This window comes from Aythya marila (assembly GCF_965140915.1).
Source record: "Aythya marila genome assembly, chromosome: 2".
Lineage (NCBI taxonomy): Eukaryota > Metazoa > Chordata > Aves > Anseriformes > Anatidae > Aythya > Aythya marila.
The window spans coordinates 129,670,039-129,780,600 of record NC_139043.1 but is presented as its reverse complement, the minus strand read 5'-3'; the positions used below and the strand labels follow the sequence as shown (position 1 = coordinate 129,780,600).

Below are 110,562 nucleotides of genomic sequence, written 5' to 3'. Positions count from 1 at the left end.
GGCTGGACATAAACACAACATGCCCCAGACTCAGACAACAAGAGGAATGCATCTTCCCAATACAGAAGGGCTGGGAACTATAGTTTTGAAGACCATTAAGTTGCGCCAGGGGAGTTTTAGGTTAGATGTTAGGAAGAACTTCTTTACTGAAAGGGTTGTTAGGCATTGGAACAGGCTGCCCAGGGAAGTGGTGGAGTCACCATCCCTGGAAGTCTTCAAAAGACGTTTAGATGTAGAGCTTAGGGATATGGTTTAGTGGGGACTGTTAGTGTTAGGTCAGAGGTTGGACTCGATGATCTTGAGGTCTCTTCCAACCTAGAAATTCTGTGATTCTGTGTAATTCTGTGTAAGGAGTTGTTTATTTGTAGAGAGAAAGATAAACTTCTTGTTCATGCTATAATTTTAGCGTGAACTTTATCCAGAAGAAGAAATTAACCTAGGATCATAGGTTAGGACCATATAAATGAAAAAACACACAACTCAATAGTGCAGGATATTGCCTGTGGAAAGTCTAACAATCTAGAACAAATTAACTATAAATACCTAGTGTTTTAATAAGAAAAGGATCTATAGGAGGAACATGAAGGGCATAAATTGCTTCAACTAACAAGCCAAGCTAATGACTCTCTTAGTTATGGCTTTTTATAACTGACTAATTTAATATTCTAATTCTAGTTTCAGGGGATGAAACTACTTAGAGGATGATTTTCTCCACTATAGAAAAATAATTCCTACTTTTCTATTAGAGCATCAACATGAAGTAACTGGTATTTCAACTGGTATTTCAAAATCTGGGGATGGATGATGCACAGTGCTTTAGAGAGATTCTTGGACACTGAAATCATTTGCATACCTAAAGCCTTTGCTGCTTGCCCGCTCTTCAGCCATCCCTTTATCCCTGCCCTAAGCACAGCTAACTACAGGCAACACAGATGGGAAAGAAGTAGCAATGCAGTATTACTAGAACACTCAGCTCTGGATATCCAAGTTAATTGCATACACATGCATGAGTACATAGATTGTTCTTCATGTTCTTTTGCCTCTTGAACCATGTTTGTAGTGAGTCTTTGAACCAAACTAGTAGATCATGTAGAGAAGGACACAGGGTTTTATTTTTTCCTTGCTCACTGTTACCCACAGGAAAAATTTACAGTCACGAGACAGCTGAAGTTACCAAAACAATAAAGCAACTACATTCTTGTGATGTGCTGTCTTTTTTATTATTATTATTTGCTTACTCACAGATTCACAAAGTTCAGCAGTTGGTAGTGGGTTACCAAGTCATTCATTAGTGCAAATTCATAAAGTTCAACTGTACGACATTTAGCCCTCTTAACTGTCTTTTAGGCGAGCCACACTGTTCTGTTGCCCTGCCTTTGACTTTTTTTTTTTAAAGCTTCCTCCATTCTAACCAGCATAAACCATAATTTAGGTGGATTTACACTTGAAATTAATGATATATTTATGAAAATGGCTTTGCAGAAGATATTTGGTGTAGTATGAAAAACTTTCACATGGCAGTTATCGAACCTCTTATGGGAAGTTAACGCAAGCTAGCAGTCTGTTGGGCCACTTGCAGTACCGCTGCTATCAAGGTTCCGTACAGGTAACAGCTACACAGCAAACTGTGCATTTGGATACAAAGCCTCAGGAGAATCTGATATGTAGAAAAATAAAATTTTGGCAGAATTTAGTTGCTGTATTGGAAAGATATAAGAACAGATAAACAGATACAGCTTTTTTTTTTTTCCTGCATGTACACTTTTAACAGTGCAATATGATATGTTACAGAAATGTTTTTAATCATAGTCTAAGAAATCATTTTCATGTGTGTACAAAATTCTGTATAAGTTAAATGTAATGGAATTTACAGTTAATATTAAAGCATAATACAAATGGTAATTTTAAACATTTTTACTCTATAGTAAGGAAGCACAGTTTGCTAAAAAGTAGCATTTAATATCATTCACATGAATAAAGTGTGGTAACTTTTTTTTAAGTATCTTTGCAGTTCAGCAAATGCCCTCAACACCAAAAAAAATCAGTTTTTATTACTATGTACTTAGGAGAAACTTGGTCTACATAAGAGAATGACAGGTTTTAGACATACGTAATTCAGGTACATCTGAATTTCTACAGGAACTTAAGAGGAATAAGACTATTTAATACTTTCAAATACTTTTATCTGTGCAAAGCTTATATAACTTTATTTTATTTGGGTTTACTAGATCCAATAACTGAAACTGAACATGAGCATAGAAAGCAGCAAAGTTCACATTACCTTTCATAGACCCTTACATCTCAGTTTACATTAATATACTCTGAAGTTGTGAACAGGATACAGATTGAAAAGTAAAAACAAAAAAAAAAACAAAAAAAAAACACACACCTGTAAGACACCAGACCAAGGAGAGAATGTGTAATAGTTTCTCTTTTATTATTAACTTTTTCTTTGAAGATTACCTAACATCCTCGTGGTAATAACCCAAGGTAATATGTAAACAAACTTCAATGCTGCTCAAATGAATTAAAATATTCTGTTCAGCTCCTACAATAAGTCAGAACAGTGGCACCAATTAATTTCAACATTAAATCACATTCAACTTATTGTACATGACTCTTGTGCAAGTAATAAAGGCTTTATTCATGACCTTGGCTACATCAGTGTAGTAGAGAGGGATATATCAGCTATTTACTTATTTAAAAAAATTAAACTGACAGAACATTGTATTCTGTCATCTCAAATACCAGCAGCATCTTTCTACATATTTAGGATACGTTTGGCCTAAGCCTTTAACACCTTTTAGAACAGCCATGCAATAAAACAAACTTGGAGATGTTTCTTAAGAGAGAACACAGAGCAGTTTAAACATTTTTTCTAAATAATAAAGCCAAGATAAAGCAAATCCAGGCCCTTTTAAATGGCTGCAACTTTTCATACACTTAAAGCTCTATAAAACTAGAGCTTATTAGTATATATATTTATATTTTTAATATATATTTTAAATAAGTCTCTTGTCTGCTTTCAAAATTTATGAGGGATTTTTCTGGTCTTTTGGAAGGGCAATAAATAAAAGTAGAAAAGGCTGAACTGTTTTGCATATCTTTGTGGAAGAACGGAGAACAATTATACTTTTAGAGTTCCAGAAAGATCACTGTACAGAACAAAAAGCTTATATACAATTAAGTGTGCAATTTTAGTTGGCTGGGCCTTTTAATATGTAAGATCTCCTTTTAGACTAGAAGCCACTTCTACTCTTGACCAAATCCCTCTGTTTCTTCAATGGCGAAGAGCAGCTTCTCTTTCAGTTGTTCATAGCTTTTATAGGGTGGCAAATCCAAACGATTAAAACTGAGAAGGAGAAAAAAAAAAGAACTGTGTTAAGTTTATCTAAATCCCACATAGAACACTACAGCAATTGACTGCTACAGTAAAAGCTAAAATGTTCTGATCTAACAATTAGAAATTAAGAAGTGTCAATCAGTGCAATTTCAGTACCATGACATTTCTGTGAACAGTAATAACAAAGTTTTAGAGCAGTACTCCAAGAAACAAAAGGCTGATATCACATCAGTTTAAAAAAAAAAAAAAAAACACACTTTGAAGACTAAAAGTTCAAGATACAGAGAACTATAATACTCAGGTATTTCATGTTCACCATGAAATTTAACATCATCCTAATTTGCTACATTTCCAAATTCCAGCAGAAGCCTGAAAAATGACAAAGTCTTTTCCTTCCTGCACCTGCCTAGAAATAGGTTTTATTTCTTCCTTAAGCTTTGCTCCAAAAGGCTTCTGCCACAATTCTGTTCAATTCTGTTTCATTCTGTGTCTTATCCAAAGTTATCTTGGACAAAGAGGAATGCTTAACTTCCACATACACCACTTTAAAAAAAAAAAAAAAAATGGAGAAAATGATATAAGAGGATTCCATGCAGCACTTTAAAAGTATGGGGAATACTCACCACCATACTTTAGGTAGTGATGGTATATCACTGTCACCTAGGTTGGATATTAGGATAAATTTCTTTACTGAAAGAATTGCACAGCATTGGAATAAGAGTCACCATCCCTGGAGGTCTTCAAGAAACATGTAGATGTAGAACTTAGTAGCATGTCTTAGTGGTGGACTTGTCAGTACTAAGTTAAAGGTTGGACAAGGTCATCTTAGAGGTCTTTTCCAACCTGAATGATTCTGTGATTCTACTATCACAGGGTTGCCAAAAAAAGGTCTGTTTCATTTGCACACAGTATATATGGGAAAGCAATCACTGTACCAGTTTGGAGTAATAGTCAAGATAATAGTCTGAAGCCTAGCAGGAAAAGGGAGTGAGATTTGTAACGAGCAACTCAGCAAGGTAACTCATTCTTGGTTTGCATCACAGCCTTGAACATTCGCTGTGATTTCTTTCACACTACTTTCTCCCATGACCATATGTTGACCTTTTATAATGTTAAAAAGCATCTCTGATAACTGCATATACCTGATAACCACATGACTTTTTTTTTTTTGATTATTTAATATTATTTAAAATGAAGAAACACCTCACAGTTCTATACAAGAAGGACATTCGACTTCTGATAGATCTGAGAGTGACAAACAGCGTACAATGCAGTAGCAAAATGTAAGAGTAAGGGAACCAGGAGAGTTTGCAATGCTGGCATGTCAGAGCAATCAAAGAAGCTGAAGCTGGAGATAAATAACAGATTCAAATTAGATTTCATTTGATTTGGTAAATGCAAGACCAGCATAGAGAATCACTAAAGGGTACAAAAAGTTTACGTGTAAGAACTTACCAAGTGTGACTTCTTGGTAACCAGGTTTCCTTACCAACTTTTTCAATGCAGAATTTCTGAGGACCATTACTTCCTAAAAAAGAGGATTAAAAGAACAAGCTGTTCCTTTAAAATAGTACACCTGATATATATATGATATATATGATCATATGATATATGATACATAAGACAATTCAGATAGAGCAGACAGAGCTTATTGTCACATGAATGTGAATGCTCAGCTAACAGAAATAAGCTAGTTTCCCTAATCATTTATAAGTTATTAAACGGGATTTCTGATATAAAAAGCCCTTCTAGAATCAAGCTAATGTACATGAAGTTCTTGGCATCTGTACACTTAGAGCATGATTCATTTGCAAATGAAACAATAACGGTATAAAATTTTGGTCTTCTTTCACTTACCCATAAGTTCAGCAAATCCACCCAGAGGTAATCGACAAGTGCCAGTGACAAACTGCAGAAGTCGCATGCGAACCTCGTTGTCTGTCTCTTTTACAAACTAGGCATAGAGATTCAAATTACTTAATAAAAATCTTGGACATAGCTGGAGAAAAAAAAATCTACAAGATCATAGAAAATGTGTAATTCCATTTTAAAAGACACCTTGAGAACAGTTCAGCTTTCTTGATTTCAACAAACTGAAGGTGGGGAAGAAGACAGATTTCAGATTATATGCACTACTGACTGTTACAACATGAATGCTGGCACCAACTATCAGCAAATAAGAATCTATTTTATTCTACACTAAAATATAAAACATGCTAATACTTTATATGAGGATTACTGCCATTTTGATTAAACATGGCAATAGCCTAGTCATGGACTCTGGGTAGTTCAAGACTTTTAAGTATTCCCTGCATGTGACAGTCTCAATGAGAAAGAACACCATCCTTAACAACTATAACACTTTGTACAGAAATTTATTGGGAAGCTGAAGAGGAAGGAAAGAGGGGAAACTATCTCGATATGAGAGGGGGGATCAATACAGCTAGGATTTTTACTCAAAAACACGGATAAGAAAATGAGTATTTGTGCTGTGTCAACGCTGAAACCATATTCAAGTTGCTTGAACTTCTGATTAAGAAGCTTATTACTGAAAGAATCTTAATTATTTTTTTCTGAGAAATCCTTAGATCTTATGTTTCTGATCATGCAGATAAGATAGGAAGTAATTGATTTGCATCATTTTTTACAGTAACTTTGTCAAAAGCATCTCTAAAATCATGATTTATCATGAGATGGGAAATGCCCCCTTGTGACTTCTCTTAAGGGAAATTCATAACAACTGGGAGGGAGCCTGTTGTTTTTTTTTTATTTGTTTCTTTTTTCTGGAACTAATTCTTGGCCAACTCCATTAAGATGTGAGTTATACTCAGTCAGTACTAGACTGGCACAATATGACAATAATCATAAATAATATGTGGCATTTCAGATGTACAGATGTAATACAGAGAAGGACATTAGAAGGTACGTATCACTGCTAACAATGCAAAAAAGCTCAATTGTAATATAGCAGTAAGAAGGACAAGATAGATAAAAAAAAAAAAAAAAAAAAAAAGTATTTGATTCAGCTATCCACATATGATGAAGGTATCTCTCTGCCATTTCCCACCCTACAGTATGCTCCCCAAGAATTCCTCCTTTCCTTCTCAAGAAAAGGAAAAAAGAAGTAAGAGCGAGACTTCAGAGAGATGTCATCCTTCCGCTCCGTGTGTCATTTGTGTAAGAAAATAGAACAAAACCCCAAAGAAATTTTACTGATCAATATACCTGCCAGAACCATATGATCTGCTTGCTGTTCCTTGTATAATGACGATAAACAGTGTTCCTTTGCCAGTCTGCTAAATCAACCTCTTGCATACCACAGAGCATAACCTAGAAAACAGAATTAGTATACCTATCTATACACATAAATTACAATTTTATTTTGTATATTGTATGAGAAATGCTAACAAAAATGGAGGTTCTTGTTCCAAACAAAGGACTGGGGGCTTATAAAAAAGATGGAGAGCAATTTTTTACTCAGGCAGATAATGATAGGACAAGGGGGAACAATTTTAAACTAAAGGAGGAGAGAGTTAGCTTTAACGTTAGGAGGAAATTCTTCACTCAGAGGGTGGTGAGGCTCTGGAACAGGTTGCCCACAGTAGCTGTGGATGCCCCATCCCTGGAAGCCTTTAAGGCCAGGTTGGATGGGGCTGTGAGCAACCTGGTCTGGTGGTTGGTGTCCTGGCAAGGGATTGCAACAGAATGATCTTTAAAGTCCCTTCTAATGCAAGCAAGCCAGTCTATCATTGTATGTCTGGCTTTTTTTTTTTTTTTTTTTTTTCTTTTTCCATTTTATGCTACAATCAGATTATCTTAAGTTTACAGAACTCCAAAATAGTTTATGTTCTTCAGTGGCCTAAAAGCCTGCATAGTTTCATCTGACTAATAATTCGGTAATAGAAGATACAACCTTTTCCATGAAAGGAAGTTTTATATTAAGAAAGATATTATCTTTTCCATTAAAACCTTGCCTCATATTCCAAGATGATGATGATGATAACATTGCTGCTACTGCTAGTAAAGATAAAATACACTGTGAAGGCCAAGTTTGCAAAATATTCAGCAATAGAGGCAATAAAAGCTGAACATGCTAACGACAAAGCCTCCTAAAAACTGAACAGTAAGATAACTAATATAAGATAGATCTAAGCCCTTTTTTAGGGAATACTCGCATTTAACTTAAACTTGCAGAACACTGCTTATTACATACAGGCAACTTTGGCTGATCTCTCAGAAATAAATAAGCCTATCACTCCAAAACCTTTTGTCCTTGCTCCAAACCACAACCCCAACAGTGAGAGCAAAGGTCAGGCAGAGGTTAATTAAACATGGTGCATGCAACTTATACTTGTTATTAGGCCTTAGGTTATATACTGAAGATCTAGAAAATTTAATATTGAACCTTGTTTGTTGCTACAGCTTTCAGTCCTGAGTGTCCTGATTATGTACATGATTATGTGTGTGAAACTGAGCAACCAACATACACCAGAATCAATTCCTGTACCAACTGTTAAAAGGCAATTCTACTCATTTACTAAAGAGAAATTTACTAAAGAGAAATTTTCTGAAACTAACTGATCAGTCTGTGATCTCATATTGTGTTCCTTCCACAGAATTTTGCAAAACACAATTCAAAACTGAAGATGTAATCTAAAATTCACATCTATAGGACGACACAAAACACAGATGCAATAGAGATACTTACTGGCTTGCCATTGTGATTTACCCCCACACCTCTCCCATTAAATTCTCCGTGTTCCACAAGCTCTCAAATGTAGGATGACACAGATGAGAGATTCAAGTTGGCCTATCCACGTAGTCATTACATATGTATTACCTTTGCAAAATGTAAAAATGTTGAACAGAAAGCCTCACCTCCAGCTCCTTTTCATCAAAGTAATGGAGCCACTGTAGAGGAACAACTTCATTAAAACCATCAAGAAAAGCTTTGGTTTGTTCTCTAACTCCCCGAGAAAACCGCCACTCAGCCATTAGCCTGGGATGGAAGAAAACAAATATAAATTAAACATCAGTTAGCACTCAATACAAAGGAGTTCAAACATGCATGATTATGTATGTGGTCCAGTGAGGTAAAATTCCCTCAAATTTTACTTTCTTACACTGCATGATTCCATAGACTATAAAGGACTTGGCATAATCATACTATTAAAATCTTCAAACACAAATGACGGTAACAATAGCAGGAGGTATTTAAGTTACTATTCCAGTTTAAAAAAATGAAATTATTATAAACCTTTTATTCATCTAAATTGAGCAGTCTTTTCATGACAAAGATGGTACTAGGGCATTATGATTTGTTATTGGAAAAAATTGCTTTAGCTTAAAAAGCTCATAGTCCTAGAGTTTCAAAAGAAGAAAAGAACAATTTCCACCAATTTAAAATATTTGTGTAGTCAGAACAGTAAGAAATACTGCTGCTTACAATACTTCTAGCTACAGTTGTCCAGTACTTCCAGCGTAAGATTATTTCAGGCTTCAACAAGAAACAGTCTTTTTCTACTCTGAACATCTGATTCATGCTAAGACTCAGAGGAAGGAAGAGGTAACGGATTTTTTTTAAGTTCCTACTACAATGGTCAAGCCATTTCTGAATATTGAAAAAAAAAAAAAGTGGCAGTAAATATAGTAAATATGCATACTACAGAAACTATTTCACTGCAAAGCTAAAGACTGCTAATTTAAAGTGGGAACTGTATGTGCAGCATGGAACATATGCTGTATCACAGAAGAGGATACACGTGCTTTTGAGATCACTCTGAATAGCTGGATCAGAAATACAGGTTCACAAAAAGGGCAATCATAAGGATTAGGAGGGAAGCAGGAAAGAGCAGTACAATAAAACAAAGAAAAAATAGTTTAAGTCTCACCACATTATTCATGATTCTGAATTTCAATTATCACAGTGACAGCCAAGTACTAAACAATTTTGAAATCATCTGTCTAATACATCTTCCCTTTATCTGGATTTGTTACCTAGTTACTTAAAATAGGTTTGCTCATTTTCGGTTCCAGCTGTTTTCTCATTGTAGATGTAATAACACAGGTCCTCATCTCTCTAACAGGTCTTTCCTTTATTTTATCCCCCCCCCCCCCCCCCCCCCCCCCCCCACCGGCAGGAGGTATGGTAGTATGTGAACAGGGGAAGGGAGAGAAAAAAGAAAGAGCCAAATCTACCAAGATACCACAATGTACCAAGTTACCATTTCAATAATAGTTCCAAGAATTATATAGTAATTGAAAAAGAAATATATCTATATATTCACACAGTAAAAAAAGACTAGAGCAACAGAAGTAACATGAAATACTTCTCAACATCTATGCCTTCCTACCCAATATATTCTTCTTTGTTCTCTTCAGTTACCAGTATATTTGAACCTCCTGATTTCAGCTCATGTGAGGTTACTTTTCCTAAGAGCTCCATATCCACACAGAAATACATTTCCAAGTTACACTCTTCAATGTTATTATCTCTGAGGGAATGAAAAGAAAGAAAAAAAAAAGACAAAAAATCACAATGGAGGCTAAACCAGAAAAATCCATAAAACTTCAGGAAAAAGAAAACTACAAACCTTATCCAAATCAGGGAGTTGTAGAATTCAGTATCAATAGATTCTAGATCCTTAATAGTAAGTTTCTTGCTCAGCATTCGTTTGTAGAAAGGCAGAGAAAAACCAGTGTCAATAAATTTCCCATGAAACAATGCCTGTTGAACAGAAAAAAAAAGTCTGTTTGATTTTTATTGAATTGCTAAATTTACTTTTCCTTTCTCCTTCAAATAATAAAAAATAGCAGTAGCAGCTTGGTACTTATAAAGAACAAACCACTACATTTAGTGAGAAGACACTAATATGATTATGATTATAATATGAGAACATATATGAAATATATAAAATTTCATATGATTATATATATGGCAAAGTTTATCCAAACATATGTTGTCATTATGATTTAGATTTCCTTTGATAAAAAAAAAAAAAACCCTTCTCATAAAGAATACAGTCTATGAAAAGAGGAAATTACAAAGTTTCCTCTTTATTATGTGGGTTGGTATGTATGCCAAGTGTTATTTGATCTTACTTGAGCATATTATTTGAGCTTATATGAGTACTACTGAACTTTTTCACTACATGCATAAATCCTGCAAAATCATCCTTTATGCAATGCTACTGCAGGTTGTAAAACAATTTAAAGAACAAACACAGAAAGTTTCTGAAAGAGCTTTCAGAATCACATTCTTTATAGGTAACAGCACTAGAAAAGATATCCTCTTCTATACCAAAAATCAAACTGGAAAAAAAAGTCACACTTCTCTCACCCCTCATACGCAAAGGGTGTGATCTAGTTTGCAGTTCTGAAGCATAATACTATGCGTGCATGCACACACACACAGAGGATTAGCCTTTATACAGACTCAGTGCTTCTGAAAGCTAACAGAGTACAGGTACTACTGTGCAAACATTAGTTTTTCTCATCCTTATCCAGTTTAACTTCTTCACTAAAATAGCTCTTAAAAATCATTTGAAACATAAGCCACAGTATTGAATTTGCTGCTTGTCTCTCCCTGCACCTAAATTCCATCACCGGAAAAGCCAGTGTAACAGTCCATTTTCTCCAGAAAAAGGAAATGTTCCTCTTTTTCCCCCCACCACACATTCCAATTTGCCCTCTCCAGATTACGCTAGCAAGCATTTTCTTCTGCTTTAGGAGAGATTAAAAAGCTTCCCCTGGAGGCCTTTATTTGTTTACTTATTTTTAAACCAGTCTAGAATTCTCACAGGAGAGTGAGCTGATAGAAAGAGACACATTAAATGTTGAGTGTGACATCCAGCCATATGACTTCCTGTTTTTTTTTTGTTTTGTTTTGTTTTTCAGAAGTAGGCTCTTAATTCATCTCATTTAATAGCTATAGTAATCTTAGAGCAAACCATTTAAGTTTTATCAGTTAATCGCATTTAACAGCTTTTTGTTATAGAGTAACACAATTAATAGAGTACACAAAGTAATATACGATATGCATTCTTCCATTTAACCCAGTTTCAGATGAAAATGTCTGTGGTTATTTCAATACCTCTGCAGCGTTATTAAATGGGGAAACTGGCCATAAGATCTTCGAAATTGAAGGTGTTACCATCAAAACAGAACAAACTTATGTGTCAAGAAGAAACTACAACAAAAGCAAAAGAAACAGCCCCAGCCTAACTTATCTTAACTCTAAAAGTATTTTTCCAATTACACTTCACTCGCACTTGTTCTGATTTCATGCAAAAAGCCCGAGCAACAGGAGAAGACAACAGTATCTTCAATATGCCTACGGCAGGGAGGTTGGAACAAGATGATCTTTGAGGTTCCTTCCAACCCAAGCCACTCTATGAAATCTGAAAAAAAAACAACCAAACCAAACCAAAACAAAAAACCTCATCTACTCTTTTTGGTGTCACTGTTCACCATTTCTAGGAAGGTACTGGGGACTACCTGTAGACATCATGATCACATAGCAAGAAGATCGTATCACTAGATGGAGGGAAAGAAATGTGCCGTGGTATAGCAAGACACACAGACACTTGGCTCAGTGATACCAGAAGGAATGAAGATACGCCTCTTCAGTTTTCAGTTCAAGAGAAACGTGATGGCAGTGCATCAGGATGCTATCAGCTCCCTGCAAGCTTCTGCCCTCCCCGGTATGAGACCTTTGTATCCAAATAAGCATGTTTAATTTAAGGCTCACTGTACTGCAAAACATTTCTAACTGAAGAGCCTTTTTAATGAAAATACTAGTCACATTTTTCAGAGCATCAGTATTCATACAATCAAACAACAGTCTGCATGAAGTACACACATCTAATTGACAAGAATAAAATGTTATATTGAATGTCATATTCTCTTTTATCACCATCCCAGGAAAATTCAGTGGTTAAGAGACTTAACTCTCAGGAAATGTTTTGGGTCAATAACCTTACATGCCTTAATCTTCCATTTCCTGGGATTAATATAACCTTTAAAAAACAGAAAAACAAATACTATTCAGGAATAAATGTACAGCTACAGCAAAAAATAACCTTAAAAATCTAACCTACCATGGCAATAAAGCGCCCAATGAAACAGAAATATGAAAGATGGTCAGGATTGATTGTTGATGCTGGATTTATCTGCAGGCAATAGTTGCTCTTGCCAGCATATTCAAATAGGCAGTACATAGGGTTCAGTACTTCATGGGAAAGCAAGAAAAACCATTCTCTAAGGAAAGAAAAACATTTATACACATAAAAACCATCAGATACAAATGTTTATCACCATTCCCCTTTGGTAAACTAGCAAAATGGTCAAAACATATGCAAATTTAGAAAAATTACATGAACAGAATTACAATCACAGAAGAAATAAGGCATTATACACTTCTTAAATATAAAAGAAATCCATAATTAAAATCTATAATGTTACAAAATCATGGTTTCCAAAGTTTATAAACGATTGTTGTCACCTAGAACACACTGTCATAGATAGGTTTTAGCTGCACACTAGTAACTTTTTTGCTTACAGAATCCTTGCCTCAGCCAGTACACACCGTTTATCCTCATTATGCCTGCATTTACTGCATACAACTCAAATTTCTATTAAAAAATATAAGCAACTTAGGTAAAATAAAACAGAACCCCTTATTTCCTTTCCCAATCTGACAGCAGAACATACACCAAGTTACAGCAATTTAACAAATTACCATGCATCAGCTAAGCCAATAGGACACAACAATGTGAAAATACGTTTTTGTTGAGGTTTAACTAATACGTTTTATTCACCGGTTTCGTATCTTTCAACTCAACTGACCTGAAATTATAATAGAATCTGGTATTTCCATGTCAGGATAGCTGATTTTTACAATACTTGTCACTTTATAGTATCTTTAATATAACCAAAGACTTTTAGGAACTTTAGTATCAGACCCTAAATACTTGAAACTGAATAACCAGACCTAGGGGAAAGCTGCAAAAAAACAAAAGTCTGTTCTGTAACAGTGGCAGGAACAGAATTCTCTTTGAATGCCCTTCAGCTGTCACATTTAATAGATACCTTTTCTATCCCTGTATTTACCTGAAATCAGGGAATAAAAATTAGAAGCTTGCAGGGTTATTTCTCCTAACAGTTCTGTGAAACTCAAGTCATGGATCGTGACTTGCTACTGTATGACTGTATGCTTCCAACCCAAAGGACAAAGAAAAAAAAGGATACCAGAATACCATAACCCTATTGTTTTTTTTGCATCTTTTAATAAGCACAAGAATGTTGCACACCATTCTATGCAAGTTTTGTACTGAGGCAGTTATATTAACTCTGTGTAGCAATATCAAATTTAATAAGCATTTAAATTAGATCAAAGCCAGATAGCAAGGGAGGATTCAAAGAAATTAGTCATCAGAAAGAAGTTAATAAAAGCAATATATTTTTCATGTTAACAGCCAGAACTAGCCACAGGATAAAGTATCAGGTTAGTCCTGCTAAAGAGAAGGTAAACATCTGGAGGGAACACACAGAGTTTAGCCTGCTAAGAGACAGGACAATAAATCATGTGCATCAGCTTTCTGTATTTATATTAATGCAGTATTACATTAGCAAGCCAGTACACATACTCAGTATCACTTAAGAATTCTCAGCTAAATTACAATGAGATCCTTGATGTTTCTCAGTTTCACATTCAAAATCTTGGGTAAAACTTATTACTTAAACTATGAAACTATACTACTTACTTTTTTTAAAAAAAAAAATTATTCTGCTACCTGTTGTGACTAATACTCTTCAGTTAAGTTAATCTAACATTACTTCTCTGGAAAACACCATTTCTCTGGAACAGATTACTTGAACTCTCCTGGTTACCATCTTACACTTAAAGTCAGTATGATAGGAACACCAAACAAAACAAAACAAAAGCATGCAAAGCAAAAAGTGTAGCCTATCCAAAAAGCCTATGTGCTATTGTAATTCAGAAGCATAAGCACCCACTAATCCAAAGCTCAAACGTCTGAAGCATATTTCCTTACTTGAAAATGCTATTCATTTTAACTGAACTTCATTATAACACAGTTAGCTGCATAGATAGAGAACAAAATCAAAACAGAATACATTTACATTAAAAAAAAAAAAAAAAAAAGGAAATTTCACCTATGGCTATGTCTAGTTCCATGGGTGTGCAGTAGTAATGAATTTTCATCCTAAAGGTAACATTTCAGTCAAATAATTCACAGCAGTAATGAGTGGTTGGTTATCCTCTATATGGGCAACAGAACACACTTTGTGTATGATTTTCCAACTTGTGCTCTAGTTGTTGCACATTCCTGTACAGCCTACACAGTCCTCTGCTGTTACCTTATGCCTGCACGACTCTCTTCTTGTTTACATCCTGTCTGCATGTATCAGCCCCAATCTGGTATTTGCTTGTTTGACTTTCTCTAAGTAAGCAAAAGAATTTATTTTTCCACTATCTTAATTTTCAGGAAAGATGAACTGTCTGGTAGAAACTTCCTGAAATAATTTAGTCAAAAGCAATTAATTGGCATTAAAAAAAAAAAAAAAAAAAAAGCCAATTTAAGCATCAGTCTTTGTCAAAGAACTTAATAACTGAGATCACAGTTTTTCTAACACAAGGTCATAACCCGTAACAATTGCCAGTTTGCCAGTTCTGCCAGTTCTACCTTCTTAATATATTATCAGGAGCTAAAGAAGTAACCAGGGTGACACAGCAAAAGCAAGCTAACAGAATAACATTACAAATCAAGGTTAAAGTGCTAATAAAAACCGAACACCTATGTTAAACAAATTTTCTTTTACCTTGCCAAGCCACCATAATCCAGTCCTTCTTCTCCTCTGAATATAACATATAATCTTCTCCTCAAATCATAGGGTTTTAATGCCATAATCTATTAAAAGAATCAAAATTTGTAATAAACTATAGATGATGCACTTTCAATGCAATTGCTCCTTCAAATTCAGATTTTATTTAATTGGTACAGATATCCCACATATGCCAAATGTTTACACAGATGTGAAAAGCAATTAGTCCAACTCATGAAACATTGAGTCAATGAACTGAATACAAAAATATCAAACTCTGACTCAAAATCCCTTAGCAGCACACTGATAGCAAGTAGGGGAAATTATCACTAAATGGTTGTTACACTGTTCTTACACTCTTCCAAAGGTATACATTACCAGCCACTCCTAAAGGAAAATAGGCTAAAAGGCTTTTCATCTGACATATTACATATTTTTGCTTTTAGACAAATAACATGATTTCCTCTAATCCAAAATAAGTGTACTGCTCCCATTAATGACATACTGCTTGGTTACAAAAAATCCTTCTCAAGATGTTTCAATGGAACAAATACAACAAGCATTTTGATTGTTACAAAGAAAAAGGAGGGAACATACACTTGCTACTGATTGAAGTTCAATATAAGCATTAATTACACAGATTTAACCTTTGAAGGGTAAAGCAGAGCACCAGTTTTAATCGGAAAAGATAAACATTTTGTTTTGTATATATATACACATTAAAAAAAAAAAAAAAGAAAGAAAACCAAATATGGTGTGCTTAGGTTAATATGGTATGCAATATGGTTCAGTTTTGGAAATCTTTATTTCCAAATAAAGTGGTATATGTAAAAAAAATTAACAAGAAAAGCACAGACAAGGTCACAAAATAGAAATCCACTGATGATTAATAAATAACCAGAAACCACACACCCAATTCAAAAACATTTCAATTATAAACAGTTGGGAGCTAAAAAATATTTTTTAAAGTTAACATATACATTACTTCTTTTCTTACAGTCCTCCCTAACCTCCCTGCCCCTCTTTGGCTAATACCAGAGGAAGATTACTGTGCTTGAAGGACTGTTAGACTGAACTAGGTATGGCTATTTTTGTTCTTAAGTTTTTTTCTGAATAAACATAAAGACAACAAATTTTGCAGGCTTACTTGCTGGAAGGAATCCTCAAACAAAGTCTGTCTGGATACATTGATTTTCACATGGCTTGGCAGTGCATTGGACTGTAACCATAAGGTAATCGTGTTAAAAGGCAGAAACTATAACTGTAAATTCAAATAGTTTCAAAAAGTAAACAATTACTTAATCAGTACCTGACACAAGTAACGGAAATGAGCAAGTTTCCACCTAAAGCTACGCTCGTAAGCAATCTGTGGCCCTTTATTTCTGTAAGGGAATATATTTGAGATGCATTAAATACACAGATGTCAAACAACACATTCAACACTAAACAACAGCTTGCAGATTTCAATAATACATTAAAAACTGTGATCATAAGACACAATCAACAAATGAAAATCCTTAATATATGCCCTGACTTCTTTTTTATATAGCTTCCCAAGGAAACAAAAAGCAGCTGATGATTGACCAGTCTTCCATTCGTTGGCTGTGCAACACACACCTATTTTGTTGTTGTTTTTGTTATTAAAGACAATAGCAAATTTACCAAATTTGGAAGAAAGGTAGAGATTTTGAGTATTTCAAATTCCTATCAATTTTGTAAAAATTAGAATACAGCTTAAGGAAAGACACCTAAAAGGAAAGACAGCTGAAGTGAAAGACTGCAGTATGATCTCAGTCACATTATAGTCACCCAACGATCAACAAAAAATCAAGGATCAACAATGAAGGCTTCAGGTGTTTGTGAACTATGAAGAAATTTATGGAACGCTAATCTATAGGCTCTTTGAAAAGGAGGCCACCAACACATCAAAGGTAAATCCAGTAAGCTCTACACAAAACATTAAGACAGGTACACATCAGTTGGGTCAATCCTTCTGACTAACCAATTAAAAAAAAAAAAAAAGAATAAAAAAAGATTTTAATATAAAAATGTAGAGAAGTATTCCGAATTTGCTTGCTGAGGCATTAATATTGCTACAGAATATGTAACTATAAGCAATACTCCTCACAATCACTTCCTGCTTCCTTGAAAAATTTGTCTATTAGTTATATTAGTTGAATTTACAAGTTTACCTTATTTCCCCTCTCAATTTATAGTGCCAATACAATCTTGTTATTTGAACAGTGTATAAAAACTATTTAACATTAAAGCAGTACGGTGAAACGTGGCATAGAAAAAAAAAGACAATTAAAGGCTAAAAGTTGATTTACAGGACAATGATTTGCTCTTGATTTATTGTTCAATTCTAGCTAAACATAGATTGTTTTCCAATATGAGAAGAACTTTATCATTAAACTGTAACAAATTAAAACATTTGAGACTACACTTAATTTCTCACTTACACAGAAGATTTCCCAGTACGAGGATCATTGAAGGTGGTGGTTCTAGTATTGTGATCAACAAAGTATCGCACACCTTCTCTAGTATATCTGATTTCCCAGCCCTCTGGAAGTGGGTCCTCATTTTGTAAACTGCAGAAAAAAATTGCAGAGAGTACTTTTTCCCCCCACGTCATGACGTTTAAAATAACAGTTAAGCAAGATCTTTTTCTGTGCAGTCAATTTACACACCTACCCTTGAGTTCGAGGGTCTTCCCATTGTGTTGTCTTTGTGTTATGATTTACAAAATACACCCTATCATTTGAATCCACTCTCCTTTCTATGGGAAAAAAGAAAAAAAAGGCAAACAAAACCAAAAATAAACTATACAACAATTGCATTCCAAATTTCTTTAACTGTCCTTTCCTGAAATCAACAGCTAATTAACTTACCCCAGCCTGGTGGCAAAGGCCCAAGTGGATCATTTTCTGCTGATAACATTGAAGCCTATTTATAAACAAAAGGACATTCAGTTAGGCAAGTATTATTCACCTTTCTTTTTCCCATAATGTGTTTCAAGATTACCATGAGTTCTGAAGACTGTGCATTCTGAACACCATGCCATTTTTAGTCTGTTTTTACGGAAAAGCATAATTATGTGATAATATATCACTTGTGCTCTTGCCTCCACTACTTCCAACCCCGCATACCATCCCTTCCCTTCCTAGAGCAAACCTGAGAGAGCCAGTGATCTTGAAGATGTACAGTTCACAACAGTTTTATGAAAACACATATAAGCAGTGCTTCTTGTTTAAGAATATGCTTTACTTTTAATTAACATTTGAAATTAAGTGTGAAAGCACAATGACTACTGCCAATATAGGTTTTTTTTTTTGGTTCCTCAATAGCAGATCTCTTTTCTGAGTGTTTAGCTGTTTTCAAACTTTGTTGTTCTTTGGAAAAACAGTCGCATGCCATTAAAATGTTCAGATGTTTAAAATTATACTAACACACAATAAGGTTAAAAGGGGAAAAATCCCCCAGACTGCAGGATCCATGCTCTAATTTATAATCAAAAGCATCACCCCCTATAACTTTTTGGATGGAAAATTCACCTATCTAGTTACGTGTTACTGTTCTTTTGTGCACAATTAAATTTTGATAAGTGGAAACCAATCTACGTTTTCCAAAGGGTATCTAAAAGGATCACCTTACTGCTAATACTGCTTTGGTTTTCAATAGCATTAGCAATACAAAAATCTCAAATCCATCTAAGAGTTTACAAACACCAAATTCAGGCAAGAAAAGCTACAGTATTTTTCATGTTTTCCTGTGAAATACAAACAGAGCAAGGATTAGAAGAAAATGCAATGGACACTCAAGATCAGGCTATTAGATGTGAAGAGAGAATTACCACCATCTCATCAACAAATGCACTTAGCCTTTTCTGCTTTTGGAATCTATACAGTCGCAATGACCCTGTAACCAAAGACTTCTCTGTGGTGAGTATAGGAAGAATAGCACAGAACAAAAAATGCTATCTGCCAAAGATGTGAATGGTGGTATGATTCAGAGTTTTCTGATCTTCTTAATGGGCCCAAAGGTTTATATGTGGCTGCTGGCTAATGCACATTTACAGAACAAACTGTAACGCTAGGCAGTGGCCCCATTTCAATGAGCCAGATTCAATAACAAAAGCAGCACAGTATATTAACCCAAGTAAAGCATTCATTAATATGTCACATTATTTCTAGTATCTAGTCTCTCTCTGAGCTAATTCATATTTCTACATGGTACTGCACTGTATGCTGCATATTAAAACTAAGATGTTAAAATAGTAAACAAGCAGTGTCTTGTATTCTGCTTTAATAATGAAGGTCCATCCTTAGAAAACAGTCTATGACATTCAAAAATAATTTTACACATCAGCATGCTTTGAGCTTTTGAATTGATATGAGGTAACCATCTAAAGGATGAAGAAGGCTGTTCTATCTAGCCAATACTATGATTGTAAGTAAACACACAATAACATTTGAATGTTTCTAACAGCTATCATTTAGTAGTAAGCAGCGTTTTTTAAATAAAGTTATATTAATTTTTCCAAGCTTTTTTTTTTTTTTTTTTTTTTAAAAAAAAGAAAGAAACAACTCTTACTTTGGATAAGTATTCATTTCATGGAAGTTTTTTTCCACTTATAGATATTACTTTTTTAATTATTTTTTTTTTAGTTCATTTGACTGCATATAGTTGCAGGATGTTAAATGTATTAAAAACCAGTAACTTCAGCAAGTTACACTGCAACTAGTTATGTGCCTATTAAGAGATTTAAAAAAAAAATTGAAGCAAGAAGTCTGAAGCAACTTCTCTCATATTAAATATTTTGAAATATCTAAGTAGTCTTTCCAGGTAGAACTACTCCACAACTGGGTGCAAGTAACAACGGATTTGGCTGAGGATAAACTAATACTAAGTCTGTACGTAGTAATACAATCGCTGCTACATTCCATAAAATAGATTATAAGAAAAAAAAGGACTACCTACTGTTATGACAACACAACAAAAGAGAATGAAACTAGAAAGAAATGCATATAAATCAAAAGCAAGATAATTCCAGTCCCCAGTTTGAAAGAAGTACCACTGAGAAGAAAACAATAGAAAAAGTAAAAGTAATTAAAATAACTATACTCTATCCACTTTAATTTCTTCATATGGTTTAGCTTTGACTATTCAAGGTAGCTGAAATATTCCATCATTTATTAAGAGGATTAATTCACTTTTTTCCCCCCAAAAAATAATTTATAATCTCACTTATAAACTGCTATATAAGCAGAGCTCTGATGTGTCACCAGAGGAAGTTACCTGTGGTTTGACCACAACATTTCTAAAAGAAATGTATACAGCACCACTTAAATTAAAACAGTAACAACAAAAAACCTGCATTCACATTCTCTTCAATATCATTTCAATTTTTTCTTCCCCCCAAAAATTTGAGTTTTAGGTATGCAACTGATGCACTACTTAAAAAATAGAACTGTAAAGAGATGCAAAATAGCATGCAAGCAGTCCAATTATTTTTATTTTCCTTCAAGCATATTCTGTCTGACAAATTCTAATTTGATGATTCTAAGGTCAGAAAGGACATGTATATTCTGTACTCTGAGAGAGAATAAATCTAGCTCAAAACCAAATAAATCTCAGGGTCAGGAAAAGTGAGAGTTTTCTGAGATATCTGAGGTCTATCAAATTCAAAGGAAAGTTAAGTATCCAGATGTATAGAGTCCTAGTCCAGAAGTCAAAATGATGCTGATTCAGACTTATACTGCAACAGTTTCTTCTCAAAGCACTCCAGCTTCAAGTTGAATTTGTTCAACTCAATTAAATTATCATTAATTAAATTTATCAATTTTATTAATTTATTAATTTTATTAATTAAAATAATTTATCATTAATTAAATTGATTAAAGCATCATTTATCATTAATTAAATTAAGATCCTATCCTAGAGACTTAAGAGAATGAACAGTTACAATAAAGTGTTTAGGATAACAGTGACATGCAGGCATCATCTTTAACTGCAGAAAAAACAACTATCCCATTTATCTCATTAGAAATGAAAAAAATCTGTCTCAAGAAATATCTTCTTTGAAGCTACTCATGATACTTTCTTCCAACAGTTAAGTGAGCAACTATCTGAGAGAAATGGAAAGCTGTATTAGAAATTCCAGAGATGAACCAGGTGACTTAGCTTCAAAATGAGCTCAAAGTAAAAGAATTACCACACCTGTACTGATGAGAGACTCCTAATCACTAGGAAAGTTCTGAATGCCATTTAATATTCAAAATGCCCAAATCCCATCTTTTACACTCCTTTTCAGTTAAGGGAGTGCTCTACTTTTACCTGTTACTACAGTCATTGAAAGTCTTAAGTATCATACTGTCCACAAAGCTCAAGTTAGGAAGGAGATTCAGAAGGGAGTACTTTTTTCTTGAATGATGATTCTTATAAACTTTGTGAACAGAATCAGTTGAATTATTGATGAGAAATATAACACATATGGTTGAATGGTTATTAAAGCATTTTAGAAAAATCAAACAGGAAGTATACCTATATCTCTATTCATGTCTAAATTTTATGCAAAAATTACCGAATAGAGGTATCGTTGGTTAAATTGTTGCATAGCTCCCTGCAGTTGATTACGCTGAGATTGCCATTGCTCAAAGTTCCTGACTGATTCCATTGTTGGTCGTTGCCATGTTGTTGTTCTGGTGTTATGGTCCACATAGTAAACTCTTCCGCGATCGTCAACTCTTCTTTCCCAGCTACCAAGAAACACAAATGTTAACAGTTACGTTTTTCAGTACCATCACATAACTGATTTTCTCTTTATGCTAAGTTCCTAGATAGTATTTGAATGAAGTAATGAGAGTGACAGTCATGTTTTTAATTTCTAAGGCATGCAAAAGTACTCCCCAGCTTCACTGGTAGAAGAACAAATACACTGAGCAAACAAGACTGCAGGAAATAGCATCCTCAGCTCTTTCTGTCACCTCAGTTTTAACTTTGCAATTTCCTGTGACCATGAACAAGTTGGCAGGTTTCACACACACAAAATAAACAACCATATTTTCTGAGAATCAGAAGTCAGGAACAAGAGCACTGCAGCGAGTTGTGCCATCTAAATAAGGGTGGTAAAGCGTTCATTTTTTAATGTTTACGTTTTAAAGGAAGAAAAACAGAATTTAGCAGCTACATTTGAACAAGTCATCAGAATGAGACATATATATACACCAATATACTTATGCAAATTAACACAATTCTAAGCTAACTGAAAGTTAAGGTTTCTTAATATATACGAGCTGCTCATATTTTCTATTTCTTAGTAAGCAGCTCATATTTTCAATGAGCTGCTTACTAAAAACATGACTGTAGTTCTTCTTGCACCCACCAAACAACAACATAAAAATAGTACTATTACCGGATTTAAATTAAAAAAAAAGTCTACATTACCCAGGAGGTAAGGGCTGTGGTCTTTCCCATGTTGTAGTTCGCGTGTTGTGATCAACATAATAGGTTCTACCATGAGGATCCTTTCTTTGCTCCCATCTTCAAGACAAAAAAAGACTTCCATATAAGTCAAGGTGAAAGCATTTCTTTAGGAATTATTTCTCACTAAGCAAAAAAAAGCACTTTGCTATTGAATGAACACACAATGATCCAAAACTCATTCTGAAACACCAAAGACAACTCACACTAGAATAAAAATCATTTACTTCCTGCTTCCTGCTGGAACTGGTATCACCATGAAAATTTCTTTAAGGAACTTGGTACGTAAAATGAGCGTACATCAATATTCACAAACATTTCCAAATTCTATTTAAGGTATCTGAAAACAAGCCAAGTAATTAACTACACACAGTCTGTATGCTAAAATAACTAAATTCAGAAAGTTTAGAGACATTCTTTGCATTTTCAAGTACTTGCCTCTCACAAAAAAAAAAAAAAAAAAAGGTAATCTACATTTTGAAGCACTGTTCCTTATACCCAACAAACAACAGGATCTTTCAGAGTGTCAGAGTGAACCTGAAATGCGGGCTAGATAATTTCCTATCCTGGTAAATTCTGTATCTGATATCCCTGGGGATTACTTCTTCACTTTTAGTTGCAAAGCCCTTACAATGAAGATGGACAGAGGACCAAACATTACAAGCAATTCAAGTTTCATGCTCTTGAGAACTGCTGTAATACAATACATGCCATTTCTAAATGGGAGAGGAAAACTGGATTAGACAATGAACCGAAGCCCTTGTTTGTGTTAGATGTATGCTTTTCTTATAAATGTAATTAATTAGCTCCTTAAAGTATAGGCAGAACATCTTGCTTGCTACTCACAGAATTTGATGTGCATTTCCTCACTATTACAAAGTATCCTATAAAACTCCTGGAAATGCTTTCTGCAGTTCAAGAGGTTAAATGGCAAGACTATGATGTGATAAAAGAGAAGCAAATAATATTTTAATAATAATTGTAGTATTTCCCTACACAGTACATACCATACATCTGTCTTTCTAGATACCTGTTTTCATGTTTATCCAAATGCAGAAGCTCAAGTGAACTGTCCCTAAGTACTTACTGAACCTGTTTCAGAGGGAGCAGATACAAGGCAGGCTCTCAGAAAGATCAGCTGCAATGGCATAAATTATATACGCTTTGGGAATAAACTGTCTGTGTTCAAAAAATGCTAAAATCGTTAGTATTTCAAATATCACAGAAATTTCAGCATCCTCAGTTAGTTACCGAAAACACCTTCTCACCCAAACATGAAAGCATTCATTTTTTTGTTTGTTTTGTTTAAGATTGATATATGTATTGGAACATGTATCATATTTTTATTAAATGTTTAAGCATATCTTTAATTGTGTACTTAAGGTTTAGGACTACAGCAGTAGTCTCAGACAATTTCATAGAAATAACAGTTTCTAGTTATTCTGAGCATATACAGAAACTTCAAATCTTCGTTTTTAACATTATTGGTTATATTCCTATGCTGCAAGTACCTACAAGTATTTGTAGACTATTTTACTCATTTTCACTTCTCTGTATCTTAGTTCCTACTACATTCTTATAGTTTAAGAACTGAAGGAGCAATGAATTATAACCCAAATAAGTTTGAATAGATCAAATGAAAAGCTTTCACATCCATAATGCCCAAGAGTTCCTCTATTTAGATCATATTACTGTCTCAGCAAATCAGTGATCAGTTGCTAGTTTCTGGGGCATGAGCTACTAGCCAATTATAGCAGCACAGTACAAACCCCATTTTAGATCAAATAACCCCTTCTCAGCCAACTGATCTGCATTTGGCAATCTCCATACGGAATTAAATTGCTGTTTCTTTATATACACATTCAGACCAAACACAATTACAGTATTAAAATCAAGCCCACATACCCTGGTGGCAAAGGTTCTGTACTGGCATTACCAGGCTGCTGTCTTACAGGCTCTCCGGATGCACTTGAGGTTGAGGAGGATTCCCTAGGTTTTGCTGCATCTGCTGCTGTACTGCTTCTGGCATTAGGTTGCACACAGTCCGTTGTAGCTGTATCTTCTAGTCCAGCAGACACAACAGGTAATGTAGAAGCGTGGCTTTCGGAACAACTAGCTGCTTCTGCTGTTGACTGAGGTTCTACTGTAGTGTTAGTGCAATCTGTAGACATGGGAGCTTCTGCTGAACCTACCACCGCCTCGGAGACAGAAGAATTACCAGCTTCTGGTGCAGAGGCAGACGACTCACCATTAACTAAGAAATGGGAAATAAGAACATTTTCATATCAGATTCTGATGAGTTTTACTTTTTTAACGATCTACTTGTAAAGCAATCTACATTGAAACAAAGAAAGGAACATGTTTAATTCACACCTACGTGCCATAAGCAGCATTTTTGCCTAAGATGACAAAAAAGTCACAGTGCACCTGCCTCAGCTAAAGCTGTAATTAAAACGTACAATCTGCAAGCTATTCTTTATACATCCAGCAAAGGTAACACCTTAGTTTCCGCATATCTTGTTCAATTCAACTTTACACTCTATTCTTTAGATTAGCAAAAGGTAGACATCTGCTTCACCTTATTTGCTTTGAAACTTTGAACTTGTACAAACTTCAAAAAAGAATTTTTATTAGCATGAGATGAAAGAAAAATATTAGGAGCTAAATAACTATATGAAATACATTAAACTAAGAGGTAGTTCTTACACTTTTTTCCATTTTTTAGAGTTGAGATATAGAATTGTACAATTAAGCAAAAAAAACACCTGTGTATGGCTTAGAAAAAACTCCTCCTCACACCCCAAACAAGGTCAGTAAGTCCTAAAAATCTGTATTTTGCTAACTGTTGTGGGCTAACCATACTTAAGTAATTAGCTAAGTACCACAGAGTCATTCACTCACACTTCTCACCCACCCACAGTGTGATGGGACAAGAGGAAAGGAGGAGTAAAAGCAAGAAAACTTGATGGTCAAAGCAAAAAATAGTTAATAAGAAGCAGAAGAGAGAAAGACGACAAAACAAAACAAGTGATGTAAGGGCAATCATTCACCACCTTCAGTGGGTAGACTGATACCCAGTCAGTTACCAGCAAAAACATGGCTAACCTCCCTAAACTTCCTCATGTCCTTTTTTAATTGCTCGGCATAACGCTACAGGCATGGAATATCTCTGTGGTTGGTTCAGGTCATCTGCCTGGTTGTCTCCCAACCTCATGCATACTCCCAATCTATTTACTGACCTGGGGGAGGCAGAGTAAGAAATAGATAATGCCTTAACTCTGTGCAAATACTGTTCAGCCACAGCTAAAACATAACTGTGTAATCAACATTATTTTGGTCACAAATCTAAAATACAGCAGCATACAAACTCCATCACAGTCCGATCCATGACACTTGTAATTTATATAGGTCAAAGACTTGAGAAAATTATTTTAGAATCAAACTAAATTGATTTCTGTCTTTTTAAGAACAACACAAATGTCATCCAACTCAAGCAAGCATAATCTCATAACAGGTTTAAAGCAGACATGGATTTGGCAGGAAAAAGGGGCTAAGAAGGCATAAGCACTCCCAAGCCCAATTGGCTAGTAATACATCAATACCGATCATCTGCAGAGCTTAACAGAACAGTATCTCAGCACATGACCTTGCCTCAGACAGGACAAATCAGGTACAGTAGTCAGAGGACCCCCATTAAAAGTCAAGGCCCTTATTTAAAGCAATGCAATATCAGTCACAACTAGGGGTGCAGAAAAAGCAGGCTAACATCAGTGACAATTCTATTTAAGCTTCTCAGTTCGTACCTTTTTTAGAGTTGGAAGTATTTTCCCTCAAGACCAAATATAATATGCAACGCAGACTTCAAGTGATTTTCTAGCTGATAGCATACTATCAGCTTACAATTCTGAGGCCAAAATACTACAATTGCTCTCTATATTCATAACCTTATTGATAGAAATGTGCAAAAATTAGCCATAGATTAGTACCTATAAAATGATGGAACACCATTTTAAAGAGTTTACTTATTTATGTATAGCATCCTCACAAATAAATAAATAGCTAGACTCTACATACTACTTGCAATAGCTCTGTAATGTCAGCAATTTCTTGCTTTCCCAGATATTGGCAAACTGTAAATCTCATTTTCCTCTAAAGCACTTGCACATGCACACACACACACACACACACAAGCAGATCAAAGAATTACAAGCAATAAAATAGAAATCAGTAACATATTCCAGTTAGCAAGCCAATCTCTTTAAGGAATTATCACTGGGCCACATATGTTTCTTCACATGCATAATGATGAGCAAGGTTTTACAGGTAGCAGCCGATTTGTAAGATCTGTAAAGGCATTGCTTTATTAACAGAACTATTCCAGGGCAATATATCCCTACTTCCATCTCAAACAGAACTGGTTAAACAACACCAAGCCACATCAAGACTTCATATTAGTTCAAGCAACTATAAAGCATGAGATTAAAAAAATACATATATAACTATAGACAACCTGATCAGTTTTCTTCAAATGTCTCTTTTCTCTACCAACAGCTTTGTTTAAATAAGAAAAAATGCCAGCTGAAGTTTCAGCTTTCATTAAAAAAGTAATTTCAATTCATCTACGTGAAAGGATCTATGAGATTCCAAAATGAAGTCAGAGATCAAAGTAACTGACAAATTGTTGTATCTCTTAGTAAGGTGATCTCCAAAACAGATCTATAAAACATTTTATCAGCTGATTACCTCATCATTCAGATCTGAAAAAGCAATTCTGGCAACATCACATAAAATGACAATCCTGCTAAGCACAACAGTGAGAAGAACAAAACAAAAAAACTGTCATCAACAAATCATGAAGACTCATTCTACACCTTGTCTCAAAGAAGTCTCCACCAACAGGTACAGTAGTTGAAAACTGTTATAACAGTGACTTAGTGCAAGCTCAGTAGTATGGTTTCATCAATATTACTATTTGAACAAATCAATTACTTCTGCAATTACACTATCTGAATACCAATTTAAAACGGATCTCTCGGCTATTGGATCTCTCTCCCTAAAAAGGGAACAACACTTAAATAATACATACGCTCTTTGGCCTTCAACTGAAAAGAGAAGGGAATTGAGTTCAAGTTCTCTAAATAGAGATTCACTTCACAGAAGACCTGATTTAATTACTACCTTTTAAAGTTTATAATTATTTCCATCATCTTCCTACCATCCCACATTTCCCACTCTATTACAGGAAGCTTGACAGTCTCCATTCTCCTGTTTATTAACAGCTTGCCTCTTCCTATTTAAGAGTACCTTTTTGCTCTGCTATCACTCTAATCTCAGTCAATCAGCTGAGGAAAGACGGAAAGCACTTAGAAAGCATAGTCATGATTAGATGCAAAGCTTTCTCTGAAGAACAAAAATAATGAAAAATATTTGCTTTTCACTTCTTTTACTTTACTGAATGTTTGTCTTTTTTTTAAAATGGAAGGCAAAAAGAATCTACAACACATTTCAACTAAGAGCACAATATTTCCCGATGACAGGACGAGGGGGAATGGGCTAAAGTTGCACCAGCAGAGGTTTGGTTGGATATTAGGTAAAGCTTCTTCACCAAAAGGGTTGTTAGGCATTGGAATGTGCTGCCCAGGGAACTGGTTGAGTCACCACCCCTGGAGGTCTTTAAAAGACGTTTAGATATAGAGCTTAGTGATATGGTTTAGTGGAGGACTTGTTACTGTTAGGTCAGAGGTTGGACTAGGTGATCTTGGAGGTCTCTTCCAACCTAGATGATTCTGTGATTCCCTGACAGCAATAAACAGCAGATTTATCCAATAGCAAAAGAAACCTAACTAAAGTTATTCAAATTAATTCTGTGAAAGAAACCTAAGTTTTCCTCCTGACAACTCATAATATGGTTTAGTCATCTGGGATAGGGAAGGAAGATTTGGATGCTTTACATCTTTATTCATCCAAGATGAGAATTCACAGGGAAGTGTGAAAGTTGGTAGACTGAAGAATGGACCTACTCCAGAAAAATTCATGGAAGTGAAAACACAAGATTATAAATTCAAGCCCAGAAACATTCTTTCAGAATTTTTTAAATCTAACAAAAAAACGTGCAGGAAAAGTGATTCAACTTCAGATTCATTTCAACTAGACAAAAAAGCCTTACGGTACATGGTCTCGTAACCCTCCCATTCTTACCAGTGCTGTTGACAGGCTGAGCTGTAAGTGGTTTTGGTACTGGTGTATTTTTGGGTCTCGCTGCAACGTGAGTAGGAGATGGTGAGCTGTCTCCATTAATAGTTTCTGTGCAGAATGCATTCTGTACTACAGAGTTTGAAGGTACTTGATTGTCTATCCCATTAGAAATATCACAAGCAGATCTTGGTAAAAATAAAGAAAAAAAAATATATAGGTTTACATTAGTACAAACACGTCGAACAGTTAGGCAAAGTAAAACAAATCCTACACTATTACATGGTAAAGAAACACAAAGAAACCGTGGTAAATTCACAACAGTTTATAATACCATGTATGCAGCCTAGGTAACAGTCAAGTGCAAGATGAAAACAATTAAGGAACAACATACAAATGTTGTTTTGAAGAATTTTAGATACTTAAAACAGATAAGATTTTTCATTTCCTCTTCATCTTTTACTTTGTAATGGCATATTAGAATTGAGTTGGGCAGACCAATGTGCCTGCCACATCTTCCAAAAATGCCTTAGGAACCATTCCAAAGCAGCAGCTATGAGCAGGATAACTTTTTCTCTCATTAAGCAACTGGAACAATAATTTTGTCATATCTCTATTTTTTTTCCAGTAATAACATAAGTAAGAAAACTCCTTCAGTAAAAGAAGTTTCTCTATGTATAGGCAGGATGGGAGAGTATGTGGACAGATATACACAAGAAGCTCTGTGTTTGAATGGCTGCAATGAAATACATGTACTGTAAGGGCCTATGAATGCAAAGTGCTGTTCAACTGCACTACTTTTACTTAAATCTATCCCAGAATGCATAAAGCCACCCACCAGAATCACATATTATGAAAATTACATTCAGTGCCAACTCCCCATCTTTGCAAGGAGTAGTGGCTAAAAATTCAAGTTAAATATATAACAAAAAAAACATGAGAATTGTTACGAGTCCCACTTTGCAGAATATGAAAGGAAGAAATAGAATTTCCATGCTATCTTACCCGACAAGATGAGTAGTATTAACAGATAATTAAAATACAATCTCTTGTCAATTCTAGACTAGAAACCTTTTTGTTTTAAAACTGTAAATCAAAACTGCTGGAAATTTATATGGAAAACTGTTGTAATCAGAATACAAACATCAAGTAAACGTGACAGTAAAAACTACACTGGGAGCAGTAACAGTTGAATGAAAACAAATAATTGCTACTCATGTTTCAAAGTGTTATGCATATGCATTTCAATTCACTTTGCATAGTCCCAAACCTTTCTAAAGCAAACTAGGGTAAGTAACTTTTTATCCTCACTCCCTCTTATCGGGCACCTATGGGAGAACTTATTTTCAAAAGAAGAATCAAGTCAAGCATACAACTACAAATGTGTACTGTCGTTCAAATGCATAGCAACTGTATGCTTTTTCACTGCATCCTGTGTTAAAAACTAAAAAGTAATGTTAATTTGATGTGAATATTGACCTACTTGACTCACTGACAGTGAGAGGTCAAACAGGCTACACCTACTTCTCTGCAGGCAGTCCATCAGCTGGCATAAAAATGGAGGCACCAAGAACAAAGTTCTAAATTGATCCCAAAGTCGTCTTCTTGCCACTTCAGGTTGAAGCAGGCAAAGTCTTTGCCTTAGTGTTCTGAATACTGCTTCCTAAATGCAATACAAGTCTGTTCAACAACTTCCTGATAACAACCTTAAAAAAGGAACTGGGCAAAGGGGAAGTCATTTATGCTTTTTTTTCTTCTTCCTTCCGTTCAAATGGTACATTGCAACAAGTTGGTACACGTGAACAGAAATATCTCTTAAACAGCAAGAAAAAAAAAAAAAAAAAGAATGTAGTAAGTACTCAAAATCACAGTGAGCCACTGCTCCCAGAATTTCATAAAATTTCAGCCAACAAGAAATCTGTTTTCAGAGGGCTACACTTCCAAGAGGCAATCATAAACTACTGGAGAGCAGGCTCTAACAGGAGAGGAAGGACAGTTGCAAATTTAATTTCTGTCAAACTACATTATGTAATTATTATACAAACTGTATTTCTAAAGCCTGTGGTAAAATAATTAAGGGCTTGACAGTGAAAATCACTCCCATTCACACACAAAAAAATGCTAACAGATAAATTTGCTGATATATGTCACATAGAGTTTAAAATACAAAAATAAATTCCAACCTTATTGTACTTCTTGCTGAAGCATCACTGTTTTCATGCACAGCTTCGCCATTTTGCTGAACTTCTACTGAACAGTAAACAAACAAAAATCAACAGAAATATTCCACCACATCTGTTTGAAATATTAATCAAAATATTACAATCCAGTTGAATTGTTTTAACTTACTGGTTGCTGGTGAACTGATATTTGTAAGAGATTCTTGTTCAACCACCAAACCATCTAGCACAACTGTCAGTTCACCTGTTTGCACCATGCCACTCTTGTTTTCCAAAGATAGCTTCAACTGTTCTTTCACCTTCTCCACTAGAAACGGAGTTGGGGTGGGTAGGAGAAGAGAAGAGAAGGGATAAAGGAAAAATTAAATTCTAAGCAATGTTAAAAAAAAGACTGTCAACAAAAAATATATTTAGTTGCACAAAATGAAACGTGAGATGTTCAGATGATTTGAATCACCACAGTTCACTATGAAACTGTGTAAATTTACACCAGCTGTGGGTAAAACCACAGTATATTACAGAAATAAACTGTCCATTTACGTAACATATTCTAGGTATACTATAGAATTCATGTATTTTCAGCACTTTATTGTAAATGATTTCCCAGGTTTTCTTTTTCCACTAAGCCCTTCTGAAACCATGCACTACTTACATAACACAGGAAGGCTTAAAGTCAAAAAACTTCTGAACTACACATCCAAATACTACATGTTACAAGTCACAGGGAACTTTATCCTACAACCAGAGCTTATGTTCATTTCTTCTATCACCTTCCAAAAGTAGTTCTAAGAGACAACTAAAAAGAACATCACTTCGAGGAAAAAATAAATACAAAGACTCCACACAGTCTTTTCTATTTAAATATATATATACACATATATATTTTAGTAAGTTCTTAGGAGCATTTTCACAGACTCCAACTCCAAGGATTAAACAGTATGAGAGGATACCTGAAGCAATCAAAAATTAAATGAGGAACTGACAAACTTTTTGTTTCGAGATATACAAGAAAACAAAACACAAAACACATGTACATGGTGCAGTAAAAAAAATTCAATATAACTGGTAAGCAATGCATACACACGTAGACAGACATACATAACCAGAGGTAAAACATGCTGTGGATGTTGCATAATTCTCCCTAAATCAACTGTTACTGGTACAGAATTTAAAACTACACGTCAGAAATGCAAACACAGTAAGCTATGAGTTCACATTAATCAGTTTAAAACGGTTACGGCCTTTTAATATTTGTGGTCTCAGATTAAAGGATTATTTTTTTCAAGATGTATCAGCATATTTCCCTCAATATGACAGTGTTCCAGGCTAAAGTCAAAGCTCCCTATGCAACTTGCACTTCTATGCATTAAGCTAGCCAGCATTTCCTTATTTTTTTAATTTTTTAATAAACATCATAAATGAACAATAAACATGAAAACAGGGAATGCTACCATCAGCTGTTACAAGATGTCCCCAAGACTTTGCTACGGTCAATACTGACATCTGTTATTTCAAAAAACAGATTCAACTATATGTAGTGGGGCAACTCTTACTAGCAGACACCCACTGCTATGTTACAAATGGATTTCACTGGAGCAAGCACAAAGCTGCCAAATTACTACAGAATTATTGGGTTTGAGATCCGCATTTTAGAAAATGGTAGCAAAAGAAAAGGGAGAAGAAACTAGCCCACCACAGAGCTGTTAGGATATATATTCCTAATTGTCATCTTTGCAAAGGATGATTGGTTTACTTTGTATTGTTTTAAAAGGTAAACTTCCAAAACCAGACCAACTGTTCACTGTACTCCAACTGAGTTTGCAAGAAAGTTGGGAGGGGTGTGGGTAGCAATTCACTACTAACAGTGCTTAGCAGGAGGAAGTAATAGCACTAATTCTAAAATTTCTTCATTTAGAAGACATCCTCTTTACATTTTCTTCAGTAAAGCACCTTTCAAGTACTGCATTTTACGTTAGGTACAAATAACTGAAACACTGAAGGATACTGATCAGATTATTCTGTCACTGAATTACTTGATAATCCAGCATGTGTCAAACTGTCGACACATCAAAATCAGAAGTGCTGCACATAAATTACCTTTAGTGCAATGTACAGCTAACTCAGTCAACCATTTCCTGAAAGAATTTGCCAGGTTATTGGATCCTACAATCCCTGTATCTACAGCAACAAAATATTAACTATTTTGTTTGCTGTTACTATTACAATCCAGTTTCTTCTGACACAGTTAAAGCATAAAATATCATGCATTAGATGTACGGAAGGTACAATTCTTTTTGCAATCACTTTTTAATTCTGTTAGAAAGTATTTAAAAATATGGTCATGTAATGTCAGAATGAATATTTAAATAGTATTTTATTTCACTAAAATGTCTTTTTAGAAATCACTTTAAAAAAAAAAAAAAATTAAAAAATATGCAACTTTTCTGCTTAACTATAAAATCCTGGTCAGGAATCTTTTTTGTACTGCTGAAGAAACTCCACTTGATTTTGCATTCTGTTTCGATTTTCTGTAAGAATCAGAAAAATGAAGCAGGGTGAGGGGGCTGGGTGGGATCTCCTTTCCTCCACCTCCCTAAACATAGCTCTCAGATTTGTGTATCTAGCTTGTGAGAAAGGTTAGAAATTGGTTTAGCTGGAATTCTACTGCCACTCTGGAGCGGAATTTAAAGTGTGGATTCACCATCTTCTTGCATTCATGAAAAAAAATTTAAAAGTGAATTAGATAAAGAAGACCTGTTTTAATTCTATTAAAGACAACAAAAGTTAAAAGTTACGTAGAACACAACAATCACTGATATGCTAAAAATAAGTTTCTCAATTTTTTTTTTTTTAATCAATGGTTTCTACTGCTCTCTGGGCAGCTAAATTATGAGAGAAAAATATACAGCTCTTCTATTAACAATTCCAAAGAAGGAAAACAGGAACAATGATGGCTTTTCAAAAACTTTAGATTTATTTGTTTGTTTTAAAAACAAGTCTAAAACAGATCTTCTAGCAAATTAGATATTAGTTTGCCACAAAACATTTCAATTAATCACTACTGTGGTTACTTAGTTTGTAGTAACTTGTACTCTGGTGTATGTTTCAAAATTATTATATCCCATTGTTACATTCAAATTTCTCTCTATAGCACAGTTAGACATGTCCAGAAGAGACAAGGAAAGACATCAACTGAAAATCAGTTGTAATTACATGTATTAGTAGTCTGATTGCCAGTTTTGATATATAGATTAGTAATAATAATTCTACTTAAAATATCCTTCAGGATAACTTACATTTTCTATTGTGTATTTCCAAAGCTTGTCTCAAGTCTACAGTGGCTCTTCCTAATAAAGCATCTGCTTTTAAAGTGTGATGGCTCCACACTCTAAATTCCAGCGTAGTCTGTGGAGTCACATTCCTGCATATAAAATACATTTTTTAAAAAATATATACAAATTTTAAAGTATTCATTCGTGTTATTAGGAGTATTTGATCTTAATTCACTTTCTCATATTTATTGTTATTTCTTGATAATAATTGACTGAAAGTGGTTTTTGTACCGTTAGGGGAAATTTTTAATTAACTAAGCACTGAAAACACTATAATATTTATCCTTAAGATCAATTAAAGAGCATTACTATAATAGCATAAGGAATTTGGGGAGTATCACAAAAACCTACCCTAAGCTCAAAGCTCAGTTATATAACAACATATCTTACTTGGTTTATGAAAGACATATTTTCCTTATTCCTCACTATTCCAGAATTCTAACTAAAAACTCACATTATTTAATGTGAATAAAAAGGTAGTAAGCATATTTGTCTGTGAAAAATACCAATTACTAAAAATGAAAAGAAAATACAACCAATCAACTACTTGCAAGCAGGAGGAATACATTCCATAGCTGTCAACTTGCCATGAAAATGTTGATAAAACATTGCTTATGAATCACAAATATATATATAAAATCACAATGCATGCTCACAAAAATCAGAGGGGAAAAAACTCAAATGATAAAGCTAAAGTAAAAACTAGAGGAAAGCAGAAAGATAAAGGTCCCAATTACAGTAATGCTACAATAAGCCTTGGCAGTATCTCCCCCCTGCTCAGGAAGGAAAACAATGCTAGGTCCTGGAGTGTAAGTTTTTGCAAGATAGGGTCTATTACAGCAAGAGTGCTGTGAAAAATGGAGCAGAAACGTTGTACTGCAAGTCCAAGGTCACATATCCGTCAGAACTAGAAACATGAAGTTATATCAGTATTGCTAAAAATAATGCTAAAAACAATCCCCAGGCCGCATCAACAGAGCTAACTTTAGTCACTTGAATATGTTGGACAACATGGATCATTTTTGCAGAAATCTATGAGGAAGTGTGCTTTTATAATTTGAATAGTCCACCTTCTAATGGAAGACTTACTAAAAGACCAGCTTAAAAAAAAGAAATGGGGAGTGGGGAGGAAAAGTACACACAGAATACACTGCTGGTGCTCATGCATACCCCCATACATGTCATGGGAACTTATTAAGTTGGAGAGTTCACTTATTCCTAAATAGATTGGACAACTGAAACAGTGATACCTTTCTGACAGACAGAAAAGGGGAACAGAATACCTGACATATAAGAATCAATTCCTAAATAATACTGATGATGGAATGAGTTTGTTTGGCTCTACTGTATACATCAAATTACTTCATTTCTATCAGCTCACCAAATCTTGTCAAATGAAACCTGCCTCCTGAACAGCAACTCTGGTCTCTGTGAATATCGACAGCTCTGTACTTGTGCTAGTAATAACTCCTCGAAATCAATGTTTTCTATTCAGTTTTGCTGTACTACAAAGGGCTAATAAACTACTAAACCTGAAACATCAAGAAATGTGACAGAGGAATACCCACCTGGTTCAGCCCAGGTCTGCAGTTATTAGGAACACTAGTTCCTAAGTAAACAGTTCCCCCAAAGTTAGTTATATTGTGCCTCTCCCCATTCTCCAGAACCAAACCAGGTTCCCCTAACTAACAAACTGGCTATTATTGTACAAAGGCAGGTCAGATGCTGTAAGGCATACTAGCCCATGTTCAACACCTCTTGAAAGTAGCTGTGTTGTTTCCACACCCAAATCTGTAGTAGTACAATCTTGGTTGCATAATAATGCATTCTAGCCAACTACATTGTGCAAGATTTGCCAGTTCTTCATAGGGTCATAGTCAGGTATATCTGCACCTGTTGCACAGTAAGCAAATTAAACCATAACCAAATTAAACTGCTCAAACGTAAGGATAAGTTACATGGCCATTTTGCAGTAAACTGTTTTTGTGTGTGTATCCGTTGCATTAGGAAATTTAAAACAAAAAGTGACTTTCCTTATAACTACTATTTATCCAGCTGAGAAATTTTGCATTTTAACATTGAGAATGACAGTCAGATCTTCTAGAGATAAATCTTAAACTTGAAAGGTCCACAGTACAAACAAATATTAAGGGTATACTGTGGACAGTAGCTGTATACAAGAACACTCTCCTCAAAACAAAACAAAATAAAAATGTTCTTGGAACATCATAAGCACTGAGTAAGACTTTTCATTTAAGATAAACAGCATCTTACATCTGCATGTGGTTATCAACAGCCAAAAAAAATTATGTAGGCAGCCAAGCCTAGTAAATATTTGCCTGCAGGGTCTGGCTAATAAATAGTATTAAATAATCAAAAAAAAAACTACTTACACTGTCAGCTGTTCATCCCACTTTGGATTTGAAGAACTACTTGATTTTGCTGTTTTCTTGATTTCTCCATCTGCAGTTAATTCCGTGTAGAAAGTTGTTCCAAACCAATTCTTTTTCCGTTTCAGTTTGGCACTAGAAACTAATAAAATGTATTGCTTTATCTAAAACAGCATACTTGCTGAAAACTAGAAAAAGTACCACCTACACAATGCATAGAACATGGCAGAGCAATGTTACTCCTCACCTTTTCTACTGCTGCTGAACATAAAGAGGTCAATGCTAAAATGGTAGCATTTAATTTCAAAAACTACTTTGTCAGGTAGTTGACACCAAGCTTGACATGTTCCTTTACCCATGTACTGATAACATAGTTAAGAGCACAACAATTATTTTACAGAAAACTGAAAATCATGTGGTTTCTTTTGTTTATCTTCTCACAGTTCTTCCTCTTCCATCTCCTCTATTTTCTAACTGAAAAATAGCTAAGTATGATACATCTGAAAGATTATCAATTTTTTTTTGTTTTGTTGCTGCTGTTTTTCAATAGAATCTTTAGTACTTTAAATTTTATGTACTTATGAAGGTATAAGCAATTTAAACCTATTACAAAATTTCACTGTTATAAATTTTTCACTGCTATATATGTTTCCCTGCAAAGCCAGTATGCAGCACTTCATCTATTCGCCTATTCCACCTGTCCAGTTAACCTCTGTTTTAACACATCAGTTTGCTAAAATTAAGAAAATAACTCTCAAATTTCCCCCTAGTTTGCTCTGCAGATAAACTTAAGGCTTCAGCTAAATCTTCAACAATTAGAAAGAGCAAATGACCAAAGAAACTATTTTTTATCTCCAAATGACTAGTGAGGTCCTCAGTGCTCCTGAATATAAATCTGTTCTCTCACTTCTTCACCCAGCTGATAATGTTACTATAAAAACCAACAGCAGCCAAGCTGCCAATATTTTAAATTCTACTTCAGGCACATTCTTCAGAACACATCAGTAGGCTCACAGCTGTACATACCTGCTGGCTATGCTTTTTCTTATTCCTCCTATACTTCAATGCAATCCTCCTTCCCTTCACTTTGAACCTAAAGCAAAGCTGAATACTTTCAGCCACTTGGAACTAATCCTTCCCTGTTACTTTTCTGCCTGGTACTTGTTATTCCAGAAATAAGTGGGAGTTAACTAAACTGTCTGAAAGGAAGACAAAAAAGTTTTGTAATATATTTCTGGATTACAGTATTCTGGAAAGTATTAATTAGTTATTTAAAAAGTCAGTGGGATGCAACTGTCCAAGACCCTAAAGACATTGACCACAAAATTTTACCTAATTTCAATTAAAAGGTGTACACTTAACTCCTTTACATTTGAAAATTCATGTTTAATTCATGTGTCACGTGTCATAAAAGGGAGCTGCAGCATTGATACTGATGAAAGATTAAATGTAAAAGATTAGAAACATGATTCCACACACGGGCCATATTTTTTCATCTGAAATTGATACCTTTTTCAGCTTCAAAAACCCCTACTTATTCCACATTTGTTTTTTCCTCCATATTTTGCTTTTTAAAAGCAACTGCAACAGTTCTTAAAATAAAGCTATTCTGTCAGAATATACAAGCTTCCTTTTAGTTTTCCCCCTTTTCTTTGATTATGCTTTAAGTCATTAAGTTTTCAGTCCCCTGACAAGCACAGAGAATAGTACCATTTTTTGGTAAGGACTTCTTAAAAAAATAGGAATAAACACAAAATATTAGCAAAAAGACTTCAAAAAGAACTGACTAAACAAGATAACTCACTAAGACTGTTTGAAAAAATAATGATGGTATAATTTGTTGGCAACAAGCTTGTAACTATCTAAACCAAAACCACTCTGTATGAATTTCCCTGCCTACAAAATGAGCATAAGCTGCTTGCTTCCTTTATGTAAGTGCTTTTCAACTACAGGTCTTGAAATATAAATCTAGATCCTGCAACAGCAAAAAAATCTGAACAAAAACCACAGTTGACACTCCTCTGCCTCCCACCTCTTTTTCTGTACTGCCACTGGCATTCCTCTGATCTTGCAATAAAGGCTGGTTAGAGAACCAAACTTTCAGAAAACTAATCTTAAAAATTGTACGAATTTCTGTCCACTTCAATCTTTGAACCAGATCTCGAAGTCAGAGAAGCTCCAGTGCCAGGAAAATACAGAACTACTTATATAATTAGCAGTGCAGTACAGTACAGGGTATCAGAATGATCATTTCTGCATACCCAGTTCTGAAGTTACAGGTCATTTATGTAACTCAGTTTGTTACGGTTATTTATACACTTGATCCAGGTGGCCCCATCTATGCTATTACTTATACTTGATTATGACAATTTGTCATGTTATCAAGTTACCTGATCCTTACGCAAGGTTAATCAATTTTCGCACAGAAGGTTCCTCTCATTTCATTAATGAAAATATCCATTCTGGGGACAACAATGTTTGTTTGTTTTTTTTCTCAGATAACCTGGTCCTCTTTCTACCACCCAGCGCGCTGCATCTTTCTTCAGATATGGTATTTTTTAAGACATGGTATCCTCCTGATGCTTTTCAAGTTTTAGTCAAGATAGACTCAATATATTCTTAGTCATGCATTCTTTCTTACTTCAGGGTTCCCAGATTTCTCAGGAACCCTTTAAAAGTTCAGGTTATGTATCAATGATAAAATAACACATATACATATGCATACATATATATATACACACACACACACATATAAATGTGTATATATATATATATTTATGCATAATATCTAACTACTTGCTGATAACATTTTTTACATTTGGGTAATTAAGACAGCGATACAGCAATTGTCAAGCTTGTTAGCCTAGATTCATCCTGCTTATCTTTGGACTACAACGGGTATTTCTTCTGCTTTCCCATGCCATAAAAAGAACAGCTAAGATTGATGCCGATTATCACATTCCTGACCAGTTCTTATCCACGAATAGCAAAATACATTCACCTATGTGGCCTGTCCAGCATTAATTAGGAAAAAAAAAGCATCCCCAACGCAGTCAGAAATTTTCAGAGTTGTTTGTAGACCACTGTCTCCCTTCCAGTAGATACTGGAATGACTAAAATCTATCTCAAACTATGAGAACAAACACATTAGGAGGAAAAAAGTAAACAGTCACAATATGCAACATTGCACTCATTTTCACTGCAGTTCATTCAAACTGCCGATCTTTTCTTGTAAGACTAGAGTAACATATGTTCCGCTCTACAGATTTTGTGCCATTAGCTACTTGCTCCCAAGCACAATTCCTTACATTTTTCCCTACTGTTGCATTGCAACTTATTTTTTTCTCATTTGAAAAGCTCATATAATTCTGTCACCTAACTCCTTCCACCATTTCTACCTAGCTGCAATTCATCTACGCATGTTATAGTCATACTCATATTCATAACCTTCCAGTTAATTAAGATATTGACTACACTGATCTATTTTTCACACTGGTTTCAAATTTATTTATTTTTTTATAATATGTATATTTCACAGTAAAAATCACCATGACAAAAATCACTACTTGCCTGTTACTTGCATCTGTAACCTGCCATTATGGTTGTTACTTGTATCAGATCTTGGTGAGGCTGTGGCCATGTCAGAGGCTTAGGCTTTAGCCTAAAAGAAAAAGCACACAGATGCTTATTAAAAAGTACTTGTCTCTGCGTGTTAGTTGCAACTATAAAATAAAGTATTCAACTAATCACCAAATTACCAAATGTTACTCCTGTATGACAATTCAGTAGTATCTCATAACACCAGTCAAAAAAATTTACTTTGCAAATTTGTCACACCTTACATCTTTGAGCATGCCAAGGCACTTCAGTAATGCGTATGTTTAGAATACATTTTATGAATACATGCACACTTACAGTTACTTGCTTAAAAAAAAATAAAAAAAAATCAGCTGTGACATCAATGTTCCTATCTATCTCTAGAAACTATGCCCATGGTCTGATTTCAGATGAGCTAAGCACCCACAACTTCAAGTGAATGTGTCCAAAATGCTTATATGTTTGAAAATCAAGATGCCACAGCTGCACCACAGGTGATTTAGACAAAGAACATTTGAATTCTGTTCTAGGACTTGCAACCAGCTTTCTGCTGGTCCACGTACCAATCGCCTTCCTCCTCCATCGAGGCAGCAAGTACTTTGCGGGGACCACCCCATCTTACCCTTCAGCAACTAACATACTGGGGCTCTGATCTTAGCTGGGGCATCCCACCACTTGAAGCACATGCACACCGCATCAATCCCTTCCCTTCAAATTACTACACCTGAAACAAAGCTAGAAATAAAGTAGACTATACATTCGGTTTATTTCAATACTTGATTTTAATATCCGTCATAGCTGGAAAACGTAATTCACAAAGATACACAGATCCAAATAGAAGTACGTTATTGGCTGCACTTACTAAATCATAAGTCATTTTTGACTCCCACCAATTATGCATATATTTTTTGTCAGATGTGGCTAGTACATTTCCACCTTCACCGATGACAATCAGTTGTTTTTGCAAATCAGTGAAAGGTGTTGCACTTTTGTATTTTTAACAAATAGGTTCATAGCCTACTGAACAAGGTTAAGTTCATCAGGTTAGGAAAAACTCATCAGGTTAGGAAATTGTTTCCTAGTTTAAAAGTACACATATGAGAGGTGATGCAGATGTGATACAGGTGGCACATTTACATCCTTTCTGGCAACAAAAGCACATAAGCATGGAAACATTTCCAAACATTCACTTTCAAAATGCTCCACGGCACAGATTTCTTTCAAAAAGCAGTTACTTTCTCAACATCAAAGCATCTCTTTTAATGGGCAGAAGGGACACATTGTCTTTTTGTTGGTGTTGCTGTTTGTAAAATATCTGCTGGGTAGTATACTACTGACAGCCACTTGTCGTAACAGAAGGTCAGCAAATACATAACATTTGTTGCTTTGTGAAAGAAAAATACATAATTCATCGTTGTTTGACAGCACGTTGCCATGAGATAATCAGCAAAGTATTGTAAAGATACTGCTACTTAAAGGTCTTGCTTCCATATCATTAACCACATCAATAACATCCTGCAGCACTTTGTGCACTTCTGGCTCCAACTTCCTTTCTGTAATAGCCTGTAATGATGCAGTGAGTCAATTTCACATCTGGTGCTATCTCTAACCTTACCTGGTAATTCCTCAACCCCATTTTTTTATTATTTTTTTTTTAAACATCAGTCAAACCAGGCACTCCATCTGTGGTTACAGTTTTCCATAAAAAATGTTTTTATAAGTCATTTACTGGTACAAATATCTCTTCTCTGGTACATCTTTCCTTTAGTGGCTTAGTTCATTGTGTATTTCCTTATGAAAACAGAATCTAGCAAATACCATAAACTGAGGGATGTTAGAAACATCTATATTTACATCCAAGCAAACCTCATACAGTGCAATTTGTTCTAGTACTTCTTTCTTCAGATCTTCAGTACTACTTTCTGTGTGTTTTCTAACAGTAATTGCTAACAAAGAAATGTATTTTAGTTGCCATATTCTTTTCCATGTATTATGTCAGACATTTTTACCACACCAGGAAGAACAAGTGTTTCCCCAGTATATGTGTTTTTTTTTTTTCCTTTTGTTATTATGTAAGGAATCTCAGGAGGGGTTTCTCTGAAGATTTATCACTATCACATAGTGAAATCTTGTAGAGTACTGGATTGCAAACCACATGACTTTAAACAATGCAGAAAAGAATTGAGAGGTTAGACTTTGTGTTTTAGATGCTTAGTTTACAAATGCCTTGGTAGTCATGATGGTGCTTCACATTATCATTAGCTAATATCTCAAGATATAATAGAGATGAGGTTAATCATTAAAGATGGTGATCTGTATTTGAAATAGTCTTCTTGATATTTTTGATTTTTCTTTTGGTCCACTTCTTGTCAGATTTGATTAAATTGTCACTGTTTTTACCTCGCAATATGACTGACAAAGAGTTCATACCTGAGGTAGGAGAAGCATCAGCTCTGCCATGCTCTTGTTCACTCATGCTTGCATTATTAGTATTACCTTCAATATATGAAAGGTGCCACTATGGAACACCCACCCCCACACACACCCCATGCTGCACAATACCCCCTTGTCCCCTCTTGAAACCGTATGAGGTGCAAGACCATGTTAAGTATTACTAAAGTTTAATTCCACCTCCCCTCAGAATCACAGAATGTGTGAGGTGGGAAGGGACCTCTGGAGGGCATCTGGTCCAACTCCTGCTCAAGCAGGGACAATGACAGCCAGTTGCCCAGGACCATGTTGACCTTCATCCTCTTCATGGTCTTTCACTGGACTCCTCTGAGTGCATGTATGTCCATGTCTCTTGCGCACTGGGGCCCAGAACTGGACCCAGTACTCCAAATGCAGCCTCACCAACACTGAGTAGAAGAGAAGGATCACTTCTCCTGACCTGCTGGCAACACTTAGCCTGATGCAGCCCATAACAGCATTAGCTTTCTTAGCAGGAAGTGCACATTGCTGCCTCACGTTCAACTTGGTGTCCACCAGGACCCCCAGGTCCTTTTCTGTCAAGCTGCTTTCCAGCTGGGTGGCCCCCAGCATGTACTGGTGCCTGCGGTTACTCCTCCCCAGGTGCAGGACTTTTCCTTGTTGAACTGTATGAGGTTTCCATCAGCCCATTTCTCTAGCCTGTTGATGTCCCCCTCTAGATAGCAATATGACTATTGTGTGTCTGTCATCCATGGATTTATTGAGTATGCACTCTTCACCATCAGACCATTAACGATGACATGAAACAGGACTAGACCTGGTAGACCTCACTGTCTGCTCATTCAGCCCATACTTCAGCAGCTTCCCTCTGAGAATCTTACGGGGGACAGTGTCAAAGGCCTTGTCAGAGTCCGGAAAGATATTATCCACTGCTCTCCCCTGACCTGTACCAGGCCAGCTGTTTCATCACAGGAAGTTATCAGACTGGTCAAATATGACTAGCCTGTGGTGAATCCATGCTGACAACTCCTGATGATTTTCTTCTTCCTGTGCCTGGAAATAGTTTCCAGCATTAGCTGTTCCACCACCTTCCCAGGGATCAAGGTGAGGCTGACTGGCCTGTACTTCCCTGTATCCTCCTTGTCCCTCCTGAATGTAGGAGCGACATTTGCTTTCCAACAGTCTTTGGGCATTATCCCAGTTGCCACAACTCAGCAAAGATTATACAGAATGGCCTCACAATCACATCTGATTGCTCCCTCAGCACTTGTGGGTGGATCCCATCAAGGCCCATGGATTTATCAATGTCCAGCTTACTTAAGTATTCTCCGACCTGATCCTCTTCTACCAAAGGCACATCTTCTGTGTTCCAGCCTTTCACCCTAGCAGGAATCACAGGTCCCATTGGCTATCTCCCTGGCACTGTATTCCTATTATTTCAGATAAAACACAAGTCCTAGGATTTTCTTCCCACACCTAAATGGATCATCTTGGGAGCCTCCCTTTAAAGACCACTGATATGGAAGGCATTAAGCAAGCAACACACGCAATCAGTTCTGCAGCAACTAAAGTAAACTCTTCATAAGAAACTACAATCTGCACTCTAGTTCTGATCATACATGAAAAAATTAGTTTAGGCATATTTCTGTAACTGACAAATCACAATCACTTTTATATATATTTTTTTTTTCCTCCCCCTATTGTCCTCCTGCCCCATTCCTGGAGGTGTTCAAGGCCAGATTGGATGGGGATTTGAGCAATCTGGTCTGGTGGGAAGCGTCCCTGCCCATAGCAGGGGGTTGGAACTGGACAATCTTGAAGGTCCCTTCCAACCCAAACCATTCTGTGGTTCTATGACTCGACTTACATAGGTCTAAAATGCTTGGGGTATTGCTTTGAGTTGTTTTATTTTGGTTTTGTTTCCTTTTAACTGTATTCTTAGTGTGCACAAATCAAGATAAATAAATAAAAACAAAAACTGTGTCAAAGTCCCCAGGAAGACAGGGCAGACAGCTCATTGCCTAACCTACTTAGGCTTCAGGTTTCAGGTGCTGATTTATCTGCAAGACATAGACCCAGCCCTAACCTGAATTTCTGGCCCTGCCTGCTCCTAAGCTATGAACTGAGTTTGGTGTACACATTTGCCAATGGCCTGATAACACTGAAGTGAAAACTGACTACACTTAGCTTTGTATCTTTCCCCATCAGGGGAAAAAAAAATGATGACAATGGCCAGGAAAAAAGACATTACAATGCCAGGAAGCTACCAACGTATCAAGGACATGAAACGGAGTTAGGCTTGGCTTTGGCTGCAGGACTCCATGTTTCTGCGACAAGTACACAACTACGTCCCTACCATCAGTGCCCCAATGTTCTGCTTCTGCTGCCCCTGTAAAAATCAACATCCTTTTATAATAAAGGCCTGTATTAAATTCTTGACAATATGGTACACCTAGGTACATGTACACAGCAATGATTACAGTTCTAAATTTTTTAGAATGCTGTAAATAAAATACTGCATTAACACGCAAGTCAAATACTATTTAGAAAAATAAAATATATGCAGCTGCAAAAAAAAAAAAAAAGCATTTTCTTTTAAATAGACATCACTTTTAGTAACAACAATACATGAAGGAGATCTTTCATCATATTTTGTACTCAAAATGGCTTTTGATCAAACTAGTTGAATTAAGTACTTCTGGTCACTTCATGGTTTAAAGATTCCAAAGCTGCAGACCTCCCCATCCTTGCTTAAGTAGGAATTAAGAGCTGATACAGAATTAATAGGGGGAAAAATCATTCCATTTTCTAAGTCAAATTAGGAAAATTTATCAATTGTTTTTCTAGTAACTTATTTTTTAGGAATACATCAAAAAAAAAAAAAGACAATGCGTCAGACAGTTATCAGTTACTTCAATCAGTAACCATTCAAATCAGCTACTACATTTTTGAACAGGGCTAAAAGGTTATTGTCAAATCAGGCTTGATCTGGGTTGGTTCTCCTGGAAGAAGAGACAGCTTGCTCACATCATGTTTGTGATTTTCATTCAAGGTCCAAAACAACAAAGAAAAAAAGAAACTTAATTGCCTGATGCACATTGAGTAACACTCACAGTTGGACAGGTCTTTCTTCCAGGTAAACAAAGCCTTCAGGAAGAAAAGCCAGCCAAGTTATGTTGTACAAGATGAAGGATCTTATCGAGAGAGTTGAAATAGAAACACCTATTACCCTCTGAAGGCTGTTCTGGACAGAGGACAAATGCTGCTGCACAGTCAAAGACGAGAAGTACAAACCAAAGCTTATCCCCTCAGGAAATTTCCTCTAACAGGCAAACTACTACTATGATGCAGCCACAGAAATAAAAATAATAAATAGATAAAAAGCAATTTATCATCTAAGTGTTTCCAGTAGTGACAAAAATAGCATTAGTGACATTGCGTAAGGTGCTGGTGGTAGATTGCCGTATACTAGAAAAGGACAGAACACAAAGAGCATTACTGGGAGCATAAAGACAAAGAAAGAGTAGTCTAACAAGAATTAAGGCTAATGTAAATTTGATAATAATCTAGAAATACATGGGAACACATAGGAAACAAATGTAACGGCTACTGAAATAAAATACTGCTTGTAAAAAACCTCAGGCTTCTGAGAGCGCAGGCAATGCTGCACCAGACAGAGAGAGAGCATAAACACAGGCTGTGTGAAACTAAGCAGGGACAGTAAAGAAGTCACATAGCAGAGGGCCTGACAGATTTGCTGTAGGATGGGATTACACCAACACTGTTTTACCTCATTAGAATAAAAAAAAAAAACCATAAGCTGATTAAAAAAAAAAAAAAGGTCATGCAACTAGAAATTATTCAAAGAAATACTGAAAAAAAAAATCCAAGTTTCAAGGAATGGGAGACTCCCATCTTTGTAAGCCAGAAAACCCTACATCTGCATGGCAGAGAATAACCAAAACTTAAACTAAACAAGTTGTCCGATCTTGATTAAGGAGGGGAGGGGACGGCAGTTACAGCAAGTCATTAAAGTGATGATACTCATCTGGAGGACCGAGTTTTCATAACCAGAGATGTCAAAAGCAAAACACCAGTACTTTCTTGATCTTATTTGCAAGAAAGTCTACATGAGAAAGAAAAACAGCTGCTGAGGAAGCATAGAAACATGCTATAATAAAATAATATATAAATATATATATTTCCAGTAGCTCAAACCCTAGCTATTAGTGCACAAGGAACTGTATGTCCTATAGGCACCATTTACCACCACGTGGTATGCAGCCCCCAATTCCCCCCTCCTCCCCCGTTTTTATTTTATTTTTTGCTACTCAAAATAAATGTCCAGTTTAGCTACTAAACATATTGATTAAGGCTTAAAATGTTTGATGTTATCTCTGTATAATCTTAAAAAGAGGATTAAATACCGCAATGTAAAGGGTCACTATCCATGCACTTATAATCCTGCTGAACATCACTGGATTAATTCTAACAAGGGCTACAGCCATAACACATCCCTGACTATAAGCTTGCTACATCTCTTTATTCAAGTGCCTGGGCTAAGTTTCATTGCTGTAAGAGATATGAAGCTTTACTTTCTGAGCTGCTTCACTGACACACACAGAACCCCCCTGGGCCCGATAAATGAATTCCTGGGCCCTAAAAATGAATTAACAGAGTCTTGAGAGCCACATAAAGTTCACAGTTGTCACAAACTTCTTTCTGAACTATCCTCAACATACATAACCACTACATTAGCTCAAAGAATACAACCTCTCTATAAACCCCTGTAGCAGATACATTAAAATTAGTGTTAATTTAGTTTTGTATACAAATTTGTGTAATTACAGATCAACTAAGACAAAGTAAGACTCTACCTAAACCATGATATATCCTTTATTTTTTTTTAATTGAAGGCTCGCTTCCTGTTTCATGTGAATCAACAGTTTCATGGAAGACAGTCTAATTAATAACAGTATTTTAGATTTGCAATTCTGGGAAACACTTTATCTGAATCCCAAAATGCTATTAAAGCATCACAAAAAAAAAAAAAAAAAAAAAGACAATTACTTCAGTGGATATTGCATTACTCTATTTTTAGTCTTTAGTAGATAATGGACTCATGGAACTTTAGTAGTTATCTTTTTATGACACTGCCCATTTGGTAATGGTTGCACCTGGCTGGTACTTTCTATTGTGCTATACTAAAACAAACAATAGCATTTCTTCTAAAACTGAAAGATAAAAAGTATCATTGGAACAACAAATACATATTTATAAATTAACAAATCAGGGAAATACCCAGGAAATACTTATCGAAGAAGCTCTGAGTGAGGAAGATGACGTTACAATTTTTTGCAATTGTTCTAATATACGTTCTGATGTCCAATTAATGAAAACTTCAAGGATGTTGGAGTGTTTCTCTGAAACACCCCCTACCCTAGCATAAGCTGTCTGAACATACTGACAAAAATGTAATAAAGTGGGTCACGAAGCCAGTCACATGAGCAGATGCACACACACACATTCTTATGACGTTAGTCCACTTAAAAATAAAAAAACACACATGCTGACATAGCCAGGAACTCAGAAACCATCCATAAAGCTGAAGTTTTACTTCATATGCCAATTTGGACTACAGCAACTTTTCCAGTTTTAGTTTCAGACATTTAGATCAGATATTTATACAAAACTGTGGCAGAGAACTTAAGAAGTCATTCAGCTGACTGCAGTTTCAGCCAGTACAAGAGAGAAGATTGAATAGAAAATAAATGTAATTGCCATTTAAAACAACTTATATGCAATCACAATGTATTTTGCTTAGTGATCATGCTTTAATAAACGCTGATTTATGCTCTTGCTAATCTGATGCTTCTGTTCCAGAAACAATACAGAACTGGATGGATAAGGGAATGAAAAATAAGCACGAATACAGACTACACCAGGAATAAGTACCGTCAAATCAAAAGCCTTCCTGAATCCCCCCAAATCGAAATAAGAAAACTTGAAATCTAGCTGTATAAATGCACTAGGCAAGGACAAAGGAAGTAGATATGCAAAAAGCCTAAATGTTACTAGCACCTTTCATTCAATTTACTTTAAGTATAACTAAGAATACAGATGGGTAAAATCCCCACAGTGTCATAAGTATTATTTTTCTTGTATGAGAGCATATCCTCCAAATTCAAATGGAAATACAGACCAAAAAAGTCTTTTTTCAAATTATTTTTTTTTTTTAAAACAAGGAAGCACAGCTATTTAAGTTTTTTCCCCTGTAAGCAAAAAAGGTATGGTGAGTCAACCACTTCCCTGGACAGCCTGTTCCAATGCCTCACAACCCTTTCAGTGAAGTGTTTTTTCCTACATCCAACATCCAACCTAAACCTCTTATGGCACAACTTAATGCCACTTCCTCATCTTATTATTTGGTGCTTGGGAAAAGAGACCAATCCCCACCTTGCTATAGCTTCCTTTAAGGTAATTGTAGAACGCAAAATGTCTCTACCAAAAGCACAGTATTTTTCTAATTCTGTTAAAGCTAATTGAAAGTTTTTCTAATTAACTGATTATAAAAAAAAAAAAAAACTGCTAGTGTAGCTGTGTTCTTTTCAGAGAAGCAGTAATTCTTTATAATTAATAATAATAATAATAAAAAAAAGGATATCTCCTTTTGACATTGGAAAAAATCCATCTCAGAACTGATTATACACAAAGAGACCAAAGCAGGACTTTATCCTTAAAACATTAAGAGAGATCCAACCTTGAAACTAGTATTCCCAGACGCCCTCCCCTCTTAACAATTCCCATGGTTCTCCCGGTACTCAACATATCAAGTGCATCCCTGAGCAATAAACGTAGAAATGTTCAAGTGTATCTACAAATACAGCAAATATCTTAAAAGAACGGTCATTCACTGGATCCTAAACATAGCACTCTAATGCCTTACCCAGCACACTGAATTCTTGCACTTTGGCCAACTAATCAATGATTGCACAGTAGAATATCTTGCAGACTAATCATTACCTCTGGTCTCCCAGTCCTCATGCCCAAGGCAGCCCACAAGACACTTTCTGAAACAACCTCATGACAAAGTTCTGCCCACATGGGGCCTGCTCCTCTGGATATCTGGAATCACACATTTGACAGTTAGTTTTATGGCACATTATAGATTCTCCTTCTCCTTAATAGCCTCTTCATGTTTCACAACCTGAAGAACACCTGTCATTTTTCCCCCACCATATACACCACTTTTCCCCATAAACACCGTAACTTCTACTCCAGGGATGCCATTTTCCCTCTCAGATATCTCTACAGTGCATACCTAACTAAATTTGGAACTATTGCTCTTTAACATCCAACCTGAAAGTTTGACATGTTTGTTTCAGATCTGGAGAAGAATCTGTGTACCCAAAAATGCATTGACCTTTATTAAACTGAGCCGGACAGCCAGCAAATGAGTATTTGTACAACTCTCATCTTGCCTACAGCCAACACTAACAAAGGAGTTCTAAGAACTGACACTCCCTAAATAGATAGCTTTGGTAATCAACAACTAAAATTACAACAATACTTGCACCTAGGCAAATACAAAACTTTAAAGTCAAAGCTTTATTTCCCTGAGCTCCACAAGCACGTCTGCGACTGTAAGAAGCAATGGAAAGCCTACACTTATCATCAAGGGATATCTCCTATAAACAGTAATAGGGCCATCTGAGAACCATTAAAGTTTCTGCTTGATATTTGTAACAAAATTCATTTATTGTTCTTTACTTCCTAAAAATCTGATCTGTCCTCTTCCATATAAGATGTTCTCCACCGTGTTAACATCTCCTATGACAGGCTAATTAAAAGGTTAGCAATTCCATCCTCCTTTCTAACCAAATATGAAGTAACTAAGAATGTACTGTGAAGCCAAGAAGGTACTTTATTTTAGGTGTGATGGTCTAGGGGCATGGACAAGAAACAGTATGTAAGCCAGTATTACCTTTTATTAACAAATAATTTATCTGTATATGTGAGGGGTGAACAATCTTCTCCTATGAACAGAAGCTTAAAGTAAGAAGCTATATCCATGAATATCTTCTATATTTAGTCAAAATACTTGATGGTTAGTTTTGATTCATTTCAATTGGATGCCTGAATTTAATATAAGCATACACTGGTTTATAATTCTCCTTTTTGGGTATAACTAATTAACTTTATTAACTTTAATTAACTCCTACTAAGCATACAGAAGGAAAGCAAGGTCCAAATTACACAAACAGCTCTAACCTTTGTTTTCTAACCTGTGTGCTTTACTTTGAAGAGCTTACATTCTGTCAATTTAACTCAATAGATCTGTTTATATGACACTGAAATGTTGCATTTTTTCACAGAATATGCCAAGTTCCTTGTCTTTTGGTATTCTCCTTTTGCCCTAACACAAACTGTCAATTCCCAATCAAATTTCTTTTTTTTTTTTTTTACCTGCCTAAATTCAATCACTTACTATTTTTAAGACCATTATTTTTTGTTGTTTTCACCTTCAACTTTCAGTCCTATGGCTATTTTTGTCTTTGAATAATCTAAATCATAGGACTGGCTTGTAATATGGTGACCATCACTTGCTGAGCAACAAATTATTTTCTGTGGCACCTACTACTGGTTCTGAACTTCAGTCAACCAAGTAGCAGTACTCCATCAGACTTGTAAATATTAACTACAAAAACAAATGGATCTGGACGACAGGAAGGAAAAATTGCAAGTATTTTTCATTGTTTCGAAACCTTTGTAATTGTAGGATATATTCCATGTTAATTCTGAACACTGAAAACTTCAGGAGACTGAAGTTTTCCTGATACTTAACATTCAGCATATAAACTGCACATTCACTATATATAATCCTGAATGTTTCATTTACATCAAGCCCATGGAGTGTCCTGATGGGCAGGCATATACTGTTGGCTTCCTTAGAACCTGCTTTGTCAGTAGTACAATTTCGGCTTCAGCAGTCTCCTCCTCAGAGTCTGTAAGGCCCTGTCAGCAAGACAAGGCTGTAGTTTTTGGCAACTAACAGCTTCTCCTGAGATGCTCCAACATTCACAATAAACTGCAAATATTTTGTTAGTAAGTTCCAAGTTACCAGCGTTATAGCAGACCTAGACAGATCTGAACTGGCAAGCAAACTGCTACTCTTCTTCAGACACTGGGTTTGATGCAAGCTTTTCTGTACATTAATTTATCCTTCTCAGGCCAACCTACACTCAGTTCTTCCCCACCCCCTGCTTCGAGCAAACAAACCTTTGTCCGTTCAGAGTGGCAACAGGCATGGAGAGCAAGCTACATATAAAAATATTTCATTTTCTGTCATTTCTCAAGCACATCGACTGACCGTTGTTTCAGACGTGGGAATACCAAACCATGCATTAACTGTAACATATTGCCAGCCGCATAGTACGGGCTAAGAAAAAATACAGTACAATTACAGAGGTTTACAAAACCTATTTTTGAGAGGGTTATGCAAGAGGTCTAAACAAATCACAGGCTATGAATCCACGGCACAAGTCTGCCTGCTCTGTTTTGTCTTATACTTAGACTAGCAGCTCCCTGGCAAAGACCTTTTTTAGCCTGGTTTCCCAAGCAAACATCGCATGTATGATTCATATTGTCCAACCGCCTCTTCCCACTCTTCCTTTCATCTCTATCCCTCTAAATGAATCTGTTCACCACCAGATTCAGTTTAACTTAACTGAAAAGTAACATCCTCTGATACACTTGGATCCCAGAAGCTTCATGAAAATCAACAGCTAGGTAGAGGAAAAAGACAATTTCCTGCACTTGCTGAGCAAAGGACTACAGCATGAACTCAAGTTATCCATGCTGCCTGGCCCAAAGACAGACACAGCTATAAATCAGTCTAGGTTGCTGCTGTGTACAGTGGATTTTTATTTATTTATTTTTTTTTAACTGTAAGAAAGGTCCAGAAGAAGAGGAGAGAATTGTGATGATGTTAAAAAAAAAAAAAAAAAACATGAGGCAAATTTCCCCGATCACAGAACAACTTATGTGACAAAATATTTAGGGCACACCTTGCTTATGAATCATAATCATGATGATGTTTCTTGATCCTACCAGAAAAATCACACAACAAAAAATACTAAAATGCCTCCTCTGTGTATTAGATAGGCCCCCCTCCCACAAAGTAATAACCCGAATAAACAACTTCCAGCTATCTTGAATAGAACAATGGTCACAATCCATATATCAAGAAATCTGGGATGAGTATTTCCCCCCTCATTTTAATATTCAACTGAACAGCTTCCACATCTATCAAAATAACACATACATCATATACTGGTTATATTTAGTCTTCAGTCTCTCTGGGTTACCTTCTGCTATGGGAAACCCTAATAGTACTTATAAATTATTGTGTATCAGACCTGCATTGAGAGCCATGAAAGTAATGTAGTAAAACATATCCCTAAAATATCAGCATTTGTAGTCTATCTGCATGGTGAACAGAAAACCTGACTGCAGTCACGTGGAGGCACATTGATATTAAATTTAATACTGTATGTAACGTGTTACAGCAATACAGGAAATGGAGAAGTATTTGGGCTGCAGAGCAGGCAGGCAGCCTGAGCACATACCACGAGTGCCCAGATAGCTTATAAAATCCACTCGCATCACCACAGCCTTATTAGTCACAAGAACCATTACTAGTGTAAGCATGTCCCTACTGCAGGCACAGCAGAACTAACCAAAAAATTCCAAAGGAACACTGAAGACAATGACAAAGAGCTTTGTTGTTTCTGCTGTGCCCTCATCATCCCTCCCCCTTGGTTCTGGGGGGTTTTGAAGAACCCATGATAAAGCAATACCAATTACAAGAAATGCATTAATACTGTCTCACAAAATAGGTCTTTCCCAGTCTCTGTTGTTTTGGTAAGTCAGTAAAAGGCAATAAGTCAATACCCAAAGAAAAACCTGCTTAGTGTTAAGGGCTGAAACAGCAGAAATGGTCTTTGCACAATTTTTGGCAGTAAGAGGTTTGATGTGATCCACCTCTCAACAGCTACCTCAAAAAACAGCTCAGTGAAGGAGAATTCACTGAATGTTCCCACTCTTTCCTCCCTGTGTTTGCTTTTTATAATGTGCTATGCAAGCCTCCTTCCAGCTGTCAATCTCAACAGTGTTAAACATTAAAACATGCCTGTCCTAATTCCCAGCACAGAGCCTGCCAGTCTTACCTATTAGTGAGATCACTCACCCAAGTATTGTCCCTGTTTTTCAGAAGGGCCCTCCAGTCTGTAGAATCCTCTAGCAATAAACCTGGTCCTTAATAAGGTGCACAGGTGATAAACCCTCCTTAAAACAAAGAGCAGCCTATTTCTGCTACTTATTTTCCAGTATGATTCTGAGATAACCCAATAACAAAATGTAACTGCTTTATGAATGCTTGTCCCATACAAATATTGCAAGCTGAGAAGATAAAAATTAGTAATATATAAGCCCTACCAGAAGCACCTTGTATTCCCAAGTGTCAGTACTGAACCACATCAATATATCTGAAATCAAGTTTAGTTCAAAGCTACAAAGGAATCAATGAACTATAAGAAAACAACTTAAATTTTGTAGTAAAACAGTGTTGGAAATATAGATTACATTTCTCCATTTAACAGATGACAATCATGAGGAATGCAGAAATACGCTCACGAGGGTCTGTATCCTTTCTGATACAAAGCAAAAGGCTATTTTATAAACCTGAAAGCATTACCAGCTAATTCTGGAGAACACTGCCCTGAAAACTTCAAAACCAAGTGACAACAAACACTGCACAGCAAAGGCCACCCAACTTCCCACTGCAGGAAGTCAATCATTCCCCCATTCTTGTTCATTTTAGAGCAACTTTTTCGGACAGATATTAGAGGCAGGGAGTGACAAGGAAGAGAAAAGCATCACCAGCACCCCCTAATGTAATCATGGCCAACAGAATTTTTTTGCTGCAAATCCTTTCAGTCCATAAATGCAATAAGAAGTGAATTTTTGAGGAGTTGAGGGGCTATATGTAATGGAATTTGCACATTAACTATTCCCACTTTCCATAAACCCACATTTCTTTGGTTTATCTGGCAATTTTCCCGAAAAACATGAACTTTGAGATGTTACCTCCAAAGAACAGCCCTGATTCCAGAGTCAACCTCCCAGAAAGGTCCCTCACAACAGCCATTGAGCCTAACAAACCAGTCAAAAAACTACACAGGCATAAAATTCTCATCGTAAATAGATGGTGTTTGGATTCAAAGACTGCAATATATTGCCTTGAACTGCCACACAACAGACTAAAATGTGCTTGACGTATTCCATAATACCACATGAGTTTCACATCTATGTTACTCTGCAGTAAAAAGTTCCACACCTAAGCTACAAGCTTTGTGAAGAACCACTTCCTTTTCTCTGTTTTTGAAAATAATGCTTACTAGTTTCATATGATATGGCCTTGCTTCTGTTGCCTTTGGTAAAATTTATCAGAAAATACACTAATAAATCTCTCTATTGTTCATGCCAGTCTTGGTTATTATATCCTTCCTTCTTCCAGTCTGAAGAGTATTAAGAATCCTTAGTCATTCCGTAAGTCTTCATCCACAGAAGTCAGTCATCCTTGTCTCAATGACACACTATTTAAGACAGGACAAAGAGAGGAAAAGATCAAAAAATGCACAAAACGTTCATTTGAGACTGGATTGTACCATGGGTATAAAAGGTGGCATGATGATGTTGTTAGAATAGAACAGAGAATAAAATAAACATCTTCTCCATCAACCTTTGAGACATCAACTATTTAAGCTGGGGGCGAGAGGTAGTATCAATCAACATCTAGAAATGTGTTCTTACTTCAGCCCTCAGGGTGGGAGAATAGGACACTTGAAACAAAATTTTCTAGGATGTAGGAAAACAAGCCCAAACAGCATCTCTTTGCAAATTAAGGTCTACTTCCTCTGATTTTGCTTTCGTATGGCCTTTCAAACTTTGAAACTGAAGCAAGCAATGTAATAGAATTACCAAACATAAAGAAGTACATCAACCTACCCTGAAAGCTGGCTGTTCCAAGTACTTGAGAAAACAAAACATAAACCAACCAACCAAGAAATAAACAAACAAAAACCTGTAGTGGTCAGTCTAGAATAATACATTCATAGGACATACTTAGAAACATGATTAGTCCACATCCTAAACTGTAAAGTCTGTAATCTTTCTTATTAAAGCACCTACTATTTATCAACACATCTTTTCCTTGTCCATATCTGTTCCTTAGTTTGAGTCGTACATCAGCCAATCCCAACTGAACCTTGTAAACAATTACTTCCTGACAGACTACCCTACTCAGGTTTTCGAAGTATGCTCCAGTATCTCCTTGTTTAGTTACATGGCAGAAGGTTAAAAGCGCAAGCTGGAATTTACTCAGACTCAACCTCATTCAAAGGTCTGCTGGCCTCTGCTGAAGGTGCCCTCTTCCTCCAGTTCTTTTAAGCTGAAAAATAAGATCTACTTTCCAGTTTGTTTGCACAGACGCAGTACTATGTTAATAGTTTTCTACTTGAATTGGTTATTTTCCCTATCAAAAAATGGAATACAAACAATCAAGAAACAACAGTCTGTTTGCAAAAGAACTAAAGATAGGAGGTCCCCATATAATACAGGGACCACCTGCCATACAATAGTAACATTTAGCTGTTTCTGAAACAGCATATAAAATAAATATAAGAACTAGTATACAAGCTAATCTATATTATTTTCCTAATACATTCCAACATTTACGTTTTAGTTCATTCCCAATCAGATGTTTTCATAGAGTAATCTGTAATTATGTCAAGCTTTTATTACTAAATACTCAATTTACACCCCATTTTGATGAATAGTTCTAGCTACTTCTTCCAGTGTGCATTAAGCCTCGTATGTTAGCAAAAAAAAGTACCCATCATGATGTATTAAGCTAGCCTGTTTTGTCTCTCTGAAGTTCCCACTTCTACTACTCAGAAAATAATTTCACAACCTACAGATTGACAGATTTTTTTAATTTAAATCGCTTTTGAGAAAAAGGACAAATAACCACTTGTACATCCATTAGTAGCAGTCTTTTTGCCATATAACAAGCTAAGATTCCCACTAGTTTTCTACCTCAAAACCATTCCCTTAACAAAGCAGTTTTATTCACCATTCCATGACAAGACAGCCTTGTCATAAACTTCTCACAAGACAGGCAGGTAGGGATTTTTTTATTATTATTTTTATTTGTAAATGGCACACAGATTACATCAGTCTTCCATCAGATTTTCAATTCTAATTGAATTTTTTCCCATTCTTGTAACTAGCATCCAAAAGTCAAAACACACTTAAAAAAAAAAGTCTTTCCAGATACTAAAGTAGGACAGCACTCATTTTTTAAAAAGATAACAGTGTAAGAAGGTAGCTGGAATTGGGGAAGAGGGAGGAAAAAAAAAAAAAAAGTGGCAAGAAAGAAGGCATAAAAGGAACTGAAATTCAAGAAAAAAAAGTGCTTCCACACTTCTATCCTGAGGGGAAAAGAAAAGGGAAGTGTGGCAACCCCACTGCTCTTCATCTTCATTTCAGCTTTCCTCTTATGTTTAATTTTGTTTTTTGACTGTTATGCACAGATTCTCTAGTGTCAGCATGCATACTAGAAAATGCAAGAGTTAATTCAATTTACCAGCTAGTAAAAACAAGGTCAGATTTTAAAATATATGTATCCTGATCTGTTTGGCAGTTTTAGTTTACGCATACAAAAACTACATTACATCTTACTGAATTTCTCAAGAATGAGCAGAGCACTGTGTTTCAAAACTGTACGTGTGTTCTTTTTCTAGTTCTAATGCCTGAACATATTGTGCAATTTCACAGATTAGGAACATAATCTTTCCTGTTTACTTTTCCCTATTCTAAAACCATAGCTCCTTTGATTTGACTTATACTGAAATATCACTGGCTACATTTAAATGTATATACAGTCCAAAATTCTCTCAATATCCAACAACATGAGAAACAGAGGAAAAGTTTCATTTGTGGTGGTGTTTTTTGATTTGTTTTTGAAAGGATTCTTCTGCTAATCTGCTGCTCCATTCAAATATTGATAGTAAAAATCTCATTTAGAAACCCCAGTAACTAGAAACGTGTGCAGAATATACTTTACGCACTTTCCTCTGTGCATTCACAGAAGCACAGACAAGAGCTCTCTCCTGCCCACTTCAGGTTACAATGTGAAGATCCCAGAATGTCTAAAACAACAACAACAAAATTACTTTCCTCTGTTTATTTATTTATTGTTCTCTTCTACCACCACAATCAGCAACCTAACTCTGAAGTTCTATTAAAAAAAAAAAATCGGACGGAATGATTCTGTGCTTCAGAACCACTTGAGAAGGTCAGTTACAAACACTTGTACTCTGTGCCATTTATATCCAAGATAAATGGAGAGAAAGTGCTACTGTGTTTTCAAGAACAGATCTTTATATTTGGAGGAATTATTCCAAAGTGGTTTCAGTCAGCGAAAAAATCCTTGCTTCAGACATCAGAGGTTGAATTTTACTACAGAAGTAATTAAATAACTCCCAGTTAACATCTCATGTGATGGATGTTAAGAGGTCTTCAGGTTTTGAACTGGTTACAATCAAGTACCCTCAGACCCTCGTGACTTGAAGTAGAACATTAACATTTCTCACATATTCCAGCAATAAGAAAAATGATGATAAATACAAAAAAAAAAAATCAAAAGCTCAAGCAGATAATCTGCTTTGTTAAACACATGCTTCATTCCAATTTTTATTAAAGGCTTCTTTTAGTCAAAAGGCCTCATAAAGTAACACTACCCTCCAAGCAAAATTCAGTTAATTCTTCAAAGTCAAGAAACTTGTAAATTAAATCTGAATTCATATTCTCGTTAAATACAACTTTGAAAGTGCTTTCATGAAAATATTGAATTACCAAACCTTATGTTACATGACAAATCCTCGAAATTGACTGAGAGGTGAGGGATTGAAAAAATAACTTGTTTGCCCTGTATCTAGAGAACCACCGCAGTATACAGTCATGCAAACCTGCAGTCATTAGTTACTCCATACCACATTCCACGTGTCTAGTAGCTACCAAGAACTACATGTAATACAAGGATAAAGGTTTCCCTGAAATGTTAAGTAGGAAAAACCATAGCACACTCCCAGGTAAACAATTCTGACATACTATAACTATTCTGACAGCTCATAGCTCCTCTGAGTCCCTCGTGTTCTTCTGTAAAGCAGCATTAGGTTAAGCAATACAAAGCTAAACTCAAGCATGCTTCTGGTTAAACTATTAGGTCCTGAAACACAGTAAAAACATACCCCAAAAGGCAGTAATTATGAATTCCCAGTTAGAGAAAATAATTAAAAATAAAAAACTCTCCCTTAAAAAGGTACTATTGGAAATGTTAAGCAATAATAAACATGTCATGCCACTGCTCTGCAGGAAAAAAGAGGGTGCACCACTCATACAATCTGTTCTTTACTACAAGCCCTCAGATTAACTCTTCTAGACCACACCTACTCCTGCTGCCAATGGGGAAAATGAATTTCTCCCCTCAACTAAACCATTTTCCTTCGAGAAAGTAAAGGCGAGATCCCTGAAACATGTACTGGTCCCTGCCTGTGACTAGTTTAGGTCGCTATAGGAGAACATCCTAGCTCTGACCTAGGACCTACAGGGAAAACAAGTGGCCTACTGATGCAAAGAAAACAAAATGTTAAAGAAAGGCCTGGCTGTAAGCAAATCCTGCTCTCTGCACTTGCATGTAGGCTGAAGGAACAAAGAACATGTCCCTCGCCATGGCTTAACTCGAAATCCAAAGAAAGCTCCACAGCTCTAAGCTTACATAATTTCATAAGGACGGCAAAAAATGACAGGATCTGGTTCGACACTGGTTCACAAAGTAGAGAGCACCACCACCACCCCTGCCCCCAGTTTACACATTTTTATTCTGGAAGGCATACTGAAGCAGCTTATCTACTGACTTAGAGTCTTACGCAATTGATTAAGAGCTCAAAAGCCACTTTTTAATTGAGGTGAATGCTACACTGCGCGGAAGCAGGTAACATAGCTTAAAATATATGACATACTTTGAGTAGCTTTACTCTTTCTCTTCAGTCAAGACAAAAGAGAAAATCTTAAATTAAAAGTAGCTTCCAACAATCACTGAAGCACAGCTTGGAGGAAGCCATCCCAGCACAAATGTCTGCACTTGTCTGTCCCTCCATCCACTCCCCCTCCAAACCACATCATTTTCGCCAATTAAATTCTAGGATGGACTTGTTTTTTTGTTGTTGTTGCTTAGTTTTAAGCTAACGGTGTTTGGCCTAAGTGCACAAATAGTAAGCCGTATTTATTAATTGGAAATGGCTAGGCCATGAATTTTTTATTATGGTGCCTTGGATTTCAAATCTACTATTTTAATGGCATAGGGCAAAACTGAAGGCAAAACACACTTCCTGTGACAGATGCTGGTTTTGGACACGAAAAAGAGTTGGAGGGAAACAGAAGAACCTCCACACATATTCTTCTCAGAGAGAAACCAGGAAAGCGGGTGGAATTTCCAACTTATCAAAGTTCCCAACTTGATATGGAAACAACAAGCAACAGAACTAGCAGATATTCCTCTTCCTTCTACGGAGCCAGGAAAACAGACTGATCAGCTCAGAACCCTGCAAGTATTCCCCTGATTTAAGAAGCACTTGTAGACAGGTGATTATTTTAACTTTATTGTCAACCCTTAAACAAGAATGCATGCAAACTCACAATGTTTTGTTCATTGATGTTTAGCAACAAACATATGTTATTTTTCCAAAAAAAAAAAAAATAATAATAATAATTTATACCCCTTTTGGTAATAAGCTGTTCCATACTGACAGATTAAATCTGTCTTGGTACATAACATTGCTTTCATGTTTTCAGGTATAATTATGCATTTAAGAGAATTATCTTACAGTATCATTGGAAAAAGACTACTAGTTACTCAAACTAGAAGCATTTACAGAATCACATCTTCACTTTAACGATGAAAATACACACCAAGGAAGCGATAAAAGGATTCTAAACCCACAGCTTCACAAGCACCATCAGCTAAAACTATTTCTGGTTGTCCCAGTTGAAAGCACCTTTATCAAGTTTCCAGACAAACTGTGCTTTTACAACTGTACAATGTTTCTCAAAAGGAGGAAAAATACACAGATATTTTCTATTTTTTTTAATCTTCACTAGTATTAATATTCATGAGAAATAATAGTTCAGTTTAAATCCACCAGCTTACTCAAATAAGGAAACACACACACAGAAAAAAGCCCAGGTTAATGAAGAATTATTACAGCCAATCATTAATCATTTCATTCCTCTGACAAGAAAGGGATTAAAGCAGAGTATGAGTTTTAAAGGGAGACACTTATTACTATGAAGGCAATATTGTCTTTCATGCGTATGTTTATAAATAACTCTGCCACCTCCATCAAGTGACAGTTTTATTACTGTCACTTGCTAGATGGTAAACTCACACAACCTGGGCTTTTTATGCAAAGTTTTCTATATGACGCAGGTTCTGTGTGAAAATATGGTTGAAATATGAAAATCTCCTTTTGTTTCATCCAAATACTGAAATTCCACACAAACACTGAAGAGCTCCCATTAAAACTAGGCAGCATGCAGTCCTTGTCCCTCCGATGCACAGTTTAAACATTTATAGACCTGGAAGCAGAGCTAGATCATCCTACTGCAACTTGGAGGAGAACCGACGTTCCCAGCATTAGGCTTTACAGAAAAAAAATCCAAGTAAATAAACACTGACACCAAGTTGTAACATTTTGCCACCACATAAACAGGGACGGGCGACACAAACAGACTCTTCGAGGTGCTGCACCCAGACGGTGTGCTCGGTAAAACAGGCATGAGGAGGACCCCGACAGCCCTGCGGACACCTCAAACAGTGGCAGCGAGGTCCCCCCTCCCTGCTGTACCCCCCCTTTTGGGGAGCACAGCGACGAGGGTGACAGCAGCCCGTGGTGCACGACAAACCTCTCCTCACCCCTGTCCCTCCCCGGCCGCCCCCCAGGCCGGCGGAGCCGCACGCACCCCCTGCCCCTCGGCCCCCAGCCCGCAGATAAGCCGCCGGGCGGCTCCCCACAGGTCGGGTCCCAGCCCTGGGCCGCGATAAGCCGGGTTCCTCCCCGTTCCCTTCCCAGCCAGGTGGGGGCCGAGGGACCCTCGGAGCCCCCTCCGGAGCGGCCTGCGGAGGGCGAGGGGCCGGGGCGCGGAGGCCGAGGCGGCGGCGACCTGGCCCCGGCTCCCTTCGCCATTTTAGCCCCCACGCCCATCGCGCGGTGACAGGGGCGGCCCGCAGCCGCCCGGCTCCCCCCTCCCCCGCGGATGGGAAGAGGGGGTGTGTGTGTGTGTGTGTGTGTGTGTGTGAGGGGGAGAAATAAAATAAATAAAATAAAAATAAAACAACCCAAACCGCGGCCGTTTCGCTCGGCAGGCCGCCGGGCCAGCCCGCAAAGCGGCGCAGCCTGTTTTGTTTCCTTACCGTGGCTCGCAGCCTCGCAGCTGCCGCCTCCTTCTCCTCCCCCCACCTCCTCCTCCTCCTCCTCCTGCTTCGCCTTCCTCCTCCTCCTCCTCCTCCTCCTCCTCCTCCTCCTCCTCCTCCTCCTCACCCCTCGGCCGCCGCGCAGGATGATGCCATCTCACCGCGGCAGCGGCGGCTCGCCCACAGCAACCCCCCTCCCGCCGCCGCGGCGCGCCCCCAACGGCCGAGCCAGCCTCGTGTGCGCGCCCCCGGCACGGGCTGCGGGAACCGTGGCGGAGCCGCCGCCGCCGCCGCCCGGGCGTCAGGGCCCGCTCGGAGCCCGGCAGTGCGCAGCGGCGCTGGGAGGGACGCAGGGAGGGAGGGAGGGAAGGGGAAAGGAGGGTCCGGGCCGAGGCTCTTCGCAGGGGGACAGGGCTTCTGCCGAGCGCCTGCCCCGGGCTGAACCAAGTCGGGCGGCGCGGCGGGGAGACGAGCGGAGCGGAGCCGAGCCGGGCGGGGAGGAGGAGCCGCGGGTTGGGGCGGGCGGTGCTGCCCTCTGAGGGGGAGCGCCCTGGGAAGGGGCTCCCCCGCGGCCGGGGGGGTGCCGGCTGGTGGAGGTCGGATCCTGCTCCCTGAGGGGGATTTGGGGCTCCCCCCGCAGCTGCACCTGGAGCACGGGGCCCCGGCATGGCTGAGGGAGGCACAGGCTGTCCCGGCGGGGCACCGCGAGAGGCTTCTGCCTCACGCCGAGGGGTAAACGGTGAGCTGCGAGGAGCAACAGCTCGCAGCGTGGAAGCCTGAAGGGACTGCCTGAAGGGACACGAGTCCTGTGAGGAGCGGCTGAGGGAGCTGGGGGTGTTTGGTCTGGGGAAGAGGAGGCTCAGGGGAGACCTCATTGCTCTCTGCAACTACCTGAGACGAAGGCGCGGGGAGCTGGGGTCGGCCTCTTCTCTCAGATGACTAGTGATAGGACTAGAGGGAATGGCCTCAAGTTGCACCAGAGGAGGTTTAGGTTGGAAATGAGGAGACATTTCTTCTCAGAAAGAGTAGTCAGATATTGTAACGGGTTGTGCAGGGACGTGGTGAAGTCACTGTCCCTAGGGTTGTTCAAGGAAAGGTGGGACGTGGCACTTAGGGACATGGTTTAGTGGGTGACGTTGGTGGTAGGGGGATGGTCGGAACAGATGACCTTGAAGGTATTTTCCAACCTAAATGATTCTATGATTCCAGCCAAGTCTGGCATTTTGTTGGATTTAAAAAAAAAAAAAAAAAAAAATCTAGCAGCCTGATGAGCACACAAAGTCCTTCAGGATGCTCACAGAAGTACTGCTTTCCAACCTGTTTGTTCTTTATACAAGATCTATAGGAGTGCCACAATGTTTGGAGAAGAAAAAATAAACATGTAAAATTCAACTTTAAGAATTATCTTTGACTGGCCTTCTCTAGAAGATAATACTAGGTCTTCTCTTCACTGGTAACACTGGTACAAGTGCCTGAAAACTGTGGTAGTTGGAGTGTTTGCACACTACAGCTGTGACAGATGTGAGCTTCAGGCTTGCAAAATCCATCGTGGGCCGTAAGGCTCCCTGTTTTTAGTTAGTAACCTAATTAAGCCATCTGATTTGCAGAATTCAATAAATAATGTTTTCTGTGCATCAGCTATCATATTTAAAGAATGCAATCGTGCTTTTGTTATGAGATTGCCCCAAATGAACTACTGTCTTACTCCAAGGAACTACTCTTACTGTCCTTCAGAGTCTGCCAGTAAGGTCCATCTCTCTTTCCTGCTAATTTATTTTTGTTTTACCTGAGGTAAAGCAATTTAATTGAAATCTAGAGTAAAAATGCCAGTACGTTTAGGTGGGGACATTCTTACAGGGGAAAAAATTATGTTGAGGAACTTTCCATTGGATTCACCTTTGCATTCTCATAAGTAAAGGACCAGTGAAGGTGTAAATAACAACATTTCTATATCTGCTCTGTATGTAAGCTTTTAATTCTCCCATTTCTGAGGTTCTCCTCTTCCAAGGCTTTGCTCATTACTAATGTCAGTAATCCGATACTTGTATTTCGTGAAAAATATGAGCATTATTTCTTCAGAATAGTCTGTAAGTGTAAAATTATTAAAATTACCTTTGCCTTATGAAGTATGAAAGTGTGTAGCGATTTGAGACAATACTCTGTATACAAGTTTTGGGCTTCTCTGGCTTGCCTCCTCTGTTTCAAAATAAGCTTTGTCGTACATTTGTCTCACCCTGGGGAACAGTGACATTCCAAGTATTATTCCCTCTTAAAAAGACATTTGATACATTTCTGAAAGCAAAATGTCACAAGTTGATTAATTGCACAATTTGGGTTTTAAATGTCTTATAAAACCTCAGGATTCTTCCATTTTTACAACCAGTTTTAGGGCAATAGGTAATAAATAAAAGTATATGCATAGTGTTTAGAAGCTATGCATGGAAAACTAGCTGAAAACATGTTATACTTAAGGTATACTTGTTAAGAGTCAGAAAAAATATGGTTTACTTCATTTTGCAGGTATCCACCTTATTTTTTTTCTATTGTGCTATGGCCAGTAAAGATTACACTTTCTGTCATTCAGAGCTGAAGACTGGGAGGAATGAATGCAGGTTCAGTTGCCTCAGTGCTTCAAACCTTTGTTCTTTAGGGGGTTGAAATACATTGTTAACCTCAAGTAAGGTCTCAGAAACCTTATCAAAACATAAAGTACCCAAAGTTTGAACTTGACAAAACAGCCTGCATGAAGATTTATTTGAAATTCAATCAGCACGGCTTTTGCAAAATCTGGGTTAGAGAAGACTAGAGTGTCCGCTGGTCAGAGTTGTATCTTTCCTCTTCAGCGAACATTACTGCTCACAGAGGACTGGCAGTGAGCACAGCTAACCTTTAATTGGAAAGTCTGTGTGAATGGCAGTGGTTTTGCTCAAACAACGCTTCTGGAGAACTCCTCTGGAACTCAATAGGAAATGAACCGTTAAAAGATATAAATGTGTCTCCAGCAGCATATAAAATTAGTACAGAGTACCATCTATTTTAATTTCTGTTCTTTTTGAATTTCTCAGACATCTTATAAAAGCCCCATTAAACTATAATGCCCTCGTGCTACAGAACAGTTTAGAAAATTTTATTAAAAAAAAAGTAAAAATGAAGTGTAATAATTCAACTTCCATAACAGTAACACAGTAGTAGAAGATGATGCTGAAACCAAATCTTTCTTTAAGAGACTCAAATACAAACTGGTTTCACTTGAGAAAAGGCATGCAGAACTATTCTGCATGTATGTGTGGTTTCTGTTGTTTGAAATGAGCAAAGAGTTATAATACGTTTTAAATGCAAGTGGTTAGGTTGGTTGCTTATGCAGCGCTAATCTTCCAACTGTGAAAAATCCGAGAAGCAATATCTAATGAGAGTAGAGGGAAGATTTGACTGTCAACAGTAACACAGTTTGAATGAAGATTTATTATACAAAACTCATGCAGAGTAAGAAGACTTATGTATAAGTTTCTTTGGACCATGTGTAAAAATGCATCTGGGCACGTGAGGTATGGCTTGGGTAGAAATTAAGTTCTCGCTTCAAGAGCACAAGCTGCAGAGCACCATGGATGTAGTCACTTGGGTCTTTCAGTGCGCGTATTTGGTGACTCTAGGCATGGGCAGTGGGCACCTGATGTCTTCACTGCAACAAAAAATTGCTGATTGACTTCTGCCTGTTTTGTTTGCAGTCCAAACAGTAGGTAGTATATCATCTGAAATCCATGGTGGGCCGAATCAGAGAGGCATGGTTAGGGAATACCAAGTACACAAAAGATGTGAAACCCGCACAAAGTACAGAAGTTGCTGTAAGGATAAAAGCAAATGGAAATGTGGTAGCAGTGATCAGCGGGCTTACAGTATTATCATGCGTAGGTAAGATGGGACCTAGAGAACTTGCATTCTCTGCCCTCCTCAGCTTCAAAAAGCTCAGGCCAACCTCTTCTGACAAGGCTGACTGACCAGTGAGGGTTGTCTGATTTGGGTCAGGATTATCCATCCTGAGCAGTCTCTGTGCAGCTTCACAAAAGCACACTGAAGTAGTGCAAGAGTATTGCCGGATGGCCCAGCAATTAGGGAACTTAGCTGGAACAGCTGGAAAGTTTTAGTTTCTGGTACTTCTTCCCAACAGCATTCAGACATAACCAATGGCTTTTCAATGCACAATATTGGCTCCTGTTCCAGGACAATAAACACTCCCTATAACAACTGAATGTCTGCATTGTTGGCATCCTGTCAGAGTCTCCTCATATTTCTCTCTCTGGTTCCATGATTATTATGATCTGAAAGTGGATTGAGTATAGTTATATATACATTTTATTTATATACATATGTATGTTTGTAAAACTACACCTCAAACATATGAGAATATCTTATTTATATGGCAAGTAAGGGGCAGGGTTTTATGCTAATGGCGGTATATGTTTTTTAACATTATACTCGAAGTAGAATCCTACCTTAGGCATTTTTTCCAGCATATTTTAAAGTCTCTAGCTTTCCAATGGTTAGGGAAATTGGGTACTATACCTTCCAGTTATTTACTATTTCATATCTCCTCCCATCTCTCTGAGGTATGCGTATGTTGCTTCTTACATAAGGTATGAAATACGGATTCTACTGTTATGTACACAGTATCTGGCACAATAAAGCTCTAGTCTGTGATACAAGTTTTTTTTTGCATGTGTAGCAGTGTAAATAATACCTAGTAATTACTTTGGCCACACCTGATTTAACTTGATGCCTAGCAAGAATTTTCTGGCTGATTACATTAAAATATTTTTTGTTTTGTTTTGTTTTTAAGCAGCATTATGGAGAAATTAAAAACGGATAAATTGCAAAGACTTGACTTCCAGTTAGCAGAAATCAATAAAATTGCTTGGTGCTCTGGTCTTACACAATATCAGTTTCTTTACCTAGAAGTTTGGAAATAAAAGGAGAATCTTTTTCCTGTGCCTGGACCAACAACAACAACAACAACAAAAAAGTGTTAATCCAAAACAAAATGTTACAATCCAAAAGTTGTACCTGTAAAGGACAAGTGAATGGCTGAGAGGGGTAAAAACCATTTATTTTTATCTACAGTCCAATAAAGTATAGGTTCCCTGTATACAAGCATCTTCCAAAATGGCTTCGTGTTTTGGGAGTACAATTATTTCAGTACCTTAACATTTTCATCTTTTCAGGTCTGTTACTCATCCCTGAGGCACTGGTGAACCAGCAATGAATTTATTATTTTTTCATGTAAGCATGCAGGTTTGTGTGCCAAATCCTAAAAGTCAACGAAAACAACTTTTGAAAGCGTTGTTATTTCTGGTGGGCTGTCTCACAAGATGTAAGACTTACTTTGTGAAAATAAATCATGTACAAACCAGTATGTCTCATCTCCTGTTGTAGGAAACATACCCGTTTTGCTTTGGTTTAAGTCTGATACTGCAAGGTCTTCTCCAAACTCAGAAAAACAAATTTCACAAGAAAGTGTTTGAAATGTAGACAAAGCGTACAGTACCTTTTTATCAAGTGCTGTTTCCACACTGCAATAGTGTGTAATTTACTAACGTGAATTCACATTTATTGAAATTGTAGCAGAAAAAAGCTTGAGCCTCTGTCTGAAGTCCTTGCCTCATACAGGGTCACTGTTTTGAAGCATGGCTGCACTTCTGGGTTGGAAGCAGGTCTCAAGTAGGGTGAGGTTGGGAGCAGATAATTAGTAAGCTGGGTGTTGCTTAGATGTCTGAGGAGATAAAAGTCAGGTAATGGAGAATGAAGGACTCTAGTCCTACTTTATGAAAGTAAGTGGTATGCACCAGAAGAGTGTGGGAGCATAGCAAGTCAGTGTGGAGCCAGGGGAAGGAAGAGAAAGGCATGATGTGTGAGAGGGTCATTGCAATAAGGTGACAGGAATAGGTTGCTTTGTTCCATTCATATTTCAGTAGCTTTATTATTTTTTTTCTCTGCAATAAATAGACAATGAGTTTTGGAAAAGCAAAACAGAGTATGGAAAATGATTTTAGTGTCACTTCCTGTAGAAGTAGGATCTATGTTGAGTGAATTGGTCTATGCTGACTGAATTGGTCAGTTCACTGATCAATTACCCCTACACCTCCACAACAACTTTTGAATTTGGTGGCCGACTTCAAATGTGTCTTAAACAGGCAGGCAAATTCCTACAAACTTTAAAAAAATAGATAGCAGGGTACAGTAGAAACCTTCTGCAAATGCCCCCTGGAAGGTCTACAGGTAAAGGAAAAGCTATATCATTAAACAGTGTGCTATTAACCACCAAAGAATGGGGAGATAAATAGTAAGCAAAAAGCCAGCCAGCCCTTATGGATGCTTGCTGTAAAAGAAGGCTTCAGTTGGAATTGCATTCTTAGGCCCCAGACTCAATCAACCATGAGAAAAAAATCTTTAGGAGACCAAGCTTCATTAGCTCCCGTACCACTGAGTGATGTGATTTAACTGCAGCATCACCTAAAGCAAGGCTATGAAGCCAATAGTCTGATAGTTATTGATGGTCAAAAACATATAAAAAGGGAACTCAGAAAGAAAATCAAAGCCAGAAATTTGTGCACACACGTGGTCTCATGCAGGCCATACAAGCCAAATGGAAGAGGAAAATAAATTTAGGATAATTTCTATATCTTTGTATTTGCCTGTAAGAGAAAGCAATTGCGACTACTTTGTAACAGTAAGTGCAAGATGGTCTTTGAAATGTGAGATTGGTTCTATTTATTTATTTATTTACTTACTTACTTATTTCTACAGGTTAAGTGCTTCTTCAGTTAAAAGATTGAGAAATGTAGTGCTCTGGGGACCACAGTAAAAGGGAATCAAGGTTTTGTTTACTATATGTCCTTTTTCTTTTATCTAGCTATTTAGGTAGCAGAACTGAAAATTCACAAGTGTGTGTAAATTGTGTTCACCTATTATGAGTACATGGCCTAAGTGAACCAGTCAGACATTGGTTTTATCTGCAAGTTACTTGTCTTTTCACAATCCTTTTCTGAGCATTATCTGGAAAAAATAAGAAATCCAAATCTTCAATTGTGGTATTTTCTGAGACTTAACCATCTATTTTTTCCTCTTAACACTATATGGGTTATTATAACATTCATGGTTATTTAAGAACTGCGAACTCTATTTAAGAACTTTTCCTTTTATAGAGAACACGTCCATATTGCATTTCTGTGCAAAACTCATGACTTTCATGAAAACACGATTTTCTTTTCTTCTAAAGAAAAACAAAGATCGTGAACCTGAGCTTTTTCCTGACTTGCCTCTCTGACCTTTCTTATATTCTTAACTGCAAACCTTTTTTCTCAAGCCCTAGTACTCCTTTTATCTCTGAAAACCATCACTTCATTTCCTGAACTGGAGATAAGACTTAGGCCAAGATAGTACAGTAAATAAAATAGACTTATAGTTCCATGCATGTGTTCTAAAAATATGATTTATTTTTTTTTCCCCCAGGTATTTGCAGTATCGTACTGTTATGTTTCTGTATGTATAACTCCAATGTTTCAAGTAATTTACGTTCACTTCATTATTAAGGCAATACACATCCATAGTAGAACAGTAATCTTGGCGAACAGTTTCTTCCATGACTAAACTGTAACTGGGGATAGACTAGAAAATGTTTACCTTAGAAATTTCTATACTGCTTTAGGCTTTCTTATTCTCAGCTATAAGACATTGTCCCCAGAATGTAATTAAAGTTTCACTAGCAATTTGTGCATGTTGAAATGAGATACAAAATTCATACTCATGTATACTTTATTTGATATTTAAAGTGTTTTAGACACAAAGGGGAATAAGAATATTTATAAATTGTTATTTTTAAAATTTCTCTCATGACTTATACAGGAGTGTTTTAACCAATTAAATATTAATATGGAACAACACATGCATGCTTACTGTAAAAATCAGAGTATGTTGCTCTTTAAAAGCATTTAAAATGAATTGTAGTGTTACTTTCACATTCTGCACATTCAGTTTACAATACAGAAGTTTTAGCACAAATCTGACACGTGGACAAGAGATGAGTTTGAAATAGAGCAATTCTTCCACTTTTTTTGTCTTCTGCATTCACCTAGATGACATCAGTTGATTTGGAAAACTAGTTTGTTATACATATATGATCGCTAAAATATTGGCAGTGTCACAAGTAATTCAATGAGTGTTAAGTAGTATTTCCTGCTGTAGTCTCAAGTATTTGCCATATAGTGGACGGAAGTAAGCTCCAAGTGAAAACACATTCATGTAGAAAATCCATGTTTACCCACAGCAATTTCTCTGTCATGTGTAAGGCTTTGAAGAAACGGCTTTCTTGAGAGTTTTCAAGAGCATAGATTCCTATATGCAAAGGTATTTGTAAGATATATATGGGAGATAAATACATTTGTTTTGTTGTGTGTTTCAAGGGTGAGTCCTATCTTGCACATCTCTGTGTGTGAACTGTAGGTATCTCCTTTGGCTCTCTACCAAGCACTGAGTGAATTACAGAACTGACGTGAGATACTGTACCAAAAGATTGTTTTATGAACACAGCCTCAGGGATGGTTCTTATTTTCAGAAAGTAGAACTACCCACCATCTGTCTTACGTTCATTGGGTGATAGGTAGCAGAAAAATGAATGCAAGGTTGAACTGAGAAAGTCGAGGGAAGAAGGATCACATGTAATAACAGAAATCTACAAGGTTGCTGGTTGTATATGTTATTATTAATAATAATTAATTTATTTTTTATTCCTATTTTTTTTGCTAAAAATTCTGTCCAGCATTTCCTAAGGGAGAAACAACAGCTAGTTTTGGCAATGAAAGATATAACATGGCTGGTGCATTGTTCTTTTAAAGGTGTTTTTTTTCCTCTCTAGAACTAAACAAAAGCTATTTCGGTATTTATGGAGTACTGATTAACTAGAAAGTGTACTGTTTACATGTAATTTGTGTTATATGCCAAAAATCATTTTGGAACCCTGAAAACATGACTTATTTTCAGCCTCCTTCCAAAAATTTACTAAGGAAAAAGCCATATTGACTAATGTAACTCGTTAAGATGTTTGATTATTGTACTTTTTCTGCACAACGTTCAAAAATGCTTTTCCAGCAATAACAGGTTTCCAGTAATGTTTCTTGATACTTACTGCCAGTAAAGCAATGGTTTATTTGAAAATGCCACAATGTTCTAACGTGTTGTTTACCTATAATAATAATAAAAAAGTCAATTAGCAAGACCAGTGTCCCCAGTGATACAGATCTTATTATGAATAAAATTAAAAACTTCTTTCGGGGGGAGAGGGTTAACTTGTTTTTCTCAACTGTAAAAGCCTTGTATTCTCCCCTCTTTCCCAAGAAATATCACATTAACTTTTATAATGAACATGCGAGTCCAGCAGTATTCAGGGAAGTCAGACCAATTTTGCTGATTTGTCTTGGGATACAAGATTAATTTCACATTTATTTTATGAAAGTTAACAAAACTGTAACTCAATGAACCAGAAAAGGTAAAATATTCATCCAGCAACAAAGTGAGAACTCTCATAATATAGGATGATACATTTTTTTTTAGTAGTAACTCACCTTGAACTTGACGGATTTTAAATTTTTGGGTAGGTTCAAGGCCAGAAACAGTTTGAAAAGGAAATAAATAAATAAATAAAGCAGAAATAAGTGGAGATATTACTGCATGAGTATTCTCCCTTCTAAGACATAGATGTTCCAGACTTACTCTGAAATAGTTTGCTCATAGCAGACTATTGCTTTGGCTTTCTGCAAAGCTGTGGCAATCTGGTCATGTTCAATTACATTAGCCTCTTGGTGTTATTGAATCAGATTTCTTTCATAAAATGCTATGCACAATAGTGGTCTGCATGCTAGGATTTGCTGTCTCCAAGGTATTAGTTTTTTTTTGTTTGTTTGTTTTGTTTTTTTCATCAGCTGTGCTAGCTGCACTACCAGTGGCCAAATAGCAAGCAGAAGGCTTGGACAAGAGCTAAAATGTGGTAATTGCATCCTTACTCGATTTGGATTACTTTGTAATGGAGAAGAGAGGGTGTTATATTTAAAAAAAAAAAAAAAAAAAAAAAGGGCAAAAAAGGGCATGGAAATACAGATTAAGTGTAAAAGTTAAAAACTGTGCATATTTAAAAGGATTCACTGTAATTTGAATATACTGAAATACCTGCAAATAAATAATTGATAACAAGACTGAGCTGTAACCAACTGTTTTTTTTTGTTTGTTTGTTTGTTTGTTTGTTTGTTTTTTGTTAGTCAACATAACTAGGAATGCTAGATAGGCTCCAGACAGAAGAATTAAGTAAAGTGATCTTTATGAAGGAATTTAATTAATTTTTTAATCATTAGTTAGAGTAGCTGACTCTTTGCCCCAAGATTGTCAGTCATCAAAATCCCTTCTATTCTTTAGCATCGCCAGTATTTCAGCTATTTATTTCAGTTCAATTTTCTATTTTCTTGCACTGCTGGCCTGAAAGGTCTATGCAAACTGAACATATTTTTCTACATGGTTTAGTGCAAAAACTGCTATTTAAAATTCCAAATCTTTTAAAAAATGTTTTCTCTTATATTTAAAAAACTTCTGAAAATCACTGTTAATAGATTGTTGAGCAAATGTGAAATGGATCAGAGAAAGTTACTGTAATGGAAGCATTTCCATTGACTTCAGTCATTAGACATGACCCGTAAACTGGCTGGTTTTAACTTCTGTGATGTACATAATCCATAGTGTCATGAAATGTTGACCATTTTATGAAGACTTCTATAAGGAGTGCAGGGATAGTGTTTTTATTTTTCTTTTAATACTGAATTAGCTTATTCTGTGGTGGTTTTGTTGTTGTTTTCATTCTGTGTTTTTGCCTGAAGACTTTTTCTAACGAATGTAGTTCTGTCTGTCAAGGCAGTATAATTCCTAAGCATCTAACTTTCAAAACCCAGATGAGAGGTTAGGCTGGTTTAAATTCATCATCTTCACTATTCACATATACATCAAAGTTTGCTTTTACCCAATACTCTCTTTGAGAGAGTAAGGGGATTAAATATGATAAATTTAATTTTTCATTGCTTTTGAATGGGAGTAAGACACATCCTGGAAGCAGCTTATTAATTAATTTCGTGTAGCTTGGAGCCTGGAAGAAAGCAGGAACAAGATATTGTATTAATTTGGCAAAAAGCAACCCTAATTGTGTTTTTTTCTTAGTAATGATAACTCTTATTTCTATATAGGCCACTATGAATACCTGAATATAGGTAGGAGGTGAAAATCCTTTGCCATTGTTTTAAGAAGACAAAAAGTATTACATTTTTTGTTTCACAGCCTAAATTTCATCTTTACAGGAGTTTTTTTGTTTGTTTGTTTGTTTGTTTCTTTTCCCACAGAACAAATTTCTTCTTTCTGCTGAGTAACAGTCTCGCTGTTATTCAGTCTTCTTTCTGGGACAGGCTCCTTCACTGTTGAGCATTTTCTTATATTGAGACTATAAGAGCCTGCCTGACTGTGGAGGGTAGCTCTGTCATGCACCATGAAGGTATAAAAAGATACGTGACCATTTAGAATTGCTGTAACTTCCATTAAGTTGATGGATTCCATTTGTAACAGGGGAACGATAGATTATTTTCTGAAAATTTGGCATTAGTTATGCTGAGATTCTGTGTTACGGATAGAGAAGCCATTGAGCTGTGTGTGAGCATCACTTTTCTTAGCCAAGGGGAAACTGCACCCAAACATATCTGTTTGTATGTTAACATACACTAATGCTAATCTTTTAAAACTCATCCTATTGCAGCTAGTATTAACTTTGTATATGTTAGCAGATAAGATGAAAAACTGCCTTCCCTCCCTCCCTCCCCCCCTTGGTTGGGTTCAGACACTTTGCTTGAAATACATCAATACATTTTGTTTGTCGTCAAACAAAATTTCTGTGAAGCTGGACAGTTCTGAGCTGGTATCAAAATACCATCAGATTATGTCATTATACTTTTTCAGGCTTATGGCAGCTTTTGATATTAATCTGTATAGTTCTGAATTCTGATTTCATATAGACCGTCTAACTGTTTTTCTTTCAGTGGAATTAGATCATTGTCGCCATTCTGGATGCAGTCTGACTTAGCCAGAATATGTCAGCTATTTGCTCTTTCTGTGACTTCAGATACTGTCTGAATAATAATCAGACTTTGTTTTCCATCATCCTTGAGTAGGTGATAGAACTCTTTTGGGAGGCTTAAATTTCCAAAAGGCTTTATTTATTTTTCTTTCCACTTATATTGTGCCCTCTATAAGTGCGCAAACAGAAATGTTTTGAGAGAGTTTTCAATAATCATCATTGTCACTAATGTGCCTGGTGCTGTGCCCAAAACTAATCTGAATTGGTGCACTTCAGAAGATGTGGACTAATTGGAAAGAGTCCAGAGCAAACCAACAGAATTTAACAGGCATCTATAAAATGTGATCTACAAGGAAAGACTGATTTTTTTTTCAGTTGCTTAGCACAACAGCAGAGCAAACAGAGTCTTTTCAGGGTAGTTATTCTTTGATGATAATTTGATCAACTCCTCGGGGGGCGGGGGGAACGGGACGGGTAAGAGAGCTGTGTGTTATTGGTAAGATTATCTGGGGAAATAAATCTTTTAAAAAGAATCTTCTGATGGAAATGCCAGGCTGTGGCATGAGAAATGTGTGTTCAGTATTTGTCTCTTTTGCCAAAGTGGCCTTGGGAAATCACTCCGTTCTTTGATCCACTAGCATGAACGTGTTAATATTTTTCCACTTTGTTTTGTTTATATGACTTAAACCAATTAGGACTTTGGCATTGAAAACAGAACTCTGGCATGCTTGAAGCTTTTGATTCTAAAATTGCTCCAAGCAAATTTTGTTCAGCTCTTCGAAATGTCTGAATTCACCTGTTATTTGATTCCAGAGTTTTCCAGTTGTTTGCTGGTTTTACTGGCTGCTCAGAATTGTCTCAGTCTGAACAAGTTAGTGACTAGGTCTTGCTTAAACTCGCTTAGGAGAAGGAACTGGTGCAACTCCAAGTCATTTCCTGTCATGCAGAGTCACTCTGTACATATGCAAGACATCCAGAGACCAGAGATCTGTTGGTTGCAGGGCCCATTTTCATCTGGTTTCCAATGTCTTAGTTGTGCAAGTTCATGCCTTAAAATTATGCTGGTTAGAATGCTTCGTTGAGCCTGGGTTGTTCAAGAGCCAGTCAAAAAAACTGTTTCAGCTCTTTTTCTGTTGAATATAGATAAAGAATTGGTTCTTGCAGCAGGGACCAAGCCCAAGATCTTCTCCCTGCAGAGGGCTTTAATTGATAAGTTAATGCAGCTGTTGGCATCCATATGTAGGAGCAGCCTCTAGATGCTGATTAGATACAGGTACTTTTTCCAGCACTGGATTGCTCACTTATGCTTCTGTGAAGTATAGATATGCCCTATGCTTAGCATTTGCTGTTAATCAGCAATATGTCTCTTTGCTCAGTGTGCAGGATCCATTTTGAGTTGCTTAAGCAGTCCAGACAGTGCATGGGAAGAAATAAATCTTAATGTTAGGACACCCTGTGAGGTAGCCATGTACCTGGCAGACTTTCAGTATTTAGTCCTTTAATTGTGTACTCTGCTAATAGGTGAGGGGCCTCATTATCTTGATTAAGAGCTATAGATATCGTATTTCAAATTAAAACATACCTACATATCTTACCTATTTTGTAAGTAAAATCAGGGAGTAGGACATGTGAGAGCTCCCACATTTTAATTGCTATCGCTTCATTAGAATACAAGTGAATATTGTTTTGTAAACGTGTTTTGTCTGTAGCATTTCAGAGACTTATTACTGATATGGAACTATGCAGTTGCTTTTATTCCCAAAAGGGGAATATGATACATGCTTTTATGCCCAAAAGGGAGAAGCCTAAGAAGAAAAAATAATTTAAATCTATTAGAAGGCAGAGAGCTAGGTCAACTTTGTCTTCTGTCAGCATCTCAGATAGTACATTTCCTATATTGTCCAGCTTAACATTTAAACAAAAGCAGCAGCTGGCTAAAACTGAACCTAAGCATGTCTGAGGTAATGCTGGTTATGGGTGTGCGTGCATGGCTTTGGGCAACCTGGTCTAGGGGAAGGTGTCCCTGCCTGTGGCGGGGGGTTGGAACTGGATGATCTTCAACATTCCTTGCAACCCAAACCATTCTATGGCTCCTGTATCTCCTTGGTGGTTGTCTCTACTTCAGAATCCTCCTCCCACTTTCCCAGTGTGCATAGCCATAGTTGCAAATAACCTTTTCAGCATTAGAGGTCTTGTTTAAAACTGTTGTGAGATACTAAACCATATCTGCTTATTTCACACCCAGAAATGAGACTCTCCCTATTGTTCTGAACTGCCATTTACAAAATTTATTTGTCTGTTATTTCTCACAAAATGGGTATTCACTGACTGTCCTGCTGCCAAGAAACCATAGAAACATCAGAAGAGCTTAGTTTACTTAGTGAGCTGTACTGTTTCAGTCTACTGTAGGGGCAAGTCATCTCTGAAGCCGTTCATTGGGTGATATTTAAGAACAGTATGGACCTTCCCATAGCAGTGATTTTCCTTTGGAGCCGGAAGTCCCAGATATCTATAAAGAAGCTTCTGAGATTAATCAATCCTCTATACAGTTACTAAAGTATGATAGCAGGCATTTTTTCTGTTTGTTTCTTGAGATCATCAAAGCAGTATATGGACTACTCAGTTTAATTCCAGTCAATAATGCCCATTAGTAAACCACTCTTCCCACCTGCAGTTGGCTTTGGGTTTGATTCCTATTCATAATACTCACAGGAAAGAACTTTCTAGTTACTTCATTACCTGTTTATTATCCTGCTAGGTCTCAAATCCAGTTTCAGGTTGCAGAGTTCACAGTACTCTGAGTTCTTGAGCGAGTAGCTGTAATCTGTTTCAGTGACTTAACATTTTTCTTCAGTTAGTTCCAAGGCACCTGAAGGTTCCACATCAAGGACAAGACTGGACAGCTATACGGAATGTTTGTTCAAGGTCTGGCCCACACCTCTTGAAGACTTTTGCAATTAAATATTTGACTTGCTGAGAGACACTTAGGTAAAATAGCATTTAATGCACATGTGGTTAGAATGAGTAGGCCTGACTAGAAAGGCAGGCATTTTGATCAATGAGTTAACACTTTTGGCAAGAGTTTGTTTAAATACAAAACTTGACTTAAGCTTTGGTAAGGATAAGGTCCTGAGAGATTAAGATAAACTAGAAACTGCTACTTGTGATTCAGTAGCAAGGACTGATCTGAAAACCATGGGAGCAAAAAGCTGTGCTGATAGGATTACTTACAGATTGATAGCCACGGTTTCATGGTGGAAGCTGTAAAGTGTTACAGCTCTTTTTAAGAAAAAAAAAAAAAAAAAAAAAAAAAAAAAAGTTAAAGCCCACACCTTTAAATGAATTAGAATGATAGAAATAGAGCTTTGATACATAAGTGATGGCGTGATTCTATGCAGTCACATTTACTAGCATACTTTACTAGCAGTGGCTTTCACTGTTTGTTTTCCACATGCTTGTATTGATCAAAATGAGGAGGATTCATGTGGTTGGCTCCCAATATACTAAATTGAATAGATTTGTTTAATTAGTCAGACATTGAAACCTCTGAACCTCAGAAGTCCTCTAACGATAGATCATGGAGACCAGAGAGGGGAGTTAATGATAACAATGTCAGCAGAACTTCTATGTCATTGCCTCCTGCCAACCAGGAGTGCTAGAGAAATGTGCTCAAAGAAATAGATATCACTGGCCATCAACACTAATACACGTAAGGTTTCTAAGAAAAATGTTATCTGCTGCTCAGTACTTTGTGACCTGTGCTGGGCACAGTGACCATGCTGGTTAACCACCTAGCACAACAGTTCTCAGCATCCTGGCTGCTGCAGCCTGCTGGACAGCAGTCTAACATACTGGGAAGCTCTAAGAACAGCTTCAGGCTTTTCATATATATATATATATATTTATACAACTCACAGGCCCACAGCAAATGGGGCTATAAATACATATGTGATATATATATATATAAAAGAAAAAAAATAAATATATAAGAAAATATAGAACCCCAGAGGTTCTAACCCTGCTCTCACTGACTCCAAAAGGAATATTGCTCTTTTTTGTTTGTTTTTCCTTAAGAGCAGACTAGTGGACTATGACCTATGGTAGCTTTTATTGTACTTTTATATATTTTGTTAAATCGTTTGTTAATTTTTTGAGCAAGATGATTTTATAACATGCTGAGTAATTTGGAGTTTGTGGTTTTCATACATTTACAAAAGTCATAATATTTGCTATAAATAAACTTCTGTTTTATTTTGTCTCTATTGGTTTCTACACATTTGTAACAGTGTCAGTACTCCCTCTTTGTGTGGCAGATGATAGATAAAAACACTTCAGTTTTGTAACAGTTATGATGGCTCAGTCTTATCTTTTGCTACAAGATATATATATTAAATTAGCTATTTCTGTCAAAACTCCTTTGTAATCTACGGGGGGGGGGGGGGGGAGGGGAGGGGGAGGAGGGAGGAAGAGAAGCTTATTTAAAGATTAATTTCTGCTTTTGAGTTTTTAAATTTTTTTTTACCAAGGACAGAGATTATGTGCCCTCCTCATCTTTGCTTCTTTGTTTGTCCAGAGAAGAAGCAGCACTGGTCCCCAAGCCGTGCATACTCAATCTTATTGTTTTGTGGTTTGTTTTTTTGTTTGTTTGTTTGTTTGTCTGTCTTGTTTTTTTGCTTTTTTTTTTTTTTTTTTTTTTGTGGTTGGATTTTGGTAACTACAGTCAGAGGTTGTAAACAACACTCATGTAGGGCTCAGCCAAACTTCACTAAAGTGTTGCTGTAGTTATAAACAATTCTGATGAGTTTAGGTCTGGCCTGTAATTATTTGAGTGCTGTCACTTGCCTTTTGTGCTGAACAATATAAAGAGAATGCAGTACTTGTCCCAAATCCCCTCCTCCACACTGATTTAAATCAGTGTAGCTGAAAATGCAAATACTTTGCTTTATTTGACTTTAATGGATTTTACTAAAAATCTTTTAAACATTCTAATTCTCAAATGTTTCTCTCACTGTGTGTCATTAATATGAAATCCTTATGTGGGTTCTTTGTGAGGTTTGTCTTGCTATTTCTTGAATTCCATGACTTGCTTTTCTCATTTGTCATTCAGGAGATATCCCAATATATTGAATAATTTATTTTGTGTTTGAGAACAGTTCCTGTATCTTATACACTATTTTGACTGTCTTATAGACATCATTGTCATTTATTTTTGTGATTTATATTACACCATTTTCCCACTCTCTTTAATAAAGTACTCCACTTGTCCAGCATATCATGGGACTTTGTCTCATCTCTTTTTTAAACCATTAATCTTTATGCTAACAACTTCATAATTCTGATGCAAATAGAATGATGGCCAACCATCCCTCCATCCACATACTTTGGATCTGCTGTTTTGATCTTAAGTAGAATTGTTGAAAAGTTAAATATACTGTGTTACTTAGGCATAATTATTAAAAACAGGAAGCATCATATTGTCATATATGAAAGAAAATGAAGTTGCACAATATTAGCTTTAATAAATATTCATAATAGGCCAAGTATGGTACTGGATTCTTTTTATTTTTACCTTAAAGTTATGTTGGAACTGATAGAATCAGAATAAGAGTCTCTATGACTGTCGACTGATTGTAGGTTCAGATTTAGTCTTAAGATCATGTTCTGCTCTTGTTCATTCTATAAGTGAACAATATTCTTTTTCTAGCATGGATGCAAATTATCATTTGTTCTGGAAGGAGGGATTGTTCGTGGGCAGTGCTTGAAACACTGCAGCCCTGTCCATCCACAGTTCAGTGATGCTGAGCTGTTTGTGGGCAATTCAAGCCTGGGCTACAGCAAATGAAGAGAATGAAAGATTCACAGTTATCAGAGCTCAGAAGTTCGAGCCTGGTCCTGTTCTTCATCTCACATTGAAGACATAGGCAAAGGGGCATAGTCATGATAATCATACTGAACAAACTTGCCTATGTAAGTTTAGTCATTTAAGCATGGGAACACAAGTTCCTGTTGAGAAATGCAAAGAAGAACAAGAAAAGTAGCTCATTGTCTCATACTCCCCTATTCCACAAAGTGACAGATCATTACTAAGTTAATTATGCTTGTAGTAGTGATTTTGTGATCAGGACTTCTGCTATAGATATTGTTAGAGATTACATATTATAATATTTTTCTTTGTGCATAGATGTATATAGACTAGCGTGGAGGCTAATTTGTTAACAAGAAAGTAATTTAAATTATACTATTTGTTAAAAAAGCTAGGTGTTTGAGGAATTGTAGCTCTGAAGTCCCAATTTCCTTCTTAGTCTGTCCACTCTGTTGCTTATTCTTAAACGAAATACAGACGATGCCTGTTACTTCCTGTGCTTACTTAGCAAATATCTAGAAAGTTGGTTTTAAAAAATAAAAATAAAAAATCAACACTCATGCTGTTTTTTCCATAGTTTAAAGACCAGTTCTGCTGACAACATAATTGTGTAAGCTGCAACTCCTACTCATTTCTCTCTGAGCTAACAGTGTCCACGGACTGTAGCAACAGCAGCTGCATATCTTCCCTGGCACAGAATGATTTAGGGTGGAGAGCAGATTCTTTCCCCTTCAAATCACTTCAGAAAATTCTTGGCAGAAAGCCAGCTGATTTGTTTTGTTCAAGTAGGGAGGTTTGATCTATCAGTACAGAAAAAGTATTCTTATAAATACTGCACTGAAAGGCAAGAATTCAGTTTCTGCATCCTAGATCAGTTGATTTTGTTCTTCTGCTCATAACATTTTATTTTTTTTTCTTATGCAATTACTAAACTATGTGGAAAATGCAAATTTGAGACAATGCAGCCCTCTTGCTTTTTTTTTGCTTTTTTTTTTTCCTGCAGTTTATGATATAGTTTGCAATATAGGTGTGAACTGGAAAATGTTGGTCAAAGATTAGCATGGGAAATACAAATTAAGAAATACACATTCCAGATGAACATTCCAAAATGAAATTGCAGTTGCAATGCAGACATCTTACAGGTCAGGGTGTTTTGTTTTGTTTTGTTTTGCTTCTGGATTACTAGGTTTAAAGAATAAATAAGCCTAAACATAGAAATAAGATTTTATTATTTTCTTTTACAATTATTCCGTTTTAGGCAATCCTCCTACATGCCTACTAAATTATTTCTAAATGAAAGTATTTTTAAAGTAATTATTTAAAGTTCTCAGTGATTCATGATAAAGCAAAATATTGAAAATCTTCCAAATTCTTTATTAAATCTATATGGGATGTCCTGGGATATAACCCATTGGTTACATTTACAGTTTAAGCAGTGCGGTTTTAGCTATAAAAAAGGTGACGTTTTCTGTTTTTTATATATGTATATATGTCTGCATGTATGTGTTACGAGGAGAGATATATCTCAGTTCTTAAAAACATGATGCCTGAATGTCTTCCATAACTCTAAGGTGTTGACATCATATATATATATATATATATATAACATATATATATATATATTCTGTTTACTCAGCAGGAAATGGATTTTATTACATACTCAGCTGAAGGTGGAGATTTTCTGTGGTCCAGCCTGAAGCTAAGAAATCATGCAGAAAATCAAGGTATAGCCTGTGTGAAATACAAGAGGGCAAATTTCTTGAATGGATTCTGAAGGCAGAATGTTGATGAGGTTTTCAAAATCCTTTCTTTTTCCTCAGCAGAATTAATCTTGTCCTACTACAATCTGGCTTCAACTGTCTGCTCTATTTTTAGTTACTGATCTTAGCCAGGTCCTAAATAGCTCAGAGCTGGTGTTGTTTGTGCCTGATGTAAAACTGATACAGACTTGGCTGGTATTTTCATTCATGTTTCATAATCTTTCCTAGTGCATACATGAAGACGGTATCTTTGGTGCGGCTGGAGGAGATAATTATATTGCTGTGAAGTGGATCAGACACCTGCTGGACACTTACGGTGCACCTCAAGTGACCGTAAAGAAGTAAGTGAAGACATGTTCATGACATCCCACTTACTTATTTACACTTAACTCCAGAGACATCTCACAGTTACGAAGGTTCAGGAAGCTCCCTCTTGAAATTCCTTGAGGGGACTCTCAGAGTAACCCTAAAGTTTATCCCTCTTTGTGTTGTAAGTCCTTCATAGAATCTTGTATGCCATGAAGAAGACTATAAGTGTAAGACAGAAGTAGTGGTTTTGAAAAAAATGTTAATTCAAAGTTAAGCATTAAAGAGCTTTACAAACTTCTTTGGTATAAAACTTACTTCCACAACGAAGAATGAATATGCATATAAGGCCTTTCCAGAGACTTTTTATTGATCTTTTAAATTAAAATGGGCACAAAAGCTGTGAATGAGTCCATTGCTATTTCCTGATACATATATCTATATTACTTTTTTGTCGCACTGCACTATAGAAGGAGAATCAGTAATACAACTCAAAACATAAGAGTTAACTTTTAAAATAACATTTTTCTTCTATTATATGAAATATTACTTCTTTTCAAGCACAGTAGGGTTATAAATTCTCAGATTTAGAAAATTGGAATATAGTTGTTAATTTTAGTTCTGTGTCTCTGAGAAATACATTCAGCAATCCATACGATATTTCTGCATTCTTGTTCCTTTAATTTCACATAGGCATAAAATACTCCAAAATGAAACTGGTTATTGAATGCAAGCACATTCAGCTTTACCTGTGGAAAAGATTAAACAAGTATTATGGTAATATATTAAAGAAAGCAAGCGGGATTTTTAAACGGGAGCTTTCATCATGAAGATTTCTACGTAATTTTGCAATCATGACTGATTAGGAGACTCAAGTAATCAAGTAATCAAGAAATATCATTGAAATGTCATCTCTGGTTATCTGTTTTGGTAACAGACTACAGCAGCATTACAGGCAAATAAAAAGTAAAGGGCAGCAGTGAAATACCTTCTTCAGTAGACTATTCAAAGGAAATTTCACTAAGCATTTTACATGGTATGGGGTTCAGGCAGGCTATCAGGGTTGACAGTTCTATAGCTATTCTTCAAAAAAAAAATGCCCTGGGATTTATTTTATTTAAAAAAGATTAATCCTATTTCATTTCATTGAAAAGTTGGCAGTCATAGCAATTCTGTGTTTTTGAATATAAAACTGAATGATGCAATATAGTAGAAGCAAAAGCATAGTATCTCATTGTTTTAAATGTTATTTGGGGGGGGGTGTTAACTTTCATTTTTATATTTTATGGTTAGAACCTCTTACCTCATGTTCAAAAAATGCATCTTCCAGTGTCTTTTCTCCAGCGTCACTCCCTACACCCTCAAACACAGCCTTGTATTCCTGAAAGCATAGACAATCACACAACAGAAGTAAGGAACTTTTGCATTTTGTGCATCACAACTACCTTGCTTTATTAATTAATCTACATTAAGTAATCTTTCTGTGTGGAACTCATGTATAGATTACAATTTTCTATAAATCAAAAGTTGAAAGCATATAGTCACCAAAAATAAATAGAAGGAAAAAAAAAAGGTGTTTGTTCTTGTGGTTTTTATTGTCATTTCTTACAGCTTAAAGTAATTTTCTGAAGGCACTGAAAGAGACTGACTGCAGAATGACACATGACCTTTCACTCCTTTGGATATAGAGTATTGAACTTCTTGTACAAATAGTATCCATCAGAGCCAGAGTTGTAAATGGAGCCAAAACCCTGAACTCTGATCCTCACGAGTGATCATTTTATTCCAGTAGTCAGCTAGATTTGCTTTATCTGCATTAATATTGTAATCCATCAGTCTGATATGTAACTGGAATATTCTGGAGTATGCACAGACATATTTGACTTTCTTTCTTGTGTTACCTTTCTGTGTGTTTTGCTTCTCCGTGTGTTGGTTATGATTTTCCTATAAAGTAGCAGTGCAATATAGGTCTAGTACAATGGTTCCCAAATTCATCTAAATGTCCCACCATCACATGAATATACTCGCTCTGTCCCACATTTGATATGGTAACGTACTTCTACCATTCTGCTTGTGCACAGGAACAGGTATGAAGAAATCAGTAGACTGGACATAATTTTTTTGGTGTACCTACTTTGAGGTAGGTTAAATATTAAAAGTAATCACAGTACCATAGCTAATTCACAGAGCAAATGTTCTATATTGGTTCATCTTTAATAGCAGTGCTAGCTGCATCAGTATTAATAATGTCATCTACTTCTTGGATTCAATCTGTGATTTAGGGAAAAATTTTAAGAACATTTTATTTTTACAGTACCCTAGCAATGAATGAGGTTTGCAGTCATGTGTGGCATGAATTATTTGATCCTCTTGTTTTAAAATGACATGTTTTTGTGCCAAAATCAGGCAGCAGCTGTGAACTTCAATTTGGGGAGGGTTAATGAAGTAAGAACAGTTTTGTTTATTATGATGTGATTTAGTGGTATTTAAACACTGCTGTAAGAAGAACTTTGTATTGCACTAGGATAATAAGTTACTCTGTCTTTATATCAAAGGCCTTTGATTCAATATATTTCTCTGCAGGATCTTTTGTATTTGTATCTTTGATGAATCCTTTATTCTTTCAAAAATGCTTTCAACTTATGTGAATTTTTGTTACAATTTTGTTGACATCAAGAGATGTTAAGTATTTTTATTTTCTTTTTTTTGTTTGTTTTAAGAAATTAGATTACACACCGCATAGTAATCTGCAACACACTTCACTTGCTCGTAGTCATCTGCATTGGCCAACAGGTGCAAGCCTTCTGGATACAGTTTTCCGCAGGTTGGATATAGCTTCTCTCTGTCATCTTTACTCAGCTCAGTGCCAAATGAATTAATGGTGATGATAAAAGCACGTCTGTCTGCCTCAAACTTAATGCATAAAATAAGGAATAAGCAGGCATTATTACAGATCTCAGTACAAAATAACAGTTGTTTATTTGTTTGCTTGTTTGTTTTGTTTTTGTTTCATTTTCAGTAAGCTAAGCTATGGAGGCTTAAAAAATAAAACTGTGCATTAGAAACATCTTATTTTACAAATTGGAAATTCTAGTTTGCAAATACTTGTTAAATTTTAACTAGAAGGTCAAACAGTGTTTTGCAAGCACAGCTTTTATTCTGTGAATTTTGTACTGAAAATATCAACACTGCTACTTCCTCATTTCCCTGCTCAGCTGACAAGTTGTTGACAAAACATCTCCTCACACACCCTTTTGAAGTTATGAAATAATAGTCTTAGAAATAATAATATTAATATATTGAAAGGATCAGGAATCAATAGCACTGTTCTGAGATACCTCAAAGTGCTGCTGAGAGTAAAAGTTGAATGAAAAAAATTGAAAAATATAGTTTCTGAATGCACATATTTAAAACAATGATTTAATTCTGTGGAGGAGGTTGTTTACCTGCCAAGTTAAAGTTTTCAAATGTTTCAAATAACAGTTATTTTTTAATACATAGAATCAAGGGCTATATTTCTTCTCCCAGTTTTAAAAGGCTATAGCATCTACATTTTCCCTGCAAAATTAATTAAAAACATGGCAAATAAAAATAATCTTACCCAATTCTGTCTGATTTAAATCTGTTCTTTTTTCTTGAGATCTAAACTGACTATGACTTTCTTTCTTCCCTTTATTATTATTTACCTTCATTTTTTAAGAACACGGAAGTGTCCACTCAGAAGTGTCTAAAAATTTCTGAGTGAAAATATAGCATGTGCAGATTTTAGGCAGTTTGCAACTTTTCCTGTGCTGCGAACTTTTGAACTGTTTTGAGCACAAAGGTACCCTTTTCTGTTGAAAAAGACTGACAAATGCCATTGCGACACTGTTCTACAAATTTAGCAGTGAAGCACATAAGTCCTACTCCTAGGTACTGGAACACTTTGTAACAGGTACCCAGCTGCCCTTTGGCACTGACTTCAGAGTAAGGAAAATGAATAAACAATACAGAAATAATGAGAAGAAAATAAGTGTGCTTGAAAAGATTTCTAGCTAATGAGTAACAGGGCCAAATTTCACTTGCCTTATTAATACGAACAGGCGTATCAGCCCTAGTGAAACTGTTTTGGAAGGATGAATGCTTTGCTTTTTTAACCTATTAAAGCCATGTAGAATTTAGCTGGTAGTTTTGTAATATTTTGTTGGAAAAACATGCTCAGAGGCAATTGCAACTAATGCTACCAGGTATGGGGCCTAATCCTGGGGTGGTTCCCAGCTTGAGAAAGATTGCAGAATCGGTCCTATCCAGCCAGACCTCTCAACTCATCAAATTATTGGCACACAAGATTCTCCACTGAGGGTAATGTCAGGAGGCAGTTAGTTATTCAGTGACTTGGGCCACTTCATTGCTGCAGGTGAGGGTGGAGTCACAGGATGACCATTTGCTAATTGTTTTGGTTTCCTTAGGGAAAACTGAAGCTCTGTGTCTGCTACCTGAATATTAGCAAGGCAATAACATGCCCAGCACTAGCTGCTGTGCAATTTCTTGTCAGATTCAGGGTTAAACATGCAACATTTGTTGTCCAAAGAGAGATCACCAGTACTTTTAATGTGGTAGGTTGGCAATGTGATGGTCAAGGATTTGGGGATTTTAAAATAGAAAACTCATTTTGGCAGAATAAATAAAAGGTATTCTTTTGAATAACTAATTTTTGGCTTTTTTGTAAACTCAACAATCTACCTTCACATTATTAAAGTAGAAAAGGAAATTTAGAGAAAAGTTTGCTGACATTAGACAGGGATTTTAAAAGAACTTATAATGGACCAAACTGTTAGCACTAGTATAAACAGAGTTTTACAATATGCTTAACCCAATGCTAGTTAGTAATCTCTCAGCATGAATGTCAAACTAAAAATGAACTTTCTGCAAAATCTGAATCACTGAGAAATGTCTTTACCTCTGCCAACCAATCTCTTGATTTTTGTTTTTCAGAAAGGAATAAACAAAATATTTAATTTCTGGACAATTCAACTTGATTAAGGATATTTTCTTTAGAAAGTAACCATAACATTATGAACTGGTAAAATAAAACATTAAATAGCATTGTCCTATTAGTATGTTATTTCATAAAATATAATTTAGGCTCATTCGTATCTCTCTCCTATAATGTAGACTTTTAGCATGAGTTCATAAAAGCTCAGTGAATTTTGTTCAGTCAGTTTGCAGAGTACAAGTTTTGCTTACCCAGAAAAAAAAAAAAAAGAAAGAAAAAAAAAAAAAGAAAGAAAGAAAAAAAAAAAGGATCATTAGGATCATTTCCTCCCGGAATGAAATGATCTAGGAAAAAAAAAAAAAGAGCTGAATACTGAGAACTCAATTTTATGAGTGTGGTAGGAATGTTGTATACCATGGAAAAAATAAGTTCTTAACTTTTCTGAGTTGAGACAAAAATCCTGAAAAGTTGGACTTTTCTGAATGCCACTCAATTATAACTTCAACCATTAATTTTAATAGAAGAGTAAATAAACATGATGGTGCCATGAAGTTTAAAAAATAATGATTCATTCATATACAGTAATGCCAGAATGTAGCTATACCAAATTTAATTTTGCTCTAGGAGATGTAAGAGCTCCCTTTATTCTCTCTATATAATACAGAAATATGTTAAGGGGCAACAGTGTAAGATCAGTGAACCTTTTTTTTTTTTTTTTTGTTCTGTTATAGAAAAATATTAACTGAGGCTAACTCCTCCCTGGACTACCTGTTTCTCAAGTCAGGAGGTAAAACTCATTCTAGAATACAGAATTCAGTACCTCTCAGCAAAATTATTCAAACATCTGACAAATAACTGCAAGCGGAGAGAGAAGAAACAGGAAAAGCAAAGTCACTTAATTATAAAAGCATTTTGGAGTACTTTCATGTACAATGAGTGAATTTTTTCTTACCTCAAGAATGGGTCTCATTATTTCTGCTGTAGTACCTCCTTGTTTTTCACAAAACTTATAGAACGCCTCAAGATAAGACTACAAAAGAGAAGAAGAGAAATATTTTAAATGCTACTTAAAAAGTTGACCACATAGTCGTGAATCTCGTTTTTAAATACTTCCATTAACTTTGATAATTCTACCTACGAATTTAAATTCATTTATGTGCTTAATTACTTTGCTGGATTGAATAGTAAAATGCAAATACCATGTTCTTACAATATATATTTAAATGTTTTTAAAAGATGTTACAGAACAAATATTATGCTTTCTTTGCTCTCTTTTGCATTCATAAAGAATGAACTTCTTTAGCTCCATTGAGCTTCCACTGCATAATAAGCAGATGGCTGAAGGCAACTCTGCGTGTGGAGTTGGAGTGTGGAAGAGGGGATTTGGGTATATGCCACGGCTGTTTGGCCAGCACTATGAGGATACACAAACTAATCCCTACTGCTCTACCCTTCAAAACCCTGGATTAGGACAGAACAGTGGACTAAGTTTCTCTAATAATGGTCTGCAGAACCCTTTGGTCTATTGAAGACTCCCTCCTTTGCACCCATTTCAATACACCTGAGCAGGAAGGACCCCACGTATCTCAGAAATGTTGTTCCCCCTGCCTCCCCCTCCTTCAAAATACTGTCTTAAGGAACATTTATGTTATCTGAATGCATTTGCCACAACTCCACCAATCTTGTTGAAGGAAGATGTCAGTAGCTATGCAATTAAGTGAATTTTAAGTAGAGATGTCTCGAGGGGGATTTGCTGCATGGGATTTTTAGTTAGATTCTGTATAGTTCTGATAATAGAGCTGAAACATAATTGATCACATTGACAGCTGAAGCAGAGGAGAAAGGATATGTTAATAATTTAGAAGTGTTTGCAGAATGATCCTCCTGACACTTAGCAGTGTGAGAAGAAAAAATATAAATATTAGTTTTAATAATTGTAAGTTTGTTGTAATACAAATTTACAAATACAAATACAGGACATAAGAATCAAATCTGTATGTTATCAAATAGAAAGTGTCTAGTTTATTAGTAACTGATATTGTTAAGAATAATAAGAATTAGCAGAGTATTTAAGAATTAAATATCATATTGGGAATTAAAAAATATCATTTCTAATGGAAGATTTTTTTTTCTTTTCCCTTAATGCAATCGGATCACTTTAAGAATACTTCCTGCAGTCTGGGGCATCCACTGTGAAAGATGCCGAAGAATCTGCAGAGAATATGCTGGGAGAAACCATTAACAGGATGAAATATCTATAGCCTTTAAAGACACCACCATAAAAGTATTGACCTGTGTGCTAATATTTGTAAAGTATATTGAAAACACAAGGCACATATTAGATGAATATCCTTACATTAGTGTATCATAGCAATGCAAAATATAATTAAAAAAAAAAAAAAAAGAATGAAAATTAAGCAAAAACATTAATTTAAAAAATGCCATCTAGACTCAAAGAAATTAGACCTTTTTCAAATTACATTTACCTTTTATGAATAAAAATAAATGTTAGCCAAAAGCCTGCCTAGGATTATTTAGGAGATAACAGTTCTGTGGCACTTGGTGGATAAAAGAGTTATTCACAAACAAATGGATCTGGATATTAGCCTGACACCTAAAGCTTTTTTATTAATGAGATATTAAATTAGATTTTGGATGCAGACCTAAAATTTGAAATCTCTTCAGACACTGGAGTAGAAATCAGAGGAGCTGGATTTGATTCCTGGACTTATCATCCAGGTGACCTTAGACAGCTTGCTTTGTCTCTCCATGCTTCTGTTTCCCTATCCATAAAAAAGGGTTAATGATGCTGACCTCCTTTTCTAAAATGCTTTTAAAACCCCAAGTATTATTGTTATGTTGCAAGAACTTGCCTTGTACAGTTTGTTGCGCATTATTTCAATGTTCATTTCATCCAGGTCATTTTCAGACAAGCAGTCTTGAAAGAAAGCAGCTGAAAGAAGAATTTATTATATTGCAGTATGAATGTACTTGTTGGTAATATGCATCTCTTGTCTATTGCCATTCATACCAGTGCATGAGCAAGAATATGATGTTTCTGTTGTACGAGACGCAGTGATACACAGAGAAGAAGAGAAATCCTCTTGATTTTCTGCTTATCCTTGTACTCCCTCCTTTTTAATAAGAATCTGTTGTGAAGAGAATCAATCAGTGCAGCAGAGTCCACATCTCCAAAGACCATCAAATGGGAAATGCTAATGAAAGCCCTAATCTTCTCTGAAGTAGATGGTTTGGTCATTAGGCAGATTTCCCAGTGAGGAACATTAAATATAATTTTTGTCCTAAATCACACAGGTGTTCTTCCATTGTTAAGGAGAATCCTCTTTCCTAGTTTACCTCTTCCTTTTTGGTTATGTTTGTCAGTGGGAGAAAGGTAACAGGATGCAACTAGAAAGGGGCACAAGCTTTGATCCTGACCATCTGTACTTCCAGGTCCTCTGCAGAACTGGCTAAAAAGCAAACTTTTGAAAAGGCAGGTGGGGGATGAAGTTCATTTATGTGGCTGGGCCACTTTAAAATAATATATAAAATAATTTGCAAAAGTATGCCAATCCGTCACTGTTAATGAACTTTGTCAGTGGGGCAGGCCAGTGCTGCATTAGAGAGAATATTGTCTGAGACAGTGGCAACATGAGATAGTATTTCGGGAGAGTGTGCAGGCCTGGCTTACTCTCCCAGCATCCAGTTGGGAGATGAAAGACACAAAGGGGCATAGCCCTGATAGTTTCCTTGAGTATCTGATTGCCTGTGAATTTTTGTTGTTTTCTTAAAAATCTGGTAATACTTAGTATTAAACATAATAAATAACTATAATAACAATCTTTGATAATAATAATAATTGATAATGTTCAGTAATTAAACATATATATATGTATTAATTGGCAATAAATTAATTTTCAACAAGTTGAGTCTGTTTTATCTGCAACACCAACTGGTAAGTGATCTCTGTCTCTATTTCAGCCCACAAGTTCCCTTTTTTGTCCATTTTTTCCCCCTCCCAATGGAGGCAGAGAGAGAGCAAGCAGCTGAGTGGGAGTCAGGCTTCTGCCTGGAGCCAAACCACGAACCTGCCATACCTTCAGTGCTTCCATAGGTGGTCAAATCTATTCAGATACATCTTATTCTCTGTACCCTTCCCAACAAAGCCCCACAACTTGGTATTTTTTTGTTTGTGTTGGCTACTGCAGCACATTGAGGAGAATTTCATCTCACTTTCAGAATGTGAAGTTCCCAGCTCCGGCTCTATTTTGCCTTTAGAATTAGTCCTTCAGGATGGGATTATCTGTGTGCTTGAATAATGCCCAAATCCTCAGGAGAGAGATTCTAGGTTATACCACAACATCTAATATTTATTAGTAACTGTCTGTTTCTTGATCCTTAGTGAGGGATAGGCAAGATTTTATCTTGATTTTTTTAATTATAGATGCAGGTGTTGAAATAAAAATCTAGATGCTCTAAATCAATGGCTACTTTGAGTATAAAAGATATCCATTACTCTTCTAGAGTAGTGTGTTTTCTTTGTGTCTGCTATCAGGGCTGATATAGACGCTGTTAATAAATGTTACCAGAAAAAGTGCTGAACACCACTTCAGAAGTGCTTGATCCAGTTACATCAGCCAATTATTTACACATTTTTTGTTACAAAAGCACAGCATATCCAGTGGAAAACATGCTACTTGATCTCAGATGTTCTCAAGTATACAAAATTAGTAGTTTCAAGAAGCAAATAAGAAGTAATTTGGTATTCCTACCTAATGGTGTGTCAACCAAAATTGCATTGAAGAGCTCTGTGGGGTTTGAGGCAATGCTGACTGCTTCCATTTGCTCAAAACTCCCCAGTGGATGGCACTTGGGAACCAGTTCAGCTATGGGTCGCTGATGTAATGTGCCAGTTATTAAAAGAATTACATTGTCAATCATGTAGCTGTATCTGTATTTGAAATAAAAATAAAATAAATTAACATTGGTTTTATGATGAATTTTGGTTTGAAAAAAATACAAAAGCAAGATTTTTGAAAATTAGTAAAAGCACTGAAGTCAGAAATGACCACAGTATTTGCAGGTATTTATATTCACTCTTTATCAATGTCTCATTTATCAAAAACAAACAGAAGTTTTAAAATTGCAAGTAGGCAACACAGTTTTTGTTTTAAATCACATGATGAATGGTTTGCAAAAGAGACACTTTTAAAGAAGGGAAAACTGAAACATGATAAGCTTAGCAGCTGTGAAATGTAGGTTTGACAATGCATGCTACGGAAAAGTAAATCACCTGAGCTAATAGCTTCTCTAGTTTGGGATTTTGCTATATCACATCCAGATGGGGAGAAATGCACAGGAATCTAGGCACTAAAACTGCAGATGGACCAGTCTTAGGCTTTCTTCTCACTCAGCTTTAAACATCATCTGAGGAGGAAACTATGAACAAAGTCTCACAGATTTCTTATTTATTGCTAAAAGTTTTCAGTAGAAGTTTCTACTAGTAGCTTCTTACTAGTTTTGCTGTTGGAGACTGGTAAGAGTTTCATCAGTGACTCAGAAATGGAAATGTGAAAGCTATTCCCTTGGGATGCTTATAACAAGGATGCTAGTCTTCAGCTTGTGCTGTAGGTTCAAAACACAGCTAGCAACATACAGAGAATAATACGATCTCACACACAATCTGTGATGGAGTTTAAGGATCTGGTGATACATAGTTCAGTGATGCAATAGTTTTGTTAAATATCTTAAACTAATGTCTCTGTTATCACAAAACAACAGCATTTAGAATGTATGCACACGTGTACATACGCATGTCATTAAGTATAAGAAAAGAGCTGCCATAATTTTCATATTTTCACTTTCATTTCTCTGAAGCAAAACCCAAACATTGTATACCAATAGGTTATAGCAGTCTGTCCCAGGGCAGTCTCTAAGATCCTGTTGACATAACAACCTAAAACTGATTAGTCACACTTGAACAACAACAACAAAAAAGATACTGTTATGATAAAAATATTCCTTGAAAGTAAGATGAACAGTCTTGTGAGAATACATTAAAAAGACCAAGGGGAATAAACAGTTAAGTAAAATATTCTAGTGACATTTCTCTAATCCGTGTTGTTATACTGTTATAAAGCAGAACCCCATTCTTTCCTTAACATTAAGTCATTTATTTACAAGTTTTGTCTGTTTATAACTGCATAGAGATCAGAACTTTCCCTTAATCTGACATCAAACAGCACTTGTGCTTTTAAACAAAGCCACTTGGATCTAAGTATCTTGCTATATACAATATAAGGTTGTTCTGGTTTTAATGTTCAAATGGTATAAAAAGTATGGTGGGTATATGACGTGTAGTCTTTAAACAAAATCTAGAATTTGCCACATGCCTAGGAATTAAATCACTGGATATCATGAAATTGTACATCTTTCATGAGTCACCCCCACAAACTTATTTTTGCAAGTTCTCTGATTTAAATGACATTTGAAAATAATAATAGTTTTTTTTCAGTCTCCCCCACTACTCTAGGCCACGTGTGCAGTAAAAATCTTCTTTTCTTGTGTTCTTTAAAATAAGTGGTTGTGAAGACAACAATTATTTCAGAATAGATATTAGCAAATAAAGTATGTAAATATTACAGTATCAAAGTAATTTCACTGTTTTTGAAATTTAATGTAAATTCCACTAAGATGTATTTACATTGTTTTAACCCGAAGCTGTGCTTTTGCTTTGAGTACATAATTTAAGCAATGTGGTAATATTACTTACGTGATAAAATTCAGAAAAGTTGCAAGTGGTTCAAAAGCATGGTTTCTAAAGTAATGAAATTCTGTGAGTAGCTTTGTTTTCAGTTTATCATCAATGGTGGAAATAGTGAGAGGGCCAGGTTCATTAGCCAAGAAGTTGCCATAGTCTGTAGTCTGTAGATGTAACTTTAGATCTGAAATTAGATTCAAGGAAGATCGTGAAAATAAACTGCCATTATATTGTCTACAAATCAAATCAAACAATATTTAAAATGTTCCTTTGTAATATTATATTTTCATATGAAGGGTCTGATCATACATAAGATTTTACCATAGATGATACAGAGTAAATGCATAATTACTGCAAATTTATACTGCCTTCTCTGAGTAAGACTCATTGCTACAAGAAACCAGAAGTAGTTTACACCTCTGCCATAAGTTTTACTCGTAAATTTAATTTACAGTCACAACAAGCACAGTGTTAATTACTGCTGTCCCTCACCCCTTCCCAGCTCAATGTTTTGATTTCACAGATTTATTCAGGGCACCAGTACTGAATCATTATAATGTGTCAGTTTTGTCTCCTGTGATACAGTAGACTGTTATGTATCAAAAAGAATCATCCTGTAACTTTGTTAAGATCTTCAATTTTCATGTGAAACGTTTAAATCTCATGTAAGACTATAATCTCATGTAATCAAGCTGCCTGAAGAAAATGAGAGAACACATCTTGCCTGGCTCAGACTCTGGTCTCCAAATGAGGTCTGCAGGAGAGTGCTTGAAAGGGCACAGTTACCCTCCCTTAGCATTTCTGTTTTGGCTTTGCCTGATTTATGGCTGCTATTAACAGATCCTAAGAAGCTGTTCCAGAAACTTGGGTTATCGTGACATTCTGCCAGTGTTCCCACCATGGTAATTGGAGAAAATGGGTTGATTAGGCAGCAAAGTTGAAAGAATCTTTTATAATATCAAAGAATTAATTTGATAAGTTTCCTCTGTTAGCTATTTTCCACCATGAAGCAAAACTGATTTGAATCAGTTCTTAGTGTTCAAAGCAGTTTAACACTTCCTTTTAGAAAAGGCCCTGCTATATTGTGTAATTATGTTCAAATGCTTTATTAAAAGTACCATAAATTATAGATTGAGATAATGTTATAAGGCTTTAGCATTTATAATTATTAGATTTCCATACAAAAACTGAAGTGATATTTAGGGAAATGAATAGCAACACTCCCACCGACTGAATTAAGGGTGTGTCTACAAGAGAATTTAATATGCATTAGCAAGGTGTGCATTTATCAGTAGAGTAGCTACTCTTTCCTAACTCTTCACATGCATATTTTCTTAGTATGCCTACACTGAGACAATGCAAAAGAACTAGTGCATTGCAATTCTGACTCCTAAGTCTAGCACTAATACTACGAGATAGATAGCCTGTAGAGTTTTTTACATGAGTTTTACTGGCACTAGCTCATTCCAGTGACTACATCAATGCACTGTTTTGGATAGGACAGTCTTGCTCAGGTAGCACTCTAGAACTGGTAGCATTTCTTTAGATTTTCCTGCATGAGACTGAAGTCATGCTGTCAGTTTAAACTAATTGATTCTTAAAATAATATAGGTCATCACAGAACTGTTAATGAAAGAGAGCACTGGAGAGTTGTTTTTTCAGTCATCAGAGTCATATACTAGGAAATAGTCACAGTTTCAGTACAGGTTTCTATCCAGGAAGAAGAAAAAGAATCCAAATATGAAAAAATGAAAATTACTTAATTCAAGAGAGAGATAAGAAAGGTGAAGGAGAGAAACAAAAATACAGAATTATGACAGAAGTTTATCTAAATATTTAAGACTGACTTAAAAACAAAACAAAAAACAATACAAAAATATTTTCATATAAGAGCTAAATTTCCTCTGCAAACTGATAATTTTTACTTTCTCTTTACTGCAAAGAAGGTAAAAATACTCGGTGTATGGTGTGATTACAATACACTACCTCATTACATGCAGAGAGCCAAAATCTAGCTTTCCTCAAATCCTTTCCAAATGAACCAGATACCTAGCTTGAGTCACACTCTGTAAATGCATTCTGGACACAGGTTTCCAGGAGCTTAGTACCTAAAGCAGACAGCAAAACCCAAATATCAACCCTAAGTATTGACCATTCTGAAATATGTTTAGTATAATGTGATGAACAGAAACCAAAACCAACCTACTGTGGGTAGGATGTCTCTGACAAGACTGTGATTGTCTGCCTTGGTTCTTTTATTGTCTGAGTAGTTTTAGAATCTACACCAAATCACAAGGTATAAAAAATATTAGCCATAACACATGATATAGTCCTACCTGGCTCTCAAAATCATGGAAGAAATACTATGTCCAGGAATATTGGATGAATGACCCTGTCACTTCCATGGCCTATTTTAGAGAAATATTTCTTCTACCCAATTTAATAAATTCCAGCATGCACAATGTATGTAAAAACCAGTAGTCAACCTGATGCCAGAACAATTGAGAAAATAATAATTAACAAGCTCCAATAATACAAATCAGGATAATCACAATCAGAGTTCACACCATGGCAGGGAGAGGCTAGTTTAAGATGAGTGTGTTTAAAACATGAAGAAAGAGTACTGGAAGAGGTTGAACCAAGCATTAGTCTGGTCTCTAAGCATCAAGCACATGGAGTCTTGTCTGACTCCTCACTTTAATAGCCAGCTACCATCACTTTTCATTTAATGTTTTTTCAGCTGCTGCATGCTGGTGTCCCTGCATGGGCAAGTTGTGAATTTATTTCATTGGTGGGAGCAGAGCTGGACTGCTTATCCTTCTGTGACTTTGCTTCCCTTCTAGAGAGCAGCACTCTTTCCATCAGGCAAGGAATCAAGGAAAGAACAAAGCACTGAATGTAAAACCTCACATACTCTGCTTCAGTGCCAGCGCTGTTGCTCTGGGGATCCCATTCCCCCAAGACAGATGATGCTGTAGAGCCAGACTGGTAGCATGCCATGTTGCAGAGGTTCCAGCCAGTGTTGTGGACCACAAGGTAGCTCCATGAAAATGATAATAATTCATACAGGCCCCAAAGGATGTCTAAATTCAGCTGAAGGGCACTTCTCTCTGTGTGGCCCTGAATTGAAAGGACACAATGCTAACTTAAGCCACTTAGCAACCTCCTTTTTAACTTTCCTTTTCACTTTTCTATGTACCCTGTTATTGCCAAGCAGATGTAAAGCTCTAACCCATGTTTTCTACTTGTGGTTCTTCTGTACTGGCATTATGGGTTCTCCTCCAGAGATATCAAAACCACTTTGAAATTAAAAGACCTTTTTGATTCTATTTATGGGTTACTTGGGGTGGTTTTGATTTTGTTACTGCTTGTTGGTTTTAACATATTTATAATATTTTTAACTTACTCCACTTTTTGTGGTCTGGTACAATGCCACAGAATGCACAGTGGTGTAAATTTATTACCTTTGAATGTGAATACATGAATTGAAGGCATTATAGGACAAGCAAAGTAGTACTACAGCACAAATGCATATGCTGGATCCAAGTCCATTTCCTAATTTAGAGGTAAGGGTCTGCTTTTGGTGTACTGTATGCTTGTAATTCAACTTCAGTACTACAGCATCATTTATTTGCACAGAGATTTGTATAATTAACCCCATGGACAAATCCAATATTTCTCAGTAGTATGCTTGGTAGATAAGTGATGGCAACCTGATTTAAAACAACAACAACAACAACAACAACAACAAAAACACTTTTTCTACAAGTAGAAAAATGGTACAATGGAGATGGTGATGTTCTGAAGCTGATTAGGAAAGAAAAAGGAAGTGATAGTGGGTGCTGAAGATATTCTTGTAGGCAGCTTGATGAAGACTGTTCTTTCTGTAGCTGAAATGCATTTACATTCTAAAATTGAATGAATATTAGAAAGAAGAAAGTTCAAAAGTAAAAAAGTTGCTGTTCTTTCTACTGTAAATCTTACTTAAGAAATGATGTCACCTCTCTGTTGTGATCTTCCCATAAGGAACAGGGCACACACTTAATAAAGGTTCATATATCTCAGTAATATTTGAAAACTACTCCCTGGTTGTAAATATCTTTCTTGTAAAAATCACTAAAAATTTAAATAATTTTTAACCATTCTCCAGACATGGTTAACCATTTTACCCATGTCTCTTGAACAGGAACAAGAATTCTTTTGGAAAGGGTGAGGAAAATATTATTTCCTTGTATGTTTTTAAAAAGTATTTAAACTTGTCTGTTTTTTATCTTATTCAGAAATAGCCAGGATTTTATTTTTTTTTCCTCATGGAACCTTTGGTGACATCATCTCCAGGGTTCCTCTGCAGAGAAAAATGAAGAACAAGATTTAATGATTCTATCATTCTGTCTTTGCTGTCCTTTATAGATGTTTGAAGCTCTATTAGCTTTTCCTAAACCATGTGTAAACTCATGGAGCAGGACTGTTCAATTTAAGCAGTTAAATGCAACATCTGTAGAGTCCTTAATTTTCATAGATCATATACTGCTGGTTTTGTCTAGCTGACATAAAGAATAGATTTCAGTTCTCAGAGTAAGTAAGTGTTTACATGTGTTCTGTGTGTCCAAACTGACACTGTATGAAATGAAGAGCTCATGTAGGTCTCCAGTTTATCAACTAGAGTAGGCACATGCACTTGGTCAGTTCAACTAGTTCAGTCTAGTCCCATTGACTGTACTGAAAAATCTCTTCTTTAACTATGAGAGGATTTTTTTCCAGCTGACAGCTAAATACCTACATCTGCCTATTTAAATGCAGTTCTTTTAATCCGCAAGATTAATGTGTGCAACCTTCCCAGGCTTATACTGTAACAGTTTAGACAGTCTCAAGACTCTGATGCATGTGGGAGTCATCACATTCTTCACTTCTCATTTCCTCAGCTCTATCACTGCATAGACAAAGCAGCTGAAAACAGAATGAGCTTATTAATTCTTGCTGTTCTTTTTGCACATACATCTAATATACTCTGTATTATAGATGAGATTTCAGTATACAATCATAGCTTTTATTTGGGGTCAAGGAAAGAAACTTTATGTTCCTTTAGAAAGGTGAATTTTTCTGTTGCCTTTTTGTCTTGCCAAGTGTCCAAAGGTACGTCATATGATTTTTTGTACAAGTCTGTCTTCATCAGGCTGTGACCAGTCTTGGCTACGGAAAGCTGCTTTGGAAACTACTGTGTGTTCTTTTATTACTGTGGCAAAGTCACCTTGAAAAAAAAAAAAAAAAAACTTTTTTTTTTTTTTTTTTAAGCTTGAGAGTATTTCAGTTTTCTACCTTTGTGACATATGTTTCTCTTCATGGTAAGCAAAATATCCTTGACTGCCCTAGAACTCATGAAGTAATAAAGTATTGAAATTATATCTTATATCTTTTATAGAGAAATTCAGTGCTGAATGGTAAGTTTTTAATAAGATTCTGCAAAGTATTTTGTCCAGCTGCAATGTTACAAAAATTCCATACTCTCGTAGTCCTGTACAATGGTTAATATATGTGAGATTACCAATGCCTATAGGAAGTCTGTGGATGAGATTTCCAAGATTTATCAGTAAACTAGAAAACACCATCATCCGGATTGCTTTGCAAATCACAGTCTGTACAATCCTAGGGTAATTTCAATGGAAATCTATTAGATTAAATATAAGAACAGTTCTTAAAGGAAAGCAGGGTTATATCTGGCTTTTAAGATAAGGCTGTCAATACTTTGGTCTTTTACCTTCCATTCTTCAAAGGTCCAAGCAACAGTATTTCTTCCCAAATAAAATAATCCACCAAACTTACCTTCTAGTGTCTCGCACTGTGCTAAATTGACATAGTCTGCACTTGTCAAGATCCCAGCTTTGAACCCTCGGACCAGACCCTCCAGGTAGCCATGGTCCACATTGAAGTAAAACTCTGAGTAGCCCGGCATGGAGAAAAGGAGATTTGAGCTTTCTGTTGGATTCTTGATGGTACTGAGTATTTGCCACCAATTATTTTCCTCCCCTTTGGAAGGAGTGACAAATAGTCACTGTTTTCCTGCCAGCCTATGATTGTGTTTTACCAACTAGTTTCTTCCTGTTTCTTGCTCCAAGTATATATAGTTCCAGTATAGTTGATGCTTACACAACAGCCAGCCAGCAAATCCAACTCCCTCCTGTCAGAGCCAGAAAATGAATCTATTATTGTTGAAAGAGAAGCCAAAAAGGGAGCATGAGATTTAACCTTTGATTGCAAAACTGCTCTGTACTGACTGGAAAATAAAAAGCTTATTAAAAAGCTTGATAGCATTTTCATATTTCTTAAATATGAAACAAACAGAAAGTTATCTGTGAATATATATTGAATAAATATTTCCACACTAAAATGGTTAACTGCAGTAGACCACAGAAAAAGAATCTCATAAACTATTAATGTAATTTAAATGCTTTTTAAGTGTCTGTGTATGACTTTTTATTTCTGATTACCCCAAATTTTCTACTGCCCATCACTACTGAGAAATATGTATATAAATTATAAGAGTCTTATAATAATTACTGTGAACATTAGATCATGCCCATAGGTGCTAGATAAGTGAAAGATCTTTGAAAGGTTCAATTTTCATTAACCTTAAACATTAACATTAACATTTAAAGTGGATATCCAGAATTTATCTCAAAACCATAATTTGTCAAAGATCAAGTCAAAATAGTCTGGTTATATTCACCAAGATGTGGAAATAACTCATATTTTTTCCTCTTACAAATTAAAGATTGGAAAAATAAGAATCTTGATTTCTGTAATGCAAATTTCGGGCCTTTGTAGACTTCTGGATTTTGATTAAAAATTAAACTCAGAATTGTGCTAAATCTATCAGTAAATTTTATATGGAACTGGTAAGTCTGCTGCCTTTCATATTTAGGTGTCCCCAGTCTGACTCTTCAAAGTGGCTACACTTCTGTAATCAACACAAAAAGTCTTTTTTACCCCCTAAATTCACTATCACATGCAACATATGTCTTCAGGCGTTGCTGGAAGGGAAAGTCTCATATTGCACTAGGTGATACTAAGCTATGTAGTTAACTGGAGCTCAGGAACATTTCAGTGAGGTGTTGAAGACTGCTGTGTGGTTGGAGGGTTAGCACCAGCAACAGGAACTACAGCAGCTGTCTGCCGTCTGCATCTCAACACTTAGGCTCGGTTTTCAGTGCTTTTAACAAGTTTGGTGCCTTGTGTCGGCTGAAGACGTACAGCTTGGCTTTTCTATTGATCTCTTGCATTGAAACGTGGCTGCAGTGAGAGCTGTGAGCTGGCAGCCACACCGGCAAAACTATGGGACTTTTGTCCCTAACCTGGGAGCTGAGTGATGACAACTTGGTACTCACTAGGTCATTCCTGTCTATACTACCTCACTCCTGGCTGCGGCACGGCTCTGCGTGCCACACAGGGAAGCACGAGGTGCCTGGGTGTTTGCTGATCAAGCAGCCACCCTAGGAAGAAGGTGAAAAGTCAGCTACCTGACTTTCTGTCCAGGAGTCCCTGGTGGGCTGGCAAGAGCTATGGCCCACCCGTCAGGCCAGGCCAATACTGGTACAATTAGTACTAGTAGCTTGAAGGTTGAATTAAAATTGACTCAGGCTGACATGGTTAATTCCACGCCTGTGAGCAACTGAAGGGAAAATAATGACAGCATTTTGGATGTTTAAAAAATCATGTGCACTGATATGCAAAGTGTAAGTATTTGAAAGTTCAAATGGTGCCCGGGGTATTGAAGTTTCTTTCCTTCTTGAAAATTGGGCTAACAATTTTAAGGAAGTCTGGTTTTAGTATTGCAGAGTTAGCCCAGCAAAAGAATGAAACAGATGACCCCCCCCTTCCCCAAACAAGCTATTTGTTTTTGTTTCCCAAGTCTCCATGCCCACAGTGTCCAGATTCTCCTCTTGCATAGAATGCAAGAAACTGACAGAAGTTTGTTGGTGTTTCAAAATCCAGGGAAATTTTTCAAGGTATGTTATTATTTGCAGTGCCTCCTATTGCCATGTGAAGATATCTAAATTTTAATTTAAACCTGATTTTTCGATGTCATCATCATTGTTCTAGCTTGTTCCACTCAACAGTCTGTTATTCATTTTTTCAAGGAATATAAATGAAAAATAAAAACACGAGGGACTCATTATTGTGTACACTATCAGCAATGTTTGTTTTTACCCTACACATCTCTAAAAGTGTGCATTACATAAACAAGTAATGTCTTGCAGCAGCTGAAGTCAGGCCTCCCCCAGCTGCAGTCAGAGTGTATCAGAAGATGGAACACGTCCAGCTGGTGGCAGTCCAAGCCTGTCCTGCTGAAGAGCTTCCAGAACTTCAAACAGCAGAGCCAGTGCAGAAATGGCTTTGCACCAGAGCCTAAATTTAGTAAGGTTTGGGGTCATGTAAATACTGACTGGCAGGTGCAAATACCACCACCGGTGATCCTCCAGTGAGAAATTGCAACCACAAGATCCAAAAATACTGCTTTCAGGCCCATCATGTGAAGTGCTATATCTCAACAAACTTGTTTAATGAAATCTCTGTATTTTTGAAAGATTTCACGTCATCATGAAAGCAGGCTAGACTCTTGGGTGATTTTATCTATTAGGGAATTTATCTATTAGGGGATAAAGTGTCCAATGCTGTAATTTGGGTTAGTAGGCTGCATTCAGCAACACCAGGAAATGGTTGGTTTTTTCTCTCTCTCTCTCTTTTTGTTGTTGTTGTTGTTGTTTCAAGAGAAGTTGTGGTTGAAAGGAGACAGTTTTACCAGCAAAACTTAGAAACAATGCACATAATTAGAGACCTGCCTAAATTTTTATATAAAAATATATGAGAGTATCTTCAGTATCTGTCGTAATTTCTTATAATGAATGACTGGTACCATATGGCTTCTTCAGTGTTTTGGGGTGGGCATGTTTTTATTTAGAAATTATAGTTTTTTATATTTATGAACTTAATTAGACAGAGCTATGAATTGACTTTTAAAAAAATGACCATGTGAAAAAATACAATACTCTCACCTGTTACCTTTGTGGAGTGCAAAGGTTGAGATATATTTAAAAGAATTTTCTATCAGTGAGCTAAGCAAATACTGATAGCATGTTTGTAAGCAGATGTTAATTGAGGTTAAGCAGAATTAGCAATACAAAACTGTTCAAATCTATGAGCAGAATTTAACCTTCGATATCAAGGTTTCTGAGAAACTGTGAAACAAAATGTGCATATTATTCAACCACAAGAGGTCATCCTAAGACTGCTGTAAACCACAGCCAGTTTTTTCACTTTCACTAGAAGAAATTGACTTGGAAAGAAATACACAAGAAGTTCTGGTGTTTTTAATTTGTTTTCAACTAATCTAATGTTAACAATAAAAACCACATATACTCAGAAGTGGCAAACAAAGTATTTCCGTTTTACATATATTTTTGCTACATCTACAAATTTTCTCTGAGCTTCCTCTTTTTTTTTTTTTTTTCTCTCTCCTTTTTTTAGCAGTGTTGACAGCCACGAGGTTAATGCTGACGAACAAATGATAAAGAATCAGCAGAAGAGTGAGTAAGGCATGTTATGTGTTATACCAATGGAATGTTGAACCTAAATCACATGAATTAAACTTACTCCTTTTTTCACAAGTACTGAAAGATAATAAAACAAAAGTTACTGAAGTTGTGATTGCACAATTGCTTACATATATAATCAGCATTATATGTGCCACTTTCGCTGTTATCAGTATAAAGTGCTGATTCAATGTGTGGGTTAAACAGATTTCTTTATCTCTGTGTATAGTATGACTCTTTCTGTTTATATGTGGGAGATTTTTGACTTAACACTCTATAATTCCTACACGATCTGTAGAAAATGCACCTCCTTTACATAGAAATCAGAAGTGTGCTAGCATGGGTAGCATGGGTAGCATGGGTAGCAAAAATGTAGCTCAGCTATCTCAGTACACTCAGCTAACATAATTATGCTGGTCCCAGTTTCTGCACTTTGCTGAGCTGCACTCAGCCACAAAGTAATAGCCCATAATGGATATGGTGGTTTCACCCTGATGGGCAGCCCAGGTCCACCACACTGCTGTCTCACACCATACCCTTCAAAAGAATGGGGAGAAAATACAATAAAATATTCCAGCGGTTGAGATGACAACAGGAAGATCACTTGCCAATTACTGTCACAGGCAAAAGAGACTCAGTATAGGGAGATTAATGTTATTTATTACCTCTTGATAACAGATTAGCGTGGTGAGAACTAAAACACCTTCTCCCTCCATCCACCCTCTTCTAAGGAATGGGGATGGGGTTGTGGTCAGTCCACACTGCTTTGTTAGTGTGAATGCTTTTATTGCTGCTCCATCACGGTTAGTCTCTTCCCCTGCTCCAGCAAAGGTCTCCCACGGGCAGCAGCTCCCCCCCCCACCGACTCCCTGCTCCTGCGTGGGCTCCTCTCCACAGGCTGCAACTCTGGTCCAGGGCCTGCTCCTGCAGGGGCTCCTCCATGGGCTGCAGTGTGGAGATCTGCTCCATGTGGGACCCATGGGCTGCAGGGGGACAGCCTGCTCCATCAGGGGCCTCTCCACAGGACACAGGGGAACTGCTGCTGCGTGCCTGGAGCACCTCCTGCCCTCCTGCTGAACTCACCTGGGGGTCTGTGGGTCTGGTTCTCACTACTCTCTCCTGCTGCTGTTGTAAAGCAATTTTTGTTGTTGTTTTATTTTCCCCTTCTTGAATCTGCTCTGCCAGAGGCCCATCCAGTGTCGCTCGCTGGCTCAGCTCTGGCCAGCTCCTCTCCAGCTCCTCTGGTCCCTTTTGGAGCTGACTGGAGCTGGCTCTGATCGCACATGGGTCAGCTGCTGGGCTCTACAGAAACTACCCCTGCAGCACTCCTACTACCAAAAACTTGTCATGTAAATCCAATACACTCTGAGTACTTAAAAATATATGAAAATTGAGAATGATGATAAACTATACCTGAATAGCCACAACCCAGCCGCCATGCTTTGTAGCTACTTTTAAAGCAAGATAAAGGGGCATGCTCATGCAGATCTTACTGATAGCTAAGCCTTTACACACATGGGAGGCAGTATTTGTGTACCAACAACAGTTCTGTACCTAGCAGGCACACCCAGTGCTAACCCACCCAGCCAATTTACACTGCCTTTGCTGAGAGCCTTCACACAGCAGTAATGCACCAACTTTCCTATCTTGACTAGCTTTTCATACAATTTACATTAAATGCATCTTTTATTCCTATTCCTTGTTAGAAGTGTTATTTTCATATTGGGTTCACAAACATCTGATGTTACAAAATATCAAAGATCTTCCTTTTTCCCCTTCTACACCTTCAAAAGCTAATCAGCTTTGTAGGTCAGCAAGCTTTCTCTTTTTTTTTTTTTTTTTTTTTTTTGGTCTTTGTTCAAAGAATTACATGCCAGTGTAATAAGATGGATTTTATCAGAGACTTAAAGTGGTAAGTCTGTGGAGAGAAGCCAGCAGAAAATCATTATTGGTAGATGTAAACCTAGAGAAAAGCAGATTTAAGAGAATTAACAAAGCTCTGGAATGCTTTCAGAACTGAAGCTGCAATTTTACAAAACTTATGCACTCAGTTACAAATTTGGGCTACTTTGGTGTGAATAATTTGTACTTTAGGGGTGGGGCTGGCATTCACATGAAGTCAGCAGCCTTCTGCTCAGGACTCAAGTTCTGGCTAATTCTAGTGAGGACTGCAGGAATTAACATCCTGGCTTTAAGGCCTTTAAGCCTTTATCTGCACAGTGTCAGGGCTTTTTTTTTTTTTTTTTTTTTTTTTTTTGGCTGGTATCTTAATTTTTACTCCTCTTACTGACAAGGTTTTAAATGCAGATGAATAGCCTTTTATCTTCTTCATGGGCCCTTAACTGCCACAATTAACTGATAGTATCTTCAGATTCAGGTATCATAAAGGTTTTATCCTGGATACATCCTGAAAGATTGACAAAACTTTAAAATAAAACGTACTTGCAACTCAGTATGAAGTGCAAATGGTCCATTGCTTCCCCACAGTCACAGTTCTCTGCTGTCCCAATCCCCTCACTCTGTGGACTGCAATTTGAGTGGTTTCCTCAGCTCCGTAACAGTTTCTGACACAGACTCAAATTCTGAAAGTTAATATTTCTGATAAAGTAATTGGACATTAAAATCTCTTTTTCATTGTCAATTTTATCCACTTCAAAAACTAGTCAGAAGATGTACATGAATGCAAAATGTAGCCTTCTGTTAACGTATCATGAAGTTCATGATAGATAAAAGAAGGATCCTTTATTTCTTGCTCTTTAAAGCTCAGCAGCTAAGCACTTGAAAGCAACTGTGATTGTGCTTGTGTTACAATGTGAGTCATACCAGAAGTCTGCTAGCTCTCTTTTTATGGTAGAAAATTGCTTACCATAAGAAAACAATAGTAGAATTGGAAAAATAGCTTTGACTGTACTTTGAAAGGGTAGTTCAATGAAGGGTAGAGCTAGAAAGTAATAACTTTTGGATATAATTTAAATGCATGTATACATTATCTTAAAAAAAAAAAAAAAAAAAAAAAGATTCAGATAAATTAGTAGCAGGTATTGTCAAAATTCAACTTTTAAAATTGGTTTCCAATCTAATGGATAAAAATAACATGTTTCTAACCACGCTGAGTTCTTGTTAAATAATTGTTAAATGGGAAAGAGCAGCTATACATTCCACACATTGAAAAGAGATCCCTTATTATTTCTTCTGCCACGTAATCTTTGTTGTTGCACTGGTTCTTACAACTTTTTACATTATTTTACATTCTAAAGATATTCTGCACAAATGTACAATGCATCATTTAGAAATAATAATGTACACACATGGAAGATGAGCCTCCTCACAAGGGCTACAATGGGCTGTGATTTAACATGTGTAATAAATAAAATAAAATAAAATAAAATAAAATAAAATAAAATAAAATAAAATAAAGCAAACAAGCAAACCCTACTGTAAATAGGCGATATTCGTGTCTAAAATGAACATTTTAAAAAATTATTATTTTTAGTATGTTATTCCATGTAAAACAAATAACACAATGAATTTGAAAATCAAACAGCCCTGGAGCTATTGTTTCCACTTCCTGACCTGACTGGAAACGGAACAGCCAGGAAGATAAAAAAAAAAAGCCTTTCTGAGGGCATGGTTTTCTGATATTTTTAGCTCATTTGACTTTTCTAGTGCTTAATTCTTCATTTGAAGATGATATTAATGTATATTGCTGACAAATACATAAATTAAGAAAAATGAACATGGGGAAGTGGTCATTGACAGGGATGGCTTTTATTGAAAATTGTGAGAATAACTTGAATTAGGATCAAAAAAGTAGGATACCATAGGATGGATAGGCTATTAAAGATTATCATAAATAGAGACAATATAAGATAGAAAAAATAGATTAATTGAGATTAGAGAGATTGTATTGAAAGAGAGAGCAACTGGATGGACACTGAGATGTCTTCAGTCATTTGGGATGAAGAACATCTACATTCAGTTTCATGCACATCTTTATTACAGTTCTCCTTTCCATTTATTATTTTTATGTGTAATGGTTGTGAATAAAGTCTTAAACCTTTGTATGAACTGCAAAATCACAGTTCTATTTTAACGCAGGAATTAATAACTCGGAAATAATTAATAAATAATAATAATAATAATAAATTTATTAATTATTAATTATTTGGCTGCATGAATACGGAAGATGTGGTGTGTACGTTATTCAGCTTGACTTGAAGCCTGATGTGCTACAAATTTGTCACTAGATGGAGCCAGACACCTTTCCTAAAATGACACCAGTTTACAGCTGCTCTGCCAGGAATGCTAAATACGCAAGTACATTCTAAGATAAATCATTGTACATTGTAAATGGGGAAAATAAACTTGGAAATGTATTTCTTTAATTTTATTCTGTTTGAATATTTGTTTTCAATTTCAGATAAGCATTTTGCTAACTTGGATACCTCTTAAGAATTATTCAAATGTAGAATTATTATTTTTAGTTCTTTTTTATTCTCATCTTCATGAGTGGTTCTTAACTGATACAAAATTAACTCAGAAAACAGTCCAGTTTTTTTTTTTTTTTTAATGTATGTAACAAGAAATAAAAACAAATTCTGATTTGTATGTTATGTAGCTATATGTTTAGTTACAATTCTGTAAATGTCATTTCACATATGTGCAAATTTAGGCAGTCATTTCTTTATATTTTGTGTGAAAACCTCTTTTCAAGGTAGATTACTTTTAAACATAGTGATACTTAAATAAAAAAAAAAAATCAAAACCCTTTCAATCACATCTCAAGATTTTTAATTCAAGAAATACTGATGGTAAGGTTTAGAAATTTTCAGAATATAGAATTTACATTAAAGAAATACTCTTCGTTCCTGGATTGATAATTATTCTTTATCAAAATTTAATGAATCTGTTTTCTACAGGACTATATTTTCCAAAGAAAGATGGGCATATAATTTTATGATAACATTTCAGGGTGATAGCTTTGTACTTTTTCTTCAGTACTCAGTGACATCTTTTTGTTTTACATTTTAATACTTACATTTCAGTTCACAGCTTGATTTGCTCCTATTATGTTTTCCTAGTTCTGTGGCTTCAGACTTAGAAAATAACACCTGAATGTGTTATTCTGATGATTTATGAAATGACTGAGTTTTTTTTCAGTTTTGCATTTGTGTGGTGTCTGAAGTTTTTTAACGACCATATGGTCATAGCTATGTCATATAAAGTGAAATCAAATATTGTGAATTATTTGTGAAATAGTGAAATATCAAATACTGTGAGTTTGATAATGCATTTGTTCCCTTCATTTCCTACACATGTATCAGAATTAAAGTTGTGTTTGTGAAATTATATAAAAGGACTAGAAAATAAATAACCATCAGACACAGTAAAGACAGCTTAGAGCTGCTGCTGGAAAGGATGAATACAATAAATCTTAAATTAGAAAGAAAACACAGAAATTACATTCTGTTACATTTTATTAACACCTTCTAACTGTAAGATTTTTTTGTTTATAGATTGTTTGAGCATGGGAATGTCATAATTAAATTAATCTCAGTCTTCAGTAAAATGTCAAAGTTGGTTTTAAGCAGTTATTGCTATTTTTGATATTTGGATGCAGAGATCTTTGTCCCCCTTTATTCATTCCTGGCTGAACAGAACTCTACTTCACCATTACTGCACATTGAGTGGCTGAATGGCCAGAGCACATAGTCAGAAGGACTTCAACAGTAGAAGTATGAAAGTACTATTCAGGGTAAAAGTTCTTAATATCACATTTTCCTACAAACCCAAGTAAGCACAAATCATGGGAAAGGTTATCTCAGGACAATGCTTTCTTTTTTTACCTTTCCCAGTAAAGAGTCATATACTTTGTTCAAAAAATATAAAAATATTTAATAGTGATAAAATATAATGTAATGCATGTGCTTCCTTTATTAAAATAAATAAATAAATATGCTAAACTTTCTTTAGTGCCAGGGCCTGCTTCTCCATATTCATATTTACCGAGGACAGGTGGGAAAGACAATAAAAACAAAACAAAACAAAACAAAACAAAACAAAACTTTATTTGCATAGTTGGGATCTGATTTAGCATTAAAAAGTAAAAACATGGATTTCTGTGGCTGCAAACATCATGCACGCTGCCAGGAGTATTGAATTAAACACTCTGGAGTTTTGCATCTCAGGCCCTCTTGATCCCAGACCCAATCTGTCAAAAAATAAAGGTATAATGAGTTGCCAAACTTTTCGCACTCTTATGGACAGGATGAGTGCCAGCAAACAGATCAGAACTTTATCTGACTTCAAATAGAAGTTGATGTTGTCACAACAGTAATTGTAATAAAATAAATATATATGAAAATATATATGAGGGGAAAGGATCTGGTCCACAGAGCCCATAAACATCATGTTCACTTCTTCATAAATATAAGCAGATTCACTAAACACAGACTTTAAGCTTTATAATAAAATGGGAGGTCTTGAGGCAAGCAGTCATAGAAAACAGGTAAGTAACTTGCTAAAAAATAATACCATGAAATATCTTTTTAATCACCATGTCCTATATATTGAGCAAATTATATTTATAGTTCCTTGCCTTCGATATTATGAACAGAAGTCAAATACGGTAAAGGTTTAAGCTGGTACTATACATACAGCCTTTTCACTCCTATTGTTACCTGTGTGCACATATGGTTAGAAATAGAAAGAACTCTAGTTACACAAAAGATCATTTACTGGGATAAAAAAAAAAAAAAAAAAAAAAAAAAGTAGGTTGG

General features: G+C 36.2%; 2 protein-coding genes and 1 long non-coding RNA gene across 7 annotated transcripts; 1 reads left to right on the top strand and 2 right to left on the bottom strand.

Annotated features, from left to right (window-relative positions):
* Positions 1 to 1,195: 1,195 nt before the first annotated feature.
* On the bottom strand, positions 1,196 to 62,494 carry WWP1 (WW domain containing E3 ubiquitin protein ligase 1). 4 transcript variants are annotated; one of them, XM_082752694.1, is made up of 24 exons: positions 62,385 to 62,494; positions 40,334 to 40,424; positions 36,767 to 36,905; positions 34,338 to 34,462; positions 31,211 to 31,348; positions 31,045 to 31,111; positions 28,868 to 29,049; positions 24,575 to 24,923; positions 22,634 to 22,729; positions 21,771 to 21,945; positions 18,079 to 18,133; positions 17,882 to 17,966; positions 17,650 to 17,778; positions 16,497 to 16,569; positions 16,335 to 16,406; positions 15,185 to 15,273; positions 12,442 to 12,601; positions 9,937 to 10,070; positions 9,697 to 9,837; positions 8,222 to 8,342; positions 6,569 to 6,673; positions 5,201 to 5,297; positions 4,799 to 4,871; positions 1,196 to 3,352 (listed from the first exon to the last, which is right to left on the bottom strand). In XM_082752694.1, the coding sequence occupies exons 2-24, from the start codon at positions 40,401 to 40,403 to the stop codon at positions 3,253 to 3,255; spliced, it is 2,775 nt and encodes a 924-aa protein (XP_082608820.1). In that variant the 5' UTR covers positions 40,404 to 40,424; positions 62,385 to 62,494; the 3' UTR covers positions 1,196 to 3,252. The 4 variants fall into 4 exon arrangements, with proteins under 4 accessions (XP_082608820.1, XP_082608821.1, XP_082608823.1 ...); XM_082752695.1 differs by having other exon boundaries at positions 31,045 to 31,108; XM_082752697.1 differs by lacking the exons at positions 34,338 to 34,462; positions 40,334 to 40,424; positions 62,385 to 62,494.
* A 19,163-nt stretch (positions 62,495 to 81,657) lies between these two features.
* Positions 81,658 to 85,281, top strand: LOC309874824. Of its 2 annotated transcripts, XR_014316920.1 has the most exons (4): positions 81,658 to 82,119; positions 82,384 to 82,496; positions 84,543 to 84,601; positions 85,182 to 85,281. It is a non-coding gene; the product is annotated as an uncharacterized lncRNA (long non-coding RNA). The 2 variants fall into 2 exon arrangements; XR_014316921.1 differs by having other exon boundaries at positions 81,658 to 82,496.
* On the bottom strand, positions 82,800 to 100,262 carry ATP6V0D2 (ATPase H+ transporting V0 subunit d2). The gene is made up of 8 exons (XM_082753443.1): positions 100,017 to 100,262; positions 94,209 to 94,380; positions 92,209 to 92,387; positions 90,310 to 90,389; positions 88,389 to 88,466; positions 85,198 to 85,374; positions 83,765 to 83,842; positions 82,800 to 83,210 (listed from the first exon to the last, which is right to left on the bottom strand). The coding sequence occupies exons 1-8, from the start codon at positions 100,144 to 100,146 to the stop codon at positions 83,049 to 83,051; spliced, it is 1,056 nt and encodes a 351-aa protein (XP_082609569.1). The 5' UTR covers positions 100,147 to 100,262; the 3' UTR covers positions 82,800 to 83,048.
* Positions 100,263 to 110,562: the final 10,300 nt, after the last annotated feature.

Bases quoted from the DNA above. Each gene is read 5' to 3' on its own strand.
- WWP1 (XM_082752694.1), bottom strand. From the start codon at position 40,403: ATGGCCACAGCCTCACCAAGATCTGATACAAGTAACAACCATAATGGC. The intron at 31,349-34,337 runs GTAAGTTATCCT...CTCCGTTTCTAG, and splicing joins GGAAATACACAATAGAAAAT to TGGAGAAGGTGAAAGAACAG. The intron at 5,298-6,568 runs GTATATTGATCA...CTCTATGCCTAG, and splicing joins AGATCATATGGTTCTGGCAG to TTTGTAAAAGAGACAGACAA.
- ATP6V0D2 (XM_082753443.1), bottom strand. From the start codon at position 100,146: ATGCCGGGCTACTCAGAGTTTTACTTCAATGTGGACCATGGCTACCTG. The intron at 92,388-94,208 runs GTAAGTAATATT...TTTCAAATACAG, and splicing joins ACTTTTCTGAATTTTATCAC to ATACAGCTACATGATTGACA. The intron at 88,467-90,309 runs GCAAGTTCTTGC...TCTCTTTTGTAG, and splicing joins TGCGCAACAAACTGTACAAG to TCTTATCTTGAGGCGTTCTA.